This window comes from Solanum verrucosum, unplaced genomic scaffold (genome assembly GCF_900185275.1).
Source record: "Solanum verrucosum unplaced genomic scaffold, falcon-dt-bn FXZP01000217.1, whole genome shotgun sequence".
Taxonomy (NCBI): Eukaryota; Viridiplantae; Streptophyta; class Magnoliopsida; order Solanales; family Solanaceae; genus Solanum; species Solanum verrucosum.
In genome coordinates, this window is record NW_026020032.1 from 1,033,719 (window position 1) to 1,167,716 (window position 133,998).

Here is a 133,998-nt window from a genome sequence, read left to right on the forward strand (position 1 = left end):
GTGTGTGCTTAAGGCAGAGAAGCAGACAATTACCAGCTTTGGTTCTCTGGTATAAAATCTAACAATCATATTCTAACAAGTGACTGATGCGATAATATGAGATTTCTGAATAAATAATTTTTTTCCCTCTCTAATTATTGTACTATTATTTAAATAAATCATCGACCCATTTTTTTCTCCTAAGTTTTTTTTTTTTTTTCAAATTTAAGTTCTAAACATGTCTTTATTCAGAAGTCTAGCTACAATCATTATGTAATAAGGAAAAGACTCATCAATAATAAGAGTGGGTTCAATTTTCATTGCTTAAAATTTTATGAATTACATTACATTAATATATGCACCCACTAATATATTTGATAATTATCACAATTAAGAAGAAAAAAAAAAGGCAATTAGTTTCCCCCCTCTCTCATCATTCTACCTTTTTTTTTTCCTATCAATTGACAAACTTTAGAGGCCTCATCATGACATTATCTTCATGATCAAGAATCTGCATTTAAGAAGAAGAAAAAAAAACAAGAGATGAAATCATTATATTATTAACACGAGAATTAAAGGTTGTAGTAAGATGAATAAGAACACTCCACTCTTAATCAAAAATCTCATATTTAAGTTATGAGTATGAAAAATGTTTCGATAGGAAACAATTTCCCCTTTAATAGGTCTTATGCGACGAGAATCTAGATTAATCAGTGGTCCAATTCAGACACAGAATACCGAATAAGAAAAAGTTGAAGAATAAGAAACACTTACATGGCAATGATAAACATAGCCAGGCTCTGCTGTTGCATCAAATGAATATGATTCATTTGAATGAATGAAAGAAAATTTCACAAATATTTTTGTAACATGTCCAGGCATCATTTTGTACACATTTTTCCACCCTTTCTCATGAAGAACCACTCTAGTCCTTTTCCCATGTGAATACTTGTCAATTTTGCACTTAATTGCATCATTCAATTTCATCATACAAGCTTTAAACTCTTCAATATTCACCAATTCTATTTGTTCCAACACAACAAATAGACCTAAATGTATGTGCAATGGATGATTGTCTTCAGTTAGATTAATGATGTTCCAAATCTCACTAGTCCCTACCCTTGGCATCTCAGTCACGGGCGCCTCAAACGATTTTCCATTGATATATAGATGCGTAGGCTCATCGATATCACTAGCATACTCATAAAAAGCAATGTACCTTGTATTCGAAGCCTGTGATATCTCTGGAGGCGTATATGTTATCAGTTTCTGCGGAATATGCCCTGTTTGAACCTCGTGATTCGGGTTGATAATGAACTTCATAACGTTACTATTCTCTTCGTTGACGGGATCGCCAGATGGATAAGGATACGCAGCATCATTGGCTAAAATCGCCGAGTTTGACTTTGACTTTGAAAAGTCAACAATCACATCAGCTATTTCGGATGGAGCTAATAGTAGGTCATGGAGCTCTACCGGACTTTCATGATAAGCTGAATCAGACGCCACGTGTACAAACGTCATGTTATTTGTGAAGAAAAATTTGAAAAACCTTGCGTTACTTGCATTGATGATCCGAAATCGATACTTCCTTCGTTTCACATTCATGTAAGGCCATGCTTTTCCATTGACTATGATCGCATCACCAAAATATTCAGGTTGCCACTGAGGATGTATAGAAGGATTGTTACCAGTAGAATTCATGTAAATTGAACCATCTGATCTAAAACCACGATCAAAAACAACCAACGGACGATCATACTCTTCACCATATATCAATCCCAATGGCCCCTCAACATTTGGTTGTTGTATAACATAGGCACCCATGAGACCAGCTAGAATGTTGATCCTAGTCAACCCCATCGCGTGATCGTGGTACCACATAGTACCGGGATGTTGATAATTATGATAATGATACTTTTTTATAGTCCATTTTGGTCCATGATGTTTGAAATTTTTAGTGAACCATGCCTCAGAGTGACCATCACTTTGTGGTTCATCAATTCCACCATGTAGGTGCACCACAGTTGGAATTCCTGTTTTAAAAGAAGTTGTAGCAGTTGGAATTGTTGGGTCCCATGGAAGTATGTGCTTTGAAGGGAGGTGATTTTGCCACGTAATATAAGAGTCAACTCCATGAACGGCGTCGATTGTAGGACCAGGGACTGTTGCTGTGTGCCGCGATGTACCATATGCAAACACTTGACTTGCTGGAAGGTCCCTATGGAATTTCTACAAAAGCAAAAAAAAATTAAAAGTTTAATTTCTATATACTAACCATATAAAAATTACTTCTCGATAGGTAGCAGGTCATTATAAATTATAATGTTTGATATTGTCCGATTAAACCTACTAAGGTCTGAAATTTCATTTTGAGAAGTAAAGCGCTTTCTTACTAAACGTGATTCTATTTTCACGACTCAAATATAAAAACTTCGAGTTAAAGATAGAAGGGGATATATAGATGATGATTGAATCACTATAAGAAATTAAAGTATAGCATAAAGTTAGATCAAACAACAAAGAAAGAATGAAATTTTCTAATTTTATACTAGTTACTAATAGGAGTACTTTATGAAAATAATATTTTTCTCCATTCTCAAGTACATAACATTTTATTCCAAAGTAATGATTAAGATAAGTGATGTAAGTGGACATATGATCTGGACTTTGGACATCCAAAATAACAAAGAAATTAATTTTTGTAATATTTATTTAAAGTGCTAATTAAGGTTGAGAGTAACTTTTTCCACACTTGGTGGATAAAAACATTGGTACAAATTTAATATTAGCAAAATTTCTAATGGTAGATGTCTAGTTGGAGGCCACTTAATTACAATTCAAAGTTATTTTAGTCTTGAAACTTAGATACGTATTTTTTTATCACGCAGGCGTTGGCCTTCGATATCTGTTTTGAAATCAAATAATCTATTAAATTCATATAATAAAATGTATTTTATCAAAGATGAATTCATTTTCAAAGTTCGAACATATTTAAGATGAACCAAATATTATTGTGGGTCGTCAAATTCACCCCATCCTCCTTCTATCAACTTAATAGCAACAACAATAATATTAATCTCGTAAGGGGTTTTTGAAATGGAGTAGAATGTCATAAATTTTAGTATTTTATTTTTATGGTAGAGAAATTGTTTCTGATATATCTTTAGCTCAAAAAATATCAATTTAATAATTAATAAAAATAAAATATTTAAATATTTCCCCAATCATTTTCATGTTTATAGGAATTATCGCTTTTTCTCAATTATTGGTTACTCATAATTCAAATTGCTAAAATAAAAAACTATGAACCTCGTGAACCACTACATGTGTTTGTGTCTTTGTGAGTAAAAAAAGTTAAAAAGGGGCACATTGAAAAACTGAAAAAAAAAAAGGTGGGGATTAAAAAAAATAATTTAAAAATACACACTCATGACACACACGCAACCACGCAAAATATGTGGAGCGGTAAGTATTCTATCATTTTAACTAAAAAATTTAGAAATAGACGTCTTTATTAGAGTGGTTTATGCTAATAATTCTCTGGAGTGTATTGACACTTTCCAACACGATATTCGAATTACTAAACTTCGAAACTAATATCGAACATCAAATTAAAAAGAAATCGACAGAATGAAAATTACTCTAGTTAATTTATTTTATACGATACTTTCTCTAATTCATATTAAGTGGGTTGTTGGATATTTATACATTTCTTAAGAAAAACATATAAGAAAAAAAAATAAAAATTACTTTTTATTATTATATTTTTTATTATTTCTAAACTATTCTCTTACAGAATATGAAAGAAAGAAAAAACTCCAAAGAATTCTCTAGAACTTCACAAAAAATTACTTAATTTGAATTATTAAAAAAGTCTCAATACTTTTCAATTAAAATGGACTAGAGGAAGTAGTGTTAAATCAAACGCGACATTATTTTTTTTTAAAAAAAATTGACTCATAATAAAATCCTCTCACAACTTATAATTCTCAAAAAAATAGAAATTAACAACGGACGAATTTTGCAGCTGAACAACAAATATCGATCTCTAATTCTATTTATTACCAACAAATCATTAAAAAAATGATTAGCTACGAACAATTTAATGATAAAAATTTGTAACGAATTACTTACCCATTTTTTGTTGTACATGCCAATCTTGAGAGATTTAGGAACATGAACACCATTGATAACATCATAACCTTTGATTCTTGGCATGTCTTGGAGTTCATCAACAAACATTTTTAATTTTGAAAGGGTCATTAATTGATCATTAGAATCTTTTGCCATTGTTGAAGCCATGAAAATTCCCAAGAAATTAATTAAATACACCAAAAACAACATTTTGTTCATTTTTTTAAATATATTTGAGGACCAAAGTCACCAAAAACACCCCTTTTTTCTTCTTCTTGAAGTTTTAGAAGAAGGAGAGGGGTGGGGTGGGGGTTGGGGTGGAGGTGGGATTGATAGATAAGAAAAAATTGGAGGATTTGTGTAGAATATATAAAGGACAAAAATTTGGTTTTTGAGTTCACAAGAAGAAAAGAAGAACCATGAAAAGCACTTAATTTATAGTATTGAAAATTGGGAACCTTTGTTTTTTTTTTTGTTTGTTTAATGTGATGATAACAAAAAAGATCCATGATATTTTATGTGTGTTTAAATATGGAACTTTTAGTCCTTTAAGCTTTGTTAATATTGAGTACTTTTAGTTTAATCAAAATACTCCCTCCGTCCATTTTTACTTATCCACATTATATTAAAAATAATATAAGTTTCCTTTTTGTGTATATTTTACTTTTGACTTTAAATACTATTTAATACTATCTAATATATATTTTAAAGCATTAAATTTAATATATTTCAAAGATAATAATCATATTACATCTATTATTTATTGTTTCTTAAAGTGTGCGTCAAGTTAATAGTAGACATTTATTATTGGACAGATTGACTATTTAATAAACTCTTTTGGTTAGATTTAACAAATTTGTGAAAAAAATAAATATATTGGGAACTTGAAGGTGCAATTTTTGTAGTTTGTGTTATACTCCCTCCGTTCCTAATTACTTGTACACTTTTGAATTGACACACTCTATTAAAAAAATTTGATATAATGAATCTATCATTTTACCCATTAATTATCAAATAGATGAATTAAAAATTTAAAATTTTCAAAAAACTTTACCATTTTCAAAATTAATTAATTGATGGTATAATAGGTAAAAAAAAAATTATCATTTCATGATTTGTCAAAATGGACAAGTGAAAAGGAACAGTAAAAAAAATGAAAATTAGAGAAGTAATTAAGGACAGAGGGTGTATTTGGTATATTTCTAGATTTTAGTGCAATTTATATTGTTTTTATCCATTTTTTGTGTGTACGTTAGCAATTTTTTTTCCTTTTGTATTTCTTAATTTGACAGTATTTTATTAGTATTTCTAATTATATTTTACGGTTGATTTTTTCTTAAATCTAACAGAGTTAATTTGTTTAAATATTTGACAAAAATTATTAAAAAAATACCTGATACTAATAAATATTAAAGATTAAAATTATACTTAAAGGCTAATTTAAATTTATTCCAAAAATATAAAGGGTCATTTTTGTCACTTTCTTGAGGGAAATAAGGTGGGCTTCAATGTCTCCGAAAAAGTTGAGGTTATAAAAAGAGTTTCAGAATTTTTTTTGTCTTTTACTTTGATATTTTAGTTCTTTATATATATATATATATGAAAATAAATATCTGTTGAAAAATGACTTTTATTTTTTGGTTTTATTTGAAAGACTTTTGTTAGAAACGAGGTAACTTTGTATTTTTATTTATTAAAAAATTGTATATATTGGAAAGACTAATTTAAGTAAAAGCTAATAGTGAAAAAAATGTTTTACTTTATGTCATTAAATAATTTTTGTGTAGAAAAATGTTTTGTTGACTACAATAAACTCTTACATTCAAATTAGTGTAAAATAATTAAATTCATTGGATGATCCATGACCCTATCACATGAAATTTCCTTTTTAGTTAATATTTTTCCATCTGCTTTAATTTTTTACGAAGTTAATTTAATTAATTTTAAAATTAAATTAATATTTAAAATTAAATTAATATTTAAAAAATCTAAATTTAGGTACTTGAAAATTATTTGAAAATACTATAAATTGCAATTCTTATCATATTGATATAATTAAAAAATACTAGATCAATATTCATATAATTTAACTCTAAAAAATATGATTAAAATAGAAAGATAAGAACTTCTTTTGGCATGTACTTTGAAGCATAGGCTTTTAAAAATTTTCTTTGCAATTTTTTTTGGAATGATACTTGATATTAAGCTTTTTTTTTATACTTAATTTTTATGGTTTCATCACATACTATTGTTTAATCGCATATCGATGGGATGAACTATGAAGAGAATTTAAACTTCTTATATGGACTTAAGCAAATTATTTTCATGTGTTAGCTGTTACTTTTTGATTGAGTTAAGATTAAGATTAATTTTTTCGTGTTACAACTTACAAATATGATAATTCACGTGTCAATTCCATGTGAACTTCATAAACTAAAAGAAAAGTTCATTTTTGAAAAAATCTCAAAATAAATTTCTTACTAAAGGTGTCACCAAATGTTTTATGCTGTAGTAGATAAGTAAAATATTATTTTGACAAAATATCACAATCACTTTTAAAGAATTTCGAGTTTACAAAGTCAATATTTTGTTTATGTAATTGATAGAAATGATTTTTTATATCATTCAACAAATGTTTGAACAAAAATATATACTTGTTCTATTAGCAAGTTGAATTTAAAATTGATTTTTAAGTAATTGTTCAAATCAAAGATCATTAAAAAAAATTAAAAATTCTTTTCAATTACTTTGAGTGATTTAAGATTAACTTCAAAATTCATTGGAAATGAACTATAAAAAAGAGTTCTTTAATAACAAAAAAGTTATAATAATATTTAGTATAGTACTTATTGTGGCCATGCGCAACACGAATTATTTCTTACTAGCCAATTAATTGTAGTTGACAAAACAATCTAGTTGCTTAAAATGATTTTATCATACAATAAAATAAAATTATGTCAAATCTTTGTCGATTTCTTGAAACTATCTTATGAAATATTCAACAAAAACTGTTCTTTTTTTCATTTTTTAATTTAACCAATTAGTATCCTAAATTTGTATAATCCAAGTTAATTCAATATAAGTTGATGTGACTTTTTTTTTTTAAAGTTTTTCACTCAATTATCATCGATATCTATATAGGAGTTCAACTTAATTTGAATTTGCATCGAAAAGTCTCACGTTGAGAGGTAAAATGCTTCCTGACAAAAGCGAATTCGTACCTCGAGAAATTAATTTGTTTATCGTACTTTTCTTTATTGTTTGTTAAATTTAAAAAAATAAAATTAAAAATCTTTCTTTTAACTTTTTATAAAATATACTTAAGATAATAATATTTGAATTTTAAAAAAAAATTTGACTAAATTAGCTATATAGAATCTGAAATGTATGGTTATTATTGGATCGAAGTTACGTTATATTGATGGCATTGGAAAGTTATACTCGAATTTCTTGCAGCTAGTATATGAACATGATAATGAGAACATAATTTATTCCATGAATTATAACATTTTAGTTGACTCAACAACCATATCATCCGTTTCAAATTATCAGTCGTATTTTTTTCATACTTCATAAAAAAATATTAATTAAAATGGAGGAGTTTTTAATTATATTGCTCTCATGTATGTTTGAACATATAATATTTCTTCGTTAAATATTTACTCTATTGATATGCTTGTGACAAAAAATTCGAGACAAATATTTTTGAAATTCATGATAGATAATTTAAGACGGAAAAAGTATGTATATTCCCTTTTTCTTCTATGCAAATTCAATTCTCCACCATCTAAAATAGAATAGTATTACATTCTTAAAAGTGATCAATTACCGACAAATATTAAAAAAGGGCAATCAAAGTCATAATACTAAATAGTGTACGATGTGGAAAAAAAGTTGCGTATATAAAAATAGATTTAATTAATTAGTTAGGACCTAATTCGATCCAATTAATTTATTCTTAGTTATTAGGTTTCAACTTTCAAAGTTTATTCTCTTGTGTGCTGGCCATAAACAAGAGGTACAATTGGAGCCATACCAAGTGTATGAAACTTTTTTTTTTAAAATGATAGCGGTAATGTTCGAACCAATTTATGCACACGGCGTTTATATATGTATAGAATAAAATGTTCCGACGAAGGGGTGTTAGATTTGCCCCTAAGGTGGTTCCGCCCCTTGAATTCAATCAAATCTAACAGTTTTTACATAATGCGTATATGTACAAACATTTCTTATAATAAAAGTCAAAATGAAGATCAAATCAAAAAGTATTAATTTTTTTTTGGATTTGTATTCGGTGTTCAGAGTCTGTATTGGAGTCTCGGTTAAATCTGAATCACGCATTGCAGAGCCTTTTAGAGGTGATGTTCTCAACAAGATTTTGTTCATATCCAGGACTCGAACCCAAAACTCCTGATTGATGATGAAACAGTTCCACCACTACACTACAACCCAAATTGATAATCAAAAAGTATTGTACAATCATATTTGTGATGAGATGTGATTTTACCTTTTTTGATAATTAGATGAGTCATGTGGACTCTTTTAGTTCCACATACACATAGTTTTAGCCAATTGAACAAGACCATTAATCTTTTCATTGGAATTTCTTCATGCCTTTTCTTGCTTACTTTTGAGTTTCTTTATATATATATATATATATATCCTTTTTTCCACTCCAAACCAAAACCTAAAGGACAAAAATGTTGTCAAATCATTCAAGGAAATAAAAAAGCCCTCTCTTTTTGGACCATTGTTGAAAAATCTAGTCCTTGTAAGTAAAAGATGTAATAGTGGAACGTGGCGTAGTCAAGTAAAAGTAAGCGGTTCATATCCGATAAAAAATTATATTGTATATTTAGGATAGGACTATTGTATGAAGATGTCGTAGCTAAGAAAAATTATATTGCGTATTCAAGATGTCATAGTGGAACATGGGATAGTTAAGTAAAAGTAAGGGGTTCATATCCATTCGAAAATTATATAGTATATTTAAGATAGGACTATTGAATGAAGATGTCGTAGACAAGTAAAATTATATTGTTTAAGATTATATTGTATATTCAAAATAAAACCATTGTATGAAGATGTCGTAGCCAAGTAAAATAATATTGTATATTCAAGATGTAACAGTGGAACATGGTGTTGCCAAGTAAAATTAACCTCCTTAACTTTTTTGTATTTTAATTTTCACTAATGAAAGTTCTAACTATGTGAACACAATAATTTAAAAGCTCTTAAAAGTAAGGGTATAAGAAAATGATGAACCACAATAGTAGCATTACTACGTGTTTCAACATAGTTTCAACATAAATTTAGTGATATTTTTTAATAAAAAGTTATACATAAAGTAAAATTGAAAAATAATATTTGAAAATAAAAGTTATATCTGGACATGTGCGTTTAATTTGAAAATTATCAATCTCGTAATTTTATTTATCCACCTCATTGTTCACTAAGCGAAACTCGAGAAACTATCTAGTAACTACTTGGCGTTTACTTGATAGATGAACATTTTCTTGAGGTGGGACCTCATATCTTGACTTAAAGACTTGGATTATGTATGTACATGGATGAGTCAAATTATTGGGCTATTAAGTTAGCCATTATATACTTTTAATCTGATCGATATGAACATCATGAATTATCTCATAATAAAAATAGTTATTTTATTAACAAAGTATATTTTACGATAATCAGAATTGAAGACTTAATGAGAATGTGATATGATGCTACGTATATCGAACCTAACTCATATGATTTTTTTTTAAAGAAAAATTAGCATCATTAAAACTATTCATAAAACTATTCATAATTTGTACGTAATTTGTTTTCAATAAAAAAAATTGTTCTTACACATAACACAAACTTTATATAGCTTGATATATACTTGAGGTGTGTCATAAGTGGTGGTAAAAATCCAATTATTATAGTTACAAATTAAAAATAAACATGAAAAAGAAAATCTTCAAACTGAGATATGAATAAATTGTTCTCTTTAAGGAGATACAAGTTCATTGTGATAATCTTACCGATTCAGTAATATAACTCTTAACTTGATCCCTCTGTGATACAACTTAACAACATCTTGACTCAAACAACCTCAATTTAACTGTTGAATTCAAAATTCCACCAAAAAAACACCTTTCTTCAATAATACCCTTTTTTTAAAACCTAATATTATTGATCATCATTGCATTTCATTGACAATAATTCATGAATGTATAGTAAGCCCACTGCTTTCCATTTATTCAATCAGAAATCATGACTCATTTTTCTATAGATGCAATATGAATACTAAACATCGAGTGATCAACCTGAACTTTTTCTATAGTTTCTGATCACTTGATATTCAATATTTATATCGAAGCTCAACTAATCAAATTCGTTTCTTTTTAAAAGTGATATTTTCAATCGAAAAAGAAATGCATACTCCAAATTTGAACTTGACACCTTTGAATACAAGGGGCAAAATCTCCTATTCCAGTCATCCCACCACACCTCATGATCCTAGAATTTTCGGTTCTTGAATTGTCCAACTTCTTTAACTAGATAATTAAAGTGGAAGAAAAAATAAATTACATATACATTAATACATTGTGGATTTCCAATGTGTTAAGCACTTTAGCCTATATAAATTCTTCACCAACTTCCTGTGTCTTATACTCATTTATGCACTTACAAACCAAAAAAAAATCATTTCTTATAATACAAAAATTATTATTCCCATTTTGTTGTTAGGTTGATCACAAAGGGCCGTGAGTTTTGTAGTAACGGTAAAGTTATTTTCGTATGACCTATAGATTATGCGTTTGAGTCATGAAAATAATCACTAATGTTTACATTAGAATAGGTTGTCTACATCACACCCCTTGAGTTACGTCTCTTTTTGGGGCCATATTTGAACGTAAAATGTATTACACTCTATTGTGTATTAAGTTGTGTATTACAAATACCAAGGAATTCTAGGTATTAGTAATACATAGCATTTTAACACTTGCATTAGATCAAATAATTACAAAACTACCCTTAAAGCCTTTTCATTTTCTTTGTTGTCATAAGTTTTTATTTTTATTTTTATTTGCTTTTCGGTGTCTTTTAATTTGTTGGTGTCTTAATAGACTTTATGGACTTTTAAGTATCTTTTTTTTAAAAAAAATCTAATTTCAATATAATTTAATCAAAAAATTTACTATTGTGACAATAAATTTGATAAAAAAAATTATTTTCCAACTTTCACAAAAATATTTTGACGCAATAGTACAACTATTTAATACTATTTATTTTTTTAAAAAAAAAAGATGAAGAGTTAATGATGTTTTAGCAAAGAAATCTTTTTTGATGTTTTAGCAAAGAACTTTGTTGCAAAGGAAGTGTACAAATAAATAAAGTCTGAGGGGTATTTTTGTAAACATATATTCTTTAATAGTAATTATGCAAGATTTGTTATTTCTGATACATCAAACCAAATAATGTATAAGAAAAAATACTTGCATAACTAATGCACGCATTACTAATGCAAGCACTATTAATGCAAGCATTACTAATGCACCATATTTTGCATTGTTCTTATACACTCTACCAAACGACCCCTGATTGTATTAAAAATATTTGCACAATCAAATAATAATATAAAAGAATTTAAAATGTCAATATATATAACTCAAAATTCAGATGGGCCAATTCTCATAATTAAGTGGGTTAGCCTTGGGATCTCAGATTTCAACATGGATCAAAGTTTCTGAGCCCAAAGAAGATATTGTAGACAAAAAATTAGGCCCAAAATTCTCAGATAATGGACTGCAAGTTCTTACACCTTTGAGTGGGCTTGGACTAGAGAATTTAATTGGGCCCTCAAATGGACTAGTATTTAATTTTTGTCTTACAAATAAGTCAATCTTTAATTTTTGCCCTTTAAACTAAACTTATGTTTGGTGGGGTATAAGTTCTTCAAAGATACGGACCATAACTTGTGAAATACTATGAGGACAAAATACAAACTTATGCTTCGTGAAAAAATTGGAGATCATCATAAAGTAGAGGTGAAAGTGCAAATGACCCTTTGTTGAGAGCGTACATTAGGGAGTAAGGCCCGATTTGTTTCCATTTAATTGAAGTATGAATCTTAATAATTGATACGTCAACTTATTAAGTGTATTTGTTACACTCACAACCACTTATTAACTCTTAATTAATCTTAAACACTCAAATTTTAATCTTAAAATCATTGAAACATTTCTTTAAAAAGTAAATGCAAATATAACAATTAGCTCTACGTTATTTATTACAATCGTTAAACACCCACATGATCTCTATAACTTAGTATTATTATCAATCACATCCATCATCAACTTTAATCACGCAATCACAACCTTAGTAATACTATCAATCACCTCCATCATCAACTTTAACTACACAATCACAACTGTTAAACATCATTATCATCAACCCCTGGCCCCACCCCTACCACCAGCTTTTACTGCACAATCATAACAATCAACCATATTGTCGTCAACCTCCAACATCAATTTTTACTACACAATCACAACTATCAACCATACCATTTTCAAACCACCACCACTCATGAATAGTGATATTTCACGAGATTAACTATAAAGGCCAAAAAAACCTAGTTATGTAAAAGAGGGGGGGGGGGGGGGGGGGGGGTAACCAATTGATCAATCCACTTGTTGGAAAGTGTACCTACACAAGTATGTCCTACTCTCAACTACTAGTAAAATAAACTTTATTACAAGACACAAATATATACCCACTCCCTAGCATTTCTTTAACTTTTGGTGGTCCATATATATTAAGGTGACATAAATTTCACAGCAACCACGTGATTTGCGCGTGCCAATCCACCTAGCAAACTATTCCCCATATTTATATTTTTGCTGTACACACAAAAGTTGCTCATCTGTCCAAACACAACAAAAATTCTTACAACCTTTACATTGCCCAATGTCACACCTTGTCTCTTCAAACTCCCATTTTGTGTTGGTTATCGACTAATGTTTGATATTCATATTGAGGTCTAATTCACGCTGCAAAATCCCATGAGAGGTAAAATAAACTCAGGACTCAAAATCAAAACCTCTATCTCAATTAATATTAAATAAGTACATACTACCCCATCACTGCAGTTCAAACTCCCATTTTTAATACCCAAACACTCAACATCATGTCTAAGTTGACTCAACTTTCCTCAAAACCACAAAACATACCTTGGTCTGATTCACATTCCAAAATCTCATGCGAAAGATAAGACCCTCTACAGTAAAGACATTTCCATACTCAAGACTTGAAATCAAGACCAAAACATCAATTTAGAATAAAGAAATACGTACAACTTCAAAATACCATTTTAATACTTCAAATCTTAAACATCCAAGTCTTAGTTGACTATATATTCATCAAAAACACATAAAACATACATTGCTAATTAAACATAATCTTCCACTATCTTAATAATAATAATACAAACTACTTAAATAAGGAGAATTATACAACAATATATAGAATTGTAGCAGTAGCTAGAAAATACATATTAAACATCATATATCTTCTGATGTTAAATAGAAAAAGATTTTGAGGACTTAAAATACTCCTCATCCTCAGACCATTACTTCAATTCCCACATTACAAAATACACACTAAAAACCAACTCACATAATACTACAACTACTAGGATTCTCATCACTAAACATATGAGTATTAGTGGCAGATTGATCAGCATTAGCAGCAGCAGCAGCAGCAGAAGTGTAATAGTAAGGATCAGCATAAGTAGTGTAAGGGACTTGGCCATAATTATTGTTGGTATTGTTATAGTAATAACCAGTGGCTGGAGGAACGAGAGGTGAACGATTGTACATCATCTGAGGTTGTTGTTGTTGATGTTGCATAGCATGCCTGTTTTGAAAATTCATTAGCATTTGTGATGGATTGAACTGTTGTTGTTGTTGGCCTCCATTGTTCATTAGCATTGAGGCAGATGATGGATGATGATGACCACCGGTTGATAAAGATCCCGGTATAGCATTGTTTTGATGACCTTGAAATCCATTCGCATTCAAGAATGCAGCAATGTTGCTGTTGTTATTCGTAGTAGTAGTAGTACCATTGTTGTTATTCCCATTAAAACCAGCAAGATTCATCATTGCGTTTAAGTCCTTTGCTCCGACCATTCCCATTTTCGCAGCCTCATTGAGGTTGACATTTGGACCTAATTGAGCAGCAGCAGAAGCAGCATTGTTCATGTTCATTTTCATAGCATTTATTGTTCTTTGATCAATGCCACCGCTTCCAGGATTTGCCTTCATTGGCATATTCTGAATAGGGCCAGTTTTCTTGCCATGAGCAGCAACATTGTTGTTGTTAACTTTCCCATTAGCCATAGCAGCCGCCATAGCTTTCTTGTTATTTGCTTCTGCTTGTTGTTGTCTAAGAATAGCCATTTGTCTTGTTCCATCTCTCACAAACCTCATTTCTTCCTCAGGATAACCATCGTCGTCTTCATCATCATCATCCTCATCGAGATAATCAATTTCCTCCGGCAAAAGATTGAATTTTTGCTGGTGCTGATTCTTGATTATACCTTGTTGCTTTTGATTTTGCTTGTTCTTGTTGTTATCTTTGATGCAGCTGGGGTTTTGTTGTTTCTGAGCTTGATTAGTGTTATTCGGAGACCAAAGCTCCGCATGCTTACGAGCCTTAACTAATCTTTTAATCAAAGTACCAGAATCAACACTACCATAAACAGTCACTTTTTGATGCTCAAAGTCGATATTTACTTGGTAAACACCTATGACAATTAAACAACCTTTAAAATTAATCATACAACAAAAGGAACTAATGAAGCAATAATCACTTAATGAATTACTTATCCACTCTAAAAGGCAAGGAAAAGCAGTTAGTAAACACCAATAAAAAAACATAACACATGCTCAAACATTCAAGGATGGAGTTGAGAAAAAGCTACAATCTTTACAACCCCAAATGGCTAAGTGAAGTAAGAAATCATCAAAAACACCAAAATCTAGACTTTTCATGATTCACTCAATTAATTTATTATATCATCTCAAAATGCAAAAATAAGAAGTTTAGTGAACACTTGACAAACAAAAATCTGAGAAAAGGTACAATCTTTACAACTATCTTCAAATAGTGATAAAAGTTATGACAAAAGACGAGCATGTTTAACAAAAATTAAACCCCAAGGAGAGTAGGAAAAAAATCATCAAACAATATCAATTTCTAGTCTTTTCATGACATAAATTCTTAATGAAACACTAATCACTCAATTAACAACTAATTCATCCCAAAATGCAAGAAAATTAAGTTGATGAACTTTCAAGAATGAAACTAAGAAATAGCTAGAATCTTTACAACAATCTCAGAAAAAAAAACCATTTCATCCTAAAATGCAAGAAAAAGTTGTTAGTGAACTTTTAAGAATAAAACTAAGAAAAAGCTCAAATATTATAGAATAATCTCAAAAAAGTAAGGCACCTTCAATTCTCTGAAGGAGCTTCTTCACTTTCTGCTTGCAACCATCACAATGTATGTTCACTCTGAGCTCACAAGTCTAGAAAAAATGCTTAAATAATTATTAGCCAAAACCAAAAAGTGGGTACAAACAAGCAAATAACTTTTCAAGAAAACAGAAAAAAAACACAACTTTTTACAAAGGGGAAAAAATACCTGAATCTTGAGTAGCTTAAAGTCTTCATCTTTAGTCATATCTTCAAAAGTTCTACAAAAGGAAACAGTAAAATATAAACACAAAACTACAAACACATAATAAAATAGGCAAATGTGGGAGGGTTAAAAAGACTATTTGTGTTTCAAGATTCTATCTTTTTCAACCCTTTTTCCCTCTTTTCTTTAGTTTAACTCATTAAAACAAAGAAAAGCAAATGGGATGTTTCAAGATTCCATTTTTTCCCACTAATTTTCCCTCTTTTCTTCACTTCAACTCATTAAAAAACAAAGAAAAGCATATGGGGTGTCTTTAAAAAAGGAAGAGAGACATTTTAGCAAACAAAACGAATGCCAACACACAAAAAATTGAAAAATAGAAAAAAGTTGAAGACTTTTTTAACTTACAGAGAAAAGGGTGAAGTGTAAAATGAAGCAAAGCTGTATAGTGAATTAGCTTTAACTCTGAATTGAGAGATGATGTGATTTAATGTTAAATACTGTGAAAAAAACAAAAGATAAAAAAATATAATTTTTATTTAATTTTGAAATGAAGAACAGTGACTTGACAAGCTGACTTCTATCCCTGTCCTCTTTGTCACATGCTATATCTATCAACTCTATGATATAACTAAAACGAGGGTCGTAATGGAGCGGTAAGTACTTTTTTCTATTTAATTGGAGATTTTGAATTTAAGTCATTTTAGGTATAAAGTTACCTTTGTTAGTAAAGGTAGTGATTTATCCTCGATATAAATTTTTTGGCACAATTTAGATTTAATTGGTACATATAATACAGATAATAATACATAAACGTATTTTTTAACTTTGATTTTATCTGATATTTATGGCTTTTATTTTGAACATACATTCGAAGAGCTCGAATCGAATCGGTATATATTACTTGTTGTTTATCTTGTATTCCTAAGATACTTAGAACAAAACTTTGAAGAACTTAGTAAGACGCAATAAAGTTTAAAAACATTCTCACAACAAGAAAATTAAAACTAGTAGAGAAACTAGAATTAGAAACAGATTGGAATTTCTTAAAGAAGAATTGTTGTCAATATGTGTTTAAAAAATCTTACTGTTTCTAACAAACTTTGCAGAAACACGAAGTTACCAAACTTTAATGAACCAGTGAAGAACAAAAGAACATAAATTAATTCACAAATCTAAAATCTGTAACACATACCAAAATCTGGAAAAACAGAAAGAAGATCAAGCTCATTGAATGCACAGTGTCCCCTTAAGAAAATTATTCCCCTCTAATATTCGAGGTTTGATTTGGAATATGTCCTCCCAGGATAGGATAATCTCAATCACCAGTATATTGATACCCAAAACGCTGGTGTCAGTGAGCCACTCAACGACAATAAAGTACACTTAAATACTAGATTTAGTAGTAAAAGAAGAACTCCATAAATTGGTTCTTTTAAAATATGAGGAAATCTCTCAATTTATAGAAAACAAAGGGTAGTGTGAAAATGTTCTTATTGTGCCTTACTGGAAAGGTTACAAACCTTTGAAAAAGTCACAATTTTTCGGAAAGGTCACCACCTTTTATAAAAATCACAACTTTTCATAAAAGTCTCAACTTTTGATAAACGTCACAACTCTTCATAATAATCGCAACTTTTCATCAAAGTCACAACTCTTCATAAAAGTCGCAACTCTTCATAAAAGTCGCAACTCTTCATTTTCCATTCACACCTTTTAAAACCCAACATTACTCCCTCCGTTTAAAAAAAAAATGACCTACTTTCCTTTTTAGTCTGTTTAAAAAAGAATGACCTCTTTCATTTTTTTGTAACATTTTAATTCAACTTTCCACATGGCATGTTTAAAGCCACAAGATTGAAGGACAATTTAGTACATTTGACACAACTTTAATTTAGGACCTTAAAATTCAAGTCTTCTTTATTTTCTAAAAGTCTGTATCAAGTCAAATCAGATCACCCTTTTTGAAACGAAGGAAGTAATAACTAAGTAGACACACATTCTACACGATAACTTGCATCCTACACGAAATCGTATATAACGTCTTATGCGTATCATGTCACATAGAATTAATTGATCTGCTTGTTCAACCTTATACAAATTTAACTGTCTATTTATTTACACTCAAAATTGAAAAATCATACTATAAATTAGCTAAAATAAAATAAATTAATTAAAACTAAGGAAATAATACACACTTTCCTAATACCTCTATATTTTCTTGAATTTGTGTGAGTTTTGTGAATTTTTCTGTGCACAACGGCTCTTTGTATTTGACTGAGTGAATGTTGCAAAATTTGCAAAACTCGAAATTTCAAAGGGATTTGTTTTTGTTCTTCTTTTGGCTCTTTCCCCTTCACTTTCTATTTCACAAAAGTTCCTTCAATTCTTCTTTTCACTTAGCGTTCGATATTTATATTCCTTCCGTCCCTAATTACTTATCCACTTTTTCTTTTATAGTTGTTCCTAATTACTTATCCACTTTTTCTTTTATAGTTGTTCTTAATTACTAATCTATTTTGACAAATCAAGAAATGACAATTTTTTTTACCTATTATACCCTCAATTAAATAATTAATTACTTTGAAAAATATATAACTTTTCATCCACTTTATAATTAATATGGGTAAAATTGTAAATTTACTATGTCATTAATTATTTTCTTAATAGGTGAGTCAATTTAAAAGTGGACAAGTAATTAGAGATAGAGGAATTATTAAAATTTACTGGCCAAAAGGTTATGTATCTAAGTATCATTATAGAGTGCGATGAATCCAAATTCGTCTGGTACATTCACTATTAAAGATGCATTTCTTTTTTGAAATTCAAATCTTAAAATCGTTTATTAAAGATAGAAGAAACTAAATACTTCCCACAATATTTGATGAAGTTAAAATATTTAATACTTACTCTAGAGAAAATAAAAAATGACACGTTAGAAGCTAATTGGATTCAATGAATTCAAATTTAGACCGATTAGCTAAGGCTAAGATGACTAGATATGAATGACGAAACGAGATGTCTCCCTTACCTTTGTCATACTAGTGAAGATTATCTGAGGAATTAGAAAGATGAATAAAGGGCTATGGCTTTTGCAGGCATCACTTTTTCGAGACCAATTCAAATAATATCGAGATAGAAATTAAATTCTTATTATACCCCGACTCCTTTCTTGATCTCCAAAATGAACCAAATTTTTATTTCAGATTAAAATTTAGGTTAGCTAATTTACTTTCAACTCGTGAAAACAATCTTAAGCAAAAATTCAAAATAAGACTATGTATAACCCAATTTTTTCTTGAATTTGCACATAATATAGGAGTTTAAAGCACGAGATTCGATTTGATTTGGTTCGATGGATTCGGTTAATTTTCAAAGATCCAATTAGCAAAGGTTACAACATATTCTTGTATTAAGTACACTAAATTGATTTTTAAAACTAAAAAGCACTCCATAAAATAATTTAATCAGAGATATGGTCAGTAAAGAGTAAAATCTTTTACAGAAAAAATGTTGCATCACAAAATTCTGCAGGCAGGAGGAAGGACACTGAAATGATGGATCGTCTTTTCTCTTTTTTGTTAGTAATTCAGACTTATATTATATTAAATTATAATATTCTTTTCCTTTTTTATAACTTTTACTAAAATTTAAATACTTTATTCTGTTTCACAAATGGAAATAAAAGAAATTCCTTTTACTTATTCTTCTTTCACTCTATGAAAAAAATCGATTCATTCTTTTTTATAGTATGATCCTTTTCAGTTTTTATTTTTTTTTTCATTTAAAAAAAAAAGGAAGTTCATATGAGTTTTTTTTTAACTTGTCAGTACATGTAATTTAGATATTATTGAATGCCTAAACATATAAATTAATTGTGTACATTCTCAGGTATTAATTACGTAATTAGTTAACCATTTAAATACGTTGCCTCCATTTATATACACATTATTTCTATAAATTGTTGAACTTCATTTTTGACCCAATAGTAAAAACCTCCTTTACTATACATATTTAACGTCATAATACTTAATTTCTTTTTCAAAAATTTAAATCGAAAATATATAATACAAATACTTAATAATGATCCTCAATAGGATTTAATAAACCATCATTCGAATATTTAAGTAAAATTTGCAGACCAGTTTTAAAAACTCTCTCACTATATATATATATATATATATATATCCCAATCAATAAGCACTTGATTTTTCATAATACCAAAATGAATTTGTAGTGAACAAAATATACTTGAAAGAATGTTTGTTCATGTGCATCTTTATTCTTCAATAATTGCATATACTATATAAATTATGAATCAATTTCATTATCCAACTGTCACCACAATAATTACCTAAAGAAGCCAAAAATTGCAGCTATGTATTCTCTATTCCTTAAAAGATACCTCTTTCGTTCCAAATTATTTGTCGTATTTTTTATTTATTATAAGTCTACTAATAGAAAAATAGTAATTAAGAAATATTATCTACTATTTTTGGCCTGATTTATACTATTGTAAATTCTCAAATGATCTGTCATATTTTTTTTTATTATATCTTCATTAATAGGAAAATATTAATTAGGAGATATTATCTACTATTTTTTTCCTTTATTTATCTGTCGAATTTTATTGTTATATGTTCATTAAAAATAATATATTAATTAACATATATTGTCTACTATTTAGCCCTGATTTATACTACTAAAATAAACTAAGAAAAAATAATTAATTTTATCTTAACAACAACAATAGCATATCTTGTATAATCTCCCAAATAAAATCTGAAAGTGTAGATATACACAACTTTTATACCAACCTCTTATGGGATAAAAATTATATACTCGACTCAAAATAATTATTTTTTAGAAATCACGACAGATACCCATAATTTTATTTTGAATTTGCAAAATGGAAGAAAAAATTATTTTTAGAAATTACAATAAATAATTTAAAATTAAGAGAGTATTTGTTTATTAAATTTTAAATTGTAGAAAAAGGGAGGTATAATATGTGGTGTTTTTTTTTTTTATTGATTACTAATATTTAATATAATAAAGTAAGAAATTGAGGTTGTCAGTGAAACATTTGTCTTGGCTTTAAAAAAAAAAAGGTTGAATTCCTTTTTGACCTTTACTTTTTAATTTACTTCTCGTAACTTTAAATCCATTTTGTTCTTTTCTTTCGTCAGAACAGTTTTTTGTTCAGTCCATCACGTGAAATTTATTGTGCTACAGTATCTCTAATAAATATCTTTATTTTTTCATTCGATATTTGATATCCACACTAAAAATATTCACGCTAAAGTTCGACTAATCTAAATTATATTAGATAAAGCCTATTCAGGATTGTGGTACTTCCTAGTTCCTACGAAAGATTTCTCAATATCATAATTTGAGATTTAGACTTTTGATTGAGAAAATACTCATCAGCTTCAATTTGATTGTCAAAATTTTAGAATTCACGTTTCTTAAAAAATGGGTAAAATTATTATTGTACATTTATTTAATGTTCTCTTTAAACTAAGTTTTCAATAAATGAGAATTAGTTAATTCGATCAATGAATATAACTTAGTTTTTTTATATTGAACAAATACATACGGCATTTTCAAGGTTAATATAACTCTCAAAGGTAAAATAAGAAGAATAGTGTTGTTTCTATATTAGTTTTGTAAAATGATAAAATATTAAGGAACATTTATATTTAAGTAGGACGATATGTAAATAGAAACAATGACTTGACATTAAATATCTTGGTTCAGTCACTTTACAATAATATTTCTAAAAATAAATAAATAAATTAGTCCATTATTTAATTTTTAAATTTTAAAAAATTGGTTTTACTATAATTGTTTCACTTTTTTTTCCAACTGAAATTCAGGTTTAAATACCTCCTCCACCTTCAAATATTTCAATAAACAAGTTGGAAATACTTGAAAAGTTGTGTCAAATAAAAAGTTCACTTTCAATTTTCATCTTTCAACTTTAGGTATTTAATAATGAAAATTTAAAAGTTGATCAGAACATGAGTGAGTTAAGGGAAGGGCTAAATGGCCAGAAAAATAAAAAAATTATAATATTTTTTTTATTTTAAAATAAATTGATCTTTTTTCCACTTTTAGTTAAAATGTATTAAAGTTAAAAGGGTAAAAATGTTTAAAAAGGTAAAATAACATAGAAAAAAATCATTATGGCCAAATTTTCTGGCCAAAAATATTTTTCCGTGAATTAATTAGTACCAACAATCCAACATATTACTGGTTATTTGTATTTATATTAAACTAGTTATTAGGTTCCCGCGCCAGCGCGGGCCCAATGTATATTACTTCCTCCGTCTCATTTTATGTGAGGTAGTTTGATTCGCCACGGAGTTTAAAAAAGAAATGACGACTTTTAAAATTTGTGGTCCAAAATGAATGATATAAATTTGTATGACTGTAAATTATTTCATTAAGGGTAAAATAAATTTTTTATAATCAAATTGTTACTTAATATAGAAATGTGACATTCTTTTGGGACTAACTAAAAAGGAAAGTAAATAACATAAATTGGGAGTAGTTCTTTGTTTCAATTTATGTGACACCGATGAAATTTGGAGAGTTATATAATTTTTTGTATGTGATTTTGTTCAATATATTTTGAAGTTGTTAATTTATTGTGATTTATAGCACTTCTTATATCATTTTCAAATAATATATATTACTCTTTCTGTACCATTTTATGTGACGTAGGTACTTTTACGAAACTCAACTAAATTTCTTATATGATTCTTAAATATTTTTAGTTGTTATTTTACTTTAATTTACGTTACTTTTTATGTTATTTTCAAACAAACTTCTTTTGTTTCAATATGGAATTAAAGAGTCAATAAATTTTCTTTTATGATTTTTAATTATGTTTTTTTAATATCTTATATTATTACATTGTGATTTTAAGTACTTTTTATGTAAATTTTAAATCTAGAACAAATTAAAAGAAAAACAAGGAAAAATTTAAATGAAGAAAGTACTAAAATTTTCAAATAATCATATTTCTATATTAAAATGTTAAAAACTTTAAAACTCCACATATATGCAGAAAATCATATACGGAAGACAAAATAATTTTTAAAATATATATTAAAGCTCTTTCTAATAATATCACATATTTATTCTATTTTTCAAATAATATATATTTCTCACTCAATCTCAATTACGCAGTACATATGAAATTTCGAGAGTTAATCAAATTCTTAGTACTATTTTAAACTATATTTTAGTACTATTTATATAATTTTCAAATAATATATGTTACTCACTCTATTATATTATGCAATACATGTGAAATTTCAAGAATTAACCAAAATTTCAATATTTTAAATTGATTTTTAGTACTATTTTTGTAGTAAATAGAGGAAGTTGAAGAAGAAGGGCAAATCGGTCAATTGACTGACTAACCCTAAGCTCCTAAACATTCTCACTTCTAAATGGAAGCACGGGCACAATATTCGTTAAATTGTTAATTATTATGATTTATAATATTTTTTACATTATTTTCAAATAATATATGTTATGTATTTTTAAATACTTTAAGTTGTGATTAATAATATTCTTAACGTAATTTCAAATAATATATGTTACTCCATTTGTCCCAATTTATGTGACACATGTGAAATTTTGAGAGTTAATATGTTTTTCAAATATTGTAAGTTGTTAACTATTGTGGTTTATGGTATTCTTAATGTAATTTTGCAAATAATATATGTTATTCCCTTCGTCTTAATTATACAATTCGCGTAAAATTTTGAGAGTTAATCGAATTTGTAATATTTTAAATTTATTTTTTAGTACTATTTAAAAAGGAAAAAATTAAAATATTACTATATAAGAAGAGTAGTAATTATATAGTAATTTTTCAAATAATATATGTTATTCCCTTCGTCTTAATTATAGAATTCGCGTAAAATTTTGAGAGTTAATCGAATTTGTGATATTTTAAATTTATTTTTTAGTACTATTTAAAAAGGAAAAAATTAAAATATAATGAAAGAGGAGTGTATAAAAGTAGGTGGGCCATATTTGTGATAGGTGGGCCATCTTGGTGCCACGTGTCGAAAGAAGAGTGAATTTTATTCACTCTTCTTATATTTATATATACATATAGAAGATAAAGATTAAAAAGTATCATACCATATTAAAGAGTAATTTTAAATTATTTTAACTGAATAATTAATATGTGAGTCAATGATTCAACAAAACGATATTAAGATAATGTTATACCGCGTGGGGTTAATTTAGTGTCTGTGCTAATTTATCTCGATTGATAATCATAAATTCTCGATTGATATGCATGACACATTGCTAATCACATTGATTTCATAATGTAATGATCGATTCATGTCCAATTTAGTTTAAGGGCGAGATATTCTTTGATATTTCAGTAAAAATTTCACATTAATAACTGAAAAGAAAAAAAAGATTGTGTATAATTAAAGAAAATCGTACCAATTATTTCAAAATGAACAATATCATATTATATCATAATCCATATAATATCCCATCACAAGTGTTTTATATTCCAATTACATTGGATGTTAAAAAATGACTGAACAAGCATGAATTTTTTTTACTTTATGAAACCAACTTTTAAGACAAAAAGTAGGAAATATTATTCTCTTTTGTTGACCCTTTTTTGTTGGGGGTTGAGAAAAAAAAAGAATCTTCAATACAATATTAACAACTAACTATATAGTAATTTTTTTTTTTTTAATAACAGTATGGTCAAAAGATATACTAACAGAAATGACTTTTATATAAATTTATTACTTATTTATTTATACCCATGCCTAGTACTGTACTCTACATGTGTTCCTTTATTTAAATGCATTTATACCTTCTAAATATAAGAAAAAATAATTCAAGTACTTAAAGTTGACTGAAAGAAGAGAGTCCCAAAGAAGAAATAATCTTCTATTGATAATTGACTCAAAATAGTAGTAAAAATAAAGAAACTCTAAAAAGCAAAGTTCATATTTTAACCTTTTTGGGTTCATAGTCCTAAACACACTTTTATTATAATTTAAAATAAAAACATAATACATAATCGTAATTTTTAATGTGACATTGGACATAATAATTTGCATTCTACGTATATTATGTCACATAACACATATCTGTCTATTTATTTAATTTTATGTAAGTTGAAATACATAGTTGTGCACACCCAAAATTAGAGAATATAGATGTTAGCTGAAATCAAATACAAAACATATAATTATATATTATCATAACTAGCTTCTTTTTTAATTACATGATTGAGTTTCAAGTTCTGAATATAAAGTTCTTCATCCAAGTAGGTTATATGTAATGCAAACTTTTAGTTTTTTGAATTTCATTGTAGATATCGAATAATAAATAAAGAACCCAAAAAATCAAAAGTAAATAACAAAAAGATATAAATTGTAAATATTTTTAGATCATATGATTATACAAAAGTTATTTATATCATGATGGATAATTTTTATATATATATATTTTTTTTTTAAAAATTATATATATATATTTATTTATTTATTTATTTTAATTTTTTTTTAGAGGTAGTGTGCTTAGGAAGATGAGAAATATGACTGACTTGTGAATAAAGCTACATTGGCTCTCTATCCAAAGAGTTTGTTTTTGTGTCTGTCAAATAGACTTTAAAACAAGACATTTTGGAGGCAGCAACCAGTCTAAGACATAACACATAGCCTGCACGAAAATTCACAATAATTAAAAAAAGTAAGAGTGCATAGTGTTCTGATTTTTTATATTCATATTAAAATTTCGATTAATTTAAAATTACATCTATAATATCATTTGGATCTTTGGTATAATTGTGATCAGTGATTGAATTCAAAATCTCTAATTAAAAATAAAAAAATCATGATAGTGTTATTATAATTTTGTCGGTGATGATCTATCATTACTATTTGGCCCCTATCTTGATATTATGAATCTTACCACATAAAATAGGACGAAAGGAATAAGCGTACAAACAACATTTACTTATCAATGTAAGGCATTTATTGATATAGTTTGCATACTTTAAGACTAGACATTTATGACATGTACAACTTAACATAAAAGCTCAACATCCTATAAATTAAGAATCGATATATTAGGTCAAATTTTAATATCTTATGAATTTATGAATTTTGAGTATAACTCAATTCAATAGCAACCTCATTAGGTGAAAATTGTCTAAGATTCGAGAAATTAACATCTCATTCTCAACAAATGTGAAACAATTAGTAGATATTTTTTTACATTTTCAACTTTATCATCAACTTTTCTTAGGTTTCTATCGGATGTTCAATACCTGCATTAAAATAGAACGAAAGGAATAAGTGTGCAACGACACATTTATTCATCAATGTAAGACATTTATCAATATTGTTTGCATGCTAAAGACTATCATATAAATTATAAATTAAGAATCGATATATTAGGTCAGACTCTTATGTCATATGAATTTTGCGTTTAACTAAACTCAAAAACTACTCTTATGTCATATGAATTTTGCGTTTAACTCAACTCAAAAACTACTTCATTAGGTGAAAATTATCCAACATTCGAGCAACTAACATGACATCTCATTCTCAAAAAAATGTGGAACAATTAGCAAATATTTTTTTACATCTTCTACTTCATCATCATCTTTTTATACTAGGTACCCATCAGATGTCTGCTGACATTAAAGCCCAACTAATTCAAATTCACATTGTTTAAGATTAATTTGAAAAAAGCACTCCATACCAAAGGTTTTTTCATATTCAAGACTCGAAGCAGACCTTTGGTCAACTTCATCATCATTTCAAAGACAAAGAGAGCAAAATCAACAAATACATAATATATATATATATATATTAATCAAAAAATTCAAAATATGAAGTGAGAAGTTTAGTAAAGGGACAAAAACATATTGGGTACATAATTTTACAGGCCCAAGTGGCCCAAAATTGTTTTACTTTGGATATTGTTAAAACATTAGTACTATAAAGGTGGGGGAAGGTTAAGGAAATGACTAATCAATTGTCAGCACTTCAACAAATAACTTCATATTTGAATGGAGGAAATTAAGTCAATAAGTCAATTAAAAATATTCTTTGTGCACCAAAACAAAAAGAATAATCCAAATCATATTTTCAGTCCAAAATTGATTGATAATTCATCACAAGGGTATGTTCACATATTTTTTTGAATATTGAAATTTTAAAAGTTAAGTTTTAAAGTTAATGAAATTTATCGCGTTTCAATGATTAACCAAATTGTTACATGAAAAGTAGAATGTTGTAATCTTAGATATACATCAACTTTAGAATTTATAGCGCTTCAATGATTAACCAAATTGTTACATGAGAAGTAAAATGTTGTAATCTTATAGATATCTACTTTAGAGTAACCAAATCCGATAGTGAAATCAGAAATTTTGTTAAGCGTACTTTAAATTTATAATATATATTAGTATATTTTTTCGTCGAACATGTTCAACTAACCATACTATAGCTCTACTTGGGATATCAAACAACTTTAATATCATATTATGCGCAACTTCTATTACAATCTTTTTCTTTTCTTTCAAATGCAACATAAGGAGAGGCGAAGCTAGAGGTTAGAGTTCTAGTTATGTATCAGAATTCAGTAACTTTAGTTAAAATTTTGTATGCGTTAAGAAATCTATTGAATATACGTACATAATTTATCTAAAATTAAGTAAATTATCTTTTTAAATAATTCATAACCTATAAATTTAAAATTTTAGATCCAACCCTCCGAAAGAGTGAGGATATATAAAAAAGTAGGTCCTCTAGTTGTTGATAGACAACTCAATTTTTTGTTTTTTTGCCTGAGTACTAAAGTCCTCATGTATGGAGACTTAGTATATATACCCTACATACAAGAGACACAGTTATAGTTGTTACATAATGTCCCTCTAATGGAGAGCAATGTTTTTTTTGACATTCAATTGTCCTATTTTGCAATAGTAAATTACAAGAGGAACAAACAAATAGAGCAAATGGCACCAACATAGATTGTGGTGCAATAATGAGACCGTTTCACTCTTAATTAAAGGTTTTAGATAGGGATGACAATGGGGCGGGGTGAATGCGGGGTGAGGTGGGCTTAAGGCTATATGGTGCGGGGTGGGTTTAAGGTTGTGTGGGGCGGATTGGCTGAGGGGTGGGGCGGGTATATGTGATTTTATATGGGTTCAAATTTAATTTTAAATTTTTACATGTTATAAGAGTGATAGAGCATCATTTATTAAGATAATTTCATTAAAGCTACTAAAATATTCAAGATAATAAATGAAAATAGTTTAATAAAAAATAATACAATTTCTTACATGTTTCCCAAGTGACCTCTAAAAAATAAATTTAAGTCACTATCCTATTAAATTAATACAACTTAATGAAAAAATGAATTTATTTTATTTTTAGTATCAAACCTAACTAGAAAAAGAAAATATTAAAAAAATTATGTGGGGTGGGGCGGGTAAATGAAAAGAGTTGTTATGCGGGGCGGAATTAAAAATTTTGCGGGTTAAGCTCAACCCACACTGCCCTTGCCCGCGCCTCATTGCCATCCCTAGTTTTAGGTTCGAGTCCAGGGTATGGTAGGAATTCTGTTAGAAGTGTCACCCCTGAATGGACTCTGCAATGCGTGATTCAAATTTCGTCAGAGCTCCAATATGAGCTCTAGACACCGAATGAAAAGCCAAAATAAAATAAAATAGAGCAAATGGCCATGTAAAAATACATAATTTAATTACTAAAGATGTTTCTAAAGTACATACTTAAGTTGAATATATACATTGAATAAGTAAAGATAAAACTACAATATTGCTATGTCAAAATTGTTGGCATCTCACTCTTAAATCAGTCAATTTTCAACAGACGTTCTATCATAAATATTTTCGATGGATTTTTCAATGAACATGCTCATGATGAAAAATTGACTGATTTCTAGTAGTGCGTTATCGACCCATTTCAATGGTGACTGTAAGCTGATTGTTGGAGACATCATCAGACTTAGCATTAGAAGAAGAAGATGTGTTATTATTACCACATTTTCTTGTCATAAAAGCTGGTTGATTTGGTCTTGGAAGTGAAATAATATTGGAATTTTCACTACCAAGCATCATTATTATATTTGATGTATTGGGCCTATCTTTTGGATCTTCTTGTACACATAAAAGCCCAATATTTATCAATTTAATTGCTTCCTCTTTGTTGCATGATTCATGTAGTGATTGATCCACTAAATCCATCGACTTATCTTCTGTCCACAATCTCCATGCCTAAAATATAGTATACATATTTATGTTAACATAAAGTTTTGTAATAAATAGCGCGGACAAGTCACTTTTCAGTCATGTAATTGAGAAATAAATGTCATAGAGACCGATTCAAATTTCATAGGTGAAATTCCGTGACAATGTACTGGAGTTTAACCTATGAAGTTTGAAACTCTGTGACAGTGTTGAAAAAAAAGAAGCAAGAATTTAAGTAATGATTCACTCACAAGGCCTAAGAGATTCGACGCTTCTTCTTGATTAAAAAATCCAGTATTTCTTTTTCCACTGATGATCTCGAGTATAACTATTCCAAAACTAAATACATCTGATTTAATTGAGAATAATCCGTCTATTGCATACTCCGGAGCCATATAACCACTGCATTAATAGTATCAACAAAACATATTAATGAACAAGAAAATCAACACAATTGGCAAATTATTTCAAAAAGGACAGTCTGATGCACAAAACATCCTACGTTAGCAGATTCTGGAGAAGGGTCACATCACAATAGGGAGATATGAGTACTTACTAGGTTCCAACCACTTTATTTGTATTTGCTTGTGTAATTTTCCCTTCAACAACTCTTGCTAATCCAAAATCTGATATTTTTGGATTCAATTCTTCATCTAATAAAATGTTACTTGTTTTGAGATCTCTATGAATAATCCTTAATCTTGAATCATGGTGTAGATAAAGAAGTCCTTTAGCAATTCCCTCTATAATCTCAAATCTTTTTCTCCAATCCAACACCACGCTTCGTTTTCGATCTTATGCAAGAAAAACAATCAAATAAATTTAACTTGTATACATCGACAGTATAAAGATATTAGTTAAAAAATAAAAATACTAACCAAATATGAAGGTGTCTAGACTTTTGTTTGCCATATACTCATAGAGTAAAATCTTTTCACTTGATTGAATGCAATAGCCCAAAAGTTTAACAAGATTTCTATGTTGAAGCCTTGCAATCAACATCACTTCATTCTTGAATTCATTTATACCTTGTCCAGAATGACTTGATAACCTTTTTAATGCAATTTCTCTTCCTCCAGAAAATATTCCCTACAAAAAAATTATTTATTTTTAAAAATAAATATTGTGATACAATTTATTTATTTGTTTTAAAAAGTGATTATGTTGGTTAGGCACACGTCACAGGTTCGTCCACCACATCAAAAACAATATAATACTACTAACATATTCAGTAGTGTACTTTCATTAGTGGAGTATAGAGAGGGTAGACGGTACATAGACCTTACTCCTACCTCATGGAAATAGAGAAATTGTTTCTGATAGACACTCAAACTCAAGAAAAGCATTTCAAAGTAGTTTGTAAAAAAGGAAAGTGGCAATAAAAAAGATATGACAACTAATAAGAAAAGTAGTACATGCTGCAAACTAGAATTTTGAGTGTATAGATTTCAGATTCTTGAAAAGAGAGCTTATTGGGATGTGGATAAAATATTTATACTTATTAATCGACATTTTAAACACAAATATAACGTCTGAATCAAAACTATTGGGTTCTGCTAAACATGTACAAATCGAGTTTCGAACCGTGCGCCACTTATAAAAATAAATTGCAAACTGATATTGCATAAATACCTTGTAAACAGGACCAAATCCTCCTTGACCAAGCTTATTTTGTTCAGAGAAGTCATCTGTTGCCACTAATATACTTTCAAAGCTAAAAAATGGAACCTCAATATCATCATCTTGAATATCTATCAAATCTAGTCCTTCCCCTTCTGTATTCTGCCTGTGAAATTTTGTAGTACTCACTATATTTAAAAATATAAAAAATAAATGAGTTTAGAGTCTTGATAAGACTAAATTTTGTATAGTTTTATTAATAAAAAGGAGAAAAATGTCATTAAAAAAAAGAGACATTTGTTGTTACCTTTGACTTTTGAGTTTCTTCTTTTTCTATAGTATATGTAGGTAAAGCATGATAGAATAAGAAGTGCAGCAATTACACCAATAGGAATTGCAATTTTCAGCTTTGTTGAAGTTTGCTTTTGATCTGTTTATGAAGAGAACAAAGAACACATTATTACCAAGTAAAATGAAAAGATTAATGACAAGTTCATAAAGAGACAAATAACAAAAGAGAGAGAAAAAAAATGTTATGTTTTAATGTGTCACTAATTGTGAGGGGATGGCCTCCATCTTTAACCAGACGTCTCGAATTCAATAATGAATTAATAGAAAGAGATTTAACACCTTAATTAGGCTTATCCGATGTAAATCTAAATTAATCAAGCCAGTAAATTTCAGATATTGGATAGTTAAACAAAGAAAATATGTGTTTTTGGTTTTCATTTTCTTGATAATAGAGAAAAAAAAAGGAGAAGTAATTAATGAAATTCAAATTTGGACTCAAAAGAAACTTTATAAACTAGGTAAATCCACTCTACCTACAAAGGTAACAATTTGAAGTATATATATGTATAAAGGTTGTGGTGGAATGGTAACTGTAGATATGTATTACTAAAGGTTGTGGTGGAGTGGTAACTGTTAAATACTCATCTATCCTCAACTAGATGTCTCTAGTCTCTAGTTCAAGTTTTGATATTGAAGTCGTTTTCGGTAGGAAAAGCTTCCCCTTCCCCCACCCCATCCCTAAAAGTGGTGCGAATACATCTTAGTCAGATCCCAAAACGGATATCAGACATCGAACGAGAACCAAAAAAACAAAATAAAGTACATCATGCATCTAAAATTCAACAAAATAGGAGAAATTGCAAGTCATTACCTTGGTTACTTGAAAACTCAGAAGCTGCAAGCCTAACATAAATGGTGCTTCCATTAACATTATCTTGAGAAAGTTGTTGCAAATTCAGCATCTCTCTTTTCCATATCAAACACCCAATATTTCCACTACCATAAGCATAACCAACACAATCACAATCCTCCAAACAACCACTTTCACACTCTACTTCATTTCCAACTCCCAAACTCTCATTATTTATAGGTAATCTCATATTCTTATACATCCAAAACCTATCCTTTTCACCAAAATCACCACAATTCAAACTTGTTTTCCTCATACATCCACTTGAAAAACTACTCAATTTCCAATCTTTCTCAAACTTAGGCTTAAAACCATTCAAACAATCACATGTTGAAGTAGAGTTTACCTCATTACAAATACCAAAACCTCCACAATAAGAATAAACATTACAAACTTGTTTTGGATCAGTGTAAAACACATTCCAATCATTAGTACTATCCATCCATAATACTTGTTTTGTTTGTCCATTAACATCCATAATAAAATTTGATATTAATGAAGGGTTAAAGAAATTATACATATAATAAACTTCATCATCATTATTAACATATGTATAATTAAACATAGGATTTGGTTGATATGGTACCCCTGTAAAATTGTTACCTGTCCATGGTCCACTATTCCAATAAACAACACTATGGTTCCACATATTAACACCTTGTCCAATATACTTATTTTCCATGTAAACTTCATGTGTAAAGGGTCCTGGTGATGGATCGTTCGCGTTTTTCCATGAAGTAAGTACCTGTTTAAATCTTGTATGTTTGTTGTAACCGAATTTTGAACCAGGCATGAACGTATGAGAGGGATGATCAAAACTTGTCCATAGATAATTCGTCGAATTGGTAATATCCTGATTACTTAATACTAGATTGCCATCATCAAATAGTGTTGCTACAACTTGTGAATTGTTGAAATTTGTTGTAAAATTGATATTTGTGGACCAAATTATGTGACTAGTACCATTTATGAGTACTAAATTACCATTATCAATCTTGAATTGTGCAAAATCCATTTCATATATGGAAATTGGTGTCTCTCTATTTGCAACCCAAATTATAGTTTGTTTACTTATTTTTTTGTACCATATACCTATGTAATAATTGGAATTGTTACCTGGTGTGAAGAATCCCAATTCAAAATTACCACTTGAAGAAACTATTGTTGAGGCAATTGAAATCCATTTGTTTCCACCAATTGTGTTACCAATAATTGAACTATTTTGGCTTGTGAAATTGTTAGCTTTTGCTAAATTTTTTAGAGAGAAAAAAGAGAGTACAAAGAGAAAAACAAAGAGAGGAGACATTTTTTGTAATTTTGATTTTTTGTGCATTAGAAATGATTTATGAAGGGATATGATGACAAAGAATGTTGACTTAAAAATCCACCTGCTCTAGATGTGTGCATTAATGGTTACTCCCTCCGTCCTATTTTAGTTTGACTTGACACATATTTTAAGAAAGTAGAAATTTTAAAAAAAAATTGTGATATGAAATAAGTCTTTATATATTTGTATGACTATAAATCATTTAATTAAGGAGAAAATAGATATGTTAAAGTAAAACTGTTACTAAATATATAGAAATTTGTGAATACTTTTAGGACCGACTAAAAGAGAAAGTGATTCATATACAGTGAGACAGAGCGAGTAATATATATTTTTTCCATCTCATTTTAACCGTCTCTATAGTTCTTTTCACGTTCATTAAAATAAAAATATAAGGTGTAATTTATTAAATTATTCTTATTTAGAAGTAGATTTTTTTTTTGAGAATTATGTTAGGGGTACGATTGAAAACAAATCTCAACTTTAGTTTTAAATCATTTTATTAAAGAGAAAATAAATATTTTACTCTATTAAGATGTTTGTAGGCTTCAAAAAAAACCTTACCTCTAAAAGTAAAATAAAAAAATAATTAATCAATTTAATCTTTTAACTTCTAAAACGATATATTAGAAGTATTCAAAGAACAAATTAAAGTTGCCTACCTAATAAATTCTGACTAAAATTAAATGAGAATCAAAGTCAAGTCCATATGTTACTATATAAAATTTTCTATAGAAGGTTCCACCAAGTCAAAAATTGGACGCTATGTTTACCTTATTGGACCAAACTAATTTTCTCCCTCATAATACGTAACTTACTATTTTTTCGAGTCTATCAGAAATTTCATATTTTCGATATCATGATAATAAGATATTCATCGAAATTTTTTTAATCGTCAATCGATAAAAGAGTTATGAAATGAAATAAACAGTACTAAACAAGTTGAAATCAATTATATAATCTTCAAATAACATATTTAAATTCATCTCAAGTCAATATTATTATTATTAATAATAATAAAGAAAATTATTATAAGTTCTCTTGGAAATTAAATGAATAAAGGAAAAAATAAATATTTCATTTTGTTACTCATGGATTTTCTAACTCATGTCATTTTCACTTGGAAATTGATATCTACTGATTAGTCTATTTGTTGATTAATTAGTCTACTGATTAGCTTAATTATCAAGCCATTAAAAACAGGAGGTTTCTTAGAAAATACTTTTTCTTTTCTTTTTGTGTTAAAAGATTTTTATAAAATTATGAAAGGGAAAGGCATTATTTTACTTTTACTAAGAAAATAAAATTTGTTGAAGAGTCAAATGACTATTATTTTTTGGGTTTATTATTATTACTATCTTTTTAACATTTAAAAATTGTACGTATAATATATTAAAATGTTTAAATTCTTTATATTCTGAAATCTGGATTTCACCTAAAAAAAAGTGGTGCAATTGTTGGGATTGCTCTTCCTTTAATCGGATCATTTAATTTCAAGTCTTGGATAGGTAAGGAGTGTTTCTCCCGAAGAAATCATATACATCAAGCAAATTCAAATTTATCAGGCTCCAATACAGATATTAAATATTGATAGAAAATCAAAAATATTTTACGAAAGGCATGAGTTTAACTTTTATTTTTTTCTCATTTGTTACTTCAGCGGTCAATTTAGAGACACTATAGTCAATGCAAATTACTTATGTTTCAAACGGCGTATTCTACCCGCGGTTGAAAATTCCAAATGAATATAACTGTTTATATTCATTGAACGGGTATTGAAAATATCTTTAAATCTAACATAAATTAGAATTAATTTTGTTTTCAAATTATTGATAGCTTTAAATATACACTTTTACTTAACTAACTGAACTTAAATAATAAATACACTCATAATCTGCCACATGACATAGCAAGTGGACTCAAACTCTAGTAAGAACACGAGACTCTTAATAAGAAGTCGAGATAAGTGTTGAAAACACCTCATAAACTTGACAAGAATGTAGGAGTGTATTTTACTCATGTGCAATATTAAAGTTGTATTTAAGTTCAGTTCGTCAAGTATAGAGATATTTTTAAGGTCCCAATAGTTCAAGGACAAAACAAATAATTCAGGTCAAGTCTAAGAGTATTTTTAATACTCTCCTCTACGTAAATTCAAAAAGCAAATCTCCTACTTTTAACAAGCATTATGGAATATAAATTTAAATTAATTGATTTCGAAACAGATACTGGACATCAAACAAAAAGAACAATCCTCAACCACAAAATGTTACACCATCTACGTAAGAAACCACCAATTTGACTAGCATAATATTATATTCTAACTTTCACCAAAAACATTATATACATATGTATCAAGACGATGAGTGTCTTTATTTAATTTCTCTTTCTTGACTCTATGCTTGGTTAAAGAAAATTTATTCTATATAGAACAAAAAAAAAGTAGAGTTATTTCTAGAAACCCTGAATAATCCTTAATTATCTACTACTTAATAGTTTTATATTGACACCCAAATATATATTTGCTTTCCCCTAGTGTCGTAAGATGTGATCTAACTCTAAAGAAACTTCATATTTGATTAGTTAAAATTTTGAAAAATATCCTTTTCAGTGAGAGCAGAGAAAACAAATTTCACAAATGACATTCTACATTGATCGTATCGTCAACACCCTACATCTTATATTCAACCTAAACCTTTAGTATTTGTGTAGATTGTATACAATACTTTAAACAATATTTTTTTACTTACGTATTAGACAAAAGATATAATGAAAACTCCATCAAAAAATATATTTTCCTCCCTACCAAACACGCCCTTAATGTCAAATGTTTGTTTCCAAAAACCAAAAACATGCCCCATATCAAGAAAATTGGGAAATCCACCGTTAAAATAATGCATGCCTCCAAAATAGACATGTCACAATTTGGTTATTAGTTGTCACTACTATCTAGTAGAATCAAATAAGCACTTATCATTTTATTATTAAAAATATATATATACTTTCTATACATATCTAGAAAGTTATATAAAATTCCAAGGTGTTTCAAAAAAAATAATCAGATTTATGATGATCAAATTTAAGCTGTGAAGAGATATTATTTGTGAATAAACAACAACATATCAAATGTAATTTTACCGCTGAAATTTAATTTTTCGAAGATTTAAACTTTTTAGTCATTATTTTATTTTTTTCGACGATAATTTGAAGGGAAAATCGTTGAAGGTGCTTAAACGAGACCACCAGGCCCAGCACTATTTTTGGACAATTTTTAGTGTTTAAGGTTCATTCTAAAGGCCCAATTACTTGTATATATCTGTAATGGGCCTAGAACATTAGTAATGTTAGTACTTTTTGATTGACACAAAATCTATAAAATAAAGAAAATATTTTAAAATTTTGTAGGAAAAAAAAAAGTCTTAGACATATGTGTAGTTATAAATGACATATTTTTCCATCATTCCTTCAAATGATTTCTATGTTTTTACTTGCCTATATTTTGCTTATACGGATCTACATATAAACTTGAATATACAAGTTGATCAGAATTGAATAGTTTTGGCCGAAACCATGTATATGTGCTTTAAAATGCGCTAAGTATATTCAAAAACTAAATTCAAAACTTAGTTACTAGCACTTAAGGTCATTAAACTAAATCGAGAACAATAAACTGAAGTTTAAATCCTAAATCAGCCTGAAATGCGTTAATTGAACTCACTTCTTTTTGTTAGCAAACCATTTTTCTCCTTTTTGTTAGTCTCAATGCATTGCAACTGAAATGTGGTTCAAACTTGAGAGCAGTTTTTATTTCTATTTAATATATTAGTAGAAGTTAGTAATTGGATTAATAAACTTCATACCACATTGTATATTTTTTAGGTGAATAACTATGATTTAGAAAGATTATGATACATTTGAGCAAATAAAATCATAGATGGTGATTGATCTGCTATAACTATAGCCAGATAAATGATAAAGTGTAGGGGAAACATGATCAAGAGATCACAGGTTCAAGTCGTGAAAATAACCTCTTACACAATTCAGTCATTTCATGTACTCTGTCGTAGCAGCTTTAGTGCACCGGCCAAAGTAAAGGTAAATATAGTTGTTGTAAGAATCATAAGAGCCAAAATTAACTAATCAAAGCACCTTCATCAATACTCAAGCACTATTTTGTGGTTGCTACTATTTTCATATTAGTTTCTATATTTTTCTTCACTGTCATTGCTTTGTTTCATACTTATTTTGATTTGTTATACTCGAACCTAGAATCATCCAGAAACAACTTCTTTACTTTCACGAGGTAGTGATAAGGTCTGCATAAACTCTACTCTCCCCTGATTACACTTGTGAGATTTCACTACGTATATTGTTGTTATGGAACTTTCCGACGTAAATTTGAATTTATCAGACTAAAATATCAATTTCGAACACTAAGAGAAAAATCAAATAAATAAAACGATTGGTGTTTGAAAGAATTATTACATACTTTATAAAAATTTCTTTGATAAATCTGAATTTCCCTTCATTGAATTTTATTTCTATTGTCTATCAATAGCATTTCAATGTAATTCTACAAAAGTGGAATACGAAGAACGTATAGAGCTATACACATATCTTATTACTATTTCGGGAGGTAGAGTATAGAGATGTTGTTTTCGAGAAAATATACTCCCATCACTTTGTAATTCTCAAAACTAAAGGGTTTAACTGTACAATTCTACAAACTTATAACTAATTTTGATTCCATAAAATAACCGCCAATAGCTAAAACCCCTACACAAACCTCACAAACTCCATAACAATGGCGAAAAGCTCAACAACAATGGCGTCCTTCAAACCATTCTTCTTCTTCTTCTTCAGTTCTCTTCTCTATTTTTCCACTGCCCAATCTCCGCCTCCACCACCACCTCCCCAATCTCTAATTAACGCCGCGGAGACTCTCTCGAACTCCGGCTATATTTCAATGTCACTCACACTTGAGCTCATTGCTGATACAGTTATCTCACGGGCTGCTAAAAATTCACTTACTGGTTCTGCTCTCACCATTTTCTCTCCACCCGATTCGTCTTTCTCCGATTTCGGTCAGCCTTCACTTTCTCATATCCTTCTCCATTTCTCCCCTGTTTCGATTTCACTCTCTTCACTTCAATCCCTTCCGTTCTCTTCCAAAATCCCTTCGTTATCACCTTCCAGTTCACTTTATGTTACGAGTGTAAGTTCTGATTCGCGAGTTTCTATCAACAATGTTGAAATCCTTGGTTCGCCAATTTATGATGATGGATATGTAATCGTTTTCGGAATTGAAGATTTCTTCACCCAGAATTTCACTCAGCCGGAAACAAATCGGAACCCGAATTTCAAATCGAGTCCTCAATGTATCAGGTTGGATCCATTTTCTCGGTTTTACGAGGTGTCGTTGATGTTGAAATCGAAGGGGTATTTGATTATGTCTTCGTTTTTGGAGTTACAATTGATTGGGTTTTTGAAGAATACGGAGCTGAAATTGACAGTGTTTGCTCCGATGGATGACGCAGTTGTTGGGTTTTCCGGGGATTTCCCTGTGTATCAGCAGCTGTTTTTGAGGCATTTGGTTCCTTGTGTACTGTACTGGACTGATTTGAATGAAATGGTAAATGGAACTGAGTTTAAGAACTATGTTAAGGGGTTGAGTTTGACGATAACGAAGGTGAATGATGTGAGCTTTGTTAATGGAGTCGAAATCACTTACCCGGATTTGTATTACAATGATTGGGTTGTTGTTCATGGATTACAGAGTTTGATTCCATTACCTGATGAAATTGATGGTGAAATGCATGAAGATCCTGTTAAACCCGAGGTTGATGTTTCTATCGCCCCTGATCGTAGTGAATTCTGAGGTATCTCTAAGTTCATTTCGAGCATCGTGTGTGATTGATTGTGTCTCTGTGTGTGTGTGTGTGTGTGAGATACTGGAAATTGCTGTTTCTGGGAAAAGTTTACTTCATAGTTTTCGAGTTGAAATTACACTTCTGTAGATTTTCGTGTTTTTGAATACGATGAAATTGCTTGAATAGAATCCAATATAACTGTGTTTGATCTTGAGAATGTTGATTTTCTGCAACGTAACCATGTTGATCTTGATAATGCTGGAGTTTTAGCTTTCGAGGATCAAGAATTTGCTTGATATGAGTTTTGTACCAACTAGAGACAATGTAACGTGCTTAGGGAAGTGTAGAATAACAATATGAACGAAGAAACATTAAAAGTAATAACTACGTCTCAATCTCAAACAAGTTAAGATCGACTATATGAATTTTGAATGGCGGGTACAAGAAAGAAAGTGGACGATAATAAAGCATATGAATGTTATAACAAAATTCAATTGTCAAAATGATTTCATCTTAAGCTAACAATATTAACGAAGAAACATAGAAAACAACTACGTCTCAGTCTCAAACAAGTTGAGGTCGACTATACGAATCCCTAATGACCATGTTTCTTCAGTCCCAAACAAGTTGAGGTCGGCTATACGAACCCCTAATGACCATGTTTCTTCATCTTAGGAAGGAACATAGAAATCCATAATACTACTCCTACTTTAAGCTTGTCTTTATCCAACTAAAGAACTTTTCCTTAGTTTCTCAAGTTTCCTCCACAAAGCTTTAACAGTATCCTCTTTTCCCTCGTCAAGAAGTGCACGTTTTAGGTTATCGAACAATGGAATTGGAGGTCTCATGCCCATATCAAGCATTTCTTGAAAGTATCTGCAGGCATCATCCAATTTATTCTCACGACAAAAGCTGTTAATCAACGTGGAAAACGAATGCATTCCAGGAAGAACTCCGTTAGCTTTCATCTTATCCCAGACCTTTAGAGCCATATCTGTTCGGTCCTCGTTGCAGAACATCCTTACCATTATCTCGTATGTGCTCACAGTCGGTTCACAGCCAGGATCATTGCTCATTTTCTGAAACATCGTATAAGCTTCACTCATTCTTCTTGCCTTTATAAGATGGTGAAGAATGATATCATAAGTTCGGGTATTTGGACCAATCTTACATCTCCTCATCTCATCAACTAACTTATACGCATCGTCCATACACAAAGACCAGCAATAAGCTCCCACCATCGCGTTAAACGTGTACACCTCAAGATCAAAACCACTACCCTTATACAACTCGAAATACTTAAGAGCTAGAACCAACCTTTTCTCCGACCCCAAACCATTTATCAACGTGCAATACACATGAGGCGTCACCTTAATCTTCTTCCTTTCCATTTCGTGTAACAACTCAATCGCCTCATCATACTTCTTAACCTTGCAATGAGCATGGATCATGATCCCATAGCTAACAACATCAGGCTCAATACCATCAGCCATCATCTCGCGATAAACTTCATTTAACCTCAACAAATTCTTTTCTTGACCCCATCCTTCTAACAATATTGTATACGACTTAATATTAGGCGTAAACTTCCTATTCTTCCATTTATCAAACACCTCTTGTGCATTCCCAACATGCCTAGACTTACTCAATGTATCAAACAATCTATTAAAATCTTGCAATTCATGTATCAATCCATACTTCTCCATCTTCTCAAACGCCTCAATAGCTTCTTTTACCTTCCTCGCACGAGCAAATCTCCGAGAAACGAGTGCAAATGCTTCTTTACACAATAACCCTTTGTTTTTCAATTCATTGACCAAAATCCAAACCATCTTAAATTGCTTAATCTTTCCTAGAGCTTCAATCAAACCATGATAACTTTCAGCAGTATGAACAAACCCGTTCTGCTTCTCAGCCCAACGGAAGAAAGATAAAGCTAAAATCCCAGAATTGCTGAGCTTCTTTATAACTTCGTTAACTAATAAAGGACTCACATTTACTGAAGCGGAACTCAAAGCATCAGCAACATCGGTGTTTTTCAGTAAGATTTTGCAGATTCTTTCAGCTTCCTGGATAATTTCTGGGTTTTGGGGATTGGGATTGGAATTGAGATGGGTGTTCTTCACTGAATCGTAATGAATTGATCTGTTTAAGGGTAAAGAAGTAGTAGTACTGCTATTACCAGTAGAAATTCGAAAAAAGGAGATTAATTTGTGGATTTGGGGTCCATTTTTTATGGGTTTTTTGGAGCTGTGAAGTGAAGGGATTAGGGTTTTAGGAATGCGGCTGAGGAATCCACGGAAACCCATTTCTCTGATTTACTGTTTGGGTTTTTGAAAACTGAGAAAATGGCGGACGGAGTGGAGAATTAGGGAAGATGAAGCAAATGAGAGAAGAAAAACAATTGTTTCTTTTTATTATTTTAAGAAAAAAATGAATTTTTTAAAAATATTTTTTTTTATCATATATTGATTAATTTGGTGAAAAGGGAAGTTTTGGAGTAATGATACAATTAATTATCTTGTATGACTCATAGGTTACGAGTTCAAGCGGTAAAAGCAACCACTCATGTTTGTGTCCCACCTTTTAAAGTATGGTCTTTCTTCGAATCATACTTACACGAAATACTTTGTATACTGAATTGTTGATCTATTCATTAATTTGGTATAACTATTGTGTGTCACAAAAAGAAAGAGACTCATAAAATGATAGAAACAAATTGAGCTTTTGTACATTTTAATTAATCCATAAAGTCCTCGTGATGAACAAGGAATATTAGTCTTCTCGTAAAATATTTTGACTAGTTAGTGTACACCTCGATTTTTTTTAGAAGGATAATTAATTATCTCCGTTTTTATATTACTTCGTGTTTTTTTCATGCTCTTGCGTGCATATAATTGATTAATCATAACTCGCTCCACTAAAATATCTTGTTTTTTGTCTGCAGCAAATCGTGATATGCATCGAGTCTACACAATATTGTGCTCTTACCATTAGACCAAAGCCCGAAGGCCAAAGGTAGACTTGTGGTGAGGGAAAACATACAAGTGCATGGTTTTTTTAAACCATATTTAGACTTTTTTGGCTTGTCATACTATCAAATACATAATTGTTACAGTTGTTAAAAGATCCTAGCTACTTTTCCAGCAAGATATCAACACTACGTTCTTGATCATGAATGAAACACTCAATTCAATTCAAATTGAAAATCGTTGTGTCTGGACCAACATGCATGTACCTCAACTATGTTCACGAGATACCTGCTACCTCTCACCAACTAACGTTCTGGTGCAACTCTACTACATTCGAGAGGCAGGCAGAGAAAGGGTATCAACTTGTAGTTCAATCTATTGTTGATACTCTTGCTGATATGTCTAGTCACTATTAAAACGCGTATAAAAGGAGATACAACAATAGTAGCTACATTTACAACCAACATAAACGCTCGAAGATCCAAAAGTAGTAACTTGGATAGCATTTGTACCAGACTTCTAAAGTATAGCATAGAAACAAAGAAAATGTCTAATGATTTTGTTCACAGAGAACTCAATAATCGATCTATTTAAACTGTGTAACACAATGTCCAGTGATGATAAAACTTAAAAAGGCATACATGTACGAGATGTGAAGACTCAACAATAAAAAAAATATAGATGTGGTACAATGGAGAGATTCCTCTTATTGTTGGGAGACAGTATATATGGTGGCTCTACGACTATGTTGTACGAAGGCCATAGCCCAATCCAAAACTTGGAAAGAGCCTGCCGATGCTTCTTCCAACTTGCAATCTCAAAATGAACACTGAAGAAGCGGATAACGAAGAACATATCTCCCAATAAAGAATTGTGGACCAAAAATGCATCTAAGCTGAAAGTACACAAACCTGGTCGTCAACTCAGGGCCAGTAGAAATACCAGACATTCAAATCGTACTTTGCTCGTCATCTGCATTGATTTGATTCTGAACTCAAATCATGAAGCAGTCTTTGTACAGAATCCCCTAAAATTTTCACTTGAGGTCCAGGTTTCAACATGTTGACATCACCCCATCGGGAACAAGGATCCATCCACCAGTTCTTGCCACCGATGCACCATGCACCTGGCGTCACTCTGTTCTGGCTGCGCTTAAGGATATTCTGATCGATCATGTCAAGTACTGCCTCGTCTTTATTAAACTGTCTAGCAAAAGCAGCTCCACTTTGCGCCATCAGATCGTAATCAGAAGTGTTAAGGAAGAGGGGCTCCATCTTAGGGGGGTTATCCCAAACCATATATCTCATGTCACTATTAACTGTCGTATTCTTAAACTCCGGTGAATTGCAAACAACAGAATGGAAATAGACTTCTTGTGACAAAACTGCATTAGTAAAATACATTAAAAGGGTTCTAGGAAGGTTGTCCCATCCAAAAACACAGAACTCAAGAAATGGTCGGCTCAAGACAACCCAAGGAGAACCTGCATTTGAAATTTTAAGTACCTCGGTCAGTCATCAATTTTCGGAAAAAAAAGTGTAATCAGTTAACTCAATCACAATGCAGTATGAATAAGAACTCTACCAGTAAAAATTTTGAACGCCTCAGGCATTGGCCGCTTTTCAGTGGCATAAAAAATTTGTGTCTTTCGTGCTAGGTAAAGCCCTGGATCAACTACAATGGGCTTTACTCGTTGACCCCTACAATTCCATTAGACAAAACAACTATTCAAGATTTTGTACATACAAATGTTTGTGTTGATAACAAAAAGAAAAATTGGAAACAAGATTTTGCCTACTCTTTCCATCCAAGATCGCTGGTGTGGTCGATGAAATTCATGTCTCTACTAACAGATAAGAGGACATGAGATAAGTCTGAAAGCAGAGTAGAAACCATGTCAGAGTCAGAAAAATGAGCAACAGAGTCAATCCACAAATACTATGTAGTAGTAATTATTATAAAGGTAGCAGGACCTAGTATCAACATAACAAGGCAAATCTCCAAGTAAACACGCAACTGGATGTCTCATGCACACGATGGTTCAACATTCATCAAGGAAACTCCTGGATGATTCAATATGCAAGGCCTATCCTTATCATTTGGCATATCAGCAGACTATAATGGTCATATAAATTACAAGAAGACGCCTGTCCATTCTTCAAAAAAAAGAACCCTGTCCTAAAACCTGTTTTAACAGATGATTTCTAACTTATCATACACCCTATTGTTTCTGGCACTTCGATTATTGTATTATTTTTGTGGTAGTGACTATTTCGGTTTTAGTATGCTTTGTTTAACATTTTGTCTTGGCTTCTTCACTCCTGTTGTTTCTTTTTCTGAACTTCTTTGTAAAGCTTTTACTTGAGCAGAGGATCTATCGAAAACAATATCTCTACCTTGAAGGGGTAAGGATTGTGTACACACTACCCTCCCTCAGACCTCATTAGTGGGATTATATTGGGTATGTTATGGTTGTTATCATAGACCCTATTATCCTCCGCATCCTTCCCCTCCCATCAAAAATGAGGAGAAACTATCATTTTATCCCCCTCTCATCTAGTGGAGAAACTATCAAAAATCCGTCGATATTTTAGTGGAGTTATTCTAAACAATAAGATGAAAAGCACCAAGTATGTTCAGGATTTTGTTTTAGTTGATTGACGGATTGGTTGAAAGAGCAGGGAAGCAAATGAGTATTCCTCTATTTTTCTAAACGACGGAAATTATTCTCCATCTCTTACTCCTATAGTCATTAAGTCGTTACTGGCAAGACAATTACGTGTAAATAAATATCAAACATTCAATAGATTTCCCACTACATGATTCAGATTTGAACCCTACATTCATCACGATGTTAATTGCAAGTCAAACTTTCCTTTCTTGCTTCTACAGTTCATTAAGCAATAACTGATAAAGTTAAAACTCATATTTCTTCGAGAAAAGTTGTTGGGATCATTTCATGGTTATAGAAGTTCTGGTTTTTTTTCAAATCTACAAAGAACAATAGCCTGAACCAACCCAACTAGTCTTATGTACTTGGCAGGTCTTTTGGCCGAGAATTATGATAATAAAACTAAAGCTACTTCAAGAACATATCTAATAATTACTTGGAAAATTCCTTTTCTGCACATGGCTTCTATAATTGAGTGCATTCCACATATTTAAATTGATATAACTAAAAAAAGAATCTCTATCACATGGAATAGACTTGCCATATTTTAGCAAATAAGCAGGACATGAAACATTTACATCCTTCGTGCCCCCCAAGTGGTAGTGAAAGAAAACGAATCACCCTCTAGCATAGTTTAGATAGCTCTAACATAAAGATAATAGTCGGCAAATTAGTTGGCCAACCATCTGCAGATTGGGAGGCTAGATGTACGCATAGTTGGATCAAATAAACTCAAGCAGAATCATTGTTCTCAAGGGGGAAAGATGGTGTCATATAAGGTCAAAACGGTACATTAAACTCTTGCCGCAAATGAACTGGTTTCTGAAAAGCTATTCAAATTATCAGTCAATCAATTAGTGTGTCATCTTATTTTGAGTGAACACGAAATGTCAACATCTCTTTAGAGAAGCAGAACTACAAGCAGATACATATCGACAAACAACATCAAACTATCACATATCATAAGAATGAGAACTGCCACATAGTTACCCCGACAAGAAATAATAGTTATGTCTTTCCGACTTTATTCACCAATCATATGCCATAAAAACACAATGCTCCATGTAAAATGAGCTTGATCTAGAATCACAAACCTAAAATACACTTGGAGACAAATTTCTAAGTTGAGATACTAATCCAGTAGGCAATACAGTATTAGTCAATAGTACAATGACATGAGATCCAACAACAACAACATACCCAGTGCAATCCTACAAGTGGGATCCGGGGAAGGTAGAGCATACACAGACCTTACCCCAACCTCGTAGACAATGAAATGAGATCCAAAAATCAAAATTTTGATTCTCACATACAGCTCATATCCAAAACTTAAAACTCATCCAGAGGAGAAAAAATCTAAACTTCAAGCAAAACTAACTCCCAAAATTCAAAACTCATGAATCTTTTTACCAATTATAAGTTTCTACCTTATCAATTACTCGATCGTCGATCGGAAGCTATCTTATCCAAACAAATAAACTCAATTATGAACAAAACCAACAAAACAACAACCAATTCAGCTAAAGCAAAAACTTACCATCTTGTGTAATTAAAGGATAATCAGAGGCACTTAGATTAACAAACCAATCCCATCCACCATCCACCTTCAACAAAATCGATACCGCCCTTAGCATTGCCGCTATATTAGTTGAACCCATATAAGTAACTGGATCAGGCTTTCCAACCACATCCACATTCCCAAAAGCCTGAATTACTGGCACAGATTTCACTAACATCCCAAGCTTCCATCTTTCTTCTTCACTCCCATCAGTACCAATGTGCAACAAATACCTATTCCTAGGATGATACACAGCTAACAAAAGTCTAAAAATCCTATCACTATCTCCCCCTCCACCTGAAATGTAGTATGCAAATGCAGGTGGATGTCCCGGCCCGTGATTCACGGCCGTGGCAAATCTTCTCTGTAATGAAAATGCATAGTATGATGAGCTAAAACCAGAAATGCAAGACAAGAATATCAAAAATGATACAAAAGCTGCACAAAAAAGTGCATATAACCATTTCTTTTCAGCTCCCATCTTTAAACTACTCTCAACATAGAAAAAATAAAAATTCAATCTTTTTCAGAATTTTCCAAAATTCTGATCTGGGGTTGTGAAAAAAATTATTTTGGTAACAATGGGTTTAAGAATCTTTAACTAAAAATGGGTTCTTTCAAGATCTTTCAATTCACTGAAACACAATTCTCATTAACTTCATCAAAATCAAGAACCTTTTTTTTTTCTTCTCAAAAATAGGATTTTTGAGATCTTCCAAACAGTGAAAAAAATACCCTTCTCAACAAATACTAAATCAAGAAAACACCCTTTTCATAATAGTAAATCATTTAACTTTCTGATATTTTTATTTCTAATTATAACAAAAAAATTGTGGAAATCTGAATTTAGGGCTAGGGTTTGAAAGAGGTGTGTGTATATAATAAGTTAAAAAGAAGATGAAAAATTAAGCAAAGAAGATTCAGAAATGGAAGCAAAGTTTTTTTTAAAAAAAATAATTTGTTTTTATTTTTTTGATGAAATTGATATGGAAATCACTATTTTTGATCTATTAGCTAAGCAAAAAAATAAAAATAGTACAGTACTATTTAAAAGGGAGATTTGTTGTATTACTCGTGGATAGAGAGCGTGGGAACACGATAAGGGCTATTGACAAGAGATGTGTTTATTACGTGCTTATATTGAGAGTGGGACTGATAAATCACAGGTGAATTTACTCAAATCTACTTTTGTTGGAACTTTGGGAGTTGGGAGAGCTAAAAATTAAAACTTTTTTTCTCGTTCGATGTTTGATATCTTCGAATACGAGAGCTATGATTAAAGATTTTACCATATTATTGTTAACTAATTTGGAATTTAAGAAATATACTTTTCAGTGATATTCATGTTTGATTAGACATAAAATTTATAAAAAAATTGAACTTCTTTTAAGATATAACGCGTATTCATATATATCCTCTGAGTTTCCTACTATAAAAAAAAATAGCAACAGAATAACTCATAATTAATTCTATTTAGCGATAGATTATTAAAAGAAATTGTAGCTACAATAATTTAGTGGCGGAGTTCATAATCAATTTCAACTTTTTTTTTAGTCAAATATAGTGATTCTTGTCCCCTCGTGTTAGTTCTACGTGTCTTTTATCCATTCTCATTGAACGACGATAAGGAAGAGCAAAACTAACTAAAAAAGACTCACATTGAATTTATGGATAGTCAAACTCAACTTTAAATGGTGACTCTCTATTGTTGAGTTGTATCTCTTATGGTGACACTTTAACGTTGAGTTGTATCTCTTTTCTATCTGAATAAAAGATATAATTAACTAATCCTAAGTCAAAGAATTGAAAAAGTAGCTCAATGTCATTATTCTTGAACACCTTGAAAACTAACATTCTTTTCTCGCTATTATAAATTATGGAAATAATGCCCAAAGTTTGATTTAATTATAAGTTGCTCGCCCATCGAAAATAGAATTGACTACCACTCTCCAAGAAATTGAGAGTTTGTAACTCGCAGATTTAAACATGTCATGATATTTATGTGACTAAAAACATGTTATTAAGTTGTTTAAAATTAAATTCTTCTAAATATAAGAAAACATGTCATTTTTAAAAATCCCCCACCCCCTTTTTGTCCCCTTTTGGTGTATGCCAATTATTAAAAAGAGAATTATGAGAAATTTGAAATTTCTTTTTAGAAAAAAATAAGAGTGATTAGATATCTTAACAATTTTAGAGAATAATGTATGCACCCTTTTGTTGAATGTTGTTTGCTTTAATTTTGTTTCATTCTCTTTGTTCCTGCTTGTAATTAAGATTCATTCAGAATTTTGCTAATTACAACTTTTCTTTGAATTTGTCTTAATCAGTATAGTTTATGAGTTTGAAACTTTGATTAATTGTTTTGATGCTAAAGTTTTAACCTAAATGGGATCACCTAATTAACATGAATTATCTAAACTAATGTATATGATGTGCATGTGAGTATGCCATTTGTTATTGTTCACTCTCTTTCATTATCCATTTTATCAAAATCATAAAAAAAAGTCATCAGCTTGTTTCTTATTTCATATTCTATTATTCGATATTTAATATTTATATTGAGGTCAAATTAAATTTAAATTGAGTATTACAGAGTCTATTTTCGAATACGGTACTTCCAGCACAAAAAAAATTATTTCCAGAGAATGCATCTACTCGTTGTTGTGTAGTTAGTAAAAGAAATTGGATCAGGTCATTCATACATTCATATGGTCTATCCAAACTCGTATTAAAGAGACAAAATAAAAATACAAAATAATAAAAATAAAAATAAAAAAATATATATATATAAAATATTAGTAAAGAATATTCATATTAAGACCCTTCGGGGTGGCCCAGTGTTTTGGGCTTGGGACTTCCATATTGGAGGTCTCAGGTTCGAAACCCCTTGCTAGCGAAAGCAAGGGGTTTGCCTTCTGGGTCGAGCTCGTTGCGGGTTACCTCTCCTATGTGGTTTGCGAGCTATTGCATAGGAGCGGGGGTTTTACCCTGTGCGCACCCAAAGGGTAGCGACTGCGGGTTTCCCTTATCATCAAAAAAAAATATTCATATTAAGCCTTTAAAATCCTTTAATTTCTGAAGTAATTTCATATCTAATATTCAAACTCAACACTTCTAATTAAGACAAAGCCTAACATGATTATTAACTAATTAAATAATTAATCTTTCTTAGGTAACCATACCCCCCACCCAACCTATTTATTTTTATTTTGGAAAAATCTTTTTGGCCAGATAATTTGGCCAGAATGATATTTTATTTATGTTATTTTACCTTTTAAAACATTTTTACCCTTTTAACTTTAATACCTTTTAACTAAAAAATGGAAAAACGATCAATTTATTTTAAAATAAAAAAAATATTATAATTTTTTTAATTTTCTGGTCATTTAACACTTCCCTTTTATTTTTTATAAAGTTTAAGTTAGGTTCATGAAAACGATGGTATTTATGTTCGTAGCAATTGTACAAATCTTCAATATTCTATATGATTTTATATTAAACAAAGCAAGAATATATTTTAGAGTTCGTAAAGTTTAAGAAATGTGCAGACGCCCTATACATTTTTACTCGATATTTGTATAGAACTCAATTAAATTTAGATTCACTCATTGTAAGATTCATTTATGGGATAACACTTCCATTAGAATCTTTTCTATTTTAATTTGTTTAAATTCGAGACTTTTGATTAAGGGTGAAGAAATCCTTGTTAATTAATCGAGGAATTCTTTATTTGAAAATAGAGTCCCCAATGAACTAGTTTTTATTTGTTTGTGTTTGGTGAATAAATAAATAAATTATCTAAGATTTTCAAAATAAATAGTTTTTGGCTGAAGTAAAGTTAGGCAATCTGCCTTTGCCATATTTTGAAAAAGTTGAACAAAAAATGTAAGGCTTTGACCAATAAAAGGTCGTCATGGATTACATTACAATTTAGAAATAATTGAATTTGTCATGATTCATGAACCATATTGTCAATAAAAAAAAAAAATAAAAAAAAAATGAAGAATAATTATAAAGAGGTCATTAGGGGTCATTTGATTAATAGTTTAAAGGGATAAGACTCAAATATGTTATCGAACTTTGAGAAAAGGCTTATTTATGTCATTCATTAAAAGTTTAGTTCATCTATGTCATTTTCGTTTGAGAAATGGTTCATTCATGTCATTACAAGTTAACTAAAATGACATAGACAAGCCAAACTTTTAACGGATGGTATAAATAACATTTTCTCAAAGTTCAATAACATATTTGAACTTTTTTTCCTTTTCAAAAAATGATATAATTAATGACGTGGCCGAATCCTAATTCACCAAGTGTAAAAATGCTTTTGCAAAATTATATTTGTTTTCAGTTAACAAATAATACATGAATGAGCCTTTTCTCAAACAAAAATAACATAAATAAGTCAAATTTTAAATAGATGTCACAAATAAGCCTTTTCTTAAAGTTCAATGACATATTTGAGTCTTTTCCCTTTAAATATTTAATCAGTCCACAATTATTGATCATCACTCCACCATTAGTTATTACTATATCCATCATATTATCAATCATAACCACCAAATGCATTATGCATGTACTATCAACCAACATTATAAATCAACACCAATCACCATCTCACATACTATTAGTCTATCACCTCGACACCTACTTACATGTGTAAAACATAGAATTTAAATACTATGATATATGTTCATTTCTTAGCTCTTAGGTCACAACTTAGATGAGAAGATAACAAGCATGATTTTTACGAAAAAAATTCTTTCTTCTCTTATGATTAATCAAGTTATAAAGTAAGACCAAGAGAGCAAATTAATTATTTCTGTTAGCATTACACTCTTTTACACTAATAGAACTTCTTATACCTAAATGTAGCCCATGAATAATTGAACAAATTAGAGATTATGACGAAGGGGTCAAAGATTACACTATCTAATTTTGACTTCATATTCTTATTTTTGAATAGAAAGAATAACTAGTATTTTAAATATTTTTTATATTTATTAGTTTTAAATAAATACAAATACTTTTATATATTCAGATGTTGAGCAAAAAAAATAATTTTAATCATTTAATATTTAAATTTTAATATATATACTTTTATTTTCAAATCTTTTAATTTAACACATATCTTAATATTCACTATTTTAAAACCATTGTTATTTTGATTTCGATTTTAAACATGTACACTTTGTGGAAAAATTATCAAAATACTAGGAGTTAAGATTAATTAAAAATTAAATTGGCAATTTACAAGTTAGTAGCAAAATTACTATCATAACCTTCATACCTTATCTCCTCCTGAAGGACACGTGTTCGTTCACAACAAACTTTTGTCTTACTCAAAATCCACAAACCGACGTCGTTTTTCTCTCTATTTGATTTGTAATTTTTTTTCTTCTTAAAACTGAACCAGTGTAGTTCTGAGTGCGAGAAGAAGACGAACTAAAACGTGAACGGAGAAAATGTTGCCGATTACCGGCAAAGGCAGCGGAGTTGGCCAGTTACTGGCGGCTGTAGCGGCGGCGCTACTGCTCCGACTTTTCTCCTCTCCTGGTCCGGCGATTTTACCGGATAATGAAGACGTTCCTGATGATGACGGTGGAAGAGGAAGTGAAAATGACGAAGCTACGGTTACTGGAAAAGTACTTCCGGTTACTATTAGATGGACTAATATCACTTGCTCGCTCTCTGATAAATCCGCAAATACGGTGAGTGAGTCCATTGCATTTTTATTTTTTTTTGAATATAGATTGAATTTCGAAGTAGCGTTTGGAGAAGTCAAGTGAAGTCGGAAACAAAGCATGCGAGCTTATGTTGATAAATGTTACAGTAGATTATTTGGTGAACTTATGAACAGTTCTTCTATTTAGCTTTTTTTTATTCAAAATATTGTGTAATTAAGCTGAAATTGATGATAGCACTCAGAGCTTGTTGCCAAATTCTGTGTAGTAGAAATGTAGAATAACACAGACATTATGCCAGATGATGAACTTCAGTTAATTTCATCAGTTTGCCGTTATCAATGAGGCTTATATGTTTTAATTTATGTATATTAGATATAGATATTACCAGTAAACTATAATAGATATCGGTCCTGTTAAGTGACAGGGAGTGAGCAGTTATCTTAATAGTTGGATATATATATGTGTGTGTGTGTGTATACCGGGGTTTGTTAGAGGGAACAAATGAGAAATTTCGTGTGTGTTAGCAGATATACATATATTGCTTATCTCGTCTTATCAGAAGAAAAAAGAAGGAACGAAGGAATGTACTGCTGGAACTCTATAAGAATATAACCAATGAATATGAATATTCTCAATGACAAAAGAACACCCATACTTTCACCTCTTTCCTTCTTAGTAGCCAAACAGATATTGTTACTTCAAAGTGACTTCACAGTTTAAGTGTTTAACCTTTGATGGTATCTTCATAATCTAGTCTATTTCCTCAAATTTATGATCAACTATGTGGCTTGGCCTTTTCATTTTGAGACGGTAAGTAACACAATTATGTGTATTGACCTTATAAGTAATTGTGGCTTCCCCTTAATTTTAATTCTCACCTGCATATTCTTTTACTCTCCCTTTAACTTTTGCTCATTTTGCTTTTTGAGATAACTAATTTCTTGTTGTAGTGGTTTAAGCAACATGCAAGTTTCCCATGATTGGAATTGTGTAGTTATTCTGAGGGCCAGATTCAAATGATATTGACGTTGACATTCAAAATCTTTCTGTATCTTTTCATCCCTGAACTCTAGGTGCGGTTTTTGCTAAAAAATGTGACAGGAGAAGCCAAACCTGGTCGATTGCTAGCAATAATGGGTCCATCAGGATCAGGAAAGACTACTCTTCTCAATGTTCTGGCAGGTCAAACAAAAGCATCACCTAAGTTAAATTTGTCTGGTCTTTTGGACATCAATGGGGTGCCGTTTTCAAACAAAATATACAAGTACGTCCACTGTCAATTAGACTGATTACTTTTCTCTTGAGAGAAATTCTTAACAAGATGATGGAATTTTTTGCTCCTACAGGTTTGCCTATGTTAGACAAGAAGATCTTTTCTTTTCCCAGTTGACTGTTCGAGAAACTCTCTCTCTTGCAGCTGAACTGCAGCTACAGGACGTATCTTCAATAGAAGAGAGAGATGAATATGTGAACAACCTATTGTTTAAAACAGGTTTGGTAAGGTTTCCCTCTGTCTTACCGCGGTACTTAATGTTTTATATAGTACATCTCACATCCAACTTTTAATATGATGAACCAAACATCCGATACTGAACAAAATAATTTTTTGATTAATATCCATTGTATTACAATTTTGCACTACAATCTCTGAATAATTTGTCCATGAACAAATAATCCCTTATCCATGTTAATTCCCTTTTCATTCTTCAATGAGTTTGCTGCTCTATCTTCAGTTTCTGCTTCTTGAAAAATCTGGAATCTGTTGGTATTACTTCTGCATTTAGTAGAGAAATCTCTCTACTTTGTCCTCAGTAGTGTTGGTTTCATGTCACTTTAAAAGGTCAGTTGTGCTGATTCACGCATTGGTGATGCAAAATTTCGTGGAATTAGTGGAGGTGAAAAGAAGCGCCTGTCACTTGCATGTGAGCTTATTGCCAGTCCATCTGTAGTTTTTGCTGATGAACCTACCACTGGTAAGTTATGCTATTGCTTTTGCTAGTCCACGTTTTCTGGCATTATGCTTTGATCATGATGTTATCATCCAATTTTTCTGCCTTTATTCAACTTAGTTGACCAGTGAGTATATTTGTCTGGTTGACATTATATGCTTTAATTTTTCACCAATGACTAGTCATTACAACATTTCTAGAAGCACATATAAACCAAGGAGAGTCTTTATAAAATCAAAGGTTTTAAAGTAGGATAACTATAGATTTCTGGCCACTATGCTTCCCTGTAGAATGTAGTCCACTCTATGAAGTTAAAATAGCAGGGACTCCCAATATTCACTTTTATCTCTTCTATCTTTCACTTATAATGGTGCTTACCTCCTGGCCACAACCATTATTCAGTTGTGCTGACTCCTTAGTTACATGACTCTGTCAAATTTTCATGTAAAGGAAGTCAGAATAATTATTGGATGAGATGCATAAAAAGATTGTTGAGCTTGCGTAGGCATCCAAATCCTGTGATTATATGGTTCTAGAGAAGTCTAAAAAAATGAATCTGAATATTTTTTCTATCCTTGTAGAGGCTTAATTAGTTCTTCTACTTGCGCAGACAATATACTGAACTCAATAATGTCCAAAAACAAATGTTTGCTTATGGTGCTATTAAGGACTTCAAAACCATTATCTCGGATTCTGTATTCCTTGTGCTATTGTACTGTCTGGAAATGTGTATGCTTGATTCTCTTTATGTCAAGGAAATCTTGTGGGGTTTTATTTAGATATATGGTACCAATTTCGAAGTACTTTTGTATGTAAAACAGTGCATTTGGTTTTAGAAGCTTCTACGTGTAGAGGGGGAAGGAATAAACATATAAAATGAAAGCTAACAAGATGAGCTTCTGGTGGAAAAACATTCAGACTGGAGCTAAACCAATATCATACATTCATTAGTTAATGACTTGATGAGTATTTCTCCCTCTTTCATATAGAATGCATTTATGCATCCTAGTTTTGTCTAGCTTATTCTCTTGTATATTAGTGATGTTCTTTTTTGTAAGGATCTTCTATGTTAATGTCATGCCTTTTTTGTTAATGGTTTCGGTGTCTGGATTCCGTTTAGCCTCCTACAATGGAGGTTCAGCTTGAAAGCTAGTTGTATTCTGTTTAACTTACTTTGAATCATTCACATAGTAATAATAGAAAGTTTTCCACCCAAACTTCTAAAAAATATGAACTGTCAACTTCCTTCGGTGGCAGTTGTGAGATATTACTAGCTCTTTAAATCTAAAATGAAGGACGTTTATAATTTAGGAAAATTTTGATTTTGAGTAGAAACAATTAAATATATTATTGAAGTCATAATACTAATGCGAAGACAAGGTTTTACTTCAATGGTTTCTTGTTCACCTTTTTACTCCTTCCCCACAAAACCCTGCTTTCAGGACTTGATGCTTTCCAAGCAGAGCGAGTGATGGAAACCTTAAGACAACTTGCACAAGATGGACATACTGTTATATGTTCTATACACCAGCCTAGAGGGTCTGTGTATGCAAAATTCGACGACATTGTTCTGTTGGCAGGGGGCTCGCTCATTTATGCAGGTCCTGCACGTGATGAAGTACTAGCATACTTCTCGAAATTCGGGTTTGTTATATGATCGATTCCCAAAATTACTTATATAATTTATATAACCTTATAGTATTGTGCTTTGGTTCTCAATCAGGCATTGTATTCCTGGAACTGTAGCTTATTTGTGCAGTTTGTGGTCTGACAACATATATGTCTACATGGTGCCTGTTAATTGGAACATGTATTCTTTCAAGTAGAGCTAAATGTCCCTTTGATAAACTTGATGGTGATTTTAGTGTCACATTTTATTCTTAAACACATAATATCAAGTTAGAATGTGGTAAGGCGAAAATCATAGATGCTATATCTATCTATAAGGAGAAGAAATCTTGTAAAGAAGTGGATTCTTATAAGTAGAATAGGTACTTCAATCTTGGAACGAGCATGAAGTAGCATGATAAGGAAATACCGTTTATGAATTTAGGGTGTGAGTTGCAACACTTCATGATGTAAACGTATACTCTTGGTTTTTCTTTCTGGTTATTTTTGTGGGGGAGGGTGTGGGGTGAGGGATGTGTACATATATATGTGCGTGCACACATGTGTGCTTGTGTAAATTTATGCATTTAAGTTAGGCCATTGCCATATGGATATGGAGCCAGCTTAATTTCCTATGATTCACGTGAAGTGAAAACTGCAATTTGTTAATCAAGTATTGATGATGGTTACTAAATGACAGGTACATTTGTCCAGATAATGTAAATCCTGCTGAATTTTTGGCTGATCTAATATCTATAGACTATAGTTCTCGAGAGAGTGTATATTCTTCTCAAAAGAGAATAAATGGTCTAGTTGAGTCATTCTCAGAAAAGATACCAGAGGTTTTATATGCAACTTCACTTGTAAGGGATAGCTCGAAGACCCATGTGAACTTCCAAAAGAAATCTATTTCACGCAAAGGTGGTTGGTGGAGGCAGTTCAGGTTACTTCTCAAGCGTGCATGGATGCAAGTGAGTCCCATCTATATAATTCTCATCCAATGTCACTAACCTGTTTTAACAGGAATTTGGAAGTAGTTACCATGCTGATTATAAATAGTGCTGGAACTATAAATCATATAAATAGCAATGATCACTGAAAAGGAGAAATTCGTTCATTTGTCTGGAAAATTTAACAGATGTAAATTGGAGAATTTTAGCCTGTTGTGTGCTATAGGTCATTTGTTCGAGTCTAACTGCATTATCATGCTATGTAGCTAGTTAGAGCTTACCCTATCTCCAATAGATATGATTTATTTATTTTCTCCAGATTGAGGACTTCCTTCAATCCGTTTCTTATGCAAAAAAGAAAAAGAAAAAGAAAGTGATACTTGAGCAATTTTGCATTTTTTTTATTTTGGATCTATTATAATTGAGATCAATTAAATTGATGAATAGGCTTCTCGTGATGGACCAACAAACAAAGTTCGGGCAAGGATGTCAATTGCTTCAGCTTTGATATTTGGTTCTATATTCTGGAGGATGGGCATATCACAAACGTCAATACAAGACAGGATGGGATTACTTCAGGTTTGAAATGCCAGTATATTTTATCAGGTCCTGTCAATAAGATTAATGTAGCGTCAACATGTACTCTTGATTGCGCATGAATAGGAAGAGTAACTGTTCTTTTCCTCGAGTTTTCTGTGCTCAAAAGCAGTATTTTCTTATTCTTTAAAAAACATCATGAAAGTACAAGTGCCAAATTGATGAGGCGATGGAGTTCCTAATCAATATCCTTCCAATTTGCATGTGTTCATGCGTAGGTTGCTGCAATAAACACTGCTATGGCTGCTCTCACAAAAACAGTTGGTGTCTTTCCCAAGGAACGAGCAATTGTTGATAGAGAGCGTGCAAAAGGGTCTTATGCTCTGGGACCATATTTGCTTTCCAAGTTGATTGCTGAGATTCCTGTTGGAGCAGCATTTCCTCTACTCTTTGGTGGCATCCTATACCCAATGGCTCGACTTCATCCTACCATTTCTAGGTGAGTTTACCACTGTTTATGAGTTGTACACATATATGTGTTGCTGATTAGAGTGAAGTTATTAAGGCTATTTCATGTGATCTCCCCGATTTCAAGTATGTTTTTCTCAAGGACAGAGGTCTCCCTGCTTTAAGAAATTCTTTTTTTGATGACCGAGAAATTCTCAGGGCCAGTGATGCAAGATTTAGAACTTGGTGGATCATGGGTGCTTTTAAGTAATTACAAAAAAGATCCTAAGATGAAAAGATCTAAGTTACTAGCTGATCTCTGAGTCTGCTTTGAGTAAAGTATGGGGAAACTGCATGTCTATGCATTTTCCTGTGACTAATACTTAGGAGAAGACAGAGAAGGCCTTAAGCTACAATACCTCAATAAATACATCAACTCAAGCTCAGAAAAAACTTGGCATTTAGAAAGACAACTTTTAATATCTTTATTAGAAATATCCACATTCAAGTAATTTTTCTAGGTTGAATAGCAGCAAAGGATATAATCATCTCAGTCATAATCAGTTCATCTATTTTTATTACGAAAAAAGGGCTGTGGTTAATGTTTTATGGATTGTCAAAATCTTTCTTGAACAAAGCAATTGAAATGGGAACACATGTATGCATATATTCCTTCTGTGCATCAAATTAATGACTTCATAACCATCAGTCAAGATGTCATATAAGCTTCTTCACCAATCACCTTGCTGAGCTCATATTTGCCAGGTTCAACGAAGGTATTTACTCTGAAGTCTTACTGTGCCTTTATTGAGAAAAGGGTCTTCGCAGTCAATTTTTTGCACTATGGCGTTCATTCGTTGTTTCTTGCATTCACTTTCCGAATTTTAGTGGTCCCGTGACTTTTCCCCCCTCCAGTGACAGATGCTATCTGTAGCTTTTGGTAACTGGTATTTCAATAAAATGAGACACAAGGTTGGAAATTAGAATACACTCCACATTGAGTGCTGAAACCGTTCTGCTTTGGTTTGTAGATTTGGGAAGTTCTGCGGAATTGTGACGGTGGAGTCTTTTGCTGCATCTGCTATGGGCTTGACTGTGGGAGCTATGGTTCCAACGACTGAAGCTGCATTAGCATTAGGTCCCTCTCTTATGACAGTTTTTATTGTCTTTGGAGGCTCCTATGTCAATTCAGACAACACACCAATTATTTTTCGGTGGATTCCTCGAGTTTCGCTTATAAGATGGTACTAAATGTCCCTTCATATGCCAGAGTACTGGGCCATTCCTTGAGTCTACTAGTCTTTCTATCCAAGGGCTTCAATAGTTGGTGAATTTCTTGTTACTTTCAGGGCGTTTCAGGGGCTTAGCATCAATGAATTTAGTGGCCTTCAATTTGAGCATCAAAAAACATTTGACGTACAGTCTGGTGAACAGGTGAGTGAAGACAGAGGACTCCTTTTTACTTCATAAGATTCTCCTTTGAATTGCTCTACTATCTTTTGTAGAAATTTTAATGTATGGACATCAATTTTTAGATCATTGAACTAAAACTTCCAATTATATGGCAAAAGCTTCTCTAATTTACCCAGAAAATCATGTTGGTGTATTGAAACCTTAGGAGGCTTTGGCGCAGAGAGAACTAAGGTTAGCTCTAGATGGCTCGTGAACCTTTCACGTCTGAGTATTAGCATGACCATTTAAGGACTAGTGTATGACTGATAGGCACAAATACTAAGGTTAACATGATGAACACATTGTTTATAAATGGCAATACTGCAGCCATGGTTTTGTTTTTCCCATTTTTTTTCTTTACTCAGAAACGTATTGTTTTGGTTGTTTTCTTCCTTTTGTTGTTCTTCAGCGTCATGCATCAGTTTGACACCTGGCCAACTTCTAACCTAAACTAGCTTCTATGTTCAATTTAGAGTTATTATTTTAGATTAATGCTAAACCAAGGTGATAATAAACATAGATAACTGGAAACCTGGAGAGTTGAAGTCAATACATACCTAAAATCTGTAGCAGACAACACTAAAAGTGCTTCACATTTCAAAAAGTGGAATCCTGCTCCCTCTTGGATCTTCGGGAGGTGGTTCCATTGCAAGAATATTTTTTTCTCACTGTCCGAACTTCAAGATTGAATTCACCATATCCTCTCTCCCTTCATTTTATGCTTGCTGATCAAAATCCAAGCATTGGCAGTGAATCAAATTGTTTTCATCCTTGTATGGCAACATCTTGAATTTTGCTTCTACAGGTACTCGAGCGGCTATCATTTGGAGGCAGCCGAATAGGTGATACCATTACTGCTCAAAGTAGAATTCTCATGTTTTGGTATTACACAACGTATCTTCTCCTGGAGAAAAATAAACCCAAGTATCAACGGCTTGAACCTCCACCACGTCTCAAAGATATCGAAGAAGAGCCAGAGGAAGAAGCAAAGCTTCAGCCCATAAAGGATGATGATTTGCCTGAACCAACTCAACAAGTTGAATCTCCGCCCTCAGATGAAGGTAAACCCGACGAGCAGCAGGAATCTTCTCCTGCTGATCCACTTGATCTGTTTACCCTTGACGGCTTGTAAATTGCTTGGGAAAAATGGATGATGTTGATAACAAAGATATGCGACTTTTTTATTGATTTATCTCCTACAGGTGCTAATCAAAAGGAGATGCTTGTGCAGTAAAGGGAGGTCTTTCTTATGTGAGCTATTGAGCTAATTCTACTAATATGCAGTAAATTTCATCTCCTTCCTGTTATCTTTAGGGGTCAAAAGCATTAGAAACTCCATGAAGATCGTCTCGACTCCCGAATAATCGTGAAGTGTGGTAACTATGATCTGAACTCTAATGTAAAGTTTGAACTTTTTGGCCTATTTTCATAACCAAAAAAAAAAACTCACTGTTGATTGGATCATTGGAATCAAATAATTTCTATGACGAGTTTAGTAGGTCGTGTCAAATGGCATTTTCATCCTTGAAATGTATGGTTTTAATTGTTATTAGACTCCACCCGTGGGATTACACCAGGTATGGTTGGTATAATGTCTTTCCATATCCTCTTTGTTGATTCAGAAAAGGTTATTTAGGATTGTCGTTGCACCCAAAACTATGATCTAGTTAATAAAAAAAGAATTTTAGAGTGGTAGTAGTTTGTGTTTGGTTAAATTATTATAGTCACTTTGTTATAATAACATCAGAAATAATTATAAAGAAAAACAGAAACAAGAATGATAAATTGCAGATCGAAAAACTGAATACATTTAATGTTGACCAGAATCATATTCGAATTTGTACTTTAAAATGAACTCTATTAATTAATTCATTGACAAAAGTTAGTCAACGTCTTCTAGGTTTGGGTAAGCACGTCTTAAAACTGAAATAATTATTGCAGGGTTTCAATAGTCAACTATAACGTGGAGTTCAACATCAATTACGATAGGTCGATAAGAAAATAAATTTTGAACTTAATTTCATTTAAAAAATTAGCTCATGAGACGTAAATTGTTCAGTTCAAGTAGCGATTAGTATAATTCAATTCAACATTTTGTTCCTTGGAGAGGTATAGCTAGGTCGTGAATTGCCAATCATCGTACTATAAAAATTGGATAGGTTTGATCTATAGTCACTTTCTTTGGATTAATATTCTTTTAAAGTTATTTCCATCTCAGTTTTGCGTCAGCCAATAAAATAATAATACTATATAGTATAGAAATTAAAAACCCTGGTGATCTGGTCTTTCCAACTACTTTCTGATTTCATTTTCAAAAATAAACAAATGAATATTTTTTCAATTTATTGTTTAATAGATGTTTTACATTAAAACGTCCAACCCTACCTGGAAAATAAAATGGGAAGATACAGAGAACTAAATATTAAAAAAAGAACCGACCTGCACAAAAGTCAAACCATATTACCTGAATGACTAGTTGAATTTATGCACTAAAATTTGTTTAACATTGAAATTTATAGTACTTTTTCCACCGTAAATTTAGACATATAATCTTAAGAATTTTGAAAAATAATTTACATATTCAGAAACTAAATCAAAAGTATGATAAATAACACGAATTAACAATTTTAAAAAAGCAAAAAAATATCATATACATTAGGATAAGAAATGTTAAAAATACCATGTAAGAGTAACGTCGTAGAATTGAAAATTGAAAATTGATTTGTTCTCATATATAAAAGGAGACACTTTTTTTTAAGCAAATAAATAGATAGAAGTGGTAAGTATATTTTTTTAATATATTTTAAATTCTTTTAGCGAAAATACTCGGCCCGCTGCCAATTAATATTCATTATATTTGCAAGTTGCAAGTTGCAAGTTGCAAGACTAAATCATATATTGACCATGTCTACTTGACAAATGATATAATCTAAATTATTTTTCTATTAATTATCGGTGATGACAGTTAATATAACAAGGTTTTCCTTAATCATTTTTTGGCTTAATACTTTAAATTAATAATTAATTAACATTACCCTATGTCTCCAACATCTATAAATACAGACACCCAAAGCCTATTATAACCCAAATCTCATTTTTCAATATTTATACAATTCTCAAAATTAATCACTCTAAATAATGGCAACAACAACTTCTTTTCTTTCATCTTCTCCATTTTCATCAAGACGAAAATCATCATCATCATCATCACGAAATTCGAGGACAACGACGTTGGCAATGGGGAGAGAAGCTCAAGATCGAAACTATTACAATGGTCGTAATGTAGATGAAAACTTAATTATTTTACGTAAGAGAATTCATGAGATGAAAATGATCGAAAGAAATTACGAGCCTCCATCTAATTGGATGGATTGGGAAAAGAGTATATACGCTAATTACGATGCAAATATTTGTCAAGCATTGGGATTGTTGCAATCTATATTAATGGATACAAGACCTAGTTTGGTTTTGGGCATGGCTGCACTTATTGGATTAAGTGTACCCATTTCAACTATTGTGATCTTGTTTCATTTGATTGAGTTAACCAAGGGAATTTTAGCTTGATAATATATTTTTTAAAGATATTTTTGTAACGGCTAAAGTATTGTCTGCTTTGATTAGATCTAATAGCTAGGACTAGCTTTACGATTTTATTCTCAAAAACATTTCTATCGATCCCACTTATATATGGGATTGACCCTAACTTTTCTTGTTGCATATGTTTTAGTCATTCGTAGAATAATATTTTAAAGATTTTCTTTTGGTATGTACAATATTATATATTTATAACTCAAGAATAAATACAAAGTTTTTATTCTTTTCATTCTTTGTTCAATAGAGTATCTGGATTTATGCATATTGGTTCTTTGTTGTTTTTTCTAAAAAAAAATCGTTCAATGTTCGATATTTATATTGGAATGTGATGAAGTTAGATTCGTTTAGAAAAGTTTCATGTTAGGAAATCAATCGTTCCCAAATAAATTGAAGCTTAATACCTATCGGAGTAGACAAGTGGGGAGCAGGGAGTCCATTCAAATCTTTTTCGGTAAAAAATTTCATTGTATTGTATGCATATATAAGATTAAAATTATTTTATATGTATGTATAGAAGATATTGAATCCTTTTGTTTTTTTATTTTATTTTTCGTGTGTTTACTTCTTTATATTTTGAAATCGATTTCACTATTCCGTACCCCACCTAATTCTCTTTCCCAAGGAAAAGACAATATAGTACTTATTTGCAATCATAAAAATAGAAAAATTTCAGAGTTACATGTTTTTCAAATATTGCCCTAGCCATTGATATCCAATAAAGTAAAACTTGCATAAATCAAGAGTCCCCAGCCATGGATTCAGGATTTGTACTTTTTTTAAATATTTTATTTTATGATTTTTAGTTTTATTTCTTTTTATTCTTTTAAATTTTGAACTTAGCTTTTTTTTTTTTTTTTTACTGTCAATCATTGATAAATAAGGGTAGATATTATAGGAGTAACATATATCTACCTGTTGTTACACAAGTAAAAAATGTGTAACTATCTCATTTAAAAATTTAAACTTACGAATATTTAATTCAAAAGAGAGAAGGGGAGCTCGAGGAAAGAGAGACATATAGATCGAGTATATATCCATCTCTATATTTATTAAATTGCGGATTCTGAAATGATAAAATAAATGAGGTAGGAGATAACCACTAAATAAAATTTAATTAATTAATTAAAAATATTTTTTTACTACGATTAAAAACTTAGGTTTCAAGAAATAAGATAATAAGATATTCCATTCCATAAAGCAAAACATTAGTAACATTAATTAACCACATAATTACAAGAATAATTAATAAGATCTTAACTATCCATCTCATACATTGCAAGAACAATTATTCATGTAGAGAATTCATCCACCTTTCTCCAAAAACCCTACTTGTGCCATATACCAAATTCAACAATTTTTTAAGTTCTCACATGATGTTCAGTATTCAATTTGGGGCCAATCGACTAATTTGAATTCATATCATGCCACTTCGTGCAGATCAATTCGACTTTTCACTTTGCCATCTAGAGATAATTTGTCCTGAGTTAGGATACGAAGTTAGAAGAAAATGTCAATGTATCAATTCTATTATTTTGCCTCTCTTTGCTTCTGGGGCAGTGAATTTTTCTTATAATCCATCGCTAATATGTAACTAAATGAAATTAGGATGAGATTTTGTTGTTTAGCTATGAAATTTTTCCGTCACTATACACAACCTGCTGCAAATAAATAAATTCAGTATAATTGATTTGTGAAACCAATTAATGAATTAAACACAAAGTAAATAAAATCAAGAAATTGGCTCAGAAATATAAGAAAATATCACATAGAGAAAAAAAAAAAAACCTTTAATACCTAATTAACTAATTAAGTAACCTTTAATATAGTAATACCTAAGTGTTTAATTATAACACACAAAATTTATTATAACATGTTAAATTATATAGATAGCTTACATACATTCAAACTATATATTGGCACATTATTTTGCTATATGCATGAAAAATTAAGGCGTAGTGGATATATAATAGGGAGCTCCCTTCAGTCCAAGACGTGACAACGCTAGCTAAACATAGCTCACGCATCGTTGAATCTCAAACACGTCAATTTCTAAAAATGTTTGTTGACGTGCTTGAGAATCAACGAGTCGTCAGCTGTGTTTTTAACCTTCGACTGCCTCGGACTGGACCGGAGAGAGCTCCTTATTTTCTCCATATGCCCTAAATAGAAGAAGAAAATTTTAATTAAATGCAAAAAAAATAATAACATGAAGTCATACTTGAAACTACAAAAAGAAGAAGAAAACATGCATGGGACATAAAATAACACTAGAAAAATTAAATTTTAAATTTTCCTATATTATATATACTTTTAATTTATGAGTGAAGTGTGTGTGTGAGAATGGCAAGTTAAAAGAAAGAGAGAAATATATAAAGAGGGAAATTGGGAACATGAAAAAATCTAAGTGTAGATTTAGAGCAGTGTACGAAGCCATACAAATAAATTATAAGTTATGTATAAAATAATTAGAGGTGATTTTTTTATAAATAATCTTAAAAACTATAGGTTAACTTGTACTGACTAATGATAGTATAATCTTTTCTACATTCTCTATTATATAATATCATAGTATTCTCATCGTTCCATTTTATGTGGCAAAATGGGGAGTACCAATTCAAACCTTATGTTCTTAAAAAAAAAATTCTTCCAAAAAACTAATTACACAGTCAAAAATTATATAAAAGTACAATAGTCATAATAACTAATAATTCAAAATATTTCTAAAAAAGCATAATTAAAGTTTTTTTTTTTTACTCACAAAATACAATTGGTATGCTTAACTATGTCTGATACGACATTACATTTATCAATATTGTACAAGTTGACAATTTATGTATGTGAGAATAGTCAAAAAAACAAAAGATCTCGTACACTCGTTATACATTAAATCAAACAGCTGTGTGGTAAAAAAAGTGATTTTGGGCACAGCAATATATATTTGGGATAAGGTGGGAGTGGTTTTGATGAATGACAAGATACGAAAAAATAAAATAAAAAAATATTAAGATGATTTGAACATGTAAAAAGAAATGTACAAATGCTTCAATGTACAGTTGTAAGAGGTTGGTTATGAATGATTTTAGGGTGACTGAAGAAGTATCGGAGAGATGTGATTAGGCAGGACTTATCGAGGGTATGCCATTAGATAAGAGACTATATATGAAGGTTACATATTCGAATAGAATAGTATTGTCTCACTTATACTTTCATACTAGTACTCATAACAATACTCTTATCTTATTCGTCAATTTTTGTTACTATATATTATTGATTGTACTTTCATTATAATAATATTTATATTGTTGTAGTTATTGTTTTTTTTAAAAAAAAATATTTGTCATGTTACTTTAGTATTTTTTCATGACTTTTCTTTAAAAAAAAATTCAAACTACTTTGCTATAGTTTTTTTTAGTAGAAGATCTGTCAAAAATAGTGACTAAGAAACAAAAGAAGTCATCACTAGGGATAAAATATGTGTACCACTTGTGAAATTACTCTAAATATATAAATTAAAGGGTAAAATATACAATTGGTTTACCGAAAATAATTGAGAGAAAATAGGACAGATCTTTGTGTGTAGACTAGTTCCATAGGAATAAAAAAGCAAATGGTAAAAATATCCTATTTAGCTTTTCTCCCCAACCACATGATGCAATTCAAAATAAGTACATATTTTTTCTCTGTTTTTTTTTAACTAATCATTTAGTATTTGGAGTTTTCTGATCCGATTAATTTGAATTTATGTCGGACATACCCCATTAAGATGATGCTCTTGATAAATTCTCAATTTTCAGAGTTAAACTTCAAAATTCTTGATTATGAACGGAGATATTCAATCCATCTAAAAATAACTTTATTTTAACGTAAACTTCAAGAAATTAAAAAGAAGTACAAATTTGCTGATATTTGTTGTCAAATTATAGGTATAAGTGGTTGTGATGACTTCCTTCTATTTCTAATTACTCGATGTTTGGTATTATATTGGGGATATATCTAATTTAAATTCATGTTATATAAGATTAATTAAAAGAGTGAGTTCTTCCTATAAAAAAAAATTTCACACGTAAGGATCGGACTTGAAATTTGTAATTCGTATCTCTTCATGACTTCAATCCTTGGGCTATGCCATGATCAAATTCAACAATGTATGTAGCATATAAATTTGTGTTATGCCTTTTATATAGTAATATATTTTTTTGGATATGAGATTAATTTAAAGTGTTACATAAATCCTTTTTAAAAAATTTATCAATCAAGAAGTTTGTCAATTTTTTTCTTGACCCACCTTTATGAGCCCGCCCTCAAATATCACAATATTCATAATTTCATATCATAAACTTAGAGACGAGGACATATAATATAAAATCAAATTAGTCACAATTTATAGTATAGTACAGTAATTAATGTCTTGGTCACAACTCACAAAGTGAAAGTTGATTTTCTTTTCTTCCTTCAGAGGAAATTTCTTTTTTCTATTTGATATTCGATTTTAGTAATGAAATTCGAGTATATTTTGATTTACACATTGTAGGAACCATTTTTAAAAGTGATACTCTCAATAAGAGTTTTTTTTCATTTCCAGTGGCTCATACCTGATTTAAAGGAGGGAACTATGTAAAAAAAAATGAAAACTGGGACCTTGTTATTGTATAGTATAGTACAGTAACAATACGTGACATCTTAGCTTAAGATTAGAAGTCTCACATCAGTAAAACATAGGAGAGATGTTGGGAGTATAATTAAGTAGGTCTTACATACTAATGATATGTTTTGAAGTCGTGTGGGTCTAGACAGAAAGCGGAAAATATCACTAGCGGTCTTAGATGTTCAAAATGATAACAGAGTCACTCTTGTGTCAGTTTTGTTGATGTGGGTCATGCGGTGGGGCAAACCTCATCAAAAACATTGAGTCCATAAGAGAGGGTGTATATGACACCCTAACTTAAGATAACAAGTTCTACATCGACAAAACATGATTGAGATATTGGATATATAAATAAGCAACCTTACACACTGCAATGACGTGTTTTAAAGTCGTGCTAACCTATACTCAGAGTGGACAATATCACTAATAAATTGGACTTTTACACAATACATTCAGTATAATTTCACAAGTTAAATATAAAAAGGAAAGTGTGGGGTATGCAATCTTACTCTATCTTGTAAACATATATAAAGAATCTATTTCCAAAATCATGTTGAAACTACCCTACTAAGGTTAATAGAGGAATTCCAAAAGAAAAGATCAAATGAAGACACAAGTATCAATGGGGAAAAAAACAACATATGATCCATCAACTATATAGTAAGTTTATGATGAGTAATATAAGAAGGCATTTTTCACCTTAAAAAAGGGACCAAACAAGAAAATAAAGAGATGGAAATTATGTGAAGTTTGGTGCAAAATGGATGAGTGGACAGATTGAAATGACTAGTCTTACTGCCTATAGTGTTTGAAAGGGGTACTTTCTTGTCCCACACATCAGGGGAATCCTAAGAAAAATACAACAACCTTTGAGTCATCCAAACATCAAAATTACTTTTGAAAAAAAAAAAAAAGCCTTACAATATCTAACATCAAAAATATAAATATCTTGGGATACTATAATGTATTTTTCCTGAAAAAAAAAGGACAAATTTTAGTTGCTTTTGGAGTTTGAGATAGATGCATGGTCAGAGAAGAATTATATGGTTCTCAACTATCTAGTTAGTTCCTAACTAGTTCAAACTACTCCTTCCATTCATTCCAAAAAGAATATCATCCTTTAAGATCAAATATTCGAAAGTCTTTTTTCAAAAACAAAATTGTACGTCTAATCAAATAGCATCACATAAATTAGAATGAATAGAGTGATATACAATGACTTTATAAAATATATTTTTTCCAGAATCAAGTCGTCTAAATGATAACTACATGTATTGTCCATTGAATATGTCGTTAGTAATTCGATAAATAAGCCAAGTAACATGCTAAATATAAATAGTGTATATTAATTATATCCGTTTGAAGATTGATGAAGACTTTACTAACATTTGAGTTTAACTTATATATATCGACGAATTTGAAAAAAGTGCTTACATTATCAAGCCACAGAATTTTTTTATAAATAACCCTTCATAAAGATCTAAATTTATAATCGTAAAAATAAGACAGGTTACCAGACATCTTAGGTTCATTCGCGCAGTTGGTAATATGTTTAAAGTTGGGCTTACTTGATATAACCCACAAGGTTCAAGTTTGGGCTTATTGGCATCTGTTCTTCTTAAATCAATTGGGCCATTAAGCAAACAAATTGGGGCTAATAAAAAACTATTGGGCTTGAGTTAAAATGGGCCGCAAATTTGACTTGGGTTAGATATGGCAAACTATGGGTCCAAATTGCACAAATACTCGATTTTGGGACACTAATATTTAAGTCATATTCGTAGTGCATAAAAAAAATGTCAGTCTACCAATTTAGGAATAACTTTAGATATGCGTTGTTGTTTGAAATTAGATTTTATACGGCCGAAATTCAAATCTAAATGGTTGAAGTTCAACCATTTTTATATAATTGCATCCATGTGATTGAATTAAGTTATTTTTCTCTTGATCTCAGACACTTTTCTCTGAAATTAGACCTTGTCAAAATAACGTTCAAACATCTCATGTCTGAAGTTACTCCGAAATGGATAGAGATTTGCAAAACTATATTAAGAAAATGAATACATATCAAATAGCGATAACTATATAAGATACTCCATGAAATTTTCACATGAAAAGTGGAGTTGAATGCAACTTTGGATGAGATGTATCGACATATAATACAACTAAAAAATATTATTCGAGAGAAAATAAGTGATTTTTCATATATTTTTTTGTGTTTAGTAGATGCATAGAAAAATTACACTTTTTTGGGGCAAATTTATCACTAGATAGAGCGTCTAGCGGCTTTTTATTAGATCATAGAAAAATTACACTTATTTTAATAAGAATAATATTTTTTTTCTCACACTTCTGAGTCCTATGTGATAACTGATAAGGGATAACAATATTTGGCAACTTTTTACGTATGCATAAACTAATATAAATAATCTTTTTTATGTGATTTCTCAGATTCCATATTACTATTTTAATTGATCTTATGATAATGATTATAGTTTACCCTGTTTCTTGGTGATTTATTTTCATTAATAATCCATAAAATACGCTATAAACATGACACTTCCAAATATTTATTAGTCTTGATATTGTATTATGTTTTACTAATACCAAATTGTTGAATTTGATATTGGTAATATAGTCTTGTAAACTATGTTGCTTAAGACACTTTGTTGACGTGTGCATCGAATGCGTTAAAAAATTTTAAGAGTCCGAACAACCTGGTGAAAACAAGTTGCTTTAAGTTTATCAAAGTTTATAGTTTTACTTGATTCCAACAACCTCAATAATATTGGAAAATTCACTTTCTGACTAATTTGAATTTGTGTTGTGTAGGGTCCACTAAAGAGAAAAGCACTCTCTACCAAAGAAGAAATAAAAAATTTATAGCTTTTTTTGATTCCAACAAGCTCAATAATATTGGGAAATTCACTTTCTAACTAATCTGAATTTGTGTCGTATAGGGCCCTCTAATTAGGAAAGCACTCTCTACCGAGAAGAAAAAGATGTTTAGATTATTGTGTGAGGTAGTTAATAACAACACTATACTCCCATTGCTTAAATTTCTTTCACTAGCAATTTTTTGATTAGTTCTTGCTCACAAAAAAAACACAAATTGTCCCAAAAGAAACTTTCAAACTTCTTAGCAAACTTGTCTTTGCACTTATCTTGCCATGTTTGATCTTCACTCACTTAGGACAATCGATTACACTTGATAATTTCGTGCATTGGTGGTTTATACTTGTTAACGTGTTGTTAAGTACGATTATAGGCTTTGTTTTAGGTGTTTTAGTAGTGATTATATGTCGTCCCCTTAAGAATTTACTCAATTGATTATCATCATGACCGCGTTTGATAACACGAGCAATCTTCCCTTAGCTATAGTTGGCTCATAGTATGGATCAACCTAATTGTAAAAGGAATAGAGTTGCTTATGTTTCTTTTGCCTAATGTATCGCGGTGATTCTTGTTTATATACTCGTTAATCATATGATGGAGATACTATAAGGTTATCGATGAAAAGGAGGACGAGGTTAGTATGCCTCTTTTAGTTGAAGCAGAGTGGCTAGGCCTTAAGGACAAAGAAACAGAACACTCGATTGCTAGGCTTTTCGTGCTTCCTCTGTTGGGGATTGGAGTCGTTACATTGGCTGATTGGATGAATTTTCTTCTCGAGGGTGATCATATGTATACGTTCGTGTTGTTGTTGCAGTATACAACGCCGAGTGCAGTGTTGTTGGGAGCCATTGCTAGCTTGAGAGGCTATGCAGTACGTGAAGCCTCAACACTTTTTTCACTGTCATTGTACGTTGTTGTTTACTTTAAGTTGTTCACTTTTCTCTGAGATTAATTTCATGCACAGTTGTATATTGCTCGGACTCTCCAAAAATACTGTCACATCTGTATAGGATCTTCCAAAAATGCATAGCGTTTGAAGTATCTGACACACTTGCTCTTGATGTTGATTAATGTAAGTTTACTACGTTTCTTAGTTCCAATACATTCATATCTTTTTTTAACTTCTTTTTGCTTCTCTATGTTGCATAGAAGACATTATATATTTTTTTCGGAAATCAATTGGTTGACTAATTTGAATTTGTGTCATGTAGCAGGAGGAAGCTATATGTATGTCGAAGAGTGGTCAGTTGAACACACCATGTATGTAGGTCAAATGCTATTTTTCATAGATATATACCATGACCTTTAAAAGTAATTTTGAACACCCTTAAGGTCAAAATTTCTAAATTCGCCTAGGGTACACTAAATGTCAAAGCTAAGAACTTATACAGAACTTGTTGTAGACGTATTTCACACGCGATACACGTATATGTTTCTATTTCTCTATCGGGAAAATTGAAATATTTCTTTTTGAACATAATCAAGATCCTGGAACTAATAATTCATTTAGCACAATAACCTTTGGCACATAGAATAGTGTTATATTTATTTTGAATTGATTGACAAATAATTTGATCAGTATGTCAAAATATGTCTAGTAATAACATCGTCAGTGAGGATTCATATAGCCTACCCCCAACATGTTGGGACTAAGGTGCGGACTTGTTGTTGTTGATCACTTCTTCTTTTTTTAGTTGTAAGGAAATATGAAACGAATAATTATGAAGAAATTGATGAAAAATAATGTGATATTATTTCAAGTAGCCTATTGGGCCTGTCTGGGTATGATTAGTGATGACCCAATGGGCCTTAGTGTATCAATATTTCATTGGGCTTTGACTGGATCCAATTGCTGGGCTATGACTTCAGACAAAAGTTGCAAAATTCACATTTGAAGTTTGACATATTGCTTGTCGAAGTAAATTTCTAACATACTCATTAAAAGATTGGCTTATCAAGACCAAACTTCCGATATACATGTTTGAAGTTTGATTTATTGAGGACGGACTTCAAATATGTCTTTCTGAAGTTTGAAATATCAATGTCTTAAAACTAACATAATGTTTTATGAAGTTAGAACTATCCATTTTCGTTCCTGCCATTGTTTTTGAGTTTTTTCAACAACATTCACTTGATTAAACTCACTTTCATAGTCTAAAATGGTCCAAATTTGACCTCCGTTAATAATTTAGTTCATATGTATCCTTGTCGTTAACGGAAATGATTCAGATTTTCCTACTCTCACTTTCTCACAATAAATAATTAATAAATCACTCCCCCATCTTTATGATAAAATAGTTGAAATGCGTATAAGTTGATAACTACTTAAAGAAAAATATGAAGTATATACTAAGAAAATAAGATTACAAATAATTAGATTTGCACTTACAAGACATACATTTGGGTAGTTGGGCAATAAATATTCTTCTCTAATCTTCCAAATCCTATATTTAAACATGTGAAAAAGGTGTATTTGACTAAGAGGGATAAAAGTGCATTTAACGGAAGTTTGGGGGTGTAAAATGACAACTCAAGGTCCATTTTATCAACTGGACATTGGGTTCTTTGGACCAAGAACTAAACTTTTACTAAAATTTATAGGACTTGAATTGAAACTTATCCAAATCAAAAGTTAGAAAATGATTTTTCTTCTTTTAAAGCAAACAAATAAATGGAAATAGAGAAGACCATTTGACTAGGCAAATAAGACTTTGAATTATATTGGAATGGTCAAACACTCTATTTTAATTCAAGATGGCATTTGAGTTCTTGTCCAAATACAAAGATTTTACCTAGAACAAGGAAGTATGTTTGACTTCGAAGATATTTAGTTTATCGTTTGATTAGTTAATTCATATGGTGAACTCTAATATCTGAATTAAAAATAGAAAAACACGTTTACTCCACCATTTTCAAAGTTTGACACACTTCTCTTCATAAGAAAACACATGAAAATTATGAAAAGTATGTGGACTACATGAATTTCATTTCCATATTTTATATATACAATATAATATTTCAGCTAAAAAAGTTGGAATGAATCACTAGCGCCTCTCCATGAATTATGGAGAGAATTAATTTAGAGTCAAATAATGACACTAATTTCATTACAAAATGGATTAGAATATCCATAGAATAATCCCTTCAATGTCCAAAAGCAAAACTAGACTTCCCACATAATGTTGCTAGTAATTGCTACCCATAAAACAACAAACTACCTTTCTTTCAGATTATTTTGAATTTGTGTTAGCTTCATATCGAAGAATTTTTTTATTGTTAAACCTTAAACTTTATACTTAAAATTAAAAGTAAAAAAGTCAAAATTACTAGTTTGCTCTTGAACTTACACTAGATACGTTCATTAATTAAGGGAAATACTAAACACTTTCTACCAAAAGATTTTTTATTTCTGAAATCAAATTCGAAATTTTTGATGAAGAGTCGAGAAATCTTAATTATTTCATTATAGATATTTTTGGTACATATGCGGAGAATTGAACGAAAAGCAAGATGCATGCCTTGTTTCCTGCACTACTATAAGTACTAAGTATTATTAATATTTAATATTAGAGGTAATTAATCTCTATATTATGGATTCTTTTCACATTTCCCCATTAAATAGGAAAAAAAGACAGAAAACTTCTTGTTACATGATTATAAAATAAAATTTGTACAATTATAACAATTCGATGTATAAAGCATCAAATATTAGCAGCTTACAAAGAAACATTGCATCTTATTGTAGATAATATATTTTAATATAAATATTAATAATTGTTTTTATATTTATTGTAGCTCAAATCCACAATGTATTAATGGTATAAAGATAATTTTATTGTTGGTTCGAAAAATTCTATAACTATGCTAAAGATAATTGTCCCCACTTTAGAATCAAATCTGCTTCTATAGTCAATTTCAATGATTTTGTATCAATATATTATACGCAATTTTTTTGAGTGTGTTGATAACTTTTATCAGCAATATTTTTTTTTATTGGTTACTTTTTTTCAGGTTCCTCGTTATTTATATTTAAAGCAATACTTTTTATTAGTTTGATTTTATAATAAAATAAATTCTAAAAAAAAAACAAATAATAACATATAAATAAATTTTAAAGTTGTTTTTTTCACGGACATTGATACCAAAAAAGAAAACTTTGTTTAAGCAGATATATATATATATATATATATATATATATATATATATATATATATATATATATATATACATACATGTTTTGCTTATGATACTAAAGATAATCACTACAATAATTTATAAGATAGGATAATAAATTAGTGAAACAGAGAATGAAAGGCAAAAAAAATATAGGAAACTAACACAAATTAGTTAATGAGCAAGTGATTTTTCAAATACGAGATATTAAATTCGAAAATAATATATATAAAATCTCTATCACACCATGTGAAAGTAGAGAATTCTCATTTCAAACCAGAGGCCAATATCAAAAGTAAGGCATAATATATATACGAACTGGATTATTTCTTTATTTGTATGGGAGATAAAATGCTTAGAGATAAGATGCTTTTAATAATCTTATATTAATTAGCATATTTCTTGATGTGTAGGTTTGATCATTTTATTAAGCAAATACGTAAAAGTATTTTTATAGACATATGACGGTGGCACTCGAAATTGGTATCATAAATTAATATTTCCTCTTAGTCCATATTAAGTGAATCATTGAAAAAAATTATGATCCGAAATAAATAAATAGTTTAAAGTTCAAGAAAATTATTGTTTTTTTTTTCATATACACATTTTATATAAAAAAAATTTGAACTTGCTCTCCAATGTCACTTCCAATTACAGATAGTAATAGCAATAGTTTTTCGTATACAAAATCAATCGAATTTTACTTTTCTTTTCTTCCTTTTTTAGATTCATATAAATTGCGTTCATTATCATGACTTTTCACGAAACAAGTTTATTATAAAACGATAATATAAATTTATAGATATAAATCATATTATTTTTAAATCAAATAATTTTTTCCAAAATGACGAAATACATGGTGAAACTTCAGCTAAAACTTATCAATTGTCAAAATTATTAAAAACTTATAGCCAAACACTACTTTAATTAAACGTCTTAGATTTAAACCCTAAATATAAATTTTATAAAAATTTTAAAAACGAGTCATGTTGGAAGCGTTGCCCCGAAACGAGCCTCACAAAATATAGTGGAGATCCAAGATAATAAGAAAGATCAAAGAAAAAAATCTGTGAATGGTTGCTAGTTGTTTATTGCTTCAAGTATTCTGTCACACCTCTTTCTCCCCACGAATCCTTCACTTTCCTTCCTTTCCTCTCAATTTCCCTATAAATTCTCCATAAACCCTAATAAACCAAACGCCAAATAACATTATCTTCTCCCCCTCCACAAATTCCAATCTTGATAATAATTTTTTTTTCAAAATAAAGAAAACCCCTTTATTCAGATTCCTCCAATTCTTGATTTTTCATCTTATATATATACTCTAATGGTTTCATTCTTCATTATACTCCAACCCCTTTAACAATTTTATGCTAAAGATTCAATCTTTATCTTGAATTCTTGATTTTTCCTCAATCTTTGTGTTGTTTTAGCAATGGCTGTTGCATACCCTCAATTTTTTGGTACAAAAAAAGTTGACACTTCATTGATGGTGTCATCATCTTCCTCTGTTTCCCCTGTTATTCTATCTCAAGATGAGTTGAAAAAGGTAGCTGCTTATAAAGCTGTGGAGTTTGTTGAGTCTGGTATGGTTGTTGGTTTAGGTACAGGGTCTACAGCAAAGCATGCTGTTGACAAAATAGCTGAGCTTTTACATAGTGGTAAGTTAAAGAACATTGTAGGGATTCCCACTTCAAAGATTACTCATGAACAAGCTGTTTCACTTGGTATCCCTTTATCAGATCTGAATAAACACCCTATTGTTGATTTAGCAATTGATGGTGCTGATGAAGTTGACCCTCAAATGAATTTGGTTAAAGGGAGAGGAGGGTCATTGCTTAGGGAAAAAATGGTTGAGGCAGCTACTAAGAAGTTTATTGTTATTGTTGATGAGTCAAAATTGGTGAATTATATAGGTGGTAGTGGACTTGCTATGCCTGTTGAGATTGTGCCCTTTTGTTGGGAGTTTACATTGAAGAGGCTTGAGATGTTGTTTATTGAAGCTGGATGTGTTGGGAAGTTGAGAACAGCAGGTGGAAGTGGAGGTGAAGAGCCTTATGTTACTGATAATGGTAATTACATTATTGATTTGTATTTCAAGAAGGATATGGGTGATTTGAAAGATGCAAGTGATGCAATTTTGAGACTTGCTGGTGTTGTTGAGCATGGCATGTTTATTGATATGGCTACTACTGTTATTGTTGCTGGAAAACTTGGTGTCTCTGTTACTAATAAGTTATAGGGAGAAGGTTGAATTTTGATTAGTTGTTATCTTTTAGGAACCTTAGCTGAGGTATTAGGATGTTGGGGGTGGGGGTGGGGGGTCTTGCTGAAACATTTATGTGACAAGTATAAAATTTTGGTGTTTTCTGCACCAATTAATATATTGAATTGTTTGGGGTATTTGCCTCAAAGTTGCTATCTTGCTGATATATTTACTTTTGTTCTTTGTGCTAACTTTGTGTTTTTGGCTTCAAAGTTGGTTCCTTGCTGAAATATTTATGTGGATTAAAGAATTGGTGCATTTTGCATCAACTGATATATTGAATTGTTGGGTTATTTGCCTTAAAGTTGCAATCTTTGAAGGGGTTATTGATGAACACTTTAAAGAATGGAACTTTTCATGCTAGTTGTTGATCATATCATTTTTCCTTGTTATAGATGGTATTTTTTCCTTGTATCTGTGAACAGCTTTGAGGTTAATCTGACTAGTATGCTATGTTGCTCGGACTGAACAATGCTGCAACGCCCTTTGTCGGAGCCTCTAAAAATAAACTACTCTTGGAGGATCCGACAGAGTCCCCTTGCAACGTAGTGTTTGTGGTCTGATTCTCCTAATTTTATACACTACTCTTGGAGGATCCGACAGAGTCTGAGCAACGTAGTGGTTGTGGTCTGATTCTCCTAATGTTATACACTACTCTTGGAGGATCCGACAGAGTCCGAGCAACGTAGTGTTTATGGTCTGATTCTCCTTATGTTATACACTACTCTTGGAGGCTCCGACAGTCTGAGCAACATAGTGTTTGTAGTCTGATTCTCCTAATGTTATGTGAAGCTTTATGTCCAATCCTGTTACATTTGAATCTTCTGCAGTTGCTACTGGTTCATGGTAATATGGCTCTTCTTTTGTGTTGAATTATGCAAGTACTTGTTTTGTCATAATATCAGTGTGTTGATGCATTATGGTTCAGTAAAGTGCTTAATCTTCATGTATATAAATGAGCAAATGGATAATCGTGCTTGCACGGAATTTTGTTCCAGTTCTTTATCTCCATGAACTTTCATATAGACACTTGAACTTGTTCAAAAACTCTGTTTGGATCCATGAATGCCTGCTAATGTTAGTCTTATTAAGAGTAATTTTCTGCATTTTTATGACTGATAATCTAGGGGAAATGATATTGATAGCCAAGTATAAACCTAAGTTGCGCGGACTCTTCACTTTCGTTGCAGCACCTGTGTTGGATTCTCCTAAAATACACTACTTTTAGAGCACATCCGCTGACATTTTTGAAGAGGTATAAACTACTTTTTGCTCAATAGGATAAAGGTAAGGACTAGAGTTTTTCAATTGAATTGTGTGTTTGAAAAGATTGAATGCTGACCATCTATAGTGTTACAAGTTGTGACACTATAATTCGTTTGTCATTTGTATGTTGGGAAGTGTTTCTTTTAGAAGCAAGTGGTCCTCCATGGCTACAACTTGTCACTTGTATGGTTTTGAAAAGTTCTGAACTATTGGGACACATGGTATCTAATGTGGACCAATGGTGTTTGCTTCAAGTCTATAATGATGGTGTCGGTGCCAACTTGTGTACACCCTCGAGTGTTTCACCAAGAACTTGTTACCTCTCATCAACATAACATAGGTATAGAGTTACTCTATGCATTATAGGTTAGTAAGGTTATTTTCTGACCGGTGTAGTCCCTCATGATATTCACACACTTCAATTGATCGACCACATGCTTGGGTGTTAGGAGAGTTACAATGAATCTAGCAAGGGTATCGGACCACGTTATCTTTTGGGGCAGGTGCTTTGTATCTCTCATGTATATCCATCTTGTTAGAATAGACATCAATGAGACGTTTCACCTATGACTTGTATAACATCAATTATTGATGTTATACAAGTCAAATTAACGTCTTAAACTTTGTATCCAGTAAAACCATCGACATAAAAATTGAGGGAGTAACCTCTGGACAAAGGAATATATGAAAATTCCAATGTAGACCACCTATGTGTTTTATTTGTTTTATTTTTATGCAGAGATTTTGCAGCTCTGGATTTGTTATAGACTTACAGTAGCAACAGAGCTAAATTGAACAAATAAGATCCACATTTTGTTTCTAAAACTATGGCCAGAAATTCTCTATGAGGATTAAAAGAAATATTAAAATCTCATACTTCGAATTTTGACCTATCGAAAGCAACCTCTCTATTTCCACGAGGTAGGAATAAGATCTATACATACTTAATTCTCCTCAGACTCTACCTTTGAGATTATATTGGGTAGGCGATTGTACTTGAAATTAGACACACATCACGAATGGAAGATGAGTTTGTTATCTGAGTTTCAGAATTTTTTACACGAGTGATGCTTACCATCCGAGCAATTCTTTTTTTTATGGAGATTCCTCAACCTTGCACCATTAAATCACAATTTATCAGGTTGTTTTATCTTAGAAATCGTGGTTATAATGAAATTATTACACTAATTTCAATGTATAAAATAAATCACTTGTATTTTAAGGGGAATAGCTGGCTCTGATAGATAATTGTGGAGATTAAAAAATTATTAATTGATGTTTTCCAAACTAACTACCATATATTAAAATATGATATTTTTTAATTAGAGTTTTCGAGTTTGAGCCTTGAGTATGAACTCTATTTTGTTAGGGAGTGTTATACCGATGCAAATTTAAATTTAATCGATCATCAAACATATACCAAAATATGATGGATCATAATGACAATAGAGATAATAGGCAACTTATTTACCATTAGAATTCTTCTACTATTAGCTCTAACCCCTAAAGGGTTGGTAAATGGTAGGTATACATTGTAAGAAAGTAATGCAAATTATGAGAGTTTTGTCAATCATATAATATTTTAAAAAATAAAAAATAGAAGACAATACATGATTACAATATCTTAGGTTGTTGCATTTTTTTCCTCACATTGATTGTTAAGTTTTCAACACGTTTTGCTTGCTTTGTTGTTAGGTGGAAGTACATATAGGGATATGAGAATATACACAAGGGATTTGTATGGGCAAGAAGGGTATATAGGTGTACTTCTATAGGCCAAACACTCGGTGGTGACGGAAGGAGGGTTAAAGAGAAGGATCGACATACTTCTAGACTGACAAGTTTTTGAAGAAGGGATGCATATGACATCATCGATGAATCCTACATCAAAAATTTATATGTTTCACGTATTTTCAGGTTTGATGATGGTATAGACCAAGAAACAAATTTATGAGGTTCATTAGGTCAAAACGGACAATACGTGATGTCATGGGGATTTAAATCCTAGTTTCCATTGGCAAAGTAAGTAATGAATGTTACAAAAGAAATAAAAATGTTATGTAATTTCTTCTTATTTACCTTATGTCTTAGTGAGCAATTATAATGTACTTGTACTAATGAAACATGCTTGATATTCAATATTAATTAAGATGCACGCAAACAAACTAAAAAGTAGCTTGTAATAATAATTAACTAAACAAACATCAACATTGATTCTATGTATAAATGATACATAAGTAATGAGTTTGAACACGTTATATTAGAGATCAAAGTTATGGGAGAAATAGTGTTCATTGAGCACTTTTTAATCTTGTAATTGAAAAATAATTTTTATCATTGAATTATAAATTGTACAAGATGAAACTTCATGACAAAGTTATCAAATTTTACTATAAAATTTAAAATTTCATGGCAATGACTATGTTTTAATTACATGAGTTTAAAGTGGCTATTTTGTCAATGATTATATGTGTTAATGGAGTAGTTATAGGTTGATGGTCCAAGATTTTGCTCCAATATATGCAAGGCCCATTATATTTTGGGCTTTGATTTTACTTATAGTAATTTCAAGGAGATTTCGGCTTTCCTCATAAAATATGATATCATTTTGGGAAAATTATGTGTATAAGCAAACATATACTAGTTAATTAGTTAACATAACTATAGTTTACCTTAATTACAATTCGCTACCTACTTTTAGCTATAATCACGCGGCTCATCTTTTTAATTTTGTATAATTAACACATTTGTATGATTCGGAATTTGTATAATATAATTTGTATAATTCAAAATTTGTATAACTGTTTACACTTCTGTTGTTTGTAATTGTATAAATTAGTTATTTCAAGTTTATATAAAAATAATTAAATTATACAAATGTACACGCAAATTATACAAACCTGCGAATTATACAAATCCGCGAATTATACAAATGAGACAACTTAAACTGTAGCTACAGCCTGTAAATATGCAAACTATAGCTATGGGGAATAATGAAGTTTATTATAATGGTTATTTGCGAAAGTTCCCCATGGGTTTTCATTTCAAAGAAAAATGAAAAAGATAATAGGGATATTAACGCGATACACTTGTGAAAGTCTTTTTACCCAAAAATATTCATTTAAAAAATCACTCCATCCCGTTTCAATACCATAGAGATCCCACGTACAATTTGCTATTCACATTAATTTAATCTTGTAATTTTAGATCAAGTTTTTTAGCGCATAAGAAAATTCGAAAAATATGACTAAAGAAGGTGATAGTTTTGTATATTCAATCATAATCATATCTTGAACAAGATTGGATAACGTAAGTTTGAAATTTTGTATATACAATAACGATCACATTATAAAAGTAAAAATTTCATCATTTTAGTGCCTAGCGATGGAAACTTTGATTTTTTTTCTTGGACGTAAAAATCCTTGGATACCTTATTGTTTGAGCATTCATATAGTATGAAAGATTGATAAATAATTGAATTGCATTTATAGGTCAGATAAATTTTCACTTTTGCCCCTATTTTGGGTTGGTTTTTAATTTTTGCTCTCAAGGCAAATAATTTTTTCGTGGGGACAAAAAGTTGATCCTTTCGCATCATAATATCCACAAGATACACCCACGCCCTTAAAGAACTTGTGACATGCTAGGCATACATTCGATTTGTAAGGGGGAAAATTTAATAACCACTCATTTGAAGGACAAATCGGACAATTAAATATATTTGTGGACCTAGAAAAGAAGTACTAAATGTCCAGCCCATATTTCTCTGAGGCCCATTTATCAGTTTTACAGGCTAAACATACCAAACAATTAAGAAGATGTGGTCCAAATAAAATTAAAATTTATTAGTTCTGAATTCTGATGTTGATAGATTAATCATTTATGATTTGACCAAGCTATGCATATATATAAGGGGAAATTTGGCAAAATCATACACTATCACGAAAATAATTTTTAACGATAATAAATACATGTATTAACAACGATTGCTAAAACTTTTATCGACATTAGTTAATTATCATTAGATTTAATATCATTATAAGCTTTAGGGATATTTACAAAGAGTGTTAATTGTCACTAAAGTAATATATTTATTGACTATTGAGCTATTGTCGTTAATTAATTAACCGCTAAAGAACATTTTTGGTATAGTGATAAATAGGTTAATTCACAAATAACTATTTTGTAATCCCTATAATTGAAAAATAATCATTATCATAAATTTTTTAATTCCACAATTTTATCTGCTAAATTTAAAACTTCATGACAATGATTATTTTTCGAAGATATTGACCGAAAAGAATCAATGAGCTCTACTTCTATAAAATATGTGGTGATGCTCTTATAACAATTAAGGCCACAATTTTCACCTCTTAGTTAGAGGTATTGAGTTCGAACTTTGAGAACTTAACACTATTGTAGATCTACGATGTGAATTCAACTTAATCGATGATCGAGATTGTGAGTTACGGATACCAATGATTAATTAAACAAACACAATTATCAGTAAATAGTAATTAGTGCCTAATAAAATCAATTGTATAAGAAGCTTTTTTATTATTGGTTTGTTACTCTTATGCCAAATTTGCTATTTCAAAATATTTACAAAAAGCTATATAAAACTACTATACCTTTCTAATAATTTATCAATTAAGATCCTTTAAATAAGTTGCAAACAAATAAATTTAACTATGGGAAAAGTAAAATGGAAAATAAAAAGGCTACTTCTCTATTAAGTATGTGAAAAAAGTAATGGGTGGTAAAAGCAAATTTTTTTTTTTTTTATATCTCAACGATAGATGCTAAAGAAGTTATAGGTGCCAAATTTGTCAAAAAGTTAAAAGTTGTGACATGATTAAAGTTAATTTTCCACTAAAGGTAATCCACAATATAATTAAGTAGCAAATTTATTTTCCAAATATCATGTGGATATTAACACTACTCTCATTGACTATTGATTTGTCTATACTTAGGCGCAACACGTCCTACGTATTTTTTTTTATAAAAAAAATCCACTTTTATATGGTATTTGGTGTTTGTTTTAGGTTTTGATTAATCTGTATTCGGATCAAAATTTCACAAATAATCATATTTTAGCCTTTATAATTGAAAAAATAATATTGTCATCAAGTTTAGAATTTCACGTGTTTTTATGAAAATGTTTAATTTTTTTAAAATATTGATTGAAAAGTGACCAATAAACGTTGTTTTTATTTCAATTTTGCGTTGCGTAAATCAGTGTTAAAGGGGAAATGTTTTCTATCTAAAACAATAATTATTCTCAAAAGTTTAAACTTAAAACGACTGAATAGTAACATGTCAAAACTTTAAAATTACTAAAACAAACTTACCTCAAATTGAAAATTTCTAAAAAGACAAAAATAAATTGAGTCTCATGAAAATTAATGAACTCGTTATCTAATAATCTCATATGAAAATTGAAAGAAATCTATTTATCAAATCTATGTATTTGATGTTGTCATTTATTTGGAATTGGAGTAGTTTTCATGTCCTAATCAATGATGAATGTTTGGTAATCTGCAAAATCTAATCAAGAAACACATACTTCTATATTGGTGGCTTTTTCCGGCAGTGGCAAAAACAAAAATTTTACTGACGAATTTGATATCTATATAATGTAATTTTTAATAAAAAAGATAATTCACATGAACCCCTTCAATTTCTCTACCTCTACCCCATTGTCCAATTCAAGTTTGTACGTGCAACAGTTCTTTCATAGGATACCTATTATCTTTTATTAATATAAGTGTTCGATAAATCTACCCATCAAAATTTAAATAAATGAATAAAAAATACCTAACATTTTTTTTACGAAGACGCAACACACATATTACTTATCTTAAATCCACTTACACCCCCTTTAACTCTGCCTCTATGTTTGTGTGAGTCAAGTTGTTTGTTTCTTGATTCAATTCATCGAATACTTATTGTCTCTCCTCAAAATCTAAACCTATAAATTTAATCTCATATATGTGAATTTTTTCTTTTATTAAAGAAAGTTCTGATAAATCACTTTCGTTTGTGTGTTTGAATCAATTATGTATGTCTTTGATTCTTTCATCGGATACCTACTATCTTTTATCAACATACATGCTCGATAACATATATAATCTACTGTTCAAAACTTAGACAAACTGCATGGAAATCATGTAACATTAATCCATTTTGGTGTCATTGAGTCATAGGCGATGCCCAAACAAAGTACAAGACAAAAACAGGCAGGATTACTTAACAATAAAAATTTATCCACACATGGTGTATACATCAAGCTAATGAAATTTCTATAGTTACGTTATTTAATAAAGTAAAACACCTGTTAATTATGATTAAGATTAAGTAAAATGAATTATAAATTCAAACACATGACATGTATATATTGGGTTGATATATACACCAGGTACATATAAGTTTTAACCCTTACTTAAGCATATAATTATAGAAATGTTTTTTTTTCTAATTGAGAAATCCAAACAGGCACGTAATTATTAATTTCATTATCAAGAAAGCTTAAAGCAATAAACTAATTAAAATAGAGGGTCCAAATTGATTACTTCCTTTCTTTGGGACACATTTATGTTTTTTTAATTTACACGTCAATTTCGTAATCAATAGCTTATTTTTACGACATATGACTAATATTTAATATTTTCTTTAAAAATACTTATCTTTGTTTTCTTTGTTTTTTTCTAAAACGTAAAATATTTTTAAATTATTATTCATTGGCACTACTTGCACACGAAAGCATGCAAAAAGCAGCTTAAAAGCTAAGATCAAGTGACTCAATTTGTGTGCATATATTTTTTTTATATATAATTATTCTTTATGTATAATATCCATTTCTTGAATAATACATAAAGTATAAAGTAAGACTTTCGTAAAGTGCTTCATCACAATTTGGCAAATATGGTACACGTCTCTATCATTTTTCTTGTGAGTTTCATATAAAAAAAAAACAGATTTTTTTTAAAATTATAATTAATGTGTGGGATATTTTAAATGTTGTGAGGTCTTCCGGAGAAACAAATTTTGCATATTTGATTTAAAGCGAAAAATATCATATCAGATTATTAAGAGTTTTTATTTTTGGTGTTTTATACGTCTTTTTGTCCAAAAATTGACATTAAAGTCAATAACCTGACAAGATAAGTATGGAGATAACATAACATTGACGTAGGTTTTGACTTAATTGCATTTGCTTGTCGAGATAAGTATGTATTGATATAATAATATAATAATAACATGGGATCCAACTTATTATGTTTGTGTGTCTGTCTGTTTGAATCGAATTTACTATTTATATTCATAGCTCTAAGATACATACATCTAATAAATAAATAAATTATGAATCGATTTACTATTATTTTCTGTAGCTTGAGGAAGGAAAAGAAGAAGAGGCGATGTTAGATTTGGTGCTCATAAATACTTGAATTTTGTGAGTTACGTATATTTAATCACTTTTTCAATGAGCTATATATTTATCATCACTTTTCTCAAATAATCAACTATCATGTTTTGATTACATTTATAAATTTTAATTAGTTATCTTGATAATCACTACTCAATAAAAAATATAAACAAAACGGATTAACTTGACCGATCAACTTGCTATTTTGGTTAAATTTATAAATCTTAATTAATTATATCCTATAATCACTTATCCAAAAAAAAATATCATAAACAAATCAAGATCCAAACAAAACATATAACTTAACCCCTCAACTTGCTATTTTGATTAAGATTTAAGATAAATAAATTAAAAGCCAACAAATCCTCCCACATACAAAGCATATATAATTATATTAAATTAATTAATACGATAATATTAATTATTTGTTACTTTTCCCCAAAAGTAAAGAAAAAAAATAGAAAATATAGTTTCACACTATTCCTCCATTTTAGTAGACCAAAAAAAAAAATCTTTATCTTTTTTGTCGGCCTGATGTAATGGAGAATAATATGATATGGACTATGAAATTCTTTTTAAAAATAACAACGTAATCAAATATTATAATATTAGAAGCTTTATTTTGCAATCGATAAAGTTGTCTTTATATAATTTATAAGTTATGAATTTAAGTTGTGAAAGTGATAAAATTATCTTTATATGATGTATGTATTAAGATAAATCGTCACATCATAATTCTCGAAGTGTGATCAATCTACGAATTTTGCTAACACTAAATAAGTTGCACATCAAACTATCGTTTTTAATATTGAACCGATAAGCTCAATTTTCAAGTCCAATGAAGTCATTGTTTCCGTTACTCTAATGACCAAATCAGAATTATTCTTAATTTATTTATTTTTATTTTAAAAATATTTAGAGTTTGACATATATATTTGTAGTCTTGTTTCAGCAAATGTCTAATGCTGTTTCTATTAAGTGTGAAAATCAAAGATAAATTAAATTAATAATAATCAACACATTTTACATGTATCATGTGAATTTATCATAAATTAATTAATTTATATATATTGACCATCAAATTATCGTAATTTATCTAATTAATCAAATTTAAAGCCGATTAGATAAGTAAGCTCACAAAATGACGTCTAGCAAAAGTGATTATGAAGGAAGTACTTACAATTTATGAACTGTTTATAACACCTTAGGTACGATAAAATATGAGAGAAACGTTTTTAATTATCTTTAAAAAAAATTAATTCAAAATCTAGTGATACATTTAAAATTTAAAGTGGGCAATATAATTAATGAGTCACGCAGTTATCAACACTATATATGTTATCTGCGACACCAAACAATTGCCAACGATTAATTATTCTATTAATTAAAATAATTAAGAAGTGAACATCTGTTAATTATATGTGCATTTTTAAAATTAAATTATAAGTAGACGTTCATGGAAACAAGTTAGAAAATTGTCAACATTTTCGTCTGAAAGTTGTGGACTACAAGTAGAGCATGCATGATAAATGTCAGATTCCAAAACTATATAATAAAGTCAAATTTAAACCGACAAAATTACTCTTTTTTCTTCTAACTTCTTGGATAGTATCGATCTAAGTTCATTCTAGATACATTTAATATATAGTTTTATGAGAATTAAATAGAATTAGAAATGAAATTATTTAAAATAAGAACAGAGTAATCGTTCTAATGAAATAATAAAAAAAAAAGGCAAAATTGAGATGTATGTACACACACCTTAGTAAAAAAGTGTGAGAAGTTGAGTAAGTTTGTATGAAAAATGTAATAGGAAAATGACTATAATTAATAATAAGGATAAAGTAGGAACTAAATGAAAAATTACCAATTGATTACATAAAATAGATAAGTATTATTGGATATCTCAAAATAATATAGTAGACAACTATTATTGAACGAAAAAAGTATTAGAGAGATGATTAGATATAGCATAACAATATCAACGACTCTTCGATAATATGATCCTAGATAAGAATATTTGGAGGTTAAGAATCAGCATAAAAAAATGATAAATAAGAATATTATCTAATCTTTCCTATCATCAATATGTTATCATTACTCTCTAATTATCTTATTTTTCGACTTCCAATTATTTTATTTCGCTTGATTATTATATTATTTTGTTATTGAAATTTGCAAAAAAAAATGTATAGGAGAAATTATGTAGTGTGTTTGTGTTGTTGTATTTCATTATCAAGTGGAGATCCTGTTAGTACGCGGCGCTCTGCTTTTAATTCACCTTTTTGGGCCCACTTTTTCCATGGGCCCACAAAAGTAAATGTCTTTCACGTGGGCCCACTATTTTTTTGGGCCCCGTGCTAATCCTCCTCGTGTTCCGGGAGAATTCTACACTTGCCCATAAATTAATTAAATGAAAATAATAATAAAATTTACTTAAAAAAAAACAGAATTAATACTCCCTATATAGTTTATGATACTCTTAATATATAATAGTGTAATATTCTTTTACTTTAGAATAAGTTTGCATAATTTTTCTCCTTAAAAAAAAATCTCATATCATACATAGTATTCATACGTAATTTTTTTTTTATAGCTATTGAGATTATGTTCGCAAGTCTAATAATCTTTTTTTGAACTATTGGTTATAAGATTAATTATTAGGTTAAGTAATTTAAAAATATTTTTAATATGATGTAATATGAATAATTTGGATAGAATTCATACGATCTTTACAAAAGATCTCATCAATAAGAGTATCTCTATAAATTTTAATTTTTTAAAATATATTTTATTAAGATATAAGTTCAATCATATTGCTTAATAGAATTAAGCAAAGTAACTAATGGGTTTTTTCATGCATATTATGTGTATTGCCAAATGAAATTAGGTTTACAATATGCATGGTGCATTCATTGATTTTATGCTAGTTTTGTTGATTAATATGTCAATTAAAAAAATAATTCTACAATTTTAATTTTTTTGTTATCGCTTGATAATTATTTGTTCAATTAAAATAAAATAAAAATCGTTTGAGAGATATTTCTATTGTATTTGTGATGCTCCCCATCACTTTAATTTTATTTATATTAAAGGGATATATTTAAATTAAATTATATTAACGTAAAAAATTATATAGCGGACTTTAATTTATTATAATTGTATCGTAGATATTATTAAGTGATATTTTCTTATAATGAATCTTCCAAATGAATAAACAATCGAGAATATGCTATTAAAACAATATCAAACAAAAAAAACTTTATGATTTGTTAGTGGAGCTAACATTAACCAACACACTTGATTATTATAGTGTACCAAACACACTTGATTATTTTCTTTAAAAAGGGTGTTTCTTCGAGGGAAAAAGAAGAAAACAAGTTAATTAAAACAATTATTTTTTAAAACTACTTAACACTAATTAATACAAGCAATCCCTTTTTGTTTTTCTCAGATTGCTTGTATTAATATATTATGATTCCCATATCACATGGTCTTCCCAATAATAATGCTCTTTCTAAGATCTCACTTAAATAATATTCCATGGAAGCAAACAAATTAATAAAACCAGGAAGACCACTAAAGATTGCGCGGTAGTGAATGAGGTTGTTTCTTGCTTGGTTAAAATCAAGATTAAGCCACTTCCCTTTGATGGAAATCTACGCGGCATGAATTTAAAATACTCGATTTTAAACGTGAAAATTGGACACCGAGTGGTAAACTAAAACAAATAAAAATTAGGAAGTACCTTTTCAAGAATTATTATATGGGCAATAATATTTTTGTCTACACTACAAAAGGTGTGGTGCAACGAAAGAGACTCCACTAGCCTTAAGTGAGACCAATCCAAATTAATTGAGTTTTAATATAGCTATCAAACATCTGAATAATTTTATTTCTTCCTTTTTCCGAACAATTTGATGTACAATTTCGGACTTTATAGTCATCATTTTAGAAAAAAAGGAGTAAATTAACTCAACATAACTTAATGATACATCTAATAATTTATGCATTAAATGTGTTGCTAGATCTCTACTTTAGAAGCTATACAAACAACAACAAATAGATATTGATTTTATACATTTTTTTCACGATGAGAGAATCGTGTTTACATTAATCGAGGGTAATATTGTCCAAATGAAATAGAGTTTAATTTATAGTTTACTTTGACTAAACTGAAAAAATCCAGCACTAATCTTTAGTTCTTAATCAATCATTTCTTTTTCAACTTAATTTTAAAAAAAATATAAATTGTGTACAATTAATTATTAATTAAACAAATGAAAAAAGGTCAAAAAAGAACAAAAGTCCCATTTTTTTAATTTTTTTTTTTTGTGATCTTCAGATTCAGCTTGTACATTTTCTCCAAAAAAAAAATAAAAAAAATCTGCTTTATTCATTTCACTCACACACAGTCACACACCCGCCCTTTTCACCTCTCTCTCCATTACCTCACCATGTGAACTTTTTTTTTTTTATATATAAATGTGTAGCCAAAGATGAGATCTTTGTATCTTAGTGGCTTCTCTTCCCTTTTCTCTCTGAGATTCTCTTAATTTTTTGATTTTTTTTTTGAAGAAATACAACTAATAGTTGAAATGGGGTTTCTTGTTTTTCACTGAAAGCACATGATTCTAATAGTTTTTAGTTTTTTTATAAGCAAATGCAACAAAAAGTGTGATGGGGTTTCTTGTTTTTAACTGAAAAAGCACATGATAGTGTGTTGTTGTTTCAGTGAGATTTTGGAGAGTGAGTAGCTGCAGATGAAGATGAGGGGTCATTCATTCTTTACTGCTACTCTCATTTTTGCTGTTTCCATTTGTTTCAGCTCAATTCCTGCTGATTCTTTACCAAGAGACTCTTTTAAGTCCATTTTAGGTGAGTCATTGTGATCATTTTGAAGTTTCTTGGCTGTTTGTGTTATGGAAAAAAGGTGAATTCTGATATGGGGTTTATCTATTTGAAGGCATTTTGACACTAGTGATGATAGATATGCTAAAAAGAAAAAAAAAGTGGTTTGCTGTAATGAAATTTTTGATCATTGAAGCTTCTTGTCTGTCTGTGTTATGGAAAAAGGTGAATTCTTTGACATGGGGTTTATCTATTTGAAGGGATTTTGACACTAGTGATGATAGATATGCTAAAAAGAAAAAAAATGGTTTCTTGTAATGAAACTTTTGATCATTGAAGCTTGTCTGTCTGTGTTATGGAAAAAGGTGAATTCTTTGACATGGGGTTTTCCTGTCTGAAGGGATTTTGACAATAGTGATGATGCTATATATGCTAAAAAGAAAAAAAATGGTTTCTTGTAATGAAATTTTTTATTATTGAGGCATATTGGCTGTCTGTATTATGGAAAAAAGGTGAATTCTTTGATATGGGGTTTTTCTATTTGAAGGGATTTTGATACTAGTGATGATGCTATATATGCTAAAAAGAAAACAAATGGTTTCTTGTGATGAAATTTTTGATCATTGAAGCTTCTTGGTTGTCTGTATTATGGGAAAAGGTGAATTCTTTGATATGGGGTTTTTCTGTGCTGGTGGTTTTGGTTCCTTTTAGAGCTATATAATGCTAAAAAGATGAAAAATGGGTTCTTGTTATGAAAATTTTGTTGTATTCCACGTTCCTCAATTTTTGGAGTCTGAGATTTGTTTTATATGCTGTTATTGCAATTCAGATGTCATTTTCTTGTTATTTAAGGACAATTTTATTTGGACTACATGATTTGATCTTTCTTGGTTGTTATGAAGTTTTGGTATTTAACAACTATGCTTAATGCTTTCTTAATTTGTCTCAGGGTAATTATGTTTTTACTATGTGATTTCTGTTAAAATTGCTTTACTTGTTATTTTAGCAATAATGATCTCTTGTACATCTGAATTGAATATATAAGGCATTTTGGTGATCTGTAAGGATTTTAATTGAATATATAAGGGTAAATAGCACACCTAAAGTATCCCCTTTTTTCGAGTTTCCTACCTAAACTGTCACTAACTATCTGCTGTTTGTTACTTTTATATGTGTTTTTGGCCATTAACTCAACGTATTATCTTCTTTCTGATGCATTTGGATAATGGTTAAGTTTAAAGTAAGGCTCTTTTAGCAGTTAACTTTCTCAAAAAAAGTAAGGCTCTTTTAGATGATGTGGTCCTCATTTTTGATACTTCTAACAGGGGAGGGAAATTTGGAATCATGGAAGGATGGTGTATTGCACTCAACAGATATGGCACAAGCACCAAGTGGGCATGCGAGCACGCTTGTGCTGGCGGGAAACAGGACGAGGAGGCCAGACTTTCTTTCTGGTTTCCACAAATACAGAGGTGGATGGGATATTGCCAATAAACACTACTGGGCAGTAAGCACGATACTATTTTTATGTCCATCTTTTGTAATTGATTTATCTAGGAAATATATAGCTATGTATTTGTTTGATGATTTTGCTGTAGTTTAGGATCTCTGATGCCTACATTGCTCATTGCTTGTTTGTGATTTATAAAATTCATCAAGTTTTTGTCTGAGCTGCAATACCCTCTGGACTTGCACCTCAGTTTTCTGTCTGTTTTGAATCATAATTACTTGTAACATATCTTACTTCACTACCCCGTTCGTTCTTTTGGACCAAAATAATGTTGGCCTACTGCAAGCACCTAGCGTGAACGGTGTTGGCTGATTCTCTTGTCTGTTATCTGATATTGACCCTGCCACGACTTTAAGCCCAAGGCTATAACTGTTATATGATCTACTGACCTTCATGTCTTAGTAACTGATTTTTGACCTGGAAAATTCTGAGATAGATACTGCCGAAGATCAGGTATTGATTAGTTCACTTGAAAAGTTTTCTGTGCTGAGTGATGAAAATTGCTGGTGAAAGATGGCCTAGTACTACTATTATAATATTCATGTATTGTCTTCTGTTCTGCTAGCTAATTTTATTCCAAGCAGGAGAAGGGAATATGATTGGGAAAGAGGAGGGGGAGGGTAAGAAGATGATCATGAAGTTAGATCGGTTACTTAAAAAGCAAAGTGTAGATCTTAAACATTTAAGTTGTAAGTATATTTTTGCATTTAACAAAGGATGAGTTTGCATATGTTTTGGTGCAAAATCTGCATAATTGCATAGTTGTGTCTAAGAACTTGTTCCTCTTCTAGTAATTTTTTGGATATAGTGTTTACTTTTCTATTTATGATGGGTTGAAATAGAGCGGGGAATAGATATAACAGATTGATATAGCTGACCTTAACTGGTTTGAGATTGAGGTGCTGTTAATTGGTTCATCGATTAAAAGTGATTCCTCTTTAGTGTTAGATGGCATTGGGAGGCTACATGAGTATATATAAAGAATAATGAGGTTATAAACTTCAACTTTAGTTCTAGATCAGCTAATTTATATGCAAATATTGTGGATTGATAAATGATCTTTCACATATAGCCTTGAAACCACATTTTGGTTTAGACATCTCCTTACCCCTATTATAAACCTTGGGATGAGCTTGTTTTAACTGTTTAGTTGGATTTTCATTTAGAAGACAGTGATCTTACGAGGATTGTGACTGTGGATCCACAGTCTGTTGGTTTTACAGGTGTTGCTGGTATCATACTCGCTCTGCTGTGGTTCATTTCTTTTGGATTGGCTCTTGTAGTGCATTATTGCTGCGGATGGAAGATCAATATTAGAGATGGAGAACGACATTTTTCAGAGAGAATTTGCCTGATCGTGCTTATCATCTTGACATGTGCTGCAGCGTAATAATCTAACCCTTGACTTGTTGCTTGCTGTATACATATGTTCTCTCATTTGAATTATCACGAGCCCATCCTTAAGGTTTTGCTTTTCTTGATTAAATGGAAGGAATGCATCCAATTTCTTGATTGGTTAATTCTCTTTTGTACAAAAATAAACTTTTCTGATCTTGCAATGTTATCAACTTTAAATCGTAAACATCTTGCACTATGTTTTGATCATAAACTTAGGATATATCCTCTGCTAGATTATCAATGCGTGGCTCTATGCACTTGCCTTACACAGGACTTGTAACTATTTGGAAGTTTTAGATTAAAGTGATTCTTCTTTTTTGCCTTGGATTAGCGAAGGACATAAATCTTGCTCGTTAGAAAAACTACTGATTCATGTTTCTTATTTAACTGACAGTATCGGTTGCATTCTTCTTTCTGTTGGACAAGATGATTTTCACGGTGAAGCATTGGACACTCTAAAATATGTTGTAAACCAGTCAGATTACACTGAACAGACATTGAGAAATGTAACACAATACCTGTTACTTGCAAAAACTGTAAATGTGGCCCAGATTTTCCTCCCTTCAGACGTAAAAGATGATATTGATCGCCTAAATGGAGACCTAACTTCTGCAGCAGATAACCTCAAGGAGAAAACAAATGAAAACTCAGGAAAGATACGAAAGGTCTTCAATGCTGTGTATGCCTCGAATTTAATTTGCTATTACTCTTCAGTGTTTGTTTTTGCTTCAACGTCTGATATTAATGTGCAAATGTCACTTTGCAGGCGGTCAGCTTTGATCACTGTTGCTGTCGTTATGCTTCTCATATCCATTCTGGGTCTTTGTACGTATTACTACACCGAGCTCTGCTAATAGTCTCAAACTTTTACGGCTTAATATTAATTTTGAGACTGAAATCACATTTCTTGCAGGCCTCTCTATCCTTGGCCATCAACACACAATTCACATGTAAGCTTCTCTATTCAGTGGTTGAACAATTAAGACTGTCATTTTTTTCTCAATACTCCCTGTCATCTCACAATCAATGCTCTGATGCAGATTTATCATTAGCGGATGGTTGCTGGTGGCATTTACATTTGTTCTCTATGGAGTTTTTGTCATCATTAACCAGTAAGAAACAAATGTGTTCTTTGTGATAAATCTGTCATCAAGTTTTTGTGAGTAATTTGGAGTGAAAACAGTCTTTTGGTGTTCTTTTAAATTCCTGAGAATTCCGGAATTCAACTTGAAGTTGAATTCCAGAATTTTATGGCCAAATGTGTTTTCCAGAGTTCAACTCCAGAAAGAAGAAGAAAAAAATCATGGCCAAACGCTTTTTATTACAGAAGCTTGTATTTGCCATGCTTTAGTTTTCTACTCTTTTCTTTGTTCCTGGGGTCGCAAGATGCTTTCTTTATGCAATACCCAAAGGTGTGGCCTATCGTCAATGAAGTGTGATGAAAAGGTGCTTAGTGATTCCTTTACATGTGCTACAATTTGATGGGCAGTGTACTCTGTCACTCTGCTGTCCCTGTGAAATAGTCGAGATGTTCATAAGCTATCTCTGACAAAACACATTTTTAAAAGAGAAGTGCTCTATTAATTCAGTTGACCATACATTTGTGCAGTATTCCTGCTGCATGGGGAGTAACTTCCGACATGCTTAGCTTTCTCAATTAGTCTTATCTGTTTCATTTTAGGTTTCGATAAGAATGTAAAAGGGTTAATAAGAATAATTCCAATATTTGAAGGAGTCACTGATTGACATGTTCCTTTTTTTCTTTTTGGTTTCAGTGCAATTTCAGACACTTGCATGGCAATGGGAGAGTGGGTGGACAATCCTCATGCTGAAAGTGCTCTTAGCAACATCCTTCCATGTGTTGACCCGAGAACTACAAACCAAACCCTATTCAAGAGCAAACAAGTCACTGTTGATCTCGTAAATATTGTCAACGGATTTATAGACACATATGCAAATTCCAATCCATCTAATCATCTCAATTCAAATTACTATAACCAGTCAGGACCCGTTATGCCACGTCTCTGCTATCCATATGACTCCCAATTGCAAGATCTGCCATGCCCGGCTGATCAAGTGTCTATGGCAAATTCTTCAACGGTAAGTATTAATGTTTCTCTTCCTCCTCAGTCACGCCCTGCTATGAAACATTTCCTCTTCTACCGTTGTTTTAGTTTATGTTGCTCAGACTCTTCAAAATTGTCTTGCTTGCTGCATGTCTGATCCTCATAAAGTAGTATATTTCTGGAGGATCCGACAACATTTTTGGAGAGTCGGAGTAACATAGGTTAATAGTTGAAAGTTGACTACTGGTTCTATATGCTAAAGATATTCGAGTTGTTTGTCAATAAAAGTGAATCCGCGTGTTCTAAATATCTTGTTCAGAATTTTCGGCATTCAATACTTTGCAATCCAATTTAACTGTTGTTGCAATTGTTTCCAGGTTTGGCAGAATTATACTTGCAGTATATCTGAGGCCGGAATGTGTACTAGCATCGGTAGGCTGACACCCGACATGTACGAACAGCTAGTGGCAACGGTCAACATAAGCTACGCTCTTGAACATTATGCACCGCCACTGCTTAATCTCCAGAACTGCAATTTTGTCCGCGATACATTCAAGAACATCACGGCCAATCACTGCCTTCCATTGGAACACCATCTCCGAGTCGTTAATGCAGGGCTAGCCGTCATTTCAGTTGGAGTCATGCTAAGCCTCGCGCTGTGGATAGTATATGCAAACCGCCCCCAAAGGGAGGAAGTGTTTGCGAAGCTCTCTTCGCATATAAAGAGCAGCTGCAATGGCAAGAATGTTAGCTGCAGCAATAGTAACATTGATATGTCATCAAGAGGCACAACTCCAAAAATTGGAGTGTAGATATAATACTATAGAATTTCAGCATAGAAAAAAGAGATTTATTTTGATCTCTTTATAAGCCTTTTTGTTCAATATATGGGGCAAAGCACCATTATTTTGAGCAAGGGGATTGATTGGTAGCCATTTTATTACCTATGTCTAGTAGTATGTGTATAGAATAGTGTTAATTCAGAATGTTATGTTTTGGTATATTTCATGTCAAAAGTTGGAAACTTTTACTGTTCTTGTTAAATGAAAAAATAACGGCTAATTTCACGTATTGTTATTGAACTTTATTCATTGTATAAATAGTGGAGTTTGTTGTAAAATGAGAGCAAAATATAATAATACTAAATAGGAAATGGAAGAGAAATGCTAATAAGAAGTATAGAGTAGAGAATATTCTTTTATCTCTTTTTTTTGTTGTCATTCACAAGGGTGAAGCATACCCTTTTATAGTTAGTAGAAATCACCGGTTTACAATGTTAAGGAAATACGTTAGAAGCTCTTTAAGTAATACATTAAATGGGGCATTACGTTAGGTGTAGATTGAAACGAAACATCCACACATTCAACTGTTATTCCAGTGGACAAACAATAATCATTAAATGCCTGAGATGTAGACTCACCAGCATTATTAAGACGAATTGTTTTTATTGCATAATTTGAAAATTGTGTTTTTAACCTTATTATTTGAGCCAACAACCTCGCAAAAGCCATATTGCGAGGTGATAATAAGCACACATGAGACCACCTTGTAGATGCATCTATCAAGACCATATAATATTTAAATGGTCCACATGCAGGGTGAATAAGCCCACATATATCACCATGTATCCGTTCCAGAAATGCGGGAGATTCCACTCCAACCTTAGTCGTTGATGGTTTGGTAACCAACTTTCCTTGTGAACAAGCAGCACAAAAGAATTCCTTTGATTGAAGAACATTTTGGTTCTTCAAAGTATGCCCATGTGAATTCTCAATTATTCTGCGGATCATATTATAACCGGGATGGCCAACCGGTCATGCCAAATGATAAAATCATTAGAACCAATATTTTGTTTACTACAACATGTAATTCAACCGTACCAATATTTGTATGGTACAACCCAGAAGAAAGTGCATGCAATTTTTCATGCACAATTTTCTTCTCCGCATTTATTGTAGTAATATAAAGGTATTCAACCTTTCCTTCATTCGCAGTCTCAACATGATAGCCATTTTGACGAATAACCTTGAAACTTAACAAGTTTCTATGATACTTACTACAATACAATGCATTATCAATTATCAATAATGTTCCTCCAGGTAGCAATAAGGTTGTTGTTCCAGAGTCCTCAATCAATTTTGTACTACCGGATATTGTATTAACATATGCCTTTTTCATTACCAAATGAGATAAATATTTCTTTTCTCTTAGTATCGTATGAGTTGTGGCACTGTCCAGAAGGCACATATCTCCATTACTCATCTTGGATCCAACTGAAGATTGAGAATTTTTATTTATCTTCATAAAAATAAAAATACATAATAAGAAGTACGAAACTTAACAAAATAAAATTTAAGTACATGAACTTTAAATAAGACATTAAAAACACATAACAACATTATTCATTTCCTAGTTCAATTATCAATCTTCAATTGCAATCCCCAAAGAAGTCCTCAGCTTTTAGATGAGTAATATCATCGAGCCCATCAAAAGCATCATCTTTCAATGCTAAATTTGCCTCAACAGTCTCATCATATTTTTGAGAAGATCCTGCTTGGGCATCATCTTTGAGAGTCAAATGTGACTCTACCCAGACATTAGAAGAGGAGGCACCACTTTTATTTCCTTTTCTTTTGAAGAAATTCTGATACAGCCTGACGAAATGCTTAGGTGCCCGACATTCATTTTTCCAGTAACCTTTAAAGCCACAACGATGACAGTGATCGCCCTTGCCTTTTGAAGGATTATTTTGAGAACCCATATTGTTCTCCCTTTTGTTATGACCACCACCTCGATGATTATTATATCGTCTTTTGCCTTTGTCACGCCCGTGCACATTATCATGGCTTCGATTATTTTGTTGTATTTCAGACTGACAATGTGCTTCTAACCCGTGTGCCTCTGATAATGGAGCACTTCTAGCGGGACGGGCTTCATGATTTTTAATTAAAAGATCATTACGCTGCTCAGCCACCAGAAGGCATGCGATTAATTCAGAGTATTTTTTAAAACCCTTTTCGCAATATTGCTGTTGTAATATCATATTGGAGGCATGGAAAGTAGTTAGTGTCTTTTCCAACATGTCCTTATCTTTTATAACTTCCCCACATAATTTTAATTGGGAAGTGATTCTGAATACAATAGAGTTATACTCAATTACGGTTTTATAATCTTGAAATCGTAAGTGCATCCACTCATAACGAGCCCTTGGCAATATTGTTTCCTTGAGGTGGTTATACCTCCCTTTCAAACCTATCAACAATTCAAGTGGATCTTTCACTGTTAAGTATTCAACCTTCAAGGTTTCATCAAGATGATGGCGAAGGAAAATCATAGCTTTCGCTTTATCCTGACTTGATGCCTTATTTCCTTCGATTATACAATCACCAAGACCCTTAGCGGTAAGGTGAAATTCAGCATCAAGTACCCATGACAAATAGTTCTTTCCAGAAATGTCAAGTGCCACAAATTCAAGCTTTAACAAATTCGACATGATGAAACTATCATAAAATAATTGAGTTAATATTATGATGTTGGTTTGTTTATTATAACTGACAAATTAATACTTTAATTAATAAAGTATAGGATGAGTATAAAATATAGTATATGCATGAACATTAATGGTAGAAAAAAATATGTAAACTCATGTAGCATTGAAACGGTAAGAGTAAAATATATTTTCTACTAGTTTTAAGTGTTTATTACTAGTTTCAATTAATGTCAAAGTTTAGTAATAATTTCAAGTTGTATTTAATACAATACTATATTCTTTATGACACACAAAATGTATGACAAGAAAATACTAACGAGTATTCTAACTATCATGTTGTCATATTGCTTAGTATTTAATTTAGAGTTATAAGTTAGTAGCATATAAATAACATAACAATATAAACTTGAAACATATTGATTATTATGCCTAGTAAAGTATTATAACATTACCTAAAGCAAGTTATATATGCAGTAATTAAAATACATATCAAAGATTTATTCAAGTCCTATTAGAGATGTTATAAACACATAAATTTATACCTGACTCTAAAAGAAAATTGATTAACTTTTAGGAAAAAAAGATAATCCCGAATTAAGTAGGTCTCAATTGGTTAGAGACTCGTGCTGATAACATGTTGTAAAATGAGAGCAAAATATAATAATACTAAACAAGAAATGGAAGACAAATGCTAATGAGAAGTATAGAGTAGAGAGTATTCTTTTGTCTAATTTTTTTTTGTTGTCATTCACAAGGGTGAAGCATACCCTTTTATAGTTAGTAGAAATCACCCGTTTACAATGTTAAGCAAATACGTTAGAAACTCTTTAAGTGATACATTAAATGGGACATTACGTTAGTTGTAGATTGAAAAGAAACATCCACACATTGAATGGATTTGTAACAAAGTTAAAACTTTGTTTTTTTGTTTTGTTATATTAATGTTATTGAACTTTACCAACAAGGATTATGGTGGAGTGATAAATACTTTTTCATTCTTAACCAAGAGATTTCGTTCGAGTCCCTTTCTAGTACGGGAGTCACCTTTGTTATGGAGCACTTTACCCTCCAATATGGGATTTTACAGCGCGAATATCGATATCGGACATCGAGCGAAAAAAAACGTAATTAAATTTTATTGTTATAATCGTAAAGTCACTAAACTAATAGGTAGGCTTTAAATGCAATGCAAGTTTAAAGACCAATTAGGCCATTCTGCCCCTTTTTATTGATACACCTTGGTTTTATTTCCCTTTTCATTTTTTCGTGTTTGATACTCCCTCTGTCCCTAATTACTTGTCTACTTTTTCTTTTATAGTTGTCCCTAATTACTTGTCCACTTTGACAAATCAAGAAAGGACAATTTTTTTTACCTATTATACCCTCAATTAAATGACTAATTACTTTGAGAAATGCAAAACTTTTCATCCACTTCATAATTAATAGGGGTAAAATGGTAAACTCACTATGTCATTAATTGATTTCTTAATAGGTGTGTCAATTCAAAAGTGGACAAGTAATTAGGGACAGAGGGAGTATGTCTATTGGAGTTTGATTAAATTTGAATTCATATCGGAGAGTCTCACTTTTGAGAATAAAAAGCGCTTTCTAATACAACCAAAAGATAACTCCATATTTGAAGCTCGAATTCAAGAGCTTTATAATTAAAGATAAAGTGTGTTAATTCATGATTAATTAACTCATTTCTTGATCTATGATGTATTACTAGCGGAGAGAGTATAAGTTACAGTTCTTTTCCATATTAATATATCCGCACAAAAAATACATTTTAAAATATTGATCAAAGATTCATGTATACTCCCTCCGTCCACAATTGTTTGTCAGGGTAAGGTCATGCACATCCCTCAAGGAAAATTTAATACAAGGTGTAATTTGACTAATATAACCCTACTATATCAAGAATACCAAAAGTCCACATAACTTTTCAATTGAACTACACAATCATTAAGAGCAGAATTGGAAAAAAATGACTAATTATTTCTTGATTGTTTAAATTGACAATTAATCTTGGACATCTATTTTTAGTATACCTGCAAAACAATTGTGGACGGAGGGAGTACTAGTCTTTTTTGGGAAACGAAAAGATCATTAAATGTCGTACATGCAATTTCACACATTACAGTAAGACTTTAGAGGAAGAACTCAAAAAGTCGTTCTTGATTCAAGAAAAATTTTTAAAAATACAAAACATTTACTTAAAAGTAGAAATTAAAGCATTAAATTTCTCTGCTATATATAAGGACCATTAGTATTAGTACAATAATATTAACAAACAAATATTACATTTTTTCCCGGTATATTGAAGAAAAAAAAAAAACATAATGTTTTGGTGTAGTCTAGTTCCATTTGGTATTGTTGCCATTGCTGTTGTAGTCACTATTACTGTTGTGGTTAATGTGCAACATGTTCACTATCATTATTATAACAACAATGATGATGGTGAATCAAAGGAAGATTAGATTTAGATCCTAACCCAATCTCTTAAAGTTGGCACGAAGTTTCACTTATTAAATATTTTAATTGGGCGATGTTTATGTTAGACTTAGACACATCAGGTATAGTTTTGCTGTGTTATTTTGACACTTTAAGGGGCACTGAAAGGCATTTGTAACTAAATTTTATGATTTTTAATGAAGTTAATTACTTTTAAGTATTGCATTTGTGGGGTTTTGGAATTGCATCTCTCTATTTTTCTCTTCTCTAGTTATCTTATTTTGATGGTGTTTGTCCTATCTTGAATTTTGAATTTATGTTATATATATCGATTACTAATTAATGTTTATTTAAGTTATTTGCTTGTAATTAATTATCGATGAGTATTTTTTTTACAATTGATACGTATTGTTGAGATTCCAATTGATCATTGCGTATATTTTTTGCTTCCTCCATCCATCTTTTATCATTTTTAAAATATTGAATTTGTTATATTTAGAAAGTGATATTCTGTAATAAAATCGACATTTTATTTTCTTAAAAATATGCAATTCAATACTGAACAAATAAAAATGTACAACTAATTCCTTTTCATATGCATTTTTCATGTTATTAACTTGGGTTAAAAATAAGTTAATGATTCAAATTGTAGAAAACCTTGTCATTCGAACAACGAATGCATTATAAACCATCTAATTTGGGATTATTAGTCTTTCGAAAATAATGTATTTATGATCTCTATCAGGTAGAAATAAAGTACATTATAAATTATTGATTCTTTATTTTTTGAATAACTAAAATATAAGTTTCGATTTCGCCTCCGAATTATACCATTATAATTTATATGAAACAATCGATCAGCAATAACCTCTTTTTTCCCTCTATATAATATTGGTTTATTCAATCTTTTAACACTTCGATAAATCTTCCTCCTAATAATAACCAAAAGAAAAGTCAAATCAAAAAAATATTTAAGACATTATCTCTGAAAGATCCTTGGTCCAAACTATTTTTTGAAATCACGATAAATAATTTTGAGTCACATAGAGTAAAGATGCTACTCAAATTAAAATTTAAAATGAGAAAAAATAATTAATGTTGTTTTGAGTTTTAAAATGATAATAATTTGAAATAACTATTTTAACAAATTAAGACAAATAATTTGAATGGGAGAAAGTATTAATCTTTCTTGTCACTAATCAAAATTTGGGAAACGACAAGATGTTTAAATGTCAATTTACATGTATTAATAAGCGTGCATGCATGCATGCAATTTCATACATTACAATAAAACTTTATTGAAAAAACTCAAAAGTCATTCTTGATTAAAGCAAACACATTAATGAAAACAAATTAGATTTAAAGAACTAATCACATAATGTTTTTTGCTATATATAAAGGGGCATATTAGTAACTCTAACAAAATATTTCTGTGTTTTCAATTCTTCAAGAAAAAATGTGTTGTTTTAGTTTTATCCCTAGTTTTGTTTTTGCATTTGTCAAAGTTACAATCACTTTTGTATTTCATGTTAATATTTTCTGTCATTAGATATAAGTACAAGTCAATAGCATAATTTGGCATTTCAATCTCTAGAATGATATATATGGCTATGTAACTTTTTTGTTTATTTTTGAGTATTTGTAACTCAATGTTATCAAATTGTTAAACGAAATATTTCTAAGTTTTTCTATTGTCTTTATTTTTTGAGAGTTAATCTTAATTTATCTTATTAATGCATTATACTGAATTTTATTCAGCTGATTTATGATATAAAGTAATAAATATGTATTTTATTTCAAGATTATATACATTCTTGATTATTAGTAGTAGTCATACGTGACATACAAGATGTTTTACGTGACAATTTATATAGATCTTATTATGTCGTATAGAATATTTGATTTTATTTTTTTTAATTTTTTTCAGTTTCTATTTCCGTTTTAATTGGATCCTGTGTTTACTGCTCCAAAAACATCACTTCTGGACTCATCATCACCTTTTTCAACCTGCACATTGTTAGCAATACCCTTTCCTCTTGCTGAATTCATTCCTCTAGATTGATTGTAGTTGGGTTCTGCACCTTGTCCACCCTTTTTAAACTTCCAGTCCTCAGGATAACCAACTAGTTTGAAACAGTTTTTCTTAGTATGACCATATATCTTACAATGATCACAGAATAGGTTCCAGTTCACTTTCTTTTTGGTATTGTAATTATCTCTCCCAGTATTCACTGATGAATCGTTTTTATCTCCTTCAAAATGGTTATTTCTAGAATAATTCCCTCTACCTGCATATAGAGATGTAACTTCAATCATATAGAGATTCTCGATCCATCAATTTTATCAAATCTCTCCGTCAGATCTGCCCACACCATTTCAACATCTGATGCATAGACGATCCCACACCATTTCAACATCCGAAACAATTTGCAACATAATACAGCTGACACTCTGATTTTTGAAAAAAATTATTTTTGTTTGTTTTAGAATCGCCACCTAAATTTTAAGGAAAATATTAGGAAAACCATTTTTAAATATGTAAATGTAAACTCTGTTTTGATTTGTGAAACCAGTGAGATTTTGAGTAAGGATTTTGGTTACTCGAGGGGAAGGTGTTAAGCATTCCTCAGAGCCTATCTGAAGATAGTCCTTAAACTCAATTTAGGAAAATATAATTAGGAAAACTTGTTTATTTATTTGCTTTAAAAATCAATGATAAGTTATTAGCTAGTTTAAGAAAAACGGTAGAATACAAGGTACGACATATATATATATATATATATATATATATATCTTATAAAATAGATTTAATGGTAGTATTTTTATCATATTGTAAAATAAATAAATAAATGTACTTAAATGTATGATAAATTTATATGTCAAAAAAATAGATGTGTATTATTTGGACTTAACCTAAATGTATAAATGTAGAGTTTAAAGGATGTAAAATTAAAACGTAAAAATAAATAGATGTGTCTTATTTGTTGTTTTATTTATTTATAGAATTAAAACGTAAAAATAAAATAAGATTATAATCGGGTTTAAATATATAGAGTGGTATGTGTGAAAAATGAAGTTTAATGAAATAAATAATAATGATATTAAATGTTAAAATATTATGTAAAAGTTTGTGATCTTAAATATGTTTATTATAAAGTGTAGTATATACATGTAAGTTGTTTAAAACATATGAACACTTATTACTTATTTACATGTATAGACAAATTGACGATAGATTATATGTAGTAAAGTAATATGTATATTTAAGTGTAGAGATTTCTAAATTATAAAATAAATAAATAATATTAGTAAAAGAGATAGTAGATATGAGAAAAAATAATATGAAATGTAACAAATAATGAGTTACGTATAGAGAAAACTGAAAAATATAGGATTTGTACCTTTTTGCATATGGCATATATATGTATGTATCTTGTATTTCGAACCTGTTAGCATATCTAAAATCTTGAAATAAGATGTTAAGAAATTAAAATGTTTTAGTAATATTCGATTTTAAAAAAAAAGTGATAATGGTAAATATATATATTTTTTGAAATGGGTTGATGTAAAAAATAAAATAAAATGGGCCTAACTATTGGTTACCCACCCCAACTGATCACTCCTACACCTTTAGTCTTGAAGGGTCTAAAAATCGCCTAATTATTTCAAAGATGAAGAATTAGGGCATCTAAATATTGGACTAAATAATGTTAAGGCTAACTCCTATTAATGGTCTACTAAAACTTATATAATTCTAGGTAAGAGATCCTAATTATCCTAAGGGAGAGAGATTGAAAGCTCTTTTATTTTAAAAAGGGTTTGTTTAAAAATCGTTAACCGACCAGAATTAGCCTAATTAAAAAAGAACTTTGGGGTTTAAGAGGAAATATTAACATAATATAAACTAGCTTTAAAAGAAAGCGTTAATGTATAACATTTTATAAAATGATAACTATAAACAATCTCGAGAATGAAACAATGTCTACTATAATCTTAGAGAAAATTAGTTAAGATTTAATTATTATTTTTTAACGAGCCAGAGGCTTAAAAAATGGATATAATTTATTGGGTAAAAGGTTTTTTCAAAAAAAAATAAAAATAAATAAACTAACTTAAAGGATGGGGACCAAATTTTAGACAATTTTGTTTTTAAAGAAAATAATAATTGTATTCCATTTGAAAGTTGTGTTCTATCAACTAATCTACCCGTTTTAAAGTTCTCAAAAAGTTGTATTATTACTCTAAAACATAAACACTTCTACGTACTAAATCCCAACACTTACAAAGTTTTATGAAAGATTTGTTTTATTGCACTCAAAATGTGCATTTTAATGTTCAAATTGTTACCCCTCAAGGCTCTCAAAATCTGCCCCCTTTTTAAGCTAAAAAAAATCTGCACTTTTAAATCTTTAGAATCTACAATCTGGACTCTTATTCTGAGTAAAAGATAGCTACAAATAATGTTAGTAACGGATGGTTGAAAACAAATAATAGTCGTAACATTCTATGTGTGGCATCACCACAAGTGAGATATTAATTGAGGAAATGACATAAGCTCACCAATATAGCATAATATCCTCTACAAATCACGGTAAACAAGAGCAAATATCAAACATAAAGCTGCAATTATGTAACGTTAATTAGAAGCAAAAAATATGTATATTTTGAGGACATAAATTCTTAAAGAGAAGAAGAGGCACTAGACACTATTGATGCAATGGGGCTGCTAGACACGAGCGGTAATGTAGGCTGTCATTCGCTTCTCTGATTTGGACAGATATGGAGTCATATACTAACTCCAAACGCGCTCCCGAGTGTACATGTGCAATAAAAAAAAAAAGAGGAGTTAATAACTGTATTTTAGGCTCATCAAAGACATAAAAAACAAAAAAAAGTATCATGTAGTCATAGGCATACTAGAAAATATACTCAGAAACGCCAACAACATAATACTATCCTGGCCATTTCTTGACGACATTTAAGTAATTCGTACACCCAAAACTTTAATTAATCTAGTAAGAAACATCATAAGAAGATTTGTGGCATGGAGTGAACACTTATACTAATTTCAAACTTAGCATACAGTTAGAGGAAGAGCCATTGGAAGCTAATCATATACCTAATGAGTTAAGGTGGTAACCTCTATTTTTGTAAGTACTAATCTATTCATTTTTTTATTATTATTTTTTACGTGCTAGTGTAAAAATAATAAGAGAGACATGTTCTACTACATTTTCGCAAAGGGTGTTTCGCTATACTCTCAAGAATATATAGAGAGAAAGAAAATTATGGAATAAAGAGGATAGAATTTTGAGTAATGTAAATAGAAAAACAAGATAATATGCAGCCACAAAAAATGTAGTTCATCCATTTCTACGTAAAGAGTTATAGTTCCAGTGTCCTTACTAAATATTTAGTTATTAATAAATTCTCTCAAAGGAATTAGTCTAGGTAAGCACATAGTTCATGGTTACTGATTGATAGTTGATTATGCTTGAAATAAATATCATACTTCATGTAACTTATTCAAACTAATATACAATCAGGGACTGACAGAATTGTTAGGGTTTTGCCTTTTCTTACCATAATTTAAGATTTATTTTTCCTTAAAGAAAAGACAAAACATTACCATAGATGTTTTTACTTTTCCTGAAAGAAAAATATAATATTCTTTCATATTTGGTTTATTCTTTCCTTTTAGGAAAAGGTTTTGGAGTAGCTAGTCCTTTTCTAGTAAGAAAAGGTTTTAGGACTTTATAAATATATGTTTGTTTCTTCTAACACTAGAACAATAACTTCCACAATGTAGACGTTTAAAAGTTTAGTTTATGGGGAGATTTATTTTCTCAACAATTATGATATTTTTCTTTTAAATTAGTTTTCATATTAATAATATTTTGTTTTAGTATTGCTTTATTTGTCATCTAATTTATCACCATCTTGATTACAATTGTAAGCTTTCGCACGACGCCCTAATCACCCATTCATAACCCTACAAGTGGTATCAGAGCATATGAGTCAACGATTCTATGGCCCAACAAGTGGTATCAGAACACATGGTCCAACGATCCCATGATCCGACAATCATATGGTTCAATGAGGTTGAAGATAGACTCAAGATGGTTTCAAATCAATCTGTAATCAGCATGATGATAATGAAGATATTTGTGCTATTACATGTGGAGAAAATTTTCAAATATATTTTCAACAATATCCTACTGCTCCATCCTTTAAAACAAAATCAATTTTCAACTCATGCTTATTTTAGAGCATGGACTCCAACTTTCAATCCCTGCAAACTTTAATGCTCGGGCTCCACTTTTGACTCATGTATCTTTACTTTTAACGCATGAGCTCCACTTTTAACTCATGCATTTTACTTTTAACGCATGAACTCCACTTTCAACTCATGCTTATTACTTTTAATTCATGAACTTCACTTTCAACCCTGTTCATCACTTTTAACACATGGGTCCAAGTTTAAAACCATATCAATTTTAAATCATGATAAGCAACAGTGATACATGAAGATTGTGTGAAGAAAGAGGATCAAGATTATTATGTCAGAAAATTCAAGCCAAAAAGGGAGATTTGTTGGGGTTTTGCTCTACTTTTCTTACCATAATTTAAGATTTATTTTTTCTTAAAGAAAAGACAAAACATTACCATAGATGTTTTTACTTTTCTTGAAAGGAAAATATAATATTCTTCCATATTTGGTTTATTCTTTCCTTTTAGGAAAAGGTTTGGAGTAGCTAGTTCTTTTCTAGTAAGAGAAGGTTTTAGGACTCTATAAATATATGTTTGTTTCTTCTAACACTAGAACAATTACTTTCACAATGTAGACGTTTAAGAGTTTAGTTTATGGGGAAATTTATTCTTTCAACAATTATGATATTTTTCTTTTAAATTAGTTTTCATATTAATAAAATTATGTTTTAGTATCACTTTATTTGTCATCTAATTTATCATCGTCTTGATTACAATTGTAAGCTTTCGCACGACGCCATAATCACCCCTTTATAACCCTACAACTAGTATCAGAGCATATGAGCCAACGATTCTATGGTCCAACAGGAATAGCGTTGATCAACATTAAGTGTAAAAGATTAGAATTAACAAATAACCACGTCCTAATAGATAATAGTTAAAATATTTTGTCAAAGTTGTAGTGTTACTGCCTTGCTTACATGTAAAAGCAACAGAATCTGGTTCACGAGCTTCTTTAGAGAGACATGCATAGATTAACGAAAGCGCGATTCTACACTTGTGTGAAATAAGAGTTCTCAAGGGAAATAAAATGGACTACAACACCACTATGACGTAAAATAAGCATCAGAAGCAGAAAAATAGAATGCCAAACAATATGTGCATTCAATTTACACATAGAAATAGAATGAACTACATTACCACTCTATAAAATTTATCCCCCCTCCAACATATTCTCTAATCACATTCAAAGTTTCCAAGTTGTCGAACGCGCATATAAGCAATCAATCTACCTCTGTACATGAGATTAAGGAGGGAGTTCTTAAAAAAAAACTATCATGAATGATATTCATTTAGATGAAGCTAGTACCCTCTAAGAATGAAAGGTCATTTGGGAAATGTTAAGTCGATAAGGGAAAATATGGGAATGAGATAGAATAGACTTTTGTGAATCAGACTAGACAATTCAAACTCACAATTTTTTTTAGAAAAATAAATAAAAGAAAACACAAAATGGCCAACCTGATCATTCAAATGCTCAAGAGAACATATTTTAGTATAGGGATCATAATAACACAAAGTATAAACGAAAATATTGTTAAATCAAGTGACTATGAATTCGGAACAACTAAAAGGTTAAGATCTTAGAGTTAAAACGACAAACAACAATTTTTAAACCAACAACAATTACAAAGAGAGGGAGAAACGTTCATAATCAGAAAGTAAACTATGACTTTTCGAAACTAGATTAGACTATATTGCAATCGAGAAAACTTAAATGAGATTAACATTCTCAGTCGTTCATACACACATCTTAAAATATATTCAAATTCAAAAATAAAAATAAGGGATATGTATGTCATTGCTAAACAGAAAACGCAATTGTACTAACATAAAGACAAAATCTGAATAAACAAATTAAGAACCTCAAATTGAAATTATCAAAAATCAACAAAATGACCAACGGGAGTTTGAAAAAAAATAAAGGCGAGGCAACGTACCTTTTTTAGAGCAGCAAACAAGAGCTTCGACGTCAAGAGATTTCAACTTTGAACTCGACGTAACTCGAAGAAGAACGAAAACAAAAAACAATAACCTTAAAACCTGTTCCTCAGATGATTTTCGGATCCTTGTTGGTTTCTTGTATTTTTACTGGATTTTCGAATTATTTTTGGACGTTGATCGATGATGAATCTCTTTGCCCGTTTATCCAATGATCCCTGAATGAGGATCGAAGTCCTCCTTTTATAGTCGATTTGGGCTCCAAGAATTCAAATTTTTAATTCCTGAAAACACCAATATTAGAGGCAATAACAAAAAAATTATGACTGAGAAGAAAAATCTTACTTTTACGAATTGATTGAAAAGGGTGAGTGACAGATGAGGCTAGGAACTGTCGAAATTGACATTTTTCTGGCGGCTCAAAGTCATTTCTAACAGGGGGATGTGAATCACGTAGGGGCGGCCATGGAGAGTTTCTGGAAAAAGGAAGATAGTTGAGGTGATCTTTGGGGAAGATGAAAGGGGAGGGTGAACGTGATCTCTGAGAAAATACAAAGTATAGGGCCGCAATTCTGGGAAAGAAGAGACGCGTAGGGGCGGTGGAGTCTATTTTGGGAAAGATAAAAAGTTTTGGTTATTTTGGGCCGTCTGATCGTTTGATCGGATGGTCAAAATTAATCAAGAGTTATATATATATATATATATATATATATATATATATATATATATATATATATGCTAAATTAAATTGGGCCCTTAGATTAAATCGGACGGTTGGGATCAAATCTAAAGAAGCACAACTCATGCGCTTCTTATGTGGCACGCGCGGATTGGTCGAGTTAAAATAAATTGGATTGCCAAATTTTGCTCAAATTAAGTCCATTTAAATTATAACCCGTTTTTTACTTTATTAAATGACCATAATTTATTAAATTAAAAATAATTATTTTACAAAACTAGCTTATTTGATAAAATTGGTCATTTTGAAAAAAATAAATTAATATAAACTAGTAACTCAATAATTAATTAAGCCTTCCTAATTTGAAAAAATGTTAAAAAAAAAATAAAAAAAATTCATCGCAATAATAGAAATTATATTTAATTGGAAAAATCGATCTAACCCTTAAGAAAAAATATTCATTTGACGTGAAATCTAAAAATGAGAAAGTGGTAATATTTATATAATATATTTATTTTTTATAAAAAAAAGTATTTATGAAATAAATTTATCAAATAAAATAAATAATAATTAAAAATCTTTTCGTATTCCTACAATTTCGTAACACACACACACACATACACACACACACACACACACACATATATATATATATATATATATATATATATATATATATATATAAATTTATTTATTTATTTATTTTATTATTATTATTATTATTAAAACTTTAGTTAAACAAATGTGGAGAGCTAAAATTGGGTGTCAACAAATACTGTCAGGAATATCTGACGGATGAAGATAGCTAGGATGATTCCTCTTCGACTCATTCACTTCAAGCGTTACAGGTACATCAATTCCAGCTGCCGATTCTTTAGTCGTAACAACCATTGTTGCGTCTGCAAAAGAAACTCCACAATTGAATCGCAAACTCGAATCAAACAATTATTGATTTACTGCAGCTCTGATACCATATTGCAATCAGAGAGAGAAGAGGAATAAACTTCTAGTATTTCATACATGAAGAAATGAATTACAATGAATGGTATAAATCACATATATATACAGGTTGTTGACATTACTAACAAACTAACTCTGTAATTAACTGATCATTAATGAATTAACTATAATTAATTAACTACTTTACTAGTCACCAACTTTAATACATAGGTTTTAGTTGGAAGTAAACTACTGGTTCTATATGCTAAAGATATTCGAGTCGTTTGTGAATAAAAGTGAATTCGCGTGTTCTAAATATCTTGTTCAGAATTTTCAGCATTCACTACTTTGTAATCCAATTAAACTGTTGTTTCAATAATTTCAAGGTTTGACAGAATTATACTTGCAATGTACGAACAGCTAGTGGCAACGGCAACAATAGCTACGCTTCCGAACATTATGTATCACCACTCCATATTTGAAGCTCTAATTCAAGAGCTTTAAAAATTATAATTAAAGATTGAAGTGTGTTACCTTGATAATATTTCTTCATCTGTATGATTTTACAGGACAAAGAGGCAACATGTGAAACCAACAAACTTCATTCATTATATCAAATTTGAATTTGTAGTAACAGTAACAGTGAAACTAAGTAATCCAAAAGCATGTCTCTTGGAGAAAACAACTTCAGCAACCTGTATCATGGAGCAACATATACCAAGAAAAAAAATGTCAAAAACAAATTAAAAACTGAAATTAGGATGAAGAAAGTAGGAGCTAAAATAGTCATCCAAAGATAACGGTGGAGGACATGATTAATTATTCAAATTCAAAAATTGTAAATTACAATTCATGTACCTGTAGTGGATGGAGAAAGTATAAGCTAAAATAGTCATCCAAATGAAACAAGGGAGGACATGATTGATTATTTAAATTTAAAAACTATAAATTTCGATTTTGATACCTAAAGTGGATGGAGAAAGTAGGAGCAAAAATAGTCATCCAATAGAAACAGGGGAAGACATGATTGATTATTCAAATTAAAAAATTGTAAATTTTAATTTCGGTGCCTAAAGAGGATGGAGAAAGTAGGAACTAAAATAGTCATCCAAAGGAAACAGGAGAGGACAAAATTGATTATTAAAATTCAAAAACTGTAAATTTCGATTCTGGTACCTGAAGTGGATGGAGAAAGTAGGAACTAAAATAGACATCCAAAAGAAACAGAAGAGGACATGATTAATTATTCAAATTCAAAAACTGTAAATTTCGATTCCAGTACCTGAAGTGGATGGAGAAAGTAGAAACTAAAATAGTCATCCAAATGAAGCAAGGGAGGACATGATTGATTATTCAAATTCAAAAACTTTAAATTTCGATTCCGATACTTGAAGTGGAAGGAGAAAGTAGAAGCTAAAATAGTCATCCAAAGGAAACATGGAAGGACATGATCGATTATTCAAATTCAAAAATGTAAATTTCGATTCCGATACCTAAAGTGGATGGAGAAAGTAGGAGCTAAAATAATCATCCAAAGGAAATAGGGAAGGACATGATTGATTATTCAAATTCAAAAACTGTAAATTTTGATTGCGGTACCTAAAGTGGATGGAGAAAGTAGGAGCTAAAATAGTCATCCAAAGAAAACAGGGGAAGACATGATTGATTATTCAAATTCAAAAATTGTAAATTTCGATTCCAATACCTGAAATTGATGGAGAAAGTAGGAGCTAAAATAGTAATCCAAAGGAAACATGGAAGGACATGATTGATTATTCAAATTCAAAAACTGTAAATTTTGATTCTGATACCTGAAGTGGATGAAGAAAGTAGGAGCTAAAATAGCTTTCCAAAGCAAACAGGGAATGACATGATTGATTATTCAAATTCAAGAAATTTAAATTTCGATTTCAGCACCTGAAGTGGATGGAGAAAGTATAAGCTAAAATAGCAATCCAAAGGAAACATGGAGAACAAGATTGATTATTCAAATTCAAAAACTATAAATTTTGATTCCGGCACCTAAAGTGGATGGAGAAAGTAGGAGCTAAAATAGTCATCCAATAGAAACAGGGGAAGACATGATTGATTATTCAAATTGAAAAATTGTAAATTTTGATTTCGGTACCTAAAGAGGATGGAGAAAGTAGGAACTAAAATAGTCATCCAAAGGAAACAAGAGAGGACATAATTGATTATTAAAATTCAAAAAGTGTAAATTTCGATTGCGGTACTTGAAGTGGATGGAGAAAGTAGGAACTAAAATAGTCATCCAAAAGAAACAGAAGAGGACATGATTAATTATTCAAATTCAAAAACTGTAAATTTTGATTCCAATACCTGAAGTGGATGGAGAAAGTAGGAACTAAAATAGTCATCCAAAGGAAGCAGGGGAGGACATGATTGATTATTCAAATTCAAAAACTTTAAATTTCGATTCCGATACTTGAAGTGGAAGGAGAAAGTAGAAGCTAAAATAGTCATCCAAAGGAAACATGGAAGGACATGATTGATTATTCAAATTCAAAAACTGTAAATTTCGATTCCGATACCTGAAGTGGATGGAGAAAGCAGGAGCTAAAATAACCATCCAAAGGAAACAGGGGAGGACATGATTGATTATTCGAATTCAAAAACAGTAAATTTCAATTCCGGTACCTGAAGTGGATGGAGAAAGTAGAAGCTAAAATAGTCATCCAAAGGAAACAGTGGAGGACATGATTGATTATTAAATTCAAAAACTGTATATTTCGATTCCGGTACCTGAAGTGGATGGAGAAAGTAGGTGGAGCTAAAATAGTCATCCAAAGGAAATAGGGAAGGACATGATTGATTTTTCAAATTCAAAAACTGTAAATTTTGATTTCGGTACCTGAAGTGGCTGGAGAAAGTAGTAGCAAAAATTGTCATCCGAAGGAAACAAGGAAGGGCATGATTGAATATTCAAATTTAAAAACTGTAATTTTCTATTTCGGTACCTGAAGTGGATGGTGAAAGTAGGAGCTAAAATAGTCATCCAAAGGAAACAGGGAAGGACGTGATTAATTATTCAAATTCAAAAACTGTAAATTTTGATTCTGGTACCTGAAGTGGATGGAGAAAGTAAGAGCTAAAACTGTCATCCAAAAGAAATAGGAGAGGACATGATTGATTATTCAAATTCAAAATCTGTAAAATTTGATTTCGGTACCTTAAGTGGATGGAGAAATTAGGAGCTAAAATAGACATCCAAAGAAAACAAAGGATGACATGATTGATTATTCAAATTCAAAAACTGTAAATTTCGATTTCGACACCTGAAGTGGATAGAGAAAGTAAAAGCTAAAATAGTCATCCATAGGAAACATAGGAGGACATGATTGATTATTCAAATTCAAAAACTATAAAATTCGATTCCAATACCTGAAGTGGATGGAGAAAGTAAGAGCAAAAATAGTCATTTAAAGGAAACAGGGAAGGACATGATTTATTATTCAAATTTAAAAATTGTAAATTTCGATTGCGGTACCTGAAGTGGATGGAGAAAGTATGAGCTAAAATATCCATCCAAAGGAAACAGGGGAGGACATGCTTGATTATTGAATTCAAAACTGTAAATTTTGATTTCGGTACCTGAAGTGGATGGAGAAAGTAGGAGCTAAAATAGTCATCCAAAGGAAACAGGAAAGGACATGATTGATTATTCAAATTCAAAAACTGTAAATTTCAATTCCGACACCTGAAGTGGATGGAGAAAGTAGGAGCTAAAATAGTCATCCAAAGGAAACAGGGGAGGACATGATTAATTATTCAAATTCAAAAACTGTAAATTTCGATTCATGTACCTGAAGTGGATGGCGAAAATAGGAGCTAAAATAGTCATCCAAAGGAAATAGGGGAGGTCATGATTGATTATTCAAATTCAAAAACTGTAAATTTTGATTCCGATACTTTAAGTGGATGGAGAAAGTAGGAACTAAAATAGTCATCCAAAGAAAATAGAGAATGACATGATTGATTATTCAAATTCAAAAATTGTAAATTTCAATTTCGACACCTGAAGTGGACGGAGAAAGTAGGAGCTAAAATACTCATCCAAAGGAAAAATGGGAGGACATGATTGATTATTCAAATTCAAAAATTGTAAATTTCAATTCCGGTATCTGAAGTGGATAGAGAAAGTAAGAGCCAAAATAGTCATCCAAAGGAAATAAAGGTGGACATGATTGATTGATCTAATTCAAAATTGTAAATTTAGTTTTCGGTACCTGAAGTGGATTGAGAAAGTAGGAGCTAAAATAGTAATCCAAAGGAAATAGGGGAGGACATGATTGAATATTCAAATTCAAAAATTGTAATTTTCTATTCCGGTACCTGAAGTGGATGGAGAAAGTAGAAGCTAAAATAGTCATCCAAAGGAAACAAGGAAAGACATGATTGATTATTCAAATTCAAAACTGTAAATTTTGATTTCGACACTTGAAATGGATGGAGAAAGTAGGTGTTAAAATAACCTTTCAAAGGAAACAGGGGATGAGATGATTGATTATTCAAATTCGAAAACTCTAAAGTGATTCTAAGCGTAAGTCCCTATGGGTACGAGACCCGACTCTTAAAAGGAGCCAGTTTAATACCTGAACGACCACATGCACTTGCGTGTGCTATTTGGACGCAACAAGTTTTTGGCGCTGCTGATGGGGACTTTAGAATTAAAAATTATTTGATTTTTCTGATTTCTGAAGTTAAAAAAGAATGTGTGACAACTTGATCTTAGCATTTCATTGTTGCAGGTTGTTTTGGTTTTTCAAACTGGACGACGATCGAGGATTAGTATCGCCTCAATCGGAACCGGAAAGATTCGTACGCTACCATAGAAGGCTAAGACGACTGACTTATCCGGTTCCTCTTGTTGCTAGTTAACCAATATCTCCAGTAGCAAGAGTTGAGAAAAAAGAACCCTAAATAATGGCTGAGTTGAGAGTACAAGACGTGGCAATCTCACACCCTACTAATGTGACATCTTGTATTAAGAAACCTGAAGCTGGTGGGAGGTTTGAATTGAAACAGAGTATGGTTCAACTACTGCACACTAATGGGCAGTTCACTGGTTTGCCGCACAAGGATCCAACATTTTACATTCAGAATTTCCTCGAGATCAGTGATACGTACACTCCAGCTGGAGTGATTGTGGATTATGTGAGGCTCACTCTATTCCCCTTCTCTCTGCTTGGGCAAGCAAAAAGATGGTTAAACTCAAAGCCCGCAAACTCAATTACCACTTGGAATGATCTTGCATAGAAGTTTCTCATCCGATTTTTTTCGTCTGGAAAACAGCTAAGTTGAGGAGTGATATTTTGAGCTTTAGGCAGAAAGTGGGAGAAAACTTGTACCAAGCTTGGGACAGGTTTAAATCGATGTTGATGAGCTGCCCTCATCATCATCAATCTAATGAGGTGTTGGTCCATACCTTTATGGAAGGATTGGAGCCTAACACCAAGATTCTACTTGATTCAGTTGCAGGTGGTCAGGCTTTGGAGAAGACATATGTTGAACTTTTCACCTTGCTGAACAGGATCTCTCAGGGCAATCCAGAATGGAACGAAGAGGAATGAAACCTGTGATTCAGAAAACTGCAGGTATGTTAGAGGTAAATGTTGTGACTGCCTTGACTGCACAGATTGCAGCTATGCAGAATATGATTAACACCCACTTTAGCAATCTAGTATTGGGTCAACAGCCCGCACATTTTCAACAACCACCATTTTGGTATGAGATCTGCAGTGATGGTGATCATATGCAGATGTATGTGGTGCAAACCCGAACTCTGTTAATTTTGTAGGTAATTCCCAGCGCGGAGGAGGCTAGCAGAATTATAGAAATTCTTATAATCCAAATTGGCGCAACCACCCAAACTTTTCTTGGGTTGGAAATCAAAACCAGGGTCAAGGCCAGAATTAGTATAGACCCCAAAGAAATACACAGGGGTACCAACCACAGGCCCAAAGGGAACAGCCGAATAAGGAATCCGGAAACATGAGTCTGGATGAGATGATGAAAAAAATCATGGTTAATCAAGCCTAGTTAGCCGCTGATGTGAGAAATAATCAATTGGCTACACAAAATCTATAGAAGCAATTCGGGCAGCTGGCTAGTGCCCAGAACTCACGACTACAAGGAGGTTTGTCGGATAACACTGACCCAAATCCCAAGCAAGTAAATGCAGTAGGTACTAACAGTGGTTTACAATTGGAGGAGTTAGCTCCTAAGCAAAGAAACAATTATGTTGTAAGTAAAGAGAGTGAACCCAATGAGGGCGAAGTTGTTGCACAAGAAGAAAGAGTGCAACCAATTGTGAAACCACCTCCTTCATTCCCTCAAAAGTTCAAGAAACAGAAGGAGGATGAATGTTTTGTTAACTTCCCTCTTTCAAAACAAGTTCACATTAACTTGCCATTGGTAGATGTTTTGCAGGGTATACACATGTATGCGAAGTATGTGAAGAAGATTGTGGCAAATAAAATGAGGCTGACAGAGTATGAGACCATTGCACTTACTAAAGATGCAGCTCTAGAATCCAAAACAAGTTGCCCACTAAACTGAAAGATCTGGGTAGCTTACGGTTCAGATCACTATTGGGCAGAGCATTCATGTGCGAGGATTGTGAGATCTAGGAGCTAGTATAAATTTGATGCCGACTTCTCTGTACAAAAATTTGGGGTTGGGTAGTCCTAAACCTACTACCATTATCTTGCAGTTGGCTGATAGATCTGTAGCTAGGCCTGAGGGTGTTGTGGAGGATGTGTTAGTGGAAGTGGGATCATTGATTTTTCCAGTAGATTTTGTTGTGCTGAATTTTGAGTCTGATCCTGAGGTCCCATTCATTTTAGGAAGACCTTTCTTAGCGACTGGGCGGGCTATGATTGATGTAGCAGTTGGGCAACTTACTATGTGAGCCCATGATAAGGAGGAGGTTTTCGATGTGTATAAAGCCTTAAATCTGCCATCTATGTATGGGGAGTTGTCTGCCATAACTGTGATAGATCTTGAGGCAGAAGCTCGCTATATTACATCTTAGAATAAACACGGATACATATCGGATGAATTTACGATAAAGTCATTATCCACTAATGTGATATTAATATTTTCATATCACTGCTTAGGTGCCTGTTTTTATCAATACATCACCTAATTTCACTTATTAACTTGCTAACTTCATCAGTGTAGGTAAATTTCTATGAACTAGAAAATAACATATATATATATATATATATATATATATATATACATACATTATTGTTATTATTAATAATTTTATAGTGAGAAGGTGAAATTTGACTTATCATCTTAGAATAAACATGGATACGTATCGGATGAATTTACAATAAAGTCATTATCCACTAATGTGATATTAAATTTTTCATATCACTGCTTAGGTGCGTGTTTTTATCAATACATCACCTAATTTCACTTATTAACTTGCTAACTTCATCAGTGTAGGTAAGTTTCTATGACCTAGAAAATAACATATATATATATATATATATATATATATATATATATATATATATATATGTATTATTATTATTATTATTATTATTATATTGAGAAGGTGAAATTTGACTTAAACGAATTACAATTTTTTTTACTAAGAAAAAACAAATTATTTGTTTGTTGTTTCAAGTTAGTAACTTTGTCGACGGTGTGAGCTTGCTTACATTGTCAGTTTGGATAAAAAAAGAAGCTTTGTGGTAGACGCGGGCGACACAGCTTAAAACTTGTCCATTCATGATGTTATTTCAAGTTAGTGAAACATCTTATATGTCCATAGCAGTAGGTTTGTACTTGTCTTGTAACATAGAACTACACAATGAATAATGATAGTGATGGAGAAACGACTTATATTGTGAGCGTATAGAAGTTAAACTCTACATTGTTTGCATTATATCATTTGAAGTGTCAACTTTTCCACTGTCTGTGATTAAAAATCCTATTTGGCTGCTTGTGATAGTAGACTTTGACAACATATTGTGCTTTGGTACATATAGTACTGTGGTAATTAATAGGAAAAGTCTTTGAAAACCAAAAAAAGATGATCGAGCAACAACAGCAGCAGCAGAAATTTGCAACATTTTGTTCATATAATAATTCTTGTTATTCTTCATTTTATCGATACAGAAATATGCAGTGAAGTGGACCAGCATTCAATCTCTGAGTGATCCTGGTATTTTATCATGTCGTTACAACGAATGGAGGGGAGGAGATTCATTGGTGATCCATCAAATGTTTCAACTTCTAAGGTAAACTGAATTGGCCTTCTCCGAGATTCTGGGAACTTTGCTCGTAGATCATCGGAACAATATGGCAGAGTTTTGAACAATATCCTTCTGATTCAACTATTTGGAAATACAAGGACAGGGGAGTAAAAGGATTGACGACATTCAACAGTTCCAAAGCTCGGGGAATTAAAGATATATCTCTATGTTCATGTGGCATATTCAGAGCTTGGTATGTGTTCTGGTTCTATTTAAAAGGCTCATTGTCAGTCATTTGAGATAGACATATACTATAATATAATACATAGACGTGCCCTTTTACTTGACCTCAACTCGCATCTATGCTCTCCAACTTATGTGCTTATTTATGCACACTCAAAGTTATAGGGAATGGATGTCAACGAAATGACACGTTTATTTATTATGTCTTTGAGATATCTTGGACTTAGTTGAATTCCATGTATGTATTCTGTAAAGAACTGACCTTTAGTGTTTTCTGCAGATCATGGTAAAGACTTAAAGAAAATCGTTCGTGAATGAAGTGTTGGTGATCTCGAAATTAAAGTCCAACATAGAAACCTTGTTAGACTATGTGGATCATGTTGTGTCAATAATATTGATTTGCCAAAGAAAAGCTTAGATGTGTTTCTCTTTGGTTACTTAATTCTCATCTGCACTACTTAGTTACTCCACATCTATGTTTCTCCGACTCTTCAATAATGTTAGATGCGTATTAGATCGATCCTCCAAAAGTATTGGATCCTACATGACTACATCAGCATTCTGAGAAAAAATATTGCTCTACATTTCTTGTGTTGAGATTTTCTCCTTCAATTAATGTCAAAAGGAATCAGTCCGGACCGACTCCTTTAGGTGCGAGGTGTGATCAACCACGAAAAGTCAATAATAATCCGCACAAATACTTCACTTCTAGATTCAACTTTTATACATATACAAAGCATTTGCATTTATCTTAATTAAGTGATAGTATCTGATAATTGACAAGGAATTTCAACCAACGAACTACTTTTTCGAATTTTATTCTGTCATTGCCTAACTTGACATTTAGTTTTCTTTTTGCAAGGCTCTAAATTGATCTATTTTGGTCCTTCTACTCCATATTGTAGGGTGGATTTTTAAAGAGGTGGAATTTTTTTATTTTTGTTACTATTTATCAAAATGTAAAATACCGTGTTTGATTTCGGTTACTATTTGTTAAAATGTAAAATATTATTACTATTTGTTTAAATGTAAAATATTGAGTTTGATTTCAATTTCTATTTGTTAAAAGTTAAATATTCTACTGGTGACATGGCCTTTTAGTTACCTTCTATAGTCTATATTTATTAGTATCTTGAAAACAAACTTAATTAACAAGTAGAGTCAATCATGCACATATTTTGATGACAATATTATTATAAATACAGAAAAAGAACAAGAAAACACACTAATATATATAGCGAGAAAAATCAAAGCTTAATTGGACTTAACTTAAAAGAACAAGAAAACGCAATAATATAAATAAGTTTTTCTAAGACAATGAATCGGAGAAAAATCAATGCCAACTTGGACCTAACTTCTTCTTCTTCTTCACAATTACAGAATCCCAAAACATTATCATCACTATATACATCTCGGCCAATTACAAAATTAGCAATGACTATGAGATCTCTGATAGAATCATCCGATATTGAAAATACATGAACAATATTACGCGATTCTATGTTTCTCAAAATATGGAAAGTATGGTATTGTGTTCAATGGAGGAAGTTTGACGTTGATTTCTGAATAGGATCAAAAAGGAACATGTCAGGATTATGGTTTGGGTCCAGCAACAAGAACCAACCAGCCATTAGAAGTTGCACAACAGAAGGTAGCACCGTGAGCTACCTTTGGGTATTTATTCAACATATAACTAGAAAATTTAAAAGTGTAGAAACGATTTGCGGACAAGCTATAGAGGTTGAATCATGTATGATGCATGGTTATAGGCACAATCTTTAAGCTGTAAAAGTCAAGGAACTTCAACATCTACTGGCGTGACATGTTGATGAGCAAGCATGGATCTCCATGACTTGCAAACGGCAGTCATGCGCACGTAGTCACCAATGTTTACATTTTTCACTATCATCACCATGATTTCTATGAGCAATTCTTCTTGCCATACGCTTCTAAGGGCCATTAGATTTAGTAATTTTTGCTTTGTTTTTTTTTTTCAAACCAATTAGAAGTAACTATATTATATTTATATAAGCAAGAATTGATTATTTAATATTCGACTAAATTGGTAACATTTGTCATGCTCATATAGTTACCAAAAATTTCTTTGTATGTCGGCACACTTTCCTTTTTATTTCGTTTAAAACTAAGTGTCAGTTTTCCATAATTGAAAACAATTTAACTTTTAAAATTTTTAGCCAATATTCATATAGTACTTCCGTTTTTTTTTTTCTTCTCAACAACAATTACATTTGCATTTATTTAATTATAAGCAAAGAAATCCCACATGGTGCAAAATATTACTCTATATTAGTGAAATATTTTTTCCTTTTAAAATAGATTTCACACCAGACAAAATAGTTATTTAAGTATTTTTCTAATATTTAGAAATTGAAAATCTATTAAAATTTGGTTATTAAATCAACTTTACCTTGTTTGAATTACATATTTAAAATTTAGGACTTTAAAATTAATTTACAATTTTATCAATATATTAATATTTCCTTATTTAAACTAATATAATTATTATATTATTAATTATGAGTTAAGAGTTAAAGTTCTTTTTTCCTCTTAATTGATTGCATGAAAAGAAGTTTAATATATATAAATCACTCGTGCTTTAAAATAATTATACTTGAAGCTTTAAATAAATAGCTTCCATTAAAAAAAATATCAAAGCAAAGATTTTTACTTTAACAAATATAAAATAAATATCAACAGAGTGTTTGTTTATCAATCACGATAGGTACCCAGGGGCGAATTTAAGCTTAAAAAATGGGTTATTTGAACCCGTGATCATTCGACAAAACTCGATGTATTACTTGTAAAATTATTAAAATATATCAAATAGCAACTGAAGGAACCCATGAACACAAACAACTGGATGGTTCACTGATTTGACTGTCAGTTTTCCACTTTGGGGTTGAGGGATCGATTTCCAGATGCTACATTTTCACAACCTTGCATTTTATTTTATTCACAAAAGAGTTTCTGCATTCAGCCTTTTTAAAACTTCTTCTAATGACTTTTTCTTATAATAAAATCTATTTATTTTGCAAATGTATTTAATATTTTTCTTATTTTTCTTATGAAAAACCTATATTTATTATTGCTAAAATAAATAAGGCCCCTCAAATTTAAAAGCCTAAATTAGTTGCCTTTTTTCTTAAAGGGACAGAGCCGCCCCTGACAATGGTGCACCCGTCTTCTTGAAATTCTAGATTCGCCTCTGACAATGGTGCACCCGTCTTCTTGAAATTCTAGATTCGCCTCTGTAAGTACCGGATAACTCTATCACATAAGGTACCGGATAACTCTATCACATAAGCTTAGGCTGATAATAAAAACCAATTAACCAAGTCATCTTACAGCTTTTCTAGTACTATAGCTTAAAACATTGCATTATGGATTGAATTCATTAGGATTTTCTTACTAGCTGAGCAGCTAATTGTCCTATTAATTCACTTTTTGGTTGACTTTTATGAGAGGTACAACAACATACTCGATGAAATTTCATGGTAAAATAGAGTGTACACAGATTTTATCTAAAAAAGACTATTCTTGAAGAATTCTCGAATTGACTTATATGAGGTGAATCTAAAATTTTAAGTTATTGTGTTCATTGCACCTATCAATCTTTTGTTACAACGGTTGATGATACACCACATTTTTAATGAATAAGTTGTCATCTATGTATATGGCCTTAAATAATTCTCACATCACTTCATGAGCTATTTTTCATGTTGATATAAGTCTAAGGTATGTTTCATCCATTTTTTTCATGTGTTTTCACATCATTGAATCGACCGACATCGACTTATTCCAATCTTCAATTATAAAGAGATCGACAATTTTTTCTAATAGTAATAAGGAAAACAAGTTTTCATAAGATACTAATTATCTGCTTCCTACCCTCACCACATGCCATCCCATCACGACCACCCTCATACGGTCATACCCTAATCAGCGGTAGAATTAAGATTTTCATTAAGACGGTTAAATATATAAATAAGTAAACTAACAAAAAGGCAAAAACTGCAACATCTACTATATAATATATATATATATGTTCATGAAACTAATTGACCATGTGTTATACAATGTTAGTAGGTTCGGACGAACCCTTTTGCACTCCCTAACTCTACCCCTACTCGTAATATTTACCTAGGCTAAATACAGTAATTACTTTTTAGTTACATACTGAACACCAAAAAATAAATAAGAAAATTACTTTTTTTTAAAAAAAAAAAAACATTTTTCTTTCCTACAAACACCCTATATCTTATCTTGATGCATCACATCAACCAAATGAACACATTTTATCCTATTTATTTTCCCCCAGAAAATTGATCCCACATGAAGAAAACATGATGGAGGAAAGTTCCTAATTTATCTATAATTTGTCACAAAATATGTATGTTCTATTTTGCCAAGTGTCAAAGTAATCTAAATAATTCAATTATTGAAGAAATTTAGCTGCATTTTTATTATTTTTTTGGTTTGGTTGGCTGCAATTTGTGTTATATCAATTGTCATCATAAAGATAATATCCCAACTTAAAAGAAGACACGCAACTTCATAATATATAGGGAGTGACAAGTCCTCGTGTCACATGACTCACATCCCTCTTTTTATTGAAACGCCATTTATTTTTATAATTAAAATCTATGGTCAAATATATAGAATTCCTTCCCTCTTTTATCAAAATTTTTTATTCGAGCTTTGCATATATATAACCAAAGTTATATTCATAGTGTGTAAAAGTTAACACGTCTAACAACTTCCAAACAACTTTACATATGTAGTATTTGACAAAGTCTAATTTTAGACGAAATGTTTTTTAAGTTTCAGCCATACGTGTGTAGACATGCAAAAAATTTACGATGACGTTGTTCTAAAATGGTAGAAGTGCAAATATTTTAAAGGATTGAATACATGTTAAATGATAATATTTCGCGAAATATTTAAAGAAATCTTAATAAGAAGCACGAATTCCCTCTTAGATGGATCTGGATCTTACGTGATACAAATCTAAATAAATTTGAAACTCAATACGAATATCGAACACGAAACGACAAGACTTGTGATAACGAATGTTTCCCTTTTGATGATGATGGATTTTAGTTCCACTATGTTCTTTTTTTGTCATATACTAGAGGTCCCATTAGGTATTGAATATACATTTCGAATTTAATGATCCTTTAGAGGTCAAATATAGATTCATTGACCTTATACAAAATTTCAGAAACAATCTAGTTGATTGAGTTCAATTATTGCTTATTTAATTCAAAGAAGACGTCTCCAAATTAAAAAGAGTTTCGTATAGCTAAAAGTGAGTTCTACAATTAGCTAGAATTTGTTATAGCAAGTCGATCTAATAAATAGGAAGTGAGTTATTCAATAGGTTCAAAATCATATATTATGAGCTATTTCAAAATGCAAATCGATTTATGAGGAATTATGGCACATAATTTTTTTATTTTTTCATTTATCAATAAAACCCTAGTTAATCCATCTTAACCCTAATTAATCTCTTTTTTAAAAAAAAATCATTTCTTTTATCTATTTATTTATTTATTGGTGAATTGGGTAGGTTGCTTTTTAGACAAAGTAGAAGAGCACTTTGAGCAAGTCAAAGTTTAAAGCTCATGAATTTAGTGGAATAGGAACTTTGCCCTCTTTGAGCACTCAAACTATATATATATATATATATATATATATATAATCGTGATGTCTGAATCAATTTACGTAGTGGTATCTACTATTTGATTATCACTCACTAGCACAAATACAGAGTAACTTAGTCGATCAAGGTTTGAACAAACAAAAAGAAATCACCTCGTGTTTTTGCCTTCATTGAGTTAAAATCATGTGATTTCTTCAAAGGCATCACATTGTCTTTTCCTTCCCACATAATTAATGTAGCATGTAAGTTATAGTTGGACTGAAATATTTTCAACCATAAATCACCAACCACTATAGAATTGTGCAAGGAAAAAAGACTGGATATCATATATTATAAAGTTTTAACTAACTTGACACATTTTGTATTCCCATCCATGTGTTCATATACATGGTTGAACTTTAACTGACTGTACAAAGATTTCTAACTAATCCATAACCTTGATATCTTTTTCCTTTTTATAGCCTTGTTGACTTTGTTTTTCCTTTTTTTGATATTTCTTCAATCTACATAATCTGAAACACCAACTGCATTACACGAATGTGTAGCCTTTTCGCAGTCATCCATCCTCTCTGCAGCAAATTTTACGCAGCAGGACGCAGTAGCAACAGTAGAGTAAACATGAACTAACATATATCTAGTACTTTCAAGGGGCGATGATGGGGGGAGGTTGATGTGAGAGTATCACGGGGCCAGATTCTTCATCAGACGAGGAGATAGGTAAAATAGCCTGTTTGTGAAGGATGAAAAAAAATTAGTTGAACTCAGACATGGGGTGGTATCGGGGAGGAACGTAAGAGGAGTAGATGGTAGCTCAACTCACCTGCTGGTGTTGGCGACGGTGGCAAGAGGTCACTGCTTTCATTATGATGTAGATAGGCAGGACAATGCCAGTAATCCTCAGCAGTAGTAGCTGTGTGCAAAGGGTAATGAGTAAGAACATAATCTAAAAAAACACAACAATGTGATTCCCATTTTTTTCTAGTTTAGTACGTTACCATGACCAAAGGGAATGAATAGTCCTCTGCTTGATTCACTATGATGGGAAGAGTGTGTCGTAAAACCAGAAGCAGCATAAACTGTTAAAAAAGGAAACAAAAAGAAAGAATCAAATTGCTGCACTTAGATTTAGAAATTGTCTAAATGGGATATCCTGCAGTGGCAAATCACATTTGCATATCGAACTGATGGTTAGCAGTTTCCTGGCACAAAAGCTAGTTATTGAAGAATTTCATGCTTTCTTTTCAAAGTTTTAACTAAAATGCACTAGCGCGTGCGGTTGTGTGTGTGTGTGTGTGTGTGAGAGAGAGAGAGAGAGAGAGAAATTACAATCATTGCAACTGAACGACAACACATCATGCTTCTTGATGTAGAGACCGCATAGTCATCATCATAGTCATCAGAGTTGATGAAATTACGATCAGTTGAAACGACAGCTATCAGACGAGGGTTATTCAAGTCTCTTCTAACAATTCCCCAGTTTCCCCTGAGTAAAGCACCACAACACAAGGTAAAAAAAAAGCTATATGGGATATGGAGAAGAATATTCAATTTCCTAATAATAGCAACAAGCAAGACGAAGGATACCTAAAATTCATTGGGATGCCTCCAAGTCGAAAAATAGGGGGAGGTGCCGTATAACCAGGCCTAAAAGGCTGTAATCAACACAAATAACATAAGGATACAAATGTCAACAGTAACTGAAGAATTAAGCACACGGAGAAAAGGTTGCTATGGTACAAATGCGCTTCTAGCCTGTAAGTTACATAAAGCAAAACTTAGAAAAGTCACCCACCTGGTGGCATATCTCACAAATGGTATCACCCTTCTCGTTACACCACCTCTGGACACATCTCCGATGTGCATACTGAAAGAAAACCAAGCACAACCATGAAGTAGTTGCAGAACACATTATGCGTTAAAGAAATGAAAATGTTAGAATAAAGAATTCGGGACACGTGGAGAGTGGAAACTAGGTAGAAGAGTCTTGAGTTCGAAGTTAAAAAGGCATGCCAACGAGTATTATGTGAGCATCACAGAAGAATCAGACATTAATAGAGAACTTTGAAAAAGTACTTAGTGAAACTCCCTGAGAAAAGGTCTCTTTATAACCTTCCCCCAATTTTTCTTCCATTCAAAAGCATATTCTGGCAAGACAGGTGGTCAAGTTTAAGAAGTTTCACAAATGATTTAAATACTTTGTACCAGGACTAATTGCAGCAGAAGGTGGGACAATTTGGTAAAAATAAGAAGATAACTGAATAAACAGACAGGAATATCTCTAGCCAACGAAAGCCAAAAACGCAACAACATCACCAATCATCTCTAATTAAGCAACTATGTGTCTAACTACTTGAAAGTTCATAGCAGGGTCAGTACTCTAAAGCTCCTTCCTTTTTTTTTACTTGCTCCACATTATAGGAGCCCTGAAACTGCACAGCTTCTTCCCCAACTCACCATGGTCCAGCCCAAGAAAAGAAAGAGAGATGTTGGTAAAGAATGTTCAACATCATCCATGTACACGAAGTACAATTTTACGACGAGGACCTATAGGAAGCTCTCAGGATCTTGAGCATGATGTAAACATTCTAGTGCTTAGCTAGTATGTAGAAGGAATAATCTGTCACCAGAAAACAATCACACAATTGAGACTGAACTTGCAAGTTTAAGTTAATAACATGACAAAAGGTCAATGATCAGAAGGAACAAACAGTTGCAGTAACACAATTTCAAAATCGAATTGTCTCAATATTAATAAATTCTTTTCTTATTCAGGCTCATCATTAGACAGAACCAGTTCCTCACTGGAAACAACATGTGCTCGTGGAAACAAGCAACCCAATCGCACACCAATTTTTGAGTAGTAGGAAGACAAAAAAGCAACAGAGAATACTCAATAGGCACTAGTGCACAACTCATATATTGACTTTTAAGCATATAATAAACTTCTAACGACATAAACAAGCTCCAATAACAGAAAAATTAGAACACTGATAGATAGCATAAAACAACAATTACGCCTCAATTTCTAGCAAATTGGCTTCAACTATATGAATCCCCACTGTCCATGTCGTTCGTTTAAGCACATCTCAGTCCAATACAGATAGCATATACATGAAAAGAAAGAAAGTACTAGTAAGTTTGTAACAAAGCTCAACAAACCTTCAAGCTACCGCAGCAAGAGCAAGGAACTTCCATATTTGAATCCATATCTTCATCTTGGCATATCCTGCATTCAACCATCTTCCTAGGACTCAGAGGATCAGAATCCTGGGAAGAGCAATCAGTTACCGAGCTATTCGTTGTCGGTGATGCTAGCTGTTTCGGGTTTCTGCTTTCAATTGCAGCCTCCAAAGTTGATTCAGTTAGCAACCGATCAACCAGAAACACAAAATGATCTCCCATTCTTATGTAACCAATATCAGCTAAAAACCACTTTTTAATTATTTTTTGATGTAACAGAGACAGTGATGCCTTAAACAATCAGCTTTCCACTAGAATTGCCTGAAAACAGAAAATAACAGCACACAAGTTGCCTTAGACCATAAAAGTTGTTTCAATCTGAAATATCTAAACACCAGCCAATCATACAAAAGTAAGAGAGTAATAAAGTCATAAAGGCATAAAACTCAATTGGTAAAATTTCCAACTACAAAACTACACCTAAAAAAAAGCATAAGGTTTGAAATAAAGGACATACAACTTTAATTCAAAAGAAAAAAAAACATGACAAATTTGAATCAAGGACAAAACAAGAGCTTGCATCAAGAACCTTCCTAAGAAAAACAAAAAAACAACCAACAAAATCCAAGAGAAGTATCAAAACCAAGCAAAAACAGAAAGAACCATGCAAATAACAACAAAGGGTATCAAAAAAGATTGAAACTTAAGAACCCCAGATACCAAAAACTGACCTTTAAAACAAATTTCAAGCAAAAACAGAAGTACCATGCAAATAACAACAAAGGGTATCAAAAAAGATTGAAACTTAAGAACCCCAGATACCAAAAACTGATCATTACAACAAATTTCAAGCAAAAACAGAAGTACCATGCAAATAACAAAAAGGGTATCAAAAAAGATTGAAACTTGACAACCCCAAATGACAGAAAGTTCACTTTTTGAACAAATTTCAAGCTATAAACACACAAACATTAAAACAAGAAAAAATACCCAGATGCCAAAAAGTGATCTTTAATATGAATACAAAGCTATAACACAACAAACATGATGAAAAAATAGAGAATTTAAGGGAATATACTGAGAAAAAGAGACTTACAAGAAGGGGATCGGATATCTACAAGCTAAGAAAGCTCTATTTTTTTTTCTAAATCTTAAAAAAGATCTCTCTTTTAGAATGAAGCAAGAGATTGAGTGTCTTTGTTTGTTTAAGCACTCAAAAATTTCAAAGAATCAAAATGAGAAATGGAGTAATAATAATAATACAGTATATAAACCATATTTATAGTCTCATTTATACAGATCAAGAATTTAATTTGAAACAAAAAGGTCAAGTTTTTGAATTAAATTATATTAAAATAAATTAATTAATAAAATAATGAACAGTATCTTTTCAGGTTTCGAGCCATTCAAAACGTGTCTTCCTTCCCTTTGTTTGTCTTTCATGTCAATCATAATTTTTTTATAAATTTGAAATTTGAAATACCTAAGCTTTCCGAGAGATAGGGAAATCCAAAGAAAAAAATTACTCACTTTAGTTACGTTTAAACATAAAAATTTAAAATTTTAAAAAAAAATTATGAATAATGTAGAGTGAAAATTATTTTTAAAAATCAAATTTCGAAAAGAAATTGAACTCAAAAACTATACTAACAATTTTATATTTAAATAGTTTCTCATAATAATATTTCAAGAAAAAAAATATTCATAGTAAAATAGAGACTTAAATTATATGAACAATATTGTTTTTTTTTCGATATGATTAGTCTAACTTCATATTAATGCTTGTAACAAGTTTTATTTTACTTTATTTTTAGTCTGTAATGTCATTAAATTCAGAATTTATTATATGATATCAAACTTAACACTATATAAACATTGAATTTTATAATTAAGTATTTATGTATGTTTAGTGATACTTTTTATTTATATAAATATAAATAATTTGAGTAAAAACTAATAAATTTACATGAATTCTTGACTATCCTTTAGATCTACCCTATATTATGAAGTTTAAATTTTTTATCAAATAGTACTTATTATTATAAGTCAATTTTAATTAATAATAGAGTAGTATATACGTTATCACTGCACTAAGTTAATTTGTTTAGTATAAGACTAATTAATGAATGATGAGTTTATTAAATAACGAAGTTGAACTAATTTCCGTTTTTTTTCGTGTCAATACTTATAATTAATGTAACTTCATCCCTAATAATTCATTAATGTAGTAATTACAAATCGTGTGCTCTACTACCTTGATTGAGTTGAATTATATGAAAAGTTTTTTTATAAATAAATAAATTTTGAGTCTATTTCGTAAATAAAGAGTTTTAAAATATCTAATTTTATAATGAGTGAAATCAAAAGACGAATCAACAAATATGAAAAAAAAAAAAGATTTGGAATGAAATCACATGAGAATGCATGTCATTTTCATTTATTTTTTTGGTTGAGACAATGCACGCAAATTTTATTTTCCTATGTTTATAAGTCAAGGTTTGGAGTCACATATTAATTTTAAAAAATAATAAAATAATTATCTTTTTTATATTGATGTTTGTTTTACAATTTATTCATTATCATAATTTTAGCATGAAATAGATAATTTGACACTAAAAACTGATTTAATTATTGAAATGATGAGTAATGAAGTTGAAATAATCTCCATTTTTTCAGTTACAAAATGTATGATTAATGCAACTCATCCTCTAATAATAGTTTCATTAATGTAGTGATTAGTCACAGGTAATACCTTGACTGAAATAAATTATATGAAAAGTTTCTTTTTTAAAAAAATAAATAAATTTCAAAACCTATTTTGTAATAAGGATTTTTGAAATATTAACTTTATACTTTCTTTGGATTTGTTCGCTTTTATTTGTCATGTTTCGTTTTCGAGAGCTAGATTAATTGACTTTGACCAACGTTTTAAGGTGATTCCTTTTTTCATCATATTAATATGAGAAGAACTACTACTTATTCTAATATTATTTTTTTATTAGTTTTATACATTTAAATTATAATTATAACATATTGAATTATGAAAATTAAGGTGTTTATAATTTCTCCGCAAGACCTACCCCCAACCTAGAGACCTTTATTGTCACTCTATAAAATCATACATGATATTTTCACCTCTTATGATTCCACGTTTAGTTCTTTTGAATTCATTAGATCCTTTTCAGTGGTACGTTTCAAAATCCCCCTTCTTTCACTCTACCCGTAAAAGTAAGTAGGATCTTTCAATGTCAAGATTATATTCCAGACTAAGCACAAGCATATTCTTTTCACATGTTATGTGTAGTTGGTTAATTGAATTAACTTCAGAAAAATGATACGTAATAAATAAAAATGAACGGTGTATTAATGGATTCATGATATTAGTACACGCGATTAAAAAAAACATGCAAATATATTCAAAAAGATTTGGAATGGAAATCACACGATGATGCATGTCATTTGCATTTCTTTTCTTCTTTTTTTCAGTTGAAATAATGCATGCAAATTTTATTTCCCTTGTTATGTGTACATTCTTTAACATAAAGTTTAAAATGTTATATGTCAACCACATTTGGTTAAGGTTTTTGGTTCAAGATGCTGATATAAAAAATCTATTACGTTTTTTATTTTAAATAGCCTTTATATAAAATGAATTTGAATTAGTCGAATTCTCAATACATATAAGTGAAGTCACAATATAATTTGAATTATGATTCGACATTTTAGTTATTTTAAGTTATTAGGTTCTAAATTAATAATTTATATATATACATTTAATAACTTTTTTAAAAAATTATATAAAGTTTAATTAAAGTTACTACAGTACTCTACATGCACTCGTTCGAACTCATAATCAAAAGCCTAGCTTTACTCCTGCCAATATAAATATCAAATATCAGGAAAAAAAAAAAGATAAAGTAAAATATGAAGCATATACAAGTAAATTAGTATTTTGGGTTATTATATTTTTATTTCAATAAAGTTAAACTGATTTGATATATCAGATATATATTTATATTTTTTAAGATAAGACAGAATCCAAATATCACAATCTTGAAAGATAAGCAAGCCGATTGTCTTGACTAAGAAGTGTAGATTTTTAAAATTGAACAACAATTTGCAAAAACAATTTTACAAATATATTATTCACTCTATTTCAATTTATTTATCTTATTTTTATCTTTTTTTAAAAATAAATTACTTTCAACTTTTTATATGACATATTTAAGATCATGATATTAAAGATAATTTGGTGCATTAATCTACATATCTTTAGTTTCAGACTTATACAACGTTAACGTTTTTTTTTTTACTTTCGTAAACTCTAATTGGTATTAAATCAAAATCAAACAAGCAAATTGAAACAGAGAAAGTATTAAATTTGTCACTAAGACACGTAAACCGTAGCTAACAATTTTTTTAATAATTCATTGTTAAATCATTATTAAATATAATTACCGATGAATTTTTGTTATTTAGAGATAGAAATTATTCGTCACTAATTCTGTTTTTATTCAGTGATATATGCAAGGACTTCATATAGTATTTTACGTAGTTGACAACACATATGTTAATTAAAAACACGTTGAAACTCTTCCATTTCAAGTCTACTTTTTTTAAAAAGTGCACTATCCTCTTTGGATAATATAATCTTTTTATTTGTAAAATAATTAGGGCAATAATATCCTAATAAAAGTATGATTACTTTTTTAGCAAGTTGATTAATTATTGAGAAACAATGTATATGCTACATATATACATATATATAGCGGAGAAATTCTAGTTTCTATACAATTATTTTACATTAATTTGGCGTACTAACTGATTGAAGGAAGATTAATTAAGTATTAAATTTGTCATAAAAAAATTAAAAAGTAATAAAAAACATATATTATTTTTAGTGTGATTTAATTTAGAAATATATTTTAGCCGTCGATGAATGAAGTTGTAATGGATTATGAGAGGCTAGGTTTAAATCACATAGAGAAGCAAAAGAAATTAAACGATACATCATACATATAAGTCTTAAATAAAATGATACTTGTACTAATCAGAAATACATGATACCAACTAATGTATTATTGAAGCAAATAGCAAGTTGACCTAAATATCACCAGAATAGAAGAAGAAAAACAAAACCAAGTCTTTTAAGTAATTAGTCATGCATTATAATAATTTGTTTTATTAAACTCTACATCGTCAATACTCATGACACTAGTTATGTAAGAGTATGTGTATTAATTTATGTGAAAAAGAGAAAGTTAAATAAGAATACGAAATATAATAAGTAAATAAAATTTTTGTAAATTAAAATAACTAAAGAAAAAAAAGTCACTAGAGTAATCAATTCCTACATTATTATTACCCTATAACATGTTGTGCATTGTTACATATAAATTCGCCCCAAAAGAAATTATACTATCTAAATAATTAGTTTGTGAATGTTTAAATGACTGAGGTAAAGTCTGAATTTGAAGTTTATAAATATGAGATTCTATTATTTTAAGTTATTGAGTTCTGAATTAATAATTCATACGTACTAAATAAATTTCTTATGATAAATATAAAATTTGAATCAAAGTTACTGAATCTTCCGTCTATATTAGACTGTTATACAATTAGTTATTTAAATAAATAAACATATTTAAAATATATGAACTTGGTAAATAATTATTTTGCAAATTAAATATTAAAGCTAAATTATGGAAGAAGTTGTGTGGTTCAAAAATAGGATGCTGGATTTTTTATTTTCAGAAAAGAAGGCTTTGACTAATAAGAATTTATTTCTTCTAGACTAGAAAGACAGAAATTAAACCCATACATGTACCAATGTGGTTAGTTGGCA

The 133,998-nt window shown here is 30.6% G+C and overlaps 12 protein-coding genes, 1 non-coding gene and 1 pseudogene across 15 annotated transcripts; 6 read left to right on the forward strand and 8 right to left on the reverse strand.

Moving 5' to 3' along the window:
* Window positions 1-180: 180 nt before the first annotated feature.
* Window positions 181-4,510, reverse strand: LOC125821384 (multicopper oxidase LPR2). The gene is made up of 3 exons (XM_049500798.1): window positions 4,117-4,510; window positions 754-2,211; window positions 181-490 (listed from the first exon to the last, which is right to left on the reverse strand). Exons 1-3 carry the CDS (start codon window positions 4,333-4,335, stop codon window positions 437-439), a joined length of 1,731 nt encoding a protein of 576 aa, XP_049356755.1. The 5' UTR covers window positions 4,336-4,510; the 3' UTR covers window positions 181-436.
* A 9,112-nt stretch (window positions 4,511-13,622) lies between these two features.
* Window positions 13,623-15,923, reverse strand: LOC125821389 (heavy metal-associated isoprenylated plant protein 37). Its single transcript, XM_049500803.1, has 3 exons — window positions 15,817-15,923; window positions 15,625-15,700; window positions 13,623-14,917 (listed from the first exon to the last, which is right to left on the reverse strand). Exons 1-3 carry the CDS (start codon window positions 15,853-15,855, stop codon window positions 13,782-13,784), a joined length of 1,251 nt encoding a protein of 416 aa, XP_049356760.1. The 5' UTR covers window positions 15,856-15,923; the 3' UTR covers window positions 13,623-13,781.
* Window positions 15,924-28,570: 12,647 nt separating this feature from the next.
* Window positions 28,571-32,937, reverse strand: LOC125821428 (G-type lectin S-receptor-like serine/threonine-protein kinase At4g03230). The gene is made up of 7 exons (XM_049500845.1): window positions 31,884-32,937; window positions 31,029-31,151; window positions 30,734-30,909; window positions 29,980-30,190; window positions 29,658-29,895; window positions 29,353-29,503; window positions 28,571-29,128 (listed from the first exon to the last, which is right to left on the reverse strand). Exons 1-7 carry the CDS (start codon window positions 32,935-32,937, stop codon window positions 28,805-28,807), a joined length of 2,277 nt encoding a protein of 758 aa, XP_049356802.1. The 3' UTR covers window positions 28,571-28,804.
* Window positions 32,938-38,053: 5,116 nt separating this feature from the next.
* LOC125821393 (putative fasciclin-like arabinogalactan protein 20) lies at window positions 38,054-39,127 on the forward strand. The gene has a single exon (XM_049500807.1). The coding sequence runs from the start codon at window positions 38,054-38,056 to the stop codon at window positions 39,125-39,127; it is 1,074 nt and encodes a 357-aa protein (XP_049356764.1).
* Window positions 39,128-39,834: 707 nt separating this feature from the next.
* On the reverse strand, window positions 39,835-41,428 carry LOC125821386 (pentatricopeptide repeat-containing protein At1g71060, mitochondrial). Its single transcript, XM_049500799.1, has one exon. It carries the CDS (start codon window positions 41,426-41,428, stop codon window positions 39,842-39,844), a length of 1,587 nt encoding a protein of 528 aa, XP_049356756.1. The 3' UTR covers window positions 39,835-39,841.
* Window positions 41,429-42,653: 1,225 nt separating this feature from the next.
* On the reverse strand, window positions 42,654-47,229 carry LOC125821391 (beta-glucuronosyltransferase GlcAT14A). Its single transcript, XM_049500805.1, has 4 exons — window positions 46,300-47,229; window positions 43,890-43,965; window positions 43,676-43,791; window positions 42,654-43,574 (listed from the first exon to the last, which is right to left on the reverse strand). The coding sequence occupies exons 1-4, from the start codon at window positions 46,799-46,801 to the stop codon at window positions 43,060-43,062; spliced, it is 1,209 nt and encodes a 402-aa protein (XP_049356762.1). The 5' UTR covers window positions 46,802-47,229; the 3' UTR covers window positions 42,654-43,059.
* Window positions 47,230-51,744: 4,515 nt separating this feature from the next.
* LOC125821379 (ABC transporter G family member 7) lies at window positions 51,745-60,461 on the forward strand. 2 transcript variants are annotated; one of them, XM_049500792.1, is made up of 12 exons: window positions 51,749-52,034; window positions 53,084-53,274; window positions 53,357-53,507; window positions 53,851-53,983; window positions 55,402-55,603; window positions 56,268-56,538; window positions 56,965-57,096; window positions 57,333-57,553; window positions 58,533-58,745; window positions 58,851-58,935; window positions 59,759-60,014; window positions 60,156-60,461. In XM_049500792.1, exons 1-12 carry the CDS (start codon window positions 51,789-51,791, stop codon window positions 60,185-60,187), a joined length of 2,133 nt encoding a protein of 710 aa, XP_049356749.1. In that variant the 5' UTR covers window positions 51,749-51,788; the 3' UTR covers window positions 60,188-60,461. The 2 variants fall into 2 exon arrangements, with proteins under 2 accessions (XP_049356748.1, XP_049356749.1); XM_049500791.1 differs by having other exon boundaries at window positions 51,745-52,034; window positions 59,759-60,461.
* A 1,630-nt stretch (window positions 60,462-62,091) lies between these two features.
* On the forward strand, window positions 62,092-62,530 carry LOC125821429 (uncharacterized). Its single transcript, XM_049500846.1, has one exon. The coding sequence runs from the start codon at window positions 62,092-62,094 to the stop codon at window positions 62,515-62,517; it is 426 nt and encodes a 141-aa protein (XP_049356803.1). The 3' UTR covers window positions 62,518-62,530.
* A 7,664-nt stretch (window positions 62,531-70,194) lies between these two features.
* Window positions 70,195-71,033, forward strand: LOC125821431 (protein PIN-LIKES 2-like; annotated as a pseudogene).
* Window positions 71,034-75,334: 4,301 nt separating this feature from the next.
* On the forward strand, window positions 75,335-76,690 carry LOC125821396 (probable ribose-5-phosphate isomerase 1). Its single transcript, XM_049500811.1, has one exon. It carries the CDS (start codon window positions 75,696-75,698, stop codon window positions 76,500-76,502), a length of 807 nt encoding a protein of 268 aa, XP_049356768.1. The 5' UTR covers window positions 75,335-75,695; the 3' UTR covers window positions 76,503-76,690.
* A 12,998-nt stretch (window positions 76,691-89,688) lies between these two features.
* On the forward strand, window positions 89,689-95,861 carry LOC125821383 (uncharacterized). Its single transcript, XM_049500797.1, has 9 exons — window positions 89,689-90,096; window positions 91,395-91,576; window positions 92,787-92,965; window positions 93,372-93,656; window positions 93,744-93,802; window positions 93,891-93,927; window positions 94,018-94,089; window positions 94,753-95,077; window positions 95,421-95,861. Exons 1-9 carry the CDS (start codon window positions 89,982-89,984, stop codon window positions 95,853-95,855), a joined length of 1,689 nt encoding a protein of 562 aa, XP_049356754.1. The 5' UTR covers window positions 89,689-89,981; the 3' UTR covers window positions 95,856-95,861.
* A 1,610-nt stretch (window positions 95,862-97,471) lies between these two features.
* LOC125821432 (uncharacterized) lies at window positions 97,472-98,536 on the reverse strand. Its single transcript, XM_049500847.1, has one exon. It carries the CDS (start codon window positions 98,534-98,536, stop codon window positions 97,472-97,474), a length of 1,065 nt encoding a protein of 354 aa, XP_049356804.1.
* Window positions 98,537-116,131: 17,595 nt separating this feature from the next.
* On the reverse strand, window positions 116,132-116,238 carry LOC125821591 (small nucleolar RNA R71). Its single transcript, XR_007442601.1, has one exon. It is a non-coding gene; the product is annotated as a small nucleolar RNA R71 (small nucleolar RNA).
* Window positions 116,239-125,312: 9,074 nt separating this feature from the next.
* Window positions 125,313-129,402, reverse strand: LOC125821397 (uncharacterized). 2 transcript variants are annotated; one of them, XM_049500813.1, is made up of 8 exons: window positions 129,250-129,402; window positions 128,133-128,474; window positions 126,766-126,837; window positions 126,558-126,625; window positions 126,300-126,456; window positions 125,969-126,049; window positions 125,794-125,883; window positions 125,313-125,700 (listed from the first exon to the last, which is right to left on the reverse strand). In XM_049500813.1, exons 2-8 carry the CDS (start codon window positions 128,373-128,375, stop codon window positions 125,617-125,619), a joined length of 795 nt encoding a protein of 264 aa, XP_049356770.1. In that variant the 5' UTR covers window positions 128,376-128,474; window positions 129,250-129,402; the 3' UTR covers window positions 125,313-125,616. The 2 variants fall into 2 exon arrangements, with proteins under 2 accessions (XP_049356770.1, XP_049356769.1); XM_049500812.1 differs by lacking the exon at window positions 129,250-129,402 and adding an exon at window positions 129,144-129,213.
* Window positions 129,403-133,998: the final 4,596 nt, after the last annotated feature.

Coding starts and splice junctions, on each gene's coding strand:
- LOC125821428 (XM_049500845.1), bottom strand. CDS start 32,937: ATGGATTTTGCACAATTCAAGATTGATAATGGTAATTTAGTACTCATA. Junction 31,152..31,883: donor TGAGTTTTCAAGTAACCAAG/GTAATGACTTGC, acceptor CTTCATAAACAG/ATCAAAAGCAAACTTCAACA. Junction 29,504..29,657: donor AATAAAGTGGTTGGAACCTA/GTAAGTACTCAT, acceptor CTATTAATGCAG/TGGTTATATGGCTCCGGAGT.
- LOC125821429 (XM_049500846.1), top strand. CDS start 62,092: ATGGCAACAACAACTTCTTTTCTTTCATCTTCTCCATTTTCATCAAGA.
- LOC125821396 (XM_049500811.1), top strand. CDS start 75,696: ATGGCTGTTGCATACCCTCAATTTTTTGGTACAAAAAAAGTTGACACT.
- LOC125821383 (XM_049500797.1), top strand. CDS start 89,982: ATGAAGATGAGGGGTCATTCATTCTTTACTGCTACTCTCATTTTTGCT. Junction 93,657..93,743: donor CGAAAGGTCTTCAATGCTGT/GTATGCCTCGAA, acceptor GTCACTTTGCAG/GCGGTCAGCTTTGATCACTG. Junction 93,928..94,017: donor CATCAACACACAATTCACAT/GTAAGCTTCTCT, acceptor GCTCTGATGCAG/ATTTATCATTAGCGGATGGT.
- LOC125821393 (XM_049500807.1), top strand. CDS start 38,054: ATGGCGAAAAGCTCAACAACAATGGCGTCCTTCAAACCATTCTTCTTC.
- LOC125821389 (XM_049500803.1), bottom strand. CDS start 15,855: ATGACTAAAGATGAAGACTTTAAGCTACTCAAGATTCAG. Junction 15,701..15,816: donor TTAAGCTACTCAAGATTCAG/GTATTTTTTCCC, acceptor CATTTTTTCTAG/ACTTGTGAGCTCAGAGTGAA. Junction 14,918..15,624: donor GCTCCTTCAGAGAATTGAAG/GTGCCTTACTTT, acceptor TAATTGTCATAG/GTGTTTACCAAGTAAATATC.
- LOC125821379 (XM_049500791.1), top strand. CDS start 51,789: ATGTTGCCGATTACCGGCAAAGGCAGCGGAGTTGGCCAGTTACTGGCG. Junction 53,984..55,401: donor TGCTGATGAACCTACCACTG/GTAAGTTATGCT, acceptor CCCTGCTTTCAG/GACTTGATGCTTTCCAAGCA. Junction 58,746..58,850: donor CGAGTTTCGCTTATAAGATG/GTACTAAATGTC, acceptor TGTTACTTTCAG/GGCGTTTCAGGGGCTTAGCA.
- LOC125821397 (XM_049500813.1), bottom strand. CDS start 128,375: ATGGGAGATCATTTTGTGTTTCTGGTTGATCGGTTGCTAACTGAATCA. Junction 126,838..128,132: donor CTTGCTGCGGTAGCTTGAAG/GTTTGTTGAGCT, acceptor GTTTTCTTTCAG/TATGCACATCGGAGATGTGT. Junction 126,050..126,299: donor GTCGTTCAGTTGCAATGATT/GTAATTTCTCTC, acceptor CTTTTTTAACAG/TTTATGCTGCTTCTGGTTTT.
- LOC125821384 (XM_049500798.1), bottom strand. CDS start 4,335: ATGAACAAAATGTTGTTTTTGGTGTATTTAATTAATTTCTTGGGAATT. Junction 2,212..4,116: donor GCATGTACAACAAAAAATGG/GTAAGTAATTCG, acceptor TTGCTTTTGTAG/AAATTCCATAGGGACCTTCC. Junction 491..753: donor GCTATGTTTATCATTGCCAT/GTAAGTGTTTCT, acceptor TCTTAAATGCAG/ATTCTTGATCATGAAGATAA.
- LOC125821386 (XM_049500799.1), bottom strand. CDS start 41,428: ATGGGTTTCCGTGGATTCCTCAGCCGCATTCCTAAAACCCTAATCCCT.
- LOC125821432 (XM_049500847.1), bottom strand. CDS start 98,536: ATGTCGAATTTGTTAAAGCTTGAATTTGTGGCACTTGACATTTCTGGA.
- LOC125821391 (XM_049500805.1), bottom strand. CDS start 46,801: ATGGGAGCTGAAAAGAAATGGTTATATGCACTTTTTTGTGCAGCTTTT. Junction 43,966..46,299: donor TCCTTTAATTACACAAGATG/GTAAGTTTTTGC, acceptor CTCTGCTTTCAG/ACTTATCTCATGTCCTCTTA. Junction 43,792..43,889: donor AGCGATCTTGGATGGAAAGA/GTAGGCAAAATC, acceptor ATGGAATTGTAG/GGGTCAACGAGTAAAGCCCA.